This window comes from Aedes albopictus, chromosome 2 (genome assembly GCF_035046485.1).
Source record: "Aedes albopictus strain Foshan chromosome 2, AalbF5, whole genome shotgun sequence".
NCBI lineage: Eukaryota > Metazoa > Arthropoda > Insecta > Diptera > Culicidae > Aedes > Aedes albopictus.
The window spans coordinates 27,396,983-27,511,994 of record NC_085137.1 but is presented as its reverse complement, the minus strand read 5'-3'; the positions used below and the strand labels follow the sequence as shown (position 1 = coordinate 27,511,994).

General features: G+C 39.5%; 6 protein-coding genes and 1 long non-coding RNA gene across 10 annotated transcripts; 3 read left to right on the top strand and 4 right to left on the bottom strand.

The window, feature by feature from the left end:
- The first annotated feature begins 7,830 nt into the window (after window positions 1-7,830).
- Window positions 7,831-11,059, top strand: LOC109429702 (mediator of RNA polymerase II transcription subunit 15). The gene is made up of 3 exons (XM_029864169.2): window positions 7,831-8,069; window positions 8,187-8,326; window positions 8,811-11,059. The coding sequence occupies exons 1-3, from the start codon at window positions 8,011-8,013 to the stop codon at window positions 10,961-10,963; spliced, it is 2,352 nt and encodes a 783-aa protein (XP_029720029.1). The 5' UTR covers window positions 7,831-8,010; the 3' UTR covers window positions 10,964-11,059.
- Window positions 11,060-11,792: 733 nt separating this feature from the next.
- LOC109429699 (uncharacterized) lies at window positions 11,793-46,868 on the bottom strand. Its single transcript, XM_062847563.1, has 5 exons — window positions 46,715-46,868; window positions 45,397-46,635; window positions 43,377-44,337; window positions 27,240-27,973; window positions 11,793-13,474 (listed from the first exon to the last, which is right to left on the bottom strand). The coding sequence occupies exons 2-5, from the start codon at window positions 46,631-46,633 to the stop codon at window positions 11,829-11,831; spliced, it is 4,578 nt and encodes a 1,525-aa protein (XP_062703547.1). The 5' UTR covers window positions 46,634-46,635; window positions 46,715-46,868; the 3' UTR covers window positions 11,793-11,828.
- Window positions 27,920-30,872, top strand: LOC109407013 (RNA-binding protein 25). Of its 2 annotated transcripts, XM_062849354.1 has the most exons (5): window positions 27,920-28,122; window positions 28,488-28,678; window positions 28,758-29,773; window positions 30,443-30,592; window positions 30,671-30,872. In XM_062849354.1, exons 2-5 carry the CDS (start codon window positions 28,556-28,558, stop codon window positions 30,747-30,749), a joined length of 1,368 nt encoding a protein of 455 aa, XP_062705338.1. In that variant the 5' UTR covers window positions 27,920-28,122; window positions 28,488-28,555; the 3' UTR covers window positions 30,750-30,872. The 2 variants fall into 2 exon arrangements, with proteins under 2 accessions (XP_062705338.1, XP_062705337.1); XM_062849353.1 differs by lacking the exon at window positions 27,920-28,122 and having other exon boundaries at window positions 28,134-28,678.
- Window positions 46,869-54,153: 7,285 nt separating the features above from the next.
- LOC115262067 (zinc finger protein 271) lies at window positions 54,154-83,047 on the bottom strand. 3 transcript variants are annotated; one of them, XM_029864020.2, is made up of 4 exons: window positions 82,797-83,042; window positions 82,052-82,739; window positions 74,738-75,729; window positions 54,154-55,234 (listed from the first exon to the last, which is right to left on the bottom strand). In XM_029864020.2, exons 1-4 carry the CDS (start codon window positions 82,935-82,937, stop codon window positions 54,239-54,241), a joined length of 2,817 nt encoding a protein of 938 aa, XP_029719880.2. In that variant the 5' UTR covers window positions 82,938-83,042; the 3' UTR covers window positions 54,154-54,238. The 3 variants fall into 3 exon arrangements, with proteins under 3 accessions (XP_029719880.2, XP_029719881.2, XP_029719882.2); XM_029864021.2 differs by lacking the exon at window positions 54,154-55,234 and adding an exon at window positions 57,654-59,024 and having other exon boundaries at window positions 82,797-83,046; XM_029864022.2 differs by lacking the exon at window positions 54,154-55,234 and adding an exon at window positions 59,965-61,264 and having other exon boundaries at window positions 82,797-83,047.
- Window positions 83,048-95,274: 12,227 nt separating this feature from the next.
- On the top strand, window positions 95,275-96,400 carry LOC109407023 (putative uncharacterized protein DDB_G0274435). The gene is made up of 2 exons (XM_019680043.3): window positions 95,275-95,539; window positions 95,598-96,400. The coding sequence occupies exons 1-2, from the start codon at window positions 95,417-95,419 to the stop codon at window positions 96,342-96,344; spliced, it is 870 nt and encodes a 289-aa protein (XP_019535588.2). The 5' UTR covers window positions 95,275-95,416; the 3' UTR covers window positions 96,345-96,400.
- A 411-nt stretch (window positions 96,401-96,811) lies between these two features.
- Window positions 96,812-97,942, bottom strand: LOC134288859 (uncharacterized). Its single transcript, XR_009998152.1, has 2 exons — window positions 97,331-97,942; window positions 96,812-97,258 (listed from the first exon to the last, which is right to left on the bottom strand). It is a non-coding gene; the product is annotated as an uncharacterized LOC134288859 (long non-coding RNA).
- A 3,788-nt stretch (window positions 97,943-101,730) lies between these two features.
- On the bottom strand, window positions 101,731-107,393 carry LOC109429696 (uncharacterized). The gene is made up of 3 exons (XM_062849348.1): window positions 105,347-107,393; window positions 102,878-103,276; window positions 101,731-102,259 (listed from the first exon to the last, which is right to left on the bottom strand). The coding sequence occupies exons 1-3, from the start codon at window positions 107,143-107,145 to the stop codon at window positions 101,821-101,823; spliced, it is 2,637 nt and encodes an 878-aa protein (XP_062705332.1). The 5' UTR covers window positions 107,146-107,393; the 3' UTR covers window positions 101,731-101,820.
- Window positions 107,394-115,012: the final 7,619 nt, after the last annotated feature.

Here is a 115,012-nt window from a genome sequence, read left to right as displayed (position 1 = left end):
GTTTGCATTTGAGACAAAAAAAAATGTTGCGCTGTGAATCCTTTAGGAATTCCGTCACAAATAACACAAATAACATGGGTTTTCGTTACAAGAGCACCAGAATAAGAAGAAAATCCTCAGGATATGTTTTATGGAATTTCAATTTCGATTTTATGTGATTTAGAACGTAACATTTGAGAATATATTTTTTCACACAATTTCAATGATTGATAATTATATTTCAATACAATGGATAATCATATTTCTCTACAATGGTCACAAACACCTTTTCCAGGTGCAAACGCTCGGCAATCATTGATGAACCATGTGCAGAGAATGCAAGCTAGGGTCATTTCTTTTTGTGGGACAAGAGCAGGGATGAGGAAATTGAAAGCAGGAAACCGTTCGCATATGGTACAGTTTCCGTCCATTTAAAAGAATACATTTTATGGAATGCTATCTCATTCGTCCAATCGATCCTCTCTTCCAGCTTAATGCATGTACTTGTGTGATTTGTTTGCAATACGCCTGACGAAAAAACTTATTACATTAAATATTTGCATTACCATCGTTATCATGAAGTTTTAGAACCACGTCTTGTGACTTTTCAATTTTCATATAATATTATGCATGAACGTAACATTTCGAACGTTTTCGTTGAAAAATATCGTACGTACAGTACAAGTAAGTACAAGATTTACGTGATAGCTTTTCTATTCCACTTTCATGTAATGACAATAGTATGAAACGAGCTCACCAATTTATAAGCATGCATCCATACATCTCTCGACTGTTTCCTTCCCTACAGTTATGGAAGGTTACGCACATATTTAAACATTGCTTAAAAAAATAGAACCTATGTAAAATGACATATGATCACATGGACAACAATTGTTTATTTGAGCAAGTAATGTGCTTTATAAGATAAAATCCCTACAAGCATATTACAATTGCTTGTAATATGTATTGCTCTCTCAACTTGTTCTGTTATTATAAGCCATATTTTGACCAACCCAAATAAAGGTGAAAAAGCAAGCTAAAAAAAACCTAGCTAGCTACCGTTTGGCCAACCCTGAAGAATCGATCTGGATGCTGGTGGAAGCTCAATGTGAACCTTCCTCGTGCTCTTTCTTATGCTACTCTACAATCAACCTTGCCAATTTGGCGAGCTGGCGGCCAATACGCGTGTAAATTGCCAGCATGAATGGGCTGATAATGGACAGTGGCGATTTTTGGGGCTCGTCAATTTCAATTCACCGATCCGCAGGTTTGATGGTGTTCAATGGGGTTTCAGTGATGGACTTTTGGGTGGAGATTCTGCCCTATAGTGTATGTATGGGGTGGAGTACACCACACGCGTTCATGACTAATGGTGGTGGCTCGCATCGTTACAGGCGGGAAGCGGAAAAGTCGTTTTGGCTTTTGTTTGCTTTCCTTCATGTGCGAAACGTTTTGGCTTTCTTTTCTGCCATATCTGGGTATGCGAATGATATGCATGGATATCCGTTATCTTTCTAATAGTCGTGAGTATATATTCTGTCTGTTTATTTTCATCTTTCTTTTTTGCCTTCTGGTCTGCTGACCATGGGTTCCAGGTAAGGTGCATGTAATGAGTTTTATGCTATATTTAGCTTTTGCCTCTTTTTTGATTTCCTCATATACTACACAATACACAATTTTCACTGGAAACTCAGAGAATTAAGTATGAGTTTCTCGTGTTTACGATTCAGCAACCGACCTTGAAGGCTTCAAACTACGCAATAAATTGCCACTTTCCTAACAAATTCAGTAAACCGTTTTTGTCATGGGCTGTCCTAAGCTTATTCGAAGAAAATCTTGTGGGCTGAGTGGGTAGCAAAAGGCTGTTTTGCTTCTACATCTGGCGATTCGATTATTTGCTTTTTTATAATGACAATTTCTTGATTTTGCTTTGGCTGATCAAGACATGTGGGAAATCACACTGTTGAAAATGCTTTGACATACATGTGCACAACAGAAACATGTGCTCTGTTGTGCCATATGAATTGTGTTTGGTTATACACAGTAGAAAACATGATTCAATGTTTATTGTTATTTCATTGTTACGAATTGTTTTGAAGTGTAATTGAGAAATAAACTTTTTTTTTTAAATTTAAAGTCTATGAGATCTTGACAGGCACAATTACAACTGTATAAAAATAACTTAAAATATTTTTTACTCATAGTAACTATAAATTATTAAAGAACTTTTGAAAAACAATGGAATCAATTAGTCACTAATAAAGCTAATGTTTACTTATCGTACGAACTATATGGGTTTGATTTCTATTGTTAAAAATTACAATATATCAACTGTGTGTTTCATTGTGAACAATAAAACCTATCATATGTTAATAATATTTACCATGCAATGAATAGTAATTTTTTTATCCGGGCAGCTGTTCATTTTACCCTCATATCGTGCTGGGTTTAAAGTTGTTCCTAAAATATTAGTGATAGCAAAAGTTTTTTTTTTAATTTCATATCTTGTTTAATATTATATTTATGTTGAGAATGTGGGAGTACATTATTGGAATATGGGATTACACATGTCATAATTTGCGAAAAATACACGAATTGACCTTAATTCAGTGGAGCCTTTTGGCAAGACACTGTGCTGGAGAGTACATTTTCCTTCACAGAGTTGCTCAGAATTTCTCCAGATTGCTCCCGTTTTTACTTGGGTGTTTCCAAAGCCGTAGCGTAGTCCGATGGCGTTCTTGGCAAGCATTCGAATTGACGCCCCACGACAATTGGACATTGAAAATGTTTGTAGTTATTCATTTTAAAAGTTGGATTTTGTTGTTTCGAAGAAACAAATCATCAAACCCATCTCCCCCTTTTTTTTTCTTATTCCTTCATTAGGAATTCCAATGGGAGTCACCCAAAAATTTCCCAAAATTTATTTCTTTTATACGAGCATCAGTGCGTCCACATTTCGCATTTCAAGAATATTACTAAGATCGGCTTAATAATTAGAAATAACATTTCAGATTCCTTATATAAATAATGCATAAATTTCTTCAAGGCATCTTACATTATTTTCTATATATATTTTTTTCTTTTCTGGATTTGTTGTTCAACCGAATTTTGTTTTTGAATTACTTAATTGCGTTTCAGGGGTTTTCAGGAAATCTCAAACGATCTAGTTTACCAATATTCGAGTAGTTCAATTGGTTTTACTTATTTTTACCAGAATTTTTTAATAACTTTACCAAATGTTTCTTCTGACGTTTAATCAAAATATTTTCCAGAAGAACTAAGAAAATTTTCAGTTATCATTAGACAATACCATGTCCACCAGGAGGAATTCCTGAAGAAATTTCTATATGAGTTTTTGTTGCAAGAATTTTCAATAGAATTCATATATTAATTCTTGCAGGAATTCCTGGAGTAGTTCGTGAAGTTATGTCTAATGGAATGCCTGTTAGAATTTGTGTAGAATCATTTAGAAAATTTCAGAAAAAAATACTTGGAATAATTTTTGAAGGAATCTCTGCAAAAGTTTCATAAAAAATCTCTTGAGGATTAAAAAAAATGTAGAAATCCATGGAAGGTTTTCTTCTTTGGCGAAATTTGGTTTGGCAGATTTTCCAACGGAAAATTCGGATAAATTATTGAAGGAGTCCCAAATTTATGGTTTTCTGGAGGAATTTATTAGGATACTCATGAAGGTTTTCTAGGGGAATTCAAGCAGAAACTTACTAGAACAATCTCTAGTGACCATGAAACAATTTCGGAAGAATAAATGAAAGGTTTTCTAAATGATATTAGAGCTTTGTCTTCTTTCTAAAGCAATGTATAGAATACTTTCAGGAGAAAACTTTGGTCAAATTACTAAATTAGTCTATAGACGATTTTCTAAAAAACTATCTGGAAGAATTTCCGAAGAAATCCCTGAAAGGGTGTCTAAAAGAATCTACAGGATTTTCTATAGGAATGCATTGAGGAATTAGTGAGTAAATCTGTTGAAAGGTTCCAAAGTAATCTCAAAGTATATTTTTGAAGGAATCTCTATAAGAATTTCTCTAGGAATTTCTGAAAAAAACTCTGAAAAATTTCTAAAGAAATTAAGATTTAATTGAAGACTTTCCTGAAGGAATCCAGGAAAAAATGTGAAACAAAAGTATTGGGAAATAGAAGCATAAAGATTTTTTGGAGAAATCTGTAGAGGAATTTCTGGAAGAAAAATTACAAATTTGTCACTGAAAGGTTTTTGAAAGAATATCTGCCGGAATTTCTTAACGAAACTATAGAAGATTGTCCAATAAAATCATTAGAAAAATATCAGGAGGAATCCTCTGAATAAGTTTCTAGATAACTTCCTAAATTTCTAAAGGAATAAAGGAAATATTTCAATGCATACGAAGGAATTTCTGGAAGTAACCTCAAAATATTTCAGGATTGTTTTGAAAGAAACTTTCACTAGAATTTTAAAAGCATATTGTTTAGGTTCGCTCGTTAAAAAACTAATACAAAATTCTCATAATAAAATAGTAGATAAATTCCCATGTATCATTATGGTAATGATCAATATAAACTAGAGGAATCTTAATTTTTGAGAATACGGATAAACGTGAAAAACATTTACTTTTATTATTGCGCATTGCGCGGTTATAAGTGCGACGATGAAGTGCGGAATCTCAAGTAAAAGTGCGATTTTACGTCAGATCGTTCCGGTGTCTTCACCGCACTTATTCATTAGCTCGTGATGAATAAGTGCGGTGAAGACACCGGAACGATTTGATGCAATATCGCACTTTTATTAGAGATTCCGCACTTTGTCGCAGTCCAGTTAGCAATGCAATAAACTAGGGGCAAGACACTGTGCAAACGAGAGTAACTCTGAGAAATTCTGAGTAACTCTTTTACCAATGATCGACGAAATTTGTCGAAAAACACCCCTAAAACTGCAAGAAAAGCGGGGTATCGGGCAATATTGTTTTGGTTTTGCGATAGTATCAGGCAATACCCAAGCAAAAACGGGAGCATTCCAGAGAAATTCTGAGCAACTCTGTGAAGGAAAATGCACTCTCCAGCACAGTGTCTTGCCCCAAGGCAATAAACTATACAAAATCTCAAATACTAATAATAGCGAAATTTTGATAACAGAGAAAAAAAATATTATCATCATACTGTTTTCTTCCTTGCCTTAGGCCTTTTTGGCCTTTTAACCCTAACCCCCCCCCCCCCGTGGCTACGCCAGTGTGCCCGATATCTCGCTTTTCTTGCAGTCCTTTTTCAGGGGTGCTTTTCAACAAATTTAAAGCAGAAGGTTAAGGCTTTTTACGGCATCATCAGCATCGGCAGCCATGTTGGATATGAGCCTCAAAATTTCAAAGTGATAATTCTCTGCCACCAACGCGAATATTCGTATGAAAAAGTATCATCCTATATGCTCACTCGGAGTGATTGCGATGATACTTTTTCTGCTGCGTTGCTGCAAAATTGACAGTTTTTTATCACTTCAAAAACGCGAGGCAAACAATCATTGAAAAGCAAAAAGTCAATGATTCGTTTGAAAACTAAGTGATGCAGCAAGACACCTTAATGATTTACGTTAACACACAGAATCCAATAGTTAAAATACGCAGAAATACGCTAATTCAGTAACAAATTTTGAAAACGACGTATAATAAATGGTGTAGCATTGATTATACGTCGTTTTCAAAATTTGTTGCTGAATAATTCAGTAGTAACATGAGCGAGTTCTCTTCATCGACTCTCTCTTCTGAAAATTAAAGTGACAAGATGCAAATTCAATCGAACTTTTTTACACTTAGACGCTAGATTGCATCGCAACCTAGCGATTTATGACCAAAAAGTGCAACCATACTTGCATCTTGTCAATTTAATTTGAAGAAGAGAGAGTCGATGAAGAGAACTCTCTCATGTTACTTTCGCCCTTATTTAAACTCAATCTAGAATTGCTGTAGTACAACACTCTGTTCATTTTACCCACAATTCCCCTAGAATTGAATTTCTATTTTCTACAATTTTTTGGTGGATAAATAAATAGGGGTGATACACAAATTATGTCACGCAAAAATCGACCTTTTTCAACCCCCCCTCCCCCCTATGTCACAGTCACACTACGACGACTACGACGACAATTATGACGACTACTTTTAAGGCCTTAGGGGTCATTCAAATATGACGTCCATCGTTTAGGGGGGAGGGAGGGTCTGAGAAAGTGTGACACTCCATGTATAAGGTATACAAAATAGCGTGACAGAGGGGGGAGGGGGGATCTAAAATTCCCGAAAAATGATGGACGTCATATTTGAATCGGCCCTTATGTGATGGTCGAAATTCAATCGCGGTGCAAATAGCACGTGCAGTCGTAGCAGTCATCATCACATCACCCGGCCATGTGACGACCTTTTTTCAAGAATGATCTAAGAGCCTTGTGATGGAAAATTTGAAAACAGCTAGGACCAGGCTGCCTATGATCGCATATCAGTCCCATATTTGCTGAGTTTTCTATTCATATGGGACAATTATGCGATCATGGGCAGTAGGTCTGTTTCATTAGGCGACAATCTCGTGCGTATCTTTGATTGCGGACTTGGGGCAAGACACCGTGTTGGAGAGTATTGTGAATTTACCGGCTACTTGTATTCTACCGGTTGCTTCAGTATGGCCTAAATATAAAACGGTTACTTTTAAAAGAGTTGGGGGCCATCTATTAAGTACGTCACAATCCTAGGGGGGAGGGGGGAGTTTGTGCAAGTGTGACAAGCAATGTATTAAATATAGGAAAAATCCGTACGAAGGGGGGAGGGGGGGTCGGAAATTCCCGATTTTACCGTGACGTATTTAATGGATGCTCCCTTACTTAAAAATGAGCTTAAAGATTTTTATTGAATGCGCTATTCCTCGTTGTCACTAGCTACTCAATGACATCCATTTTTTGACAATTAAGTTGATTTTAATATGAAAATGGCTACTTTGTAATGGCTACTTAAGGACAAACGTCTTGAAATCCCGCTTCAACAGCGCATCAGAACTTCAGAAGCACAAATCTCAAGAAGTAAGCTTCAAACAACAGTGTATTTTATTATTCTGTTCTTGCTCACTTGTAAAAAGCTTAAAATGAGAAGCTCAGGTGCGCTGGTTTTGTTTACGAAGAGATTTGTGTCCCCAAAATCGTGAGTAGGTGCTAAAGTCGGCCATTGTGGCGGCCATTTTGGGATTCTTACAAGTCTACAAGTAACCGGTGGAATACAAGTAGGGGGCTGTCCATTTATTACATAAGGGGATTTTTGCGATTCTTCGACACCATCTCCCCTCATTGTTAGACTTTTTGTATGAGAACCTAAATAATTTTGTATGGCGCGTAAGATTTCTCACCCCCCCCTCCCCTTTCTCCATAAACCATTACGTAATCAATGGACAGTCCCTAGCCGGTAAATCCACATTTTCCGTCACAGAATTGCTCAGAATTGCTCAGAATTTCTCCGGATTGCTCACGTTTTTACATGGATGTTGCCTGATTTATCGCAAAATCAAAATAATATTGCCCGATATCTCGCTTTTCTTGTAGTTTTAGGGGTGTTTTTCGACAATTTTGGTCGATCATTGGTGAAAAGAGTTACTCAGAATTTCTCAGAGTTGCTCTCGTTTGCACAGTGTCTTGCCCCTAGGTGGAAATTCTTTCCGTGTACTATAGGGCACTGCATGAAATTCTCTCCTTCTCTTTCACTCTAACAGAAATTTTGTAAACAACAAGGCCACGAAACGTCAAAATCCCATACAAAATCAAAACAGTGCGGTGCCCTATAGTTTTTATTTTATTTTTTTTGGCATCCCTTGCCTTCCGCTAAAGTCGACATCGGGATTTTGTTTTGTCAACTCTTGTTTCTCTCTCATCGTTGCTGTCAAAACTCAAAACTCCGTGCAACCGCGAGTGTTTTTTTCCACAGCGGAAAAGTAGCAAAGTTTTTCCCGTAATTTTTTATTGAAATTGTCCTGCAATTGTCTAGGAATTAGTGCCAGAAGAACGCCGTCACCATGGCCGAGGATAATTCATGGAAAACGCCAAGTTTCCGGCAAAGTGTGGTCAACAAAATGTAAGTAAAAGTGGTCGTCCAGATGCAGGCGCTTCCATTTTGTACTCGTTCGAAAATACCTGGATTACGCTCAGAATATTTTTTTTATACTGAATTTCACTTTCCGCTTATCAACAGTAACGAAGCGATTCAGCAATCGGGGATGACATCGAGTAAGAACGGGCTGGAAATGGAAAACCATGTCTTCCAGAAGGCCCGCAACAAGGACGAATACTTGGGCTACGTGGCGCGGCTGATACTGCACGTCCGGGAGATGAGTAAGTGGGCTTGTGTACGAATAAGTGCATACACTTCGGGTTGTTGTTGTGGGATGTTAAGTGTTGTGTCCACAAGTATATACTTTGTGGTAATTCCAGACTATGACTCATAGCTTTTACTTGGTTTCGCAACTCAATAAGAATTGTTACATTTATTATTTTTCAATGGTATGTATGGTAGGTATCTAGTTTCAAGATGGCTTAATGCTGTGTTTTATTGGAAATCCTCTGAAGAATACAAGTTTTATACGAAAAGAATTTGCTTTCACAGGTGTCGATAACCTGGAAGTTTCAGTAAATAAAATTTTACTTGAAAACCGTATATCTAGTTTTCAGGCAAAGGCAGGTAGACATAAGGGGTTTGTTTTGTAATACCCAACGATTTGATTGACTATTTGAAATGACTATCCTTAGCTTTTGCGTCGAAGAAGCAGTAACTTTTATTATAATATGGCTAATTTACACTCATTCACACATTCCACAGATACCAAGAACAAAAATCAGCAAAATCCCGCCGGGAGTGCCCAGGATGGGGGAAATCCCAACCAGCAAGGAGGTGGTATGCCCGATCCGATCAATGCTTTGCAAACACTGGCCACGCAAGGCACCCGTCCGCAGATGATGGGTGGACAGATGGGCGGACCGGGACCGGGAGGTCCAATGGGGAACCAGATGGGTGGCGGCGGGAATGCGTCCAATTTGCTGAACACGCTGAATCGTCCCCAGATGCCGATGACCGGCGGAATGGCCAATATGCAGGGCCGCGTTGGAGCCATGGGCGGACCGAACCAGATGGGTGGTATGATGCCCGGACAAATGCCAGGGGGAATGCCCGGAATGCCGAATCAGATGGGTGGAGCGATGGGACCGGGTGGAATGAGCGGCGGAAAGATCGTTGGTCAGATGAATCCTATGGGAGGAATGAACCCAATGCAGATGGGCGTTGGAGGAATGCCACAAGGTGCGGGTCAACAGCAACCTCAGGGGCCCCAGGGACAGGGACAGGGTGGACCAGGTGGGCCGAATCCGATGGGAGGAATGGGAATGCAAGTAAATCCCGGAGGACACATGGGCCAGAATGCCATGAATCAACAGATGAACCAGGTCGGAATGAGTTCCGGAGGCAATCAGATGGGTAACTTGGGCGGAAACAGCCCTATGAATACTGGAATGGGGGGAATCCCTCCGAATCAGGTGATTCGACAACAGATGCCGCCTGGGATGAATCCAAATCAACAACAGCTGGGAATGGCAGGAGGTCAGATGGGTCAGATGAATCCTGGTGTCGGTGGACCTGGGGGGAATTTGGGGCCGGTTCAACAGCAGCAACAGCCAGGGCAGGTCGGAATGCCCGGAATGGGACCAGGAGGAGGTCCTGGAAATTTACAACAATCGAACAATCCACAGCAGCAGCCACAGGGCGGTCCCAATGCTCCGCCTGGCCAAATGAATCAAGTCGGTGGCCCTGGAGGAAATATGCAAGCTATGAGCAACCAAGGAAACTTTGTCCCCATCGGAGCCAATCCGATGGTGCGAAAACAAGACATGATGAGTGGCGGTCAAGTGTATCCCGGAGGAGTGGTTCGTAGCGTTACCCCAAATCAATTCCTGCGCCAATCTCCGTCACCTTCAGTTCCATCACCAGCCGGTCCCGGCTCAATTGGTCCACAGTCCCATCCGGGACAAATGATTCCCAGCCCGGCACTCATACCATCACCAAGTCCCCAGGTAAGCAGCAACATCCCAGCACCGAGAAATATTGGCCAATCGCCTGGACAAAGTCTGAATACTCCTGGCCAAGCTGCGGCGCCTAGCCCTCTAAATCCCCAGGAAGAACATCTGTATAAGGAAAAATATCGTTCTCTGCAAAAGTACATCGAACCTCTGAAGCGAATGATTGCCAAAATGGAGCACGACGATGTGGACAAAATGGGTAAGATGAAACGCTTGTTGGACATCCTGTGCAATCCAACTTGCCGAATCCCACTGGAAACCCTGTACAAATGCGAAGCTGCCCTAACAAGCCAGCTGGGAACCATCAGAGAGCCTCCTCTCAACAATCCCCTTGTTGAAGCAGTTTCGGCCAACTTGCAAAGTCCCTTGGGAAATCACACCCTCCAGCGCACGTTCCGCCCTTGTTTGGAAGCACTCTTCGGGCCGGACATTAAGAACCTACCATCTCCGGCGAAGCAATCACGTCTGGCCATCGATGAACCTTCGTCCTCCGCATTGTCCGGTGGTCCGGAAATCCCGCACATCTTGCAAGGCGAAATCGCTCGTCTGGATCAAAAGTTCAAGGTCTCGCTCGATCCGTGCGCCATCGGGGACACCAAAACCATCAAGCTGATCTGTTGGCTGGACGATAAGCATCTGCCGTGTGTTCCACCAATAGCGGTCACCATTCCGGAGGAATACCCGTTCACATCCCCGAGTTGCTCGCTGATCGAGCAGGAATACAACGCCACACCGTTCCTGATACAGGTGCAGAAGTCGCTTGTGGCGCGCATCTGCAAGCTGCCGGAGATGTTCTCGCTGTCGCACCTGTTGGACACGTGGGAGATGTCCGTCCGGCAGGCCTGCTCGCCCAATCCGAGCCGGGTGGCCCCGAGTGCCACCAGTGTGCTTTTGGGGATGTAAAACCGAGGTAGGTATCGATAAGAGACATCGTGTTTTGCTCCATTTTTTACTCATTTCTAATGCCCAATATAAATATTCGATATTCTATGTGCACAATCTCCTGGAAATTATGCATGAAAAGGACAAAAAAGAAAGCCGAGTAGGGTGCCTGTACCAGTTATCGCACTACCTAAGAAAAACTATTTCTACAAAAATAAGAAGAAGACCGACGAATGTAAACAATAAGTCAAATAATTGATTTGTTTCAATACTTTACAGGAAAAATATAAAAACGGAGCCAAAACTACGCTTAGTATTTATTACGGCGTGTGCCAATGATAGGAACCCTGTACCAGTTATGGACACATTTGTTAATTTGGGTTCCACTTCGCACTATTTACATGCATTCCTTATGGGAGTTGCCATAACTGGTACACTATGGCGAAATAGGGTGCAAGGAGGCCGAAAAGTTAAGGAAAATGATTAATTTCTACCATAATTTGAGCAAATTGTGAAGTTTGAATGATTGCAATCATCTTTTGTGATCGTGATCTGTTGTACACGATTTTTTTCTTGTTGATTTGTATCTTTAAAGGTTGAAAATCAACTATGGCGAATTTGAGGTACTATAGCCATAACTGGTACACTGAGCCTATTGTGGTGTAATATTGTTGCTGTGTTTATATGCGATGGTTGAAAGGTGAAAGAAGCAATACCATAAACATCTGAATGAAGTATTATAGAGAGAATGCTAATACATAGAATGGTGATGAGATCAACCGATACCAATCATAAAACTATTCGATTATGGGGAGGTTTTCGTTCTTTGCTAATGTATAAAACAAATTCATAGGACTTATGACAATTTTATTGATTTTACTTTCCTCTAGACGCATTTCATTCCATCGTAATGCTCCAGCAAATGCTCGTCCAATGTTTTACGGAAATTCGTCGAGTAGTCGCAATCGGGCGCCGTGCATTTGTACAGTTTAGTTTTCGTATGCCGCATCATGTGAACCTGCAAGTCCCTTGTCCGAATGAACCGTGCATCGCACACTTCGCACGCAAACGGTTTGTTGCCCAGGTGGACGGCGTCGATGTGCCGCTTCATGTCACTTTGGTACCGATAGGTGTTACTGCAGTGGGAACACGTGTGAGGTCGTTCCGTCGAGTGAGTGCTGAGGTGCCTGCGGAGATTGAATCGATTCCCGAAGGTCATGGAACATTCGGTACATTTGTAGGGTTTTTCCGCCATGTGTTTGTTTTTGATGTGTTCCTTTAGCGCACGTTTGTTAGCAAATCGTTTCTCGCAAAAAGAGCACGATTCAGTGCGGATATTGTCGTGAACAGTTCTGATGTGTTTCGTTAGATAGATTTGTTTGGAAAATGTTGTGCTACATCGATCACAAGGAAACGAACGGGTCTCGGCAACCAAATGGGTGTCCTTTTCGTGCTGAACAACGCCGGCATGGGAGATAAACTTCCGTCCGCAAGTAGAACACACGTACTTTCGATCGTATTGGCCTCGAAGGTGTTCTCTGTAGGCTTTGTCCGTTGCGAGTTGACGATTGCACAGCCAGCAAACGTTGCTTGTGGCATTCGCAGAAAATCGACCATTGTTTATACGCTGTTCCGCGTGATCTTCTACACAATGCTGTTCCAGCGCCTGGTTAGATCCAAATGTTTCATAACATCCGTAAAAGCAACAAAAGAATTCCGTTGGTTTGAAATGGTGTTTGTCGGATTCGATATGTTTCTTTATTTCAGCAGACAACCCAATACTTTGAAACGCACACTTGGCCTTCCGACATCGATAGGTCTTGGTAGTAGAATAAGCGAGCTGATGTTTGTACAGCGATTGTTTGTTCGCGAAGCTTGTGTAGCATACCAGGCATTGAAACGTAGGTCGGTCGTCCCCAAGCGGATAGTGAACTGCTTTAGTATGCTCGAGAAGGGCTTTTCCGCTTTCGAACTGTTCGCTACAACCACAACAGTCACCGGATGACTCGTAGTTTGTTTCGACCCTTTCCTCGAAGTACGAACGCACGGTTTCGGAGTTGTGAAATATTGGGTGAAATCGTGTGAATTCGAAATGGTCCGCCAATGCGCTTCTTTCCCGAGTCATAATGTTGCAAATTTTACAGCGATAGAAAATGTTCTCTTGGCGACTTTGAATATGTTCCTTGTACTGGGAAGCAGATTTGAATTTTCGATTACAAATCTTGCATTCAATGGCGGATGAGGTGATTACCGTCTCCTCTGCGGAATCGGAATGTGTTTCCTTACAATGGATTTGCCATTCACTATGGTCACGCAACAGTTTCCTACAACAGCAAATGGTTCCCTTGAACAATAGCTGATCGTAATACTCTGCATTTTCCTGGGTAAACAGCAAAGGCTTTAGCCGTTCGACGTCCACCTCCGCGGAATCCAGGTATATGAAGGGATCTCCGCTGTTGTCGTACTTTGCGGGAAGCTTTGGGGATGAGCTTAGGGTTGATGCTTCAGCGCATGCGTTTTCTGCTTCGTCGTCTGAAAAGATAAAAACAAATTGTGGAAATACTCGTAAACGAAACTGTATTCTTTTTTTTTTTATATATAGAGTGACCAGGTGGAGCTGCAGGACAGCTGAAAGCAAAGCCTGGACCCTTTCCCTACTTTCCCCCTACTATGACCAATACTCACGATGGACTAGACGATGTCGTCAACTTGAGCAAAGTGTGCAGTATTTAGTATTGGGTCGTAGTAGTTATCAAAAATACAGTGTCGCTTACTGTTCCCATCACACCCGTATTTTGTGGAAGCTCTAGAAATGTAATGTTTTGATACTTTGAAGACTACTCAGTGACAATTATCAGAACTAGCGTTTGTAGCCGGTATGGGCAACTAGTTTTTCTGACATCATCTCCAAACAATAATCAAAAAATATCCCAAGTTACATTGTGCATTCTGAAAGTTATTTCAAGTTAAATACCAATATTGTTATGATGAACCGATGTTGGTCATCTACAGCACTGGAATCATCTTCAAATAACTCTCTTTTTGAGCTTCCATTTGATGTTGCGGACATACAACTTATCAGTCGAATGCCTTACCCGATCAGAAAGGCATAACAAAATTATAACCGATTGAGTTATTTATTTCAAAGATTTTTCATAACAAAATGAGTTATAAAAATCGCCGGTTAGGTGTTAAAATAACAAAAAATATAACTGAACTTGCTCTAGCCATAACATAATTATAACAGGTGTTGATACAATTTTAACAAATTTATAACATCGTGAGATATAATAAATATTGGAATGATAAAAAAAAAATAACACATTTTGTTATACATCAGATATAAATATATTGGGTAAAATTGAGTTGGGTAAATTTTTACTCATTTTTTGGGTAATTTTTATTTAGAGTGTTATTTATTTATAGCGAAAAGTTTTTTGTATAAAAAACTTGCCCTACGTAGTATATAAAAAACCCTCACCCAGACGAGAATCGAACCTAGGACGCCAGCCTCCATATGAAATCCGGCGCCTTTATCAATGAGGCTATTTCATCACTTGAAGTGCAGAGTGGCATTTGATCAAGTGGTTCTTCGTTTTGGCGGCTGGTCTATAAATAGACTCATTTGTCCAACGTACATGGGAGAGAAAATATGACGTCACATAAAAGTGTTCTCGAACAATTGATCGCAATGACGTCATCTTAGGAAATAATAACAAAAGTGGATATAATTAAGTTATAATTGTAACTCAAGAATTTGCTCAGCATTTTGGCTTTATCTCATGATTCAGACCAGAAATAGGTGTCGTATATTAATCAAAGTTGTAGAGATAGTTAATGGCTCTTAAACAGTGAAAATAGTGGTATTTCACCTTCTGTTGGTGCAAGCGAGTAATTAAATTAGAACATTTTGACATGTGTTATTAAATAATTATCTAATGTTCCTGTGTGTGTATTTGGTTTTGAAGAGGGACTTTAACCTAGTGGTCATACATCCCTCTCTAATGTTCCTCACCATCAAGGAAGTTCCTGCCTATGGCAAAGTTATGCAGTAGTCTTGTGATTGAAAATGTCACCGCTTCGTGGCGTTAGTGTGCATTTCTGGAGATTGTCAGATTTGTGAAATAAAAAATAAGTGTTTAAAGCACATATTTAACCTTACATGATACAACACAACAATTAACATACTAAAGCAATTATTCGTTCGCTTTGCCTCGTGATCTCAAATAATGTTTTTATTTTCAACAGTTAAGCGCTGTTTCGAGTTCGAAAGGAATCGCTTAAGAAACTTCTTGAGTGATTCCTGGCAGAAACTTTCTTCGGTGACTGCCATTTGAACTGTCATTTCTTCGCTACTGCGTACTGCGATCGAAAAAACGAATTCTTGAGCGATTCAGGCAAGGAATTTCCCATGCATCAAGATAGGCTGAGAAATTCCTTCTGAACTGCAAGCAGTGCTTTAAACAAGAAATTCCCCCACTAGTCGAAAGCACCAATTCGTTGTCTGCTTCGAAATTTGCTCAAAATGCATGACGATGTCCATCAACATTTTGGTAAAAAAAAATAGCCTTCTGCTATTGATTGGTTTTTGAAAAGCTTTTCACAGAGTTTCTCAATTTGAACTACTGCACAGATTATCACACTTATTTGATTTCAGTTGAGATTCTGTTTCATTGAGTAAATCCTATTTGAATAAACGTTTTCAAACTGTGGAAGTTAAAGGAAATCATTGAAGTCCGATTGGTATTCTATCGCGAGTGCCACAAGGATTGGTTTCAGGACCATTGATGTAAGTCTTATTTTTCAACGGCCTTCCATCATCTTTGAAAGTATGTAGGGTAACCAATATAATTTGGACCCCCATATATTTTGGACCCCCTGGATCGTATTATCATAATTTTCACAGCTTTAATGAAGAGATGACAAAAGTTTTTAGAATCATTCGCTTAATAATATTGTTCTGCAAGAGCAGCAATCATTTCCTCACTGGAAATATCATTCTTTGCCTTGAAATTATTTTTGTTAATTTCGCCATCCGTGCGAGTGTCGTGGCATGTTTACGAAAAGAGAAAGTGGTGCTGGGGAAACTTGCAGATGTAAACAAAAACTTTTATCATTCTAGCGCATTAAATTCACAAAGTTCGTCTAATCATCCTTTGTCAATCAAGTAAATAGGATGTGCTCCAGCATATCCAAGTGGCAGATTCTTCGAAAACAGTTTCAAGTGGGTTTAAACAGCGGGTGTCCAAAATATATACTTAAGAGGGTCCAAAATAAATTGAAGTGTCCAAAATAGTGAAAACTGATGCTTCAAAAATCAGTTATTTTCATCAAATTTTCAGCCAGAAATGAACTTGTGGGTATTTTTGACGGACAGTAGAGGCTTTTACGGTCATACCAACATCATCATTATGTGAAACACCCTCTGAATCTGTTTGATTTTAGTTTAAATTCAAACTAATGTCCTCTAGGGGTCCAAAATTCGACCGTTACCCTAATACACCTGATTCTTTTTTTTTTGCACGGGTCTGGTTTTTGCTACAACTCAGTCATTTTTTGACCGATTCTCGTGAAATTCAGTACACGGATAGTAATATTGGTGTATACATGGGTACAAAATTTCATGAGAATCGGTTAAAAAATGACTAAGTTATACCAAAAACCAGACCCGAGCAAAAAAAAGAATCGGGTGTATCCACATGTTTGCAGATGATAAGAAGCTGTATTTCTACGGAATTATTATGGATGAATTGCATGGTAATGAAATAACAATGATTAAACTTCTAATTTCAGAATAATTTATTAAAATAATCTTGAATAGGACTACAAACTGCAAAACCTATGGAGGATTGTGAACCTTAAAACTTACTTCAGGAATGTCAACAGTTTCAATGAAAGTCATCCTTTTTATATCCATTTTGTTGCCTCACTTATCATAGCTTTATATGACCGTTTGAGAGTTGCATCAACCCTAGTAGGATGTTGGGGTCAATATGACCCAGACAGGCACGCTGAACGTTCACTGCGCCATCGTGGTTCGAAAAATCTAACATCTTAAGAGGGTTAAATCACGGAATACGTTGGGCATTCAATTTGACTAGATACTCTAGTGTGGCTCAGGCTTATCTACAATGACAACTGTTGGGATACTCATTTCTTATTTTTTTTAACTACGTTGTTGTGCGATGCTATATAGAATCATTCACCAAGGACCTAAATATTGTGGCGTCATCACTAAGATACTGATGATCTTAAGGCTTAAGCATCCGTCATCATTTTTCGGAAAGTAGAAAGCAGTTACCTCGCTGTAAATCAAAACATCAACCATGAAAATATATTCACTGCATTCTATTCCTCATGTGGAGTACAGCGAATATATTTTCATAGCAAAGACTTTTGTTTTGATCGAAAAAACTGCTTTCAAATGTTTGATGACGGCGATGATTTCAATGACGAATTGTTCAACGTTAACCAGCCGCAGTTTATCACGGAAAGATTTCCCCATTTTGATTTGTACAAGGTGGCTGAGTATACGTGACAGCTCCCACCCGGCGGCTGCAAAAACAGTTTTAGCCAAAGTGCACACCGTGTACAAACTATACGTGCGCCGTCTGGCGCGATCTGATGCTGCCTGTTTCGAACGCAGCTGGCTGAGAATCCAAGATAAGCGCGACAATATCTATCTGAGCTTTCTTAAGGTCTGTTCCAATTGGCGTAAAATTAATTTTCACTTAAATTTGACTGTTCGATAATTATTTCCTTTGGAGAACTTTCATGTTTTAGTGTCGAACTGTCAAATTTAAGTAAAAATTAATCTTAATTCGCGAATTGGAATAGACCCTTAAAGGTCTGGATCATGATTCAAACTTGTTAAAACTACTGTATTTTACAAGCACAGTAGCACCGCACAGCGGCGTAACTGCGTACCAAACACCACCTGTAAAATGTTCATTTGACATAAAGTGCATTTTCAAAACTATAACTGAGTTTGTTATAATGTTCATATAGACATGATCCAAATAAATTTATTTGTATTATAACTAACCTTGTTATAATTCTGATATAATTAAATCAGGGTTTCAAATCATTTTTGTCAAATATATCTAAATATAACAAACCGTGATATATCTATCAACCGTTGATATAATTTTGTTATATTTTTGTTATGCCTTTCTGATCGGGTATGTTAATGTACACTGAACGGCGGCTTGCGGTGAAAATTACTATTCTGAGGGTCAATTTAAATGCACAACGCCACTAAATTTGTGCAGACTGAGTTTCGTTTTAATTCAACAGAATTATGTTTTCAAATTTACCATGGACTCGATTTTCAATTAAAAAAAGTTTCTGTTGGCAACCGGATTCGATCCAAGAATCTTGACATCACCAGGCTCGCACGCTACCACTCAGCTATCGAACCGGTTGATGCGAGAAGAAACAAAACGCACACAAGAAGCGTTGGTGGGTCGATGATCATGTTTTGCCATGGTAAATTTAAAAACATTTTTGTGCTTGTCATTACTGCAAGGCTCCTTTCAGTGTACAGTTAATGTATCCTATGTCGTCGCTACACTGAAAGGAGCCTTGCAGTAATGACAAGCACAAAAATGTTTTTAAATTTACCATGGCAAAACATGATCATCGACCCACCAACGCTTCTTGTGTGCGTTTTGTTTCTTCTCGCATCAACCGGTTCGATAGCTGAGTGGTAGCGTGCGAGCCTGGTGATGTCAAGATTCTTGGATCGAATCCGGTTGCCAACAGAAACTTTTTTTAATTGAAAATCGAGTCCATGGTAAATTTGAAAACATAATTCTGTTGAATTAAAACGAAACTCAGTCTGCACAAATTTAGTGGCGTTGTGCATTTAAATTGACCCTCAGAATAGTAATTTTCACCGCAAGCCGCCGTTCAGTGTAGTCGTCTTTTGCTTCTCTGTGTTCATCTCTTGTATCCCTATGAAGTCTGAATTATCCTTATGTCCACCGTATCATAGCATAGTTTATACTACATTTAAATTACTACAGTTTTCCATGTTTCTGGATCCTGACAAAGAATAAGATTAAGTTTTGATTTTGATCACATCATAACTCCTGCTCTTTTACTTTTATTGTCATAATATCGACTAAGTCAGGTCGTAAGGTAAGGTCGGTTAGTTGGTTATTGTATTAGCAATTGAAACTAATAAAGATCATCCATCAACTATGGTGTACTCATCCCTAACAGAATCTATAACAATAAACAAACCTAATTTTAAAATAATAATTTCCTTCATAATCTTCTAATAGCAGTCAATTTGAATGTTAACATAAAAGCTTCAACTGTAAGCAAACTTGTCTCAGCGTCACAGTGCTTGGAGTAAACTTATGATAAATACACCTAAGGGAGCCCCTAGGATTCTCAGCATCGGTCATGTCTATATAAACATTTCCTACTCTTACGTTATTTTTATAATGCCAACTACATTGAAAACGTCAACGTATAGAACCTGTCACGATGTCCACCTAGTCAAGTAGTGAACCATTTCTGTCGAGTTTAGTCAAGTCACGACGTTCCGGCGTCAAAAATACGTTTTACACGTGACCAGTGGATCTATTTGATGGTTAATCACACGTTGGAAACAGAATTGTTATGTTTTTACCTTAGGTGTTTTTTATGATTTTTACTCACGATTCCTCTTCATTTGGGTTGCAAAACGGTGAGTCGATAAAGAGAGCGTCCAACATAGCTCTGGTCTTCACAAGTTCCTACCTCATGCTTCCACGGGTCAAGCGATGACAAAGACCGCCAGCTAAGAGTTGTGTGCTTAGCTGGTAGTGCAGCCTGGGCACTGTTGTCCTTCTGACTTCAGCTAGATTGAGGAGGTACGATTCGAGCGTTTGTTCACCAAGGAGGTGCGGCTCAAACAGCGTCTGTTCTGGCATCCAGCGGCTGAGTAAGAAACGCTGCCCCACGCCCAGCTAGATCCAAGGTGGTAGCCCCATCAGTGTGGTCGTTCCAGTGTTGGTTGAGACGTTAATTAGATGTGGCCGTGGTGATAGAAATACTCGGAGTTGTTATTTTGCTCATGTAAAAGGAAGGGAAAAGAAAAGAAGGGAAGGAAAGGATATGATTAGTAGTTGTTATTCGGTACAGTAGAGAGGTTGTGATGATACACTGGGTTCAGTTTTTATATGGCTGGTCGATTCGCAAGATGAAAATATTTCATTTCATTTATTTAGTTATTGCGAATCTTTTCTGAAATCCGCATACCGGCCAACAACTGGTGCGCCGGCAGTCCATGCGCCGGGCTGTGCGCCATACAAAATGTAAATAAACAAGTGTCAAAATGGTTCGCGCCAAGAGCTCTATCTCTCTTAGGGTTCGGTTCCATTTTTTGTCTAAAACATTGAACGTCTTTATGTCTGGAAATAATGTACAACAAAGATATTATTGACGGTAACAACGCTTTTACTTCATTAAACCACTGATTAATAGTGATTTGGCTAGTGAAAAACTTGGCGCATAGGCAATCGGCGCGCAAATTGTGCGCTGGTGTGCGGATTTGAGTTAATCGTCGCAAAGTGCCCAACACACATTATACCCTGGCGCGCAACCTAGAGGTCGAAGAGAAACTTGTCGAAATGCTAAAAATTCTCGAGAAGCTCAATAACATCAAATTCATGATAATACTGAATCAACAATTTGCCGCCATAATACTCGATTTGCAGCTGCAGCTCTCCAACGTCGGTCACGCCCAACACTCGCCAGATCACGCTCCACCTGGTCCGCCCATCGTGCTCTCTGCGCTCCACGCCTTCTTGTACCAACCGGATGGTTAGCAAACACCAACTTTGCAGGGTTGTTGTCCGGCATTCTTGCAACATGCCCTGCCCATCGTATCCTTCCGGCTTTGGCCACTTTCTGGATGCTGGGTTCGCCGTAAAGTGCAGCGAGCTCGTGGTTCATCCTTCTCCGCCACACACCGTTCTCCTGTACGCCGCCGAAGATCGTCCTTAGCACCCGTCGCTCGAAAACTCCGAGTGCTTGCATGTCCTCCTCGAGCATCGTCCACGTCTCGTGCCCGTAGAGAACCACCGGTCTTATTAACGTCTTGTACATGGTACATTTGGTGCGGGGGTGAATCTTTTTTGATCGCAGTTTCTTCTGGAGCCCATAGTAGGCACGACTTCCACTGATGATGCGCCTTCGTATTTCACGGCTCACGTTATTGTCAGCCGTTAGCAAGGAACCGAGGTAGACGAATTCTTCTACCACCTCGAAAGTATCCCCGTCTATCGTAACATTGCTGCCAAGGCTTGTCCTGTCTCGCTCAGTCCCACCTACCAGCATGTACTTTGTCTTAGCCGCATTCACCACCAGTCCGACCTTTGCTGCTTCACGTTTCAGGCGGGTGTACTGTTCTGCCACCGTTCCAAATGTTCTAGCAATAATATCCATGTCATCCGCAAAACAGACAAATTGGCTGGATTTCGTGAAGATCGTACCCCGGCTGTTGAGCCCGGCTCGTCGCATAACACCTTCCAGGGCAATGTTGAATAGTAGGCAGGAAAGTCCATCACCTTGTCGTAGTCCTCGTCGAGATTCAAATGAACTGGATAGTTCACCCGAAATCCTTACGCTGTTCTGCACACCGTCCATCGTTGCTCTTATCAGTCTAGTCAGCTTCCCGGGAAAGCTGTTCTCGTCCATAATTTTCCATAGCTCTGTGCGGTCGATACTGTCGTATGCCGCTTTGAAGTCGATGAACAGGTGATGCGTTGGGACCTGGTATTCACGGCATTTCTGGAGGATTTGCCGTACGGTGAAGATCTGGTCCGTTGTCGACCGGCCGTCGATGAAACCGGCTTGGTAACTTCCCACGAACTCATTTACTTTAGGTGAAAGACGACGGAAGATGATCTGGGATAGCACTTTATAGGCGGCATTCAAAATGGTGATCGCTCGAAAGTTCTCACACATTAACTTGTCGCCTTTCTTGTGGATGGGACAGATTATCCCTTCCTTCCACTCCTCCGGTAGCTGTTCGGTTTCCCAGATCTTGACTACTAACTGGTGCAGACAGGTGGCCAACTTTTCCGGGCCCATCTTGATGAGTTCTGCTGCGATACCGTCCTTACCAGCCGCTTTGTTGTTTTTGAGCTGGTGGATGGCATCCTTAACTTCCCTCAGCGTGGGAGTTGGTTCGTTCCCGTCCTCTGCTGCACCAACATAGTCATTTCCTCCGCTGCCTTGGTCCTCCGTGCCTACATTCTCTTCGCCATTCAGGTGCTCGTCGAAGTGCTGCTTCCACCTTTCGATCACCTCACGTTTGTCCGTCAGGAGGCTCCCATCCTTATCCCTGCAGATTTCGGCTTGCGGCACGTAGCCTTTGCGGGATGCGTTGAGCTTCTGATATAACTTCCGTGTTTCCTGTGAACGGCACAGCAGTTCCATTTCCTCGCACTCCGCTTCTTCCAGGCAGCGCTTTTTCTCCCGGAAGAGACGGGTCTGCTGCTTCCGCTTCTGTCTGTATCGCTCCACATTCTGTCGGGTTCCATGCTGCAGCATTACCGCCCGCGCTGCATCCTTCTCCTCCAGAACCGCTCTGCACTCCTCGTCGAACCAATCGTTTCGTCGACTCCGTTCTACATACCCGATAGTGCTCTCGGCTGCGTTGTTGATGGCTGCTTTGACTGTACTCCAGCAGTCCTCTAGAGGGGCCACATCGAGCACACCCTCGTCCAGCAACGCTGCCTCGAGATTCTGCGCGTATGCGGTGGCGACATCTGGTTGCTTCAGTCGCTCTAGATCGTACCGGGGCGGCCGCCGGTACTGTACATTGTTAATAACGGAGAGTTTTGGGCGCAGTTTAACCATCACCAGATAGTGATCAGAGTCGATATTAGCGCCACGATAGGTCCTGACATCGATAATGTCGGAGAAGTGCCGTCCATCAATCAGAACGTGGTCGATTTGCGATTCCGTTTGTTGTGGTGATCTCCAGGTGTAACGATACGGGAGGCTGTGCTGGAAGAAGGTGCTACGAATGGCCATGTTCTTGGAGATGAAAATATGTAACAATCAAATGTATTCAATGGCTGTTCAGAATGGTTCCACGGACATGGATAGCAAATCATTAATTTTTCAACATATCGGATGTATTTTAAAAAACGTTTATTTATGTAATGTACTTTTTCCCTGAAGTACGAAAACGCGCGATCGCGAGTTAATGATTTACATCCCATCTTCAAGGGATCCCTACAAGCTCAATGCATCATTCTAGCAGTTTAGAATATCAGCGTTGATGAAGCTGTTCAAATATTACGTAACATGTTTGGGAAAAATAGATTTTATTTACTCAAAATAAATTAAATTACATAATCTTTCAACAACCCTTTACTTGTTCTCCCAAGAACTCTGCCTCGACCAAGTTGGCAGGACGCTGCCCAAACCCTCTCTGAACTAAAGGGCAGGGTAAACGAAACTGTATTCTTTTTACTGCTAAAAGTTTTCACTTTAGTACTGTCCACAAACGAGACAAAAGTGTGTTTCCCATACTCTACCCAATGAGTTATACGCCACCAGTGGTACGAGGAAGAAAACTAAAAGGTTTCAGAATTCAAGATTTTCTCAACAGAAGATGAACTAAAGTGGTAATAACCCGTAACGTGGGTAGATCACCTTGGAATGGTGCGTTACGGCGTAAGATCTACCACATTGAATTTTGATCTTGCTATTTTACTAACAAATGTTGCCAGGCTTCTGTAGGAACATTTCAGGATCAAGATTTGATGTGGTTTTTTTCTCTGTGTATCTGTTTGTGTGTTCAGTTATTACTGATAATGAACTTTTTTGTTTCGGGAGGATTCAGGTATCATATGAAGTAGGAAAATTCGTAAGGTATATAACCGTTGCAAACGCATCACGAATAGCTCATAATTAAAAATATTTTAACACCATTTCCTATTCCAGATTTTCAGTCACCCAATCCTGCAGCGATCAAGATGAAACAACTGTCTCAACATAATCAAATAATATTTTGTGCATCTGAACGTTTACCAAACGCATCCTACCTTTGGAATTTACTCATACCAAAATCCCGTGATACCTAGGCCTGAGAGGACGTAGAGGTCTCTGCATAACTTTCTTAGGTGTCCAAATAATCTTCCTTTCCCATCCCTCAGCTGTCGCAAGGACGTGACCAGGATAGTTCTCGACCGGGCGGTAATGCTGCAGCATGGAACCCGACAGAATGTGGAGCGATACAGACAGAAGCGGAAGCAGCAGACCCGTCTCTTCCGGGAGAAAAAGCGCCGCCTGGAAGAAGCGGAGTGCGAGGAAATGGAACTGCTGTGCCGTTCACAGGAAACACGCAAGTTCTACCAGAAGCTCAACGCATCCCGCAAAGGCTACGTGCCGCAAGCCGAAATATGCAGGGATAAGGAAGGGAGCCTCCTGACGGACAAACGTGAGGTAATCGAAAGGTGGAAGCAGCACTTCGACGAGCACCTGAATGGCGAAGAGAATGTAGGCACGGAGGACCAAGGCAGCGGAGGAAATGACTATGTTGGTGCAGCAGAGGACGGGAACGAACCAACTCCCACGCTGAGGGAAGTTAAGGATGCCATCCACCAGCTCAAAAACAACAAAGCGGCTGGTAAGGACGGTATCGCAGCAGAACTCATCAAGATAGGCCCGGAAAAGTTGGCCACCTGTCTGCACCAGTTAGTAGTCAAGATCTGGGAAACCGAACAGCTACCGGAGGAGTGGAAGGAAGGGATAATCTGTCCCATCCACAAGAAAGGCGACAAGTTAATGTGTGAGAACTTTCGAGCGATCACCGTTTTGAATGCCGCCTACAAAGTGCTATCCCAGATCATCTTCCGTCGTCTTTCACCTAACGTAAATGAGTTCGTGGGAAGTTACCAAGCCGGTTTCATCGACGGCCGGTCGACAACGGACCAGATCTTCACCGTACGGCAAATCCTCCAGAAATGCCGTGAATACCAGGTCCCAACGCATCACCTGTTCATCGACTTCAAAGCGGCATACGACAGTATCGACCGCACAGAGCTATGGAAAATTATGGACGAGAACAGCTTTCCCGGGAAGCTGACTAGACTGATAAGAGCAACGATGGACGGTGTGCAGAACAGCGTAAGGATTTCGGGTGAGCTATCCAGTTCATTTGAATCTCGACGGGGACTACGACAAGGTGATGGACTTTCCTGCCTACTATTCAACATCGCCCTGGAAGGTGTTATGCGACGAGCCGGGCTCAACAGCCGAGGTACGATCTTCACGAAATCCAGCCAATTTGTCTGTTTTGCGGATGACATGGATATTATAGCCAGAACATTTGGAACGGTGGCAGAACAGTACACCCGCCTGAAACGTGAAGCAGCAAAGGTCGGACTGGTGGTGAATGCGGCTAAGACAAAGTACATGCTGGTAGGTGGGACTGAGCGAGACAGGACAAGCCTTGGCAGCAATGTTACGATAGACGGGGATACTTTCGAGGTGGTAGAAGAATTCGTCTACCTCGGTTCCTTGCTAACAGCTGACAATATCGTGAGCCGTGAAATACGAAGGCGCATCATCAGTGGAAGTCGTGCCTACTATGGGCTCCAGAAGAAACTGCGGTCAAAAAAGATTCACCCCCGCACCAAATGTACCATGTACAAGACGTTAATAAGACCGGTGGTTCTCTACGGACACGAGACATGGACGATGCTCGAGGAGGACCTGCAAGCACTCGGAGTTTTCGAGCGACGGGTGCTAAGAACGATCTTCGGCGGTGTGCAGGAGAACGGTGTGTGGCGGAGAAGGATGAACCACGAGCTCGCTGCACTTTACGGCGAACACAGTATCCAGAAAGTGGCCAAAGCTGGAAGGATACGGTGGGCAGGGCATGTTGCAAGAATGCCGGACAACAACCCTGCAAAGTTGGTGTTTGCTAACCATCCGGTTGGTACAAGAAGGCGTGGAGCGCAGAGAGCACGATGGGCGGACCAGGTGGAGCGTGATCTGGCGAGTGTTGGGCGTGACCGAGGATGGAGAGCTGCAGCTGCAAATCGAGTATTATGGCGGCAAATTGTTGATTCAGTATTATCATGAATTTGATGTGAGCTAAATAAATGAAATGAAAGTTCTCGACCATTGGAGGATTACGTCAGTGCGAGTCAGAGATTAGTCCGAAATCATTGTGCTTTGGTTCGGACGGGAAGGAGGCAACCCTCATAACAGCGGTCTTGGAATGTACCACCTACGAATTTGTGTGACTTGCTTGATGCTAATGCTAGAAGATGAACGAAAGTGGTAACGGACTCGCTTCTCTGGGACTGCCAGCGATCGATCGGCTCATTGGTAGGTAAACTGGCGTACCTATAAGTTTGCGCTCCGCACGTATCTGGAAGTCGACGAGCTGTGGAAAGCCAAGGAACCTACGCCGGACGAAGTTAAAAATTTGCCTGTAGTCAAGGATCGGAAAGCCTGTAAAAAAGTAATTCTTGCGCTGACTCCGACACTGTACGTGCATGTTCAAGACAGCCAGGGAAGCATGGAGGAAGCTAGAGAAACCATTCGAAGACAGCCGTCTCACGCGGAAATGGGACTTCTCCACAAGCTGATAACGACCAACCTGCAGTTGGCAATGAGTGTCGATCCAGCGTTCGCGTTTAGAGGGGCACAAAGAATCAAGCAAAGCAGTTTGAACAACTATTCCGAATTTGCTCAGCACTCTATTCTCCGTCTCCGTCGTATATCAGCCAAAGGCCAGTTGATGATGTTTAACAAGGGTTGATGCTCAGCGATAGCGGACGCTTTTCCTAAGGCAAGTATAGTATTGCAAAATTATGAAAGCAGCACGTTTCCGACGATTCCGCAACTACCGATAACGCATTATCAACAATCTTCCTTCATGAAGAACTCTCGGATGAGATACATAGGGAACAAGGCTCGCTACGGATAAAATCAATCGAGCAGCGTGTAGAACCAAAAGCTGGTTATCGCTTTGAAGAAGTTTGAACTGGTTTCAATCGACGACGACTACTGAGTGTACTACAAGAGCGTCGGCAACAAAGTTTTGTTCGTGGCGATCTACGTCGATGGTGTGCACATCTTTATGAACTGTCGTCGATGGCGAAAGTAGCTTAAGGATAATTTGTAAAAGGAGTGCTTGATGAAATACATCGATCCATCCAAGCACGTTCTGGGGATGCGTATAACAAAAAGCCAAGGAGAGAAGTCCATCGATCAAGAAGGCGGAGACCATACTGGAGATGGAGCGGTTGCTTATTGAGTATTGAGTACTTACCCTTTATCTTAGCTTGCTCTTGCAAGTACGCATTCCTCGTTTCCCTAGTCGACGTAATCAGAATATCCTCATCATGGACCTCCATTGGCTCTATTTTTATGGGATCTCCTATTTCCACGGTGTCATTAGTCTCCAACTCGAACGTCCCCCGCCATCTAGAATCCGACTCCAGTACCATATTTCGAAAGGAATACACTGCGGACAGCAGTTCGAAACACTCTCTGCAAACATAGTGTGGCTGGTCACCATCCTCTTCCGGACGAGGCACGCCGCACACATCCCGAAGCATATCTACAATCAGCTGCCCGTCGCTAGCAGAAACGCAAAACATGGAAATCAATTCATCCACTGCATCTCGCTGGCAAATTTGGCAGCGGTCTCCACACCGGTCAAGCGCTGCTAACGCATCCTTCGCTATCCGCAGAAAGGAATAGGCTGCATCCAACTGAGTCAGGCACCGACTACAGATGTGCTGGGGCAGAGTGTCCGCTTCCCGGTCGAAAGTGTCCAGTCGCGTTACCTCAGTTATCATTTCGACCAGCATTTTGTCCTGATGCGAAGCACATCGACAGCGCAGGGATATCAGCTCATCCAGGTCATCTGCGAGGCATAGTCGGCACTGAAGAAGTGCCTGTTTCGCGTCCAAGCACGGAGTAGATTCCATGTAGTATAATATTATGGGGAAGCACGGTAGTCTGGATTTGAATGAATTCTTGCTAGTTGAATACTCTGAAATGATATTATAAATTATGATGATGTTGAAGGTTGTTTATAGGTACTTACCTAGAGTATTAAAACATAAAGTACATAGGTAAAACAACAAAAACCCAAACCAGTATAAATAACAAACCTAGCTTATTTGACGGATTTGACAGTTTGATAGGTAGATTTTGTTTTACTGTTAACGGGACTCTGTTATTATTGTATTGACTCTGACAAATGTGTTAGTCCTGTTCAGTGAGGTAGGTTGAAGTTGCTCGAAGCTGTTGCATCCTGTGCACTCTTTTAATATATAGCGACAAACATGTCTAACGGTCCAATCTGCAAAAGAGAGGCTATCTTTAAGTCTCCTCTCTTTCGATTATAACGTGCTTGTATTCATAAATTTTGATTTACTAATTATTATCATAGTAAGAACAGCACCGAGCGACTACAACTTACCTCACTGAACAGAGCTATTTGTGTTTGTTGAAGAGTTTCGAGTCCAAAGAGCGCGAAGTTATTCAAAAGTTTTAATTCCTTATTTAGTGCGGTCTAGCATAAACTGAAAAGAAAAAGCATTCAACGACGTAGGGATCATCGGCCCAGCGTCTGCCATGGAATCGATTTGTATCGCATGTCGTAACTCCCTGGAAGTCGGTTCCATCGCCCTGGGCGACACCTGCAAGAGCTTCGATGTCCCCGTGTGGAAAATGATGTTCGAGTGTACTCAAATTGAGGTGAGTAACTCATGTTTACTTCGGCAGTTGCAATATTCCTATTCAGACTTCAATACTAGTTTATATTTTTTTCCCACAGGTTACCATCGACAACGGTTTTCCCAAAAGACTATGCTGTGATTGTTTGAATCGTCTTGAGGATTGTTACGGATTTATCGAAATGTGTCGAGCATCTATGGAGTTCTTTTGGTCGAGCTTACAGTGTGTAAAGATCGAACCAATCGACAATTCGTACTCAGATTCGGCAGTAGAAACTGAATCTCCAACGATGCCGCAAAACTCTGAAACGAATTCTCCTTCTTGCACAACGCTGGACAATCAGAATTCTTGCTCGAAGGAACAACCATTCAAAACTGAAGAAGCGCCAGAAGATGACTTAGAAACTAAATCTCCAACGATGCCGCAAAACTCTGAAACGAATTCTCCTTCTTGCACAACGCTGGACAATCAGAATTCTTGCTCGAAGGAACAATCATTTAAAACTGAAGAAGCGCCAGAAGATGATTCGTTGCTAATTCCCTTGAGTACCACCGATGTAGAAGGAAGTTGCACACAAACGACGAAGAAACCGATCAAACCACGCCGAAAACGCCGAAAATTGGAGGGAGCCATAAGAGTACGTCCAAAAAAGAAATCCTCCAGAAAACTCCTCGAAAAAAGAAATCCTTCAGAAGTCCCGCGGAGTCGAGAAAGAAATAAGAGTGAACTAACACCAGAGGAAATCGAGACGAAACGTCAACGTCATAGGATAAGGATGGCTATGATTCGTGCGCAGCAAACACCAGAGCAAAAAGAGGCTGAACGCGAAAAAAATAGGATCAGAAGAGCACACTATCGTGCATTTCAGCAAACACCCGAGCAAATCGAAGCTGAACGCGAAAAAAATAGGATAAGGATGGCGATGCTTCGTGGAACAATACGAACACCGGAACAAAATGAAGCGGAAAGCGAGAAAAATAGGATCAGAATAGCGGAAATTCGCGCTACAAAGCGAACACCAGAGCAAATCGAAGCTGAACGCGAAAAAAACCGTGTAAGAACAGCGATGGCTCGTGCAGCAGCACGAAATAACGCGCTAGTCACAGAGCAAGAAAGGTAAGTGGCGGGTAAAAGGGTTGGTTTGATTTGGTTTCACCACTGGCACTGCAAAAAAAAATGCTACAAAACCGTCAAAGCATTCTGTATCTTGAGAACACAATTGAAAAAGTCCCGGTGGCTCACAAGTTGGAAGAAGCAATTGAACTGTTTTATAAGCTCATTCCTTACTGTAGTTGTCTAAATAATCACTCATAGAAGGTAGTTAGGTTATGGGCCCAGTCACGCATTAACTGCGAGGGATCGGAGAACTGAAGCACGTCTGATTGCCGAAATCAGAAGCCCTTCTGCTCGGACACACTTGGCAGCCGTTGTCATGGAGAATCCGTGAGGAATTCTCAGAACGATTTACGAACAAAGTGGACAGAATGAACTCAACTAAATGATGTTTTATTTCCCGTTCGTAAAGCGTACTGCAAGCATGTACCTTCGCTGTCAAAACGGCACAGTATATCTGAGCTTGCAAATTCTTTCAAAAACAATAGAGAATTGAGGAATCAGGGCAAAATGGGTACGTTCCGCGCGACCTTTGAAATTTATTCTCTTAAATTCCTCGTATTTACGGAATTATTTTACGGTTTTGTACCTACTTGATTTTAAACTGTATTCGAAGAAATCATCTACATAAGACATTGTTCTCACTTAACATATCAACAATTGTCGCTTCAGATTCACAGCAGACGAACTAAAGCAGGAAAAGTCGTGGCGCGCCAGACAAACACCGGAACAAGCGATGGCAGAACGGGAACGAAATAGAATAAGGATAGCGATGATCCGAGAAGCCAAACGAAGTACCGAGCAAGGCCGAGAGCAAGAAAGGTAATTGCTTATATGCCAATGCTTATGAAATGTTTGTTTGCAGCATCATTTTGTTAACTCTCTTTATTCGAATTTCAGATCGCAAAATCGGCTGATGAAAAGAATGAGTCGTGTCAAGCAGGAAATGGGAGATTTCATTACCGACGACATCGAGTGATGCTGGCGTTCGGCGTAGACGACGTCATTCCTAGCGATACAACTAACACGCTTTAAAATGTAAGTAAAACGAAAGTAATAATTATACCGTCAACAATGGTGTCAATGTTATTTTATAGTAAAATCTTGAATTGTTTTGTATATGCTTCGAACATCCTAGTCTTTAAATTTTGGCAGAGTTTGCTTGCGAATTAGGACTTCTCTGGAACGCGTCTTGTCTTTCTGTTCACTGCTTTCATGGCGGTGAAACGAAACCAAGAAAAAGTTCTACATCCTGGGTCGTTGCCAGGTCAAATGACTGCCGCCATGATCATATATGGGCGTGACTTTGCTGCGATCTGTGATGTCCTGCTGAATTACACTCTAATGCTTGTTTGCAGATCTCGTGTCTGCGTAATAGAGCAGACCCCTATGTAGCACTAGGTAGCAGGAAACCAATAGGACATAGTTTAGCTCGTAGTCATTCTGTGATCTCCAAAGCCCGACCAACGACAATAACGACATCGTTCTCTCCTAGAATCTCAAGCTTCTTTCGGCATGCTTGCTGGACTAGGATCAGGTACGTTCCAGGACCCAATCCGTGCCCTTTGGTTCGCGCTCTGAAGGTCGTTGTTGATCAGTTCATAACCTGCTACTTTCGGTTTTTGGAACGGGTTTTCTGGTTCCGGGAACATTAGGTTGTTGCCCGGATGTTCCCGTGATGGAACTGCCACCTAGGGTATATGTAGCTTCCTGTGGAGAAGCATAACATTATCAGCCGCTGGATAGAACAGACGCTAGAGGCACATCTCCTTGATCTTACCGTCTAGACTTTCAGTGCTGTAAATACGGATGCTTATTTTGGAGTCTCGTTCGCGCGCTTTGATCGAGATGATGATATGGGAGCGTTCATAAATGACGTAGCTTTTTTAAGCGATTTTTAACACCTTCATGTCGAAAACCAAAACAAAAAATCTTGAAGCTTAGTTCTGATTTAAATTTCAACTGATATGTTTAACGAATGTTATGAAAAACCAAGAATAGCAAAAAAACATAGGGTACCGAGTCTTTTAAGCAGTGGCTGGTATTGTGGGCACTATTCTGTTATAACTCAGTAAAAAGCAATTGACTTGAATTCATGTACACGGTTAGATATTATGCTATGCGTATCTCATCGCGTACAAAAAATCAAGTCAATTGAATCAAAATTGACTGAGTTATAGCGGAAAAGTGCCAAAATTAGAAGCCCTGCCGAGATGGTTTCACTTCATTTGAATAAAATTCACCAATATTTTAGAATTGCTGCGTTTTTTGGATTTATCCAGCACTTCTTTCTGGGATTTCTCCTTGAATCCCCTTTAAGATTCCATTCTCCTTGTATTCCTTCAGGGGTTCCTTCAGAGACCTTTTCAAAGATTCCTCCAAAAGTTGGTTCTGAAATTTCTCGAGGATTTTTTTCTAAGATTTTTCTATGGATTAATCCATAGTTTGCTTCAGGAGTTTTTTCAAGGTTTGCTCATTTTCTTTCTCCCCATGAATTCAACCGGAGTTTCTTTCGAGATTCCAACTTCTTTCTGGGTTTCCTAAAGAAGTTTCTTCCTGGATTCCTCCAGGAGTTCCTTGTGGATTTTCTTTAGGAAATCCTTCCGGAATTAACTCAAATATTCATCCCGAGATTTGTGCATGAATTTCTTCCGGTATTCTTTCAAAACCCTTCAAAGTTTCTTCTGGGATTCCTCCAGGAGTTCTTTTTCGGATTCTTTCAGGAATTCGCGCTGGATTCTTCTAGGAGTTTCTTCTGGGATTTATTCAGGATTTTTTTCCAGGAGCTTTTTCCGGCATCACTACATTCACTCCTACCAGGGTTTTTCCAGGATCTCTTAGAATTCCGTGAACAATCCCTCCCCTCCCTTCTGGAATTCCTTCGGGATTTTCTTAGATTTCACCAGGAGTATTAGCTGAATATCTTCCAGGATTCTCCAAGTCATTTTCTGGATTCCGTCCAGATTCCGTCAAAAATTTCTTCCGTGTTTACTTCAGAAATTGAACCAGGAGTTCTTTCTAAGACTCTACAAATAGCTTCTTCTGAGATTCTTCCAGGAGTTCCTGAAAAGTTCCACCTAGAATTGCTCCAGAAACTCCTCTCGGGGTTTCTTTTGGAATTTCTCTATGATTTCCTTTCAAGATTCCTCCAGGAGCTTCTTCTGAAATTGTACTGAAAGTTCCTTCAGGGATTCATTCTGAGATTCCTTCTAAAGATGCAGCTCTCCATTTGGAAGTTTTCAGAAGTTTTTTTTTTTCTGAGATTCCCACAAGGGATTCCTGTGGAAATGTTATCCTTCTCCTGTTAGACATTGATTTAGGAAATCCAGAAAGAACACTATGATAAATTTCTTTTCGCTGTGGTTAGTTACGCGCATGCCGATGGACGCAGTGGAGAATATTTATTGGTGAGCCCGTTCCAATTTTGAAAGTGTTAATCATGATCTAGTCGCGTATCAAAGTGAATCCTGTGATCCAACGTAGTTTCTCTACTAACAAACTCTTCATCCTGACGTAGAATTAAAAACGGTATACGAACAGTAAAGATAGGCTTCCCAATTCCATGGATTTAAGGTGAAACATCCAATTTAAATTTCTGCACACAACCCTAAAGACACAAATCTGACGAACAAAGCATCAAATTAGGTGCTGGCCAGAGTGGACGCGTCACGCGGCGCGGCACGGTGCAATGCGGCATTTGACAGGTCGCGCGTCGACGCGCGGCAGAACTCCGTTCATTGGAATACAAGGAAAACAATCATAACATGCCAGAGTGCGCGCGGAACGATGCGAAGCGGAAAGCGTTTAGCCGCGCGACGCACGACAAAACAGTGCATGCACTGTTTTTGATGCGGAAGTCACGCGGTTCGCGCGGAGAATTTTGTATTTTTGTGTGGATTTCGTCCGTTTTTACCAAACCATGACGTTAGTTTTACGAAATTGTTTTTCAAATGTATTCAATTGTGAATATAAAAAATATTAACATGAATAATACCACATGTTTATTATACGGTGGCGTCTCGTAACCTCACTTTTCATCTATTATGCGAAACAAAATCAGTAATTTCTTCAAATTTATGACTAAAGACTTAACGGAAATAATCGAAATCTCTGTCATTCTACACCCATTACAAGCAGAGCTTTCACATTAGCCCTACCCATGTTTCATGCACAAAAAGGGTTGATACCCTCTCGTTTATTTTACTATCTCAAAGTATTCTACTAGGGTGTAAGCTTAAAAAATAGTTTCAAAATAAAAATACACTATTTTTGAGTTAACAAACTTGTTCCATTTGCCTTGCTGTTTAAAAATAAACCAAGGGGCTCCATTTCTTACGTATACAACCCTGTGGTAACTCTGACTACAAGCTCACTTGTTCATAAAATTTCAAAATTTGTACCTGTAGGACGGGTAGATTTGAGGTTAGGGAATCACCATTGTCCCAAATGTATATCTCTTCTGAATCATCTGAAGTAAATAGCATTTGAGGGTAAATTTAGATAAATGATTTATTTTTAATTTTAGGTTGAGCACAATAATCACATATCTCTTGGAAATTTTTCATCAGATAACATGTACTCATGTGCAAAGGTGACGGAAATTATGAAAACTTTTCAGTTTACTTTACGAACAGACGCGTTGCACCGCGTTCACTCTGGCTATCAAGCCGCGTTGGAAGCCGCGTCAAAAACGCGCCGCACCGCGTCGCGTCGCGTGACGCGTCCACTCTGGCCGCAGCCTTATGCTGCATTTGCTTTAGATTTGCTTACTGCTACCACCCCTCAGCTACAACCCTGATGCCGTTATACGAAGCCGTCATCTGTCACTGCGCTTGGCGCGAGAGAAATAGTTTTTGTCTACGATTGAAGAACTGTACAAGTTAGAAAATAAAAGTTCTGTAGATTTCATTATTTCAATGTAAAATAAGTGTTTTTATTATTTGAAAACACAACATATTTGGCGACGAGAAGTGTCTCTGACGAGTCGTTATAGTGAACCGCGAGGAAAATGTTATCCGACGGAGAAACGGAGGAATTTGCGGGGCTCCCAGAAGTTTCCAATCAGCAGCTGCTAAGGCAAATGGCGGAGCAGAACACCAAGCTTTTGCTTTTGCTGGAGCGCCTTTCCAGTCAGCAGGCACCCCAAGCAGCCAATCAGAAACGGAGCGCGGACCAAATTGTCGAATCACTGTCATCGGCAATTAAGGAATTCCATTATGATCCGGCAGCCGGACTAACATTCGATCGGTGGTTCAACAAGTATGAGGATCTCTTCAGAGCGGACGGTAGGGAGTTAGACGACGCTGCGAAAATTCGGTTGCTGCTGCGCAGTTTGAGTGTACCAGTACACGAAAAGTTCACCAACTATCTCCTACCGCAACATCCACGCGAATTAACCTTCGACCAGGTTGTGCAGAAGCTGAAGGTCATCTTCGGCCAGCAAAAGTCACTCTTTAGCAAGCGTTATGATTGCCTTCGGGTGGTCAAGAGTGATGCAGATGATTACGTCACATACGCCGGAATCGTAAACCGACAGTGCGAGGAGTTTGATTTGGCGAATCTCACCATCGACCAATTTAAAGCTCTGATCTTCATCTGTGGAATGCAGTCTTCGAAAGAGGCGGAAGTCAGAACACGCCTGCTATCGAAGTTGGAATCGGAAGCCGGAAGGGAGATCAACCTCGAAGTGCTAATCACGGAATGCCAGCGAACTCCGATCATTCCTCGGAGCGGCAAACTTCTATGGCAAATTCATCCCGGAAATACATCGAATCCGACAGCCGTTGGATGAGCTTCTGAAAAAGGATAGGAAGTTCGTGTGGAGTAGCCAGTGTCAGAATGCGTTCGACAGCATCAAAAGCGTATTGCAATCAGACTTGTTGCTTACGCACTACAACCCGAACCTTGAACTCATCGTTGCGGGTGATGCTTCAAAATCTGGAATCGGGGCGGTCATAATGCATCGATTTCCGGATGGCCGCATCAAAGCAATTGCACACGCAGCGAAAACGCTAACCGCCACCGAACAGAGGTACAGTCAGGTGGAAAAAGAAGCGTTGGCGTTGGTTTTTGCGGTGACGAAGTTTCGACGAATGCTGCTAGGACGGAAATTTACGCTGCAGACAGACCACCAACCATTACTCAAGGTGTTCGGATCCAAAAAAGGTGTACCGCTACACACCGCGAATCGCCTCCAGCGCTGGGCGTTATCGCTACTCGGATTCGACTTCAACGTGGAGTATATCGCTACGGACAACTTTGGGTATGCCGACGTCCTGTCTCGGTTGATAAGCAACCACCAGAAACCAGAGGAAGAGTACGTCATTGCTACTGTCAATCTGGAAGATGACGTCAGCGCAAGTCTGGAAGAATGCTTCACATCGCTACCAGTGAACTTCAAGATGGTGAGAGCTGCAACGAAGAAAGACTCCCTACTACAACAGGTCATACAGTACATCGAGAGCAGTTGGCCGAACAGTAGCAGGATTGCAGATCGGAATTTGAAAACTTTCTATTTCCGACGCGAGTCTTTGTCCGTGGTCAATGAATGCGTCATGATGAACGACCGGGTGGTGATTCCTGAATGCTACCAACAACGTGTTCTGAAACAGCTACACAGTGGCCACCAAGGCATCGAACGGACGAAGGCCGTTGCTCGCAGTGCGGTTTACTGGGCAAACATCGATGACGACATCGAAGCTCTAGTTCGTCAGTGTTCCGTTTGTGCCAGTACTGCAAAATCTCCACCACACCATCAACCGCAACCATGGCCCCGAGCGGACGGTCCGTGGAAAAGGATTCACCTGGACTATGCAGGCCCACTTGACGGAATGTACTACCTAGTAATAGTGGATTCATACACGAAATGGCCTGAAATTTTCCAGACTGGACAAACAACTGCAGCCGTTACAATCAGATTTCTTCAGGAAACCTTCGCTCGATTTGGTATCCCGGAGACTATTGTCACAGACAACGGGACGCAGTTCTGTAGCGGTGAATTCAAGAAGATGTGTGAACAGTTGGGAATCGTGCATATTCGTACTGCGCCATATCACCCACAGTCGAATGGCCAGGCCGAACGCTTTGTCGACACCCTGAAACGATCGCTTCGCAAAATCGTCGAAGGGGAAGAAGTGCCATCTATCGAAGCACTCCAGAAATTTCTGCACGTGTACCGCTCAACCCCCAGTGCCGCACTTGCAGGGAAATCACCGTCAGAAGAAATGTTGGGTCGGCCCATGCGTACAACACTGGATCTCTTGCGTCCGTCAACGTTCAACAGTAAGTCCGATCAGCATCATCCGAAATTTACAGTTGGCTCTACAGTCTACGCCAAGATATACCAGAATGCGGATAAGTGGAAATGGTCTCCCGGAACTGTCATTGAGGCTATTGGAGGAGTCAATTTCAATGTTTTGCTCGATCAACAATCAGGTCGCAGGAAGCTTATTCGATCACACGTAAACCAGCTTAGACCAAGATGCACCGGCACTATCGAATCATCATCAGTTCCAACGCCGCTAGAAATTCTAGTGGATGATTTCGACCTCCGGAAGCAAACTCCAGTTCAACAGATGCCTTCACCAAATAGTACACCCACGAGAGTTCTGGAACCAGTTGATGTCAGCCATTATCAAGACGACAGTGCAGACAACGAAGAATTCTTCGATACGAGTTCGACGATCCCAAATCAACCAACGACTCGCTTATCACCGGTCAAGTCTCCCAGGCCTGCCAGAGTAAGCCGTCTTCCAAAACGTCTGGAAGATTACGTCGTCGGTTAGGAATTAAAGGGGGGAGATGCTACCACCCCTCAGCTACAACCCTGATGCCGTTATACGAAGCCGTCATCTGTCACTGCGCTTGGCGCGAGAGAAATAGTTTTTGTCTACGATTGAAGAACTGTACAAGTTAGAAAATAAAAGTTCTGTAGATTTCATTATTTCAATGTAAAATAAGTGTTTTTATTATTTGAAAACACAACACTTACTTGCAAAAAGAAGCAGAAAATCCAAATCACGCGCATGTGAGGGATTTTTAAAAATAAGTGCTGTAAACATGAGTCTTATTGGATTATCAGATATCAGAAGGCCGGCTCCAGAGGCACGTTATCCTCCATTTGGGACATTTGTGCCATCGCCAAAATAATAGCCTATTTCATCATCTACCTGAGGGAAAAGGAAGGAGATAAGGATAAAGATGGGGATAGGGACAGGTAGGGAAATAGGAAAAAATACCCTGGAAGAGGGTACTAACGCATAAGCGTACAACAAAGGGTTCAAACAGCGCTCTGAAAAGGGCACTGTAATAACGCATAAAGCGAAAGAGAGCCTAGAGCTCTTTACCACAGCGGGTTAAGAACAACAGAATATCCTGAAGATTCAGGTTTTTGAAGTCAGTTTCACTTAATAAGTGTTTACCGAATACTCGGAAACGCAGTTGCACAAAAACTGGACAGTTACATATCAAATGATACGAAGTTCCATAATCGGATTCACAGCTATCACATGCAAATGAATCCGCTTGCTGCATATTCGCCATGTGATAGTTGAGTGGGCAGTGGCCAGTCATTGCTTTGACCAGCATGCTGCAATTCTGCTTGGACAGATTTGTAAGATACTTCGCCACCCTTGGATATGACTCAGTACAATACAATTTGGTTTGACGACATGACTCCAAACTATTCCAGTATTGCAGTCCAGGTGTGAATCTGAAGCTTTACCCAGCACTTCGATATCGGAATAGCTGGCTCAGGGCCAATGAAGTCATGTGATGCTCCAGTGCGAGCTAACTCATCAGCCAATTCATTTCCATACAAGGTGAACAGCGTTTGCTGAGCTCAGCTCCTTCATTTGAGTTCGACAAGCGATAACTATCTTCGACCTGGAGTTGGCCGAAGCAAGTGCTTTAATGGCAGCCTAGCTATCTGAACAGAAGTTTATTACTTTGCCCATTACGTGCTGCTGAAGTGTCGATTGCACTCCGCACATAAAAGCAAAGATTTCGGTCTGAAAAACGGTCCAGTGTCTACCAAGTGAGTAAGACTGATACAGCCTTAGCTCACGAGAATAAACACCAGCACCTTCGAGCACCTTCGAGAAGGGAGCCATCAGTGTAACATACGATGCCGTCTGAAATACTTCTCTCCAGATAACCAGATGTCTACTCTTCCCGGGAAGAGAATTTCGTGGAAAATGTCCTATAAGGAAAATTACAAGCAATTGAAAGATCACTTGGAGCAAGGACAATTTTGTCCCAATTCACCAAAAGTGGAAACAACGAGGTGTGTGTTGATGTGCGGTTCACAGGAGTTTCCTCTAGTAGACCGAGTACCCGTAGACGGTAAGTGCAAGAAAGTGCTTCTTGTTTGAGATGAATGTGTAGTGGAGCAACGTCAAAGAGAACTTCGAGCGCTGCCGTGGGAGTTGAAGAGAACGCATCGCCACTAAGCACATCTTTGGAGATGGCCTAACTTTGATTGGATCGTTCTCATTTCGCCCTTTTGCCACCACACAAGACATCCATAGGCCAATATTGGCCGAACAACAGTTGTGTAGATCTATTTGATATAATTAGGTTTTAGACCCCAAGTTGTACCAAAGGTTCGCCGGCATTGCCCGAAAGTCATACAAGCTTTCTTGATTCTGAACTCAATGTAAGTTGTCCAGGAAAGCTTGGAATCAAGAATGACTCCAACGTACTTTACCTGTTCAGTCACATCGATTTCAGAATGAAAGAGACGCAAAGGTCGAACGCCATTACGGTTTCGCCTTTCCGTAAAAAAACAATAGATGTTTTACTCGGATTAACCGAAACGCCATATTGGTGACAGCAACCCTCAACTACCTGAAGGGCGCTTTGCATCAGGTCGAAAAGGGTGGCGATACACATACCAACTAACAATGCTAGGTAGTCGTCGGCAAAACCAGAAGTAGGTAAACCGCTATTATTGAGTTGCCTCAATAGCGTATCTGCTACGAGATTCCACAAAAGCGGTGACAAGACTCCCTCTTGAAGGCATCCACAAATACTCAATTTCCTAATCGAAAGGCACATTGTCAAAGGCACCCTCGATATCTAAGAAAACACCCAAACAAGATTGTTTTTGAGCGAATGCTTTCTCGATATCGTAAACAACCTTGTGTAAAAGAGTCACAGTGGACTTACCAGATTGGTAGGCATGTTGGTTCACATGAAGAGGCACGTTGGCCAGATGAACATCACGGATGTGATAATCCACAATGCGTTCTAAGCATTTCAGAAGAAAAGAGGTCAAACTGATAGGTCTGAAACTCTTTGCTTCTTCATACGACGTACGACCCACTTTCGGAATAAACTTCACAGTAATATCCCGCCTGGATTTGGGAATATACCCTGTAGCAAAACTGCAATCAAGTATTTTTTTTCAAAACATGTATGAAATGATCAATTCCCTTCTGAAGCAAAATAGGATAAATCCCATCTGCCCCAGGAGATTTGAAAGGAGCGAAGCATTTATATGCCCACTCAATCGATTCTATAGTTACAATACTCCGAGTCGAAGCCAGGGAATCGTAACTACAAGAAAAGACACCAGCTTCATCCGAAGATGTAATATCCACACATCCAGGGAAGTGTGTGCTGAATAAGCATTCCAGAACATCCTCATCAGAGGAAGTCAGATCGCCATTTAGCAAACGAGGTTCGTTCGCTCGGAAATCCTTAGATTTCCTTAGATTTAAGGCTGTCTATGGAAGAAATCAAGCACTGCAATACATTGGAGCAGTTTCCAGAGCCGTAGCGTGGTCCCATGGCGCCCTTGGCAAGCATTCAGATTGGCGCCCCACGACAATTGGCTTCTTTAGCGGTGTTGAGATGACTCCTGAATCTGCTTGTCAAACTGAACCGAAATCCAAATATTCATGAACTCTGGTGCCCGGAACCTATTTAAAAATCAGTTCGAAATCGAATCGAGCCCATACAAACTCGATTTGTCGAATCACCCCTCGTTGCATTTTGTAAAGGGCGGAGCTGTCAAGCAGTTGCCCAGCTGTCAAAAGGTGATTTCAAAAAATGTCTGAAATTGATTTTAGGTACCAAAATAAAGTTCTAAAAATCTAAAAAAAACCATAGTGGCTCAGAAAAAGGTGCTCTTTCTTTAAAGGTTTGATTTTGGTGTTCCGAAGAAACAGATTTTCCCCGAATTTTTCTTTTTTCTTTGAGTATTTTTCAGTTGTGTATTTCTTTAGGAGTTTGAAATGACTTTTTTAATTGTTATTTAAATTTAAATTTGCTTTACCAAATAAATTTACCAATGGCTTCCTCTGATGTTTAATGTTAATCAAAATATTTCCCAGAAAAAAAGTGAATTTTCAGTAATCATTAGACGCACCATGGACATGGAAGAATGCCGGGAAAAATTCATGTAGAACTCTATAAGTTTTTTTGTTGGAATGAACTTCTGAAACTCTGGAGGAGTTTCTGCAGGAATATTCGGAGGAATACCTGATGAAAACCCGGGAAACATTTCAGCAAGAGTATTCAGTTCCTGGAAATCCTAAAACAGTCTGTGAAAAATTGCCTGTAAGAATTTGTGGAGACCCACTGGAAATATTTTTGAAAGAATTTTTGAAGTAATTCCTGATAAAAAAAACTTAAGGATTCTCTGGAGGATATTCTAAAAATCCCCAGAACGTTTTACGAAGAAATCCCTGGAGAAATTGTATTGCTGTGTGCATTCAAAATGCAAATATCAAATGCGGGAGCACCAAATGCGGTAAGATTTTCTAACAAGTAACCCGATGTCAGTGGGAGCTTTCGAATCCTAGGGAGGCGGTGATATTGGCTATGGTTGCTACGTTGCCTTTGGTAACATGTGTTACCGCGTTTGAAGCGCATTTGGACACTGTTTGCATCTTGAACGCACACAGCAATAAATGAAATCAATGGCAGATTTTCTAACGGAATACCTGGGAAAATTTATGAAAAAAAAAAATCCAAGTTCATGATTTTCTGGAGGAGTTTATGGGAAAACTCATGGTTTTATAGAGGGACTCCAGCAGAAATTTATGGAGAAATCTTTAGTGAACATGGAATAATTTTGGAAGAAATCAATGGTAGATTTTCTAAGCGATATGAGAGATTTCTTCTCAGAGGCATTTCTGAAAAAATCCTGGGTGGGATTTCTAAAGGAATCTCTAAAGGATTTTTTATAGGAAAAAATGTGAAACAGAAGTATGTAGAAATAGAAGCTTAAGCCCCCAGAAAATTTATAGAACCTGTGGAGAAATTTCTAAAGGTATCTTGAAAGAAATTTCCAAATATTATCCACGAAAGATTTTTTGAAAGATTTTTTTAAGGAAACTATGGAAGCTTATTTTATAAAATCCTTAGAAAAATATTATAAGAAAACCTTTAACCAATTTCTGAATAAATTACTAGATAACTTCTGAATGTCTCCCTAGAGGAGTTTCTATAGGTATCCTTCGAAAAATTTCGAGAGAAATCTTCATTTTTGATTTTCTGTTGTTTTTAATTTCTGTGAGAATTTCTGGAGGAATTGTTTGAGAATTTTTGAAAGAAATCCCTAGAAGAATTTCTGAAAGAATTTTTAAAAGATTTTCTGAAGGAAACCTAGCAAGTATATGCGAAGAAATACTCAAAATCTATAAAATAAAATATCATAATTCTATTTTCTTCTAGTCTTCGGCCTTTTCGGCGCCCCCCCTGAAGCTGGTGCCCTTGGCGGGGGCCAACCTGGCCAACCGCACGCTACGGCTCTGGCAGTTTCAGAAACGGAGATTTTACGAGATAGTAAAGGCCTTTGTTACGTTGGAAATTTGGGGAGAGGATCTAATCTTCCTTCAAAAATTTAATTTCTTCTCGCTACAGTGCGAGAAATAAGTATAAAGACAGAGCCGTTTTCCATACAAAATAATCATGTTTAGGGATCAAAATCTTTTTTTCTAGCGATTCGATTGTTATGGAATATTGGCTGCAACCTTAAAATTACTAGAACTTCGTCTAGAAATATAAATCATCATCCATGAAAACGTTTATATCGACTTTTCAGATTCAAATAAATATAAAGACACTATTTGCATATAAAAATGTGTCTTTATATTTATTTGAATCTGAAAAGTCGATATAAACGTTTTCATGGATGATGGTTTATATTTCTAGACGAAATTCTAGTTATTTCAAGGTTGCAGCCAAAATTCCATAACAATCGAATCGCTAGAAAAAGAGATTTTGATCCCTAAACATGATTATTTTGTATGGAAACCGGCTCTGTCTTTATACTTATTTCTCGCACTGTAATGATTTCTTCACGACAGGAAACAATTTTTATTTTCTCAAACTAGGAAAGGAACTCCATGAAGTTGAAAAGCTTTCTTGGTATTTTATAAGTGGAAATATAAACAAAATGGAGAAGTCAGAGAGGTTAATGATAAGATGTGTTTTATTGAACGGAAAAGGCATGCGTACGCTATGATGTCTAAATTAATTTATTAATTTATAATTTTGTTCTATTTTTTGCGTTATACGAGCTTTTCATTTGTGTTCTAATAGAGAAACCTGAATTGATACCTAACCAGTTCAGAATACTTTATCAAGTTTCAATAACTATTTTTCCTCATAGTGCTTGTTCATATGTTCCTCCATTCGTTTGTTGACATTAGTCGAAAAATTGCACCCGTCCTCGTTGCACTTGAAGAATCGGTCCCGCGTGTGCCGGGTCATGTGCACCTGCAGTTCCCGCTTCCGCGTGAAGCTTGCCTCGCAGAGCTCACACACGAACGGCCGGATATTCTGGTGGACGGACTCATCGTGTCGTTTAAGATCGCTGCCGTTCTTGTAGGTGTTATCGCAGAGCGGACACTTGAAGGGACGATCGTCCGAGTGGATGAGCATGTGCTTTTGGAGGGATACTTTGGCGCCGAATTGCTTGAAGCAGATTAAACACTTGTGGGGACGTTCCTTCAGATGGACGTTGGCAATGTGATTGCGAAGGGCGGGTTTGTGACCGAATCGTTTACCGCATGTGGTGCACAGTTCCGGGAGGACGCCCTCGTGAATCTTTTTGATGTGTCTTTCCAGGGTGTACTTGCCGACATAGGTTGCTCCACATCGGTTGCACGTGTACGATGTCTTAGTTTGAGTTCCGGTGTGAATCTTTTCGTGCTGGAGCAGAGTGTCTCGGGCGAAGAATTTCTTGCCACATGTGCCGCAGACGTGATTTCGTTCCGACTGTTTCTGAATGTGCTTTCTGAAAGCGGAATCCGTAGGGAAGTGGCGGATACAAAGAGGGCAGACATAGTCCGTGATACCAGCCAGGACAATCTGGTTGGTCAAACGTTGCTCAACGTGGTCACTCTCGCAGTGCTGTTGTAGAGCTTCGTAGGTTTCGAACGATGCGGTGCACATGAAGAAACAACAGAAATATTCGGTTATTTCCGGTTCGGGGCTGACAGCCGGAAGCATACTGGCATTCACGTGCGAACCCGACTCTATGTGTTCTTTCATGTCGAACCGATTGGTTGTTCGAAAATTGCAAGCCGATTCCAAGCAGTGATACTCTCTAGTACCTGTTGATAAGAAAAAAAAATAATATTTTCTTGAGTGATCTTTAGCGATTCCGGCGTTTAGGAATCTGGCGTTTTATCGATACTTGGCTTATAGTCAGAAAAAAAGTATAAATATTAAACCTGGAATTGGAACATTCATCCAATAAGTCATACACATTTCCCAAATAGTATGGTAAGTGGGGGCAGGATGGATCACCTAAGAAATGAATCCCTATAACATTCTGAATATAAATAGCATTTCTCTGTTTTCTATCACGACTTCCAGATAAACTAGTCAGCTATGATATAAGGGTATAGAAAGGTCATACAGTTTGAAACCTGCTTCTTGACAAACAATTGTCAAAACATGACCCATCTTGCCCCACCTCATTTCTACGGGGGCAAGATGGGTCAGCTATCAGAAATTCGATTTTTCTCCAACAAAAAATACTAGATCTTCTATTTTTTTTCTATACATCTAAGCTTCATATACGTACAGATTACATGAAAGAAGTGTTGAAACATATCGGTAGATTATTCTCAGAAATAGAATATTTTTATTCAGGTAGCCATAAAAAACTTTGAAAACTTATATTTTTTGTAGAAAAATATTAAAAATATGTTCACAAATTTTCAGCGCTCTAGTCGCTTCGATAATGTAGGTCACATAATAGCCTTTCTATGAAAAATAAAACATTTTTAAAAACTATGCAAACATACCGAAAAATTAGGGTGACCCATCTTGCCCCGTCTACACATTACACGTAGTTATATGGAATGTATAGCATAAGGAGTATAACGAAAAAATATTTTATTTTTTTTCTGCGTAAGGAACGTAAATAATTTTAAAAACAATATATCACTTGTTTGTGTATCCACGTCGTTCATCTGGGAAAATTATAGAAAGATTCAAAAAATAAATAGTACGGTTGAAAACGGTACTGACCCATCTTGCCCCCTGACCCATCTTGCCCCCTGACCCATCTTGCCCCCACATACCATACTTTTCATAAATTCTTAAATTCGCAAAGTACTTTTCGCCTCGATGACCGAAAAACACCTGAAAGATTCTTCCAATACCTTTATATGTCAGTTGATGCTTCAATAGAGACTGCTTGTCCGCGAAGCTGTTGTAGCAAATCATACACTGGAACGCGGGATGATCCTCCCGTTCGGGATAGTGGCACTCCAAGGTATGCTGGAGAAGCGATTCGCCCGTTTCAAATTCCTCGTAACAGTCGCAGCAGGTACCCGGGGGTGTGTAAATGGTTCCAGCCCGTGCATCGAAGCCGGTTCGCTCTTCCTCGGAATCGTCCAAAATCGGATGGAACCGGGTGAACTCGAAGTGCAGCTGCAAATTTCTCCATTCCTTGGTGAGAACGTTGCAGATCTTGCAGCGATAGAATTGTTTTTTCTCGCGATTTTCCAGATGGTCGATCAGCTGGGTATTGTACTTAAATTTGAAGTAGCAAATGTCGCATTTGTTCCTTGCAGTGGGGACCTGTTCTTGGATTGTATGAATCTCCCTGCGGTGCTTCTGCCATTCGTTATCATTCTCCAACAGTTTTCCACAACAGCAAATGACCCCAAAGAAAGTTAATTGCTCATAGTACTCCGCATCCTCTGTGGTCGAAAAAACCTTCATCAACTGGTCCGCGTCCATATCAAGGCAATCCAAATAAAGAAAAGGATCCATATCTTCTTCCAGCTGCGGAACAAACTTCGTCTTCGCCGTTGGCAGAGGCAACTTGGATTTCAGCTTCACTTGATTCGCCGTGTTTCTCAGGCTTAAATCAGACTTAACAATCGTGATCCAAAAGGCGTAATTCGCAGATAACGTATCGAAGCATTCTCCGCAAATGTTCTGAGGCAAACCATCGTTCGCCAACGGTCGAGCTACCCCGCAGGCATCTTTGATCATATCGGCAATTAGCTTATCCTCCGCACCGGACACGCAGAACACCGAGATCAATTCGTCCAAGTAGTCGCGCTGGCAAAGCCGGCAGCAATCCTCCTTATCCGGGCTACTCTGCTGATTCTCAATCGCCCTAACAATATTCTGCGCCTGCTGCCGGAATTCAAACGCAGCGTCCAGCTGGGCCAGACAGTGGTCGCAAATGTGCTGCGGTAGCGTATCGATTTCCGACATATGGTCCAGCCGCGTCTGGGGTGCCAGTTCGCTTAGCATTTCCGCTACCAGTTTACCGTGTGAGTCGCACCGACAGTGCAACGATATCAGCTCGGTGACTTCCTCGGCGAGACATGTTCGGCATCGGAGTGTGTTAAGCCGTGGCTTGATGCTGGACGTGGCCATCATACCTGACAAAAGTAAACAATGGAACATTTGTCGTGATATGCTGCTTCATGTTATCAAAATTCGTTACCTTTTCATACATACCTCGGAATCGTTTTTATTTAGTTTTGTATTCATCAATTATGATGAAAAATACATATGAATATCCTTAAATTTGAAAGAAAATTAACTTTTTTTATGGGCAAGATCCAAACACAAACACTGTTACTGACAGAGTCGTTATATTTATATAGTGGTATTCATGTTCAAATGTGTGCGTGTCTCTTTTGTAGATGTAGTTGTGAAACTTGGGGGAAAATATATGCACTCTTACCCCGGTTGTTAGTTTTATCATTATTTAGCCGTTTTACCCAAATCAATTGGGTAATATTAGCATATGCAATCTGAATAGCCTTTGAATTAGCGTGCAGTTTTGTGTATGGAAAAATTCACGCTAGTGTTCGTGAGTAGAAATGTCACTTATCTCTATTACAGAGTCCCGCAAAGTGACCAATCCAAGTTCCTGTGTGGTAGTGGTTTGTGTTCAGATTTCCCGTGTTAATCTATCTGTAAGAACTTTGTAAACATCTTTTGTTCTCACGTATATGGATAGGCTTGCAGTAGGTTTCGTGAGACTTTTTTTGGACAACTCAAGAGTGAATCCATCGAACTGTCAATTAGGCTACACTCTGAAAATTCTTCACGTTAAATCACGTAGCTTCCGATCAATTTTACTTGGGGCAAGACACTGTGCTGGAGAGTGCATTTTCCTTTACAGAGTTCTAGATTGAGTTTAAATAAGGGCGAAAGTAACATGAGAGAGTTCTCTTCATCGACTCTCTCTTCTGCAAATTATAGTGACAAGATGCGAATTCAATCGAACTTTTTTACACTTAAACGCTAGATTGCATCGCAACCTAGCGATTTATGACCAAAAAGTTCAACCATACTTGCATCTTGTCACTTTAATTTGAAGAAGAGAGAGTCGATGAAGAGAACTCTCTCATGTTACTTTCGCCCTTATTTAAACTCAATCTAGAGTTGCTCAGAATTTCTCTGGATTGCTCCCGTTTTTGCTTGGGTATTGCCTGATACTATCGCAAAACCAAAACAATATTGCCCGATATCTCGCTTTTCTTGCAGTTTTAGGGGTGTTTTACGCTAAATTTCGTCGATCATTGGTAAAAGAGTTACTCAGAATTTCTCAGAGTTACTCTCGTTTGCACAGTGTCTTGCCCCTAGCAATTTTAAATATTTAAGTCTCAATTTAAATACATGAGTCAGTCATGTAAAATCTATTGAGAAGCAATATCTGCGCTGACCCCACTGTGCAACGTTACGCTGAACACTCCTACCTTCAGCTGTGATGCGCCCATGCCGAGCGAAGCGAAAGAGAGAAGAATAGTGACGACAGTTCTAGGGACAAGACAGATCTAAAGCGCCAGTCACACGGTGCATATATTGATCAATAGTTGGCCGTTTTATGGATGCATTGAATGTATAATATTGTTCAAAAATAGATTGACATCAATCATTCAACTTTTCCCCTATCTTCGGTTTGATCAACCACACAGCAATATTTCCCCTCCATAGCGAATTTTGCTTCAATTTTATCTACAACATTTCCCCACCTTCAAAATTGTTACATCAATCCTCTCGAAGATTGTTCAAACCATGGGTCAAATTATTCCATGGATCAATTGATTGGTTCAATATTTCCCCTCCAGATCAACCTATCATTCTTTCAATGCAGCAGCGCGTGAACGATCATTATTGCAGAGCATTCTGCCGTGTTGCCGTATTTTTTAAAATTTAAATAAACAGCTATTGAACTATATTATACAAAAAAAAACTGAATTCAGATGTAATAAATCATCGAACAAAAAAAAAACAATTTATGCAGAAGTAATGTAGTAAATTTATGCAAAGTTTATGTAAAGTAATTTATGCAGAGGTAAATGTAATGAACCCAACTATTACAATGCATTAGTGATAATAAACAGTTCACAACATTTTTTGTGTAATCTTATATGTAACTCGGTTTGTGTCCCACCGAACTTTGCTAAAAATTACTGGTGCACTGCTTTGCTTTGCTAGCTGTGCACTAGTATGGGACACGCTTGTATGGAAAAAATAAATTCTCGCTCCAGTCGACTTTTTAGATGCCATTTAGGTCCCATATGATCTGTACAAAATTTCAGCGCAATCGGTGAAACTATAATTTAGCGCAAGCGGTTCAAAGTTTGCATAGGATTTACTATGGGAAAAGTTATATTTTCAAACAAAAAATCCCAGAGGTCACCCTTTGTCTCCTTAATTCAAATCGATAAACGTTTCTTGTAGAAAAATCATTTATGAAACTTTCCTTCAAAGACCGCAAAACGATTGGAAGCTTGTGGAAAAATCTAACGAACGGCTTTTTGTTTTGTTTTATCAGCAGCACTGCTGCTGCCGTTGTTGTATGGGGTGGCGGGTGGCATCACCACCCCCAGAAACAGCAGCAGCCAAGGCAGCAGCTACAGTGCTGCTAATAAAACAAAACAAAAAGCCGTTTGTTTGATCACTAATCGGTAATAAATTAATATCTTTTTTCACAAGCTTCTGATCGATTTGCGGTCTTCGAAGGAAAGTTTCATAAATGATTTTTCTACAAGAAACGTTGATCGATTTGAATTAAGGTGACAAGGTGCGACCTCTGGGATTTTTTATCTGAAAGTATAACTTTTCCCATAGTAAATCCTATGCAAACTTTGAATTGCTTGCGCTAAATTATAGTTTCACCGATTGCGCTGAAATTTTGTACAGATCATATGGGACCTAAATGGAATCAAAAAAGTCGACTGGAGCGAGAATTTGATGTTTGTCCCATACTACTGTGCACGTATGATAAGCATGCACGGATACTTGTTTTGTTTTCTCTTTATGCATTAACTTCTCTCATACTGCCGGGAGATTTTTTCTCTGCTAGAGCCTCGGCTTGATCTATCTCTCTGGAAAGGGGTAATGTCGAAGATATTGGATTAATATTTGGTTTGATCCTCGTGATTTCATCAATAATCCTTGAGAAAGAAATAATTGATGGAATGGTGTAATAAAGGAAACAAGGAAGCGCTGCCAAATAAACATTTTCAAGCACAAGTTGCGCATCGTAAATTTTCATTAGATTATTTAGGAATAATGTTTAATATTTAACATTGGTTCATTATGTTTTATATCACATCTTTAACCCTAAAAGGGATACCTGGGGTCCATTGGACCCCAGGCGCCGTTCAGAGCTCGTCTTTGATGGAACACACTCAGCGAGGTGACGAAACTGAGGCCATGAAGGTATCCCTTTTAGGGTTAATTTCCACTAACGTATATGCGATTTTCTAGTGCCTTTAGTATAAAATGCTAGAAAACTCAGTGTGCGGCTCCGTGGTCGTGTGGCTAGGGTCACCAAGCTTGTAGTCGCATCGTGCTGAGGAGCGCGGGTTCGATTCCCGCCGCAGCTGTCAGGAAAAGTTTTCGGCTGTGCCACTGGGCGTTGCATGGTAGTCCGTTGTCTAGTGTCGTGCTTCCTTCAAAGAGCGAAAGCTCACTGGAAGCATTGAACGTGTCCGTGTCTTTTAATATTTTCGACAGCTCTGTTCTCTTCGTCATGGGGTGTTATCTTAAGTCTGATAAACTAAAAGTTGGCATCACATCTTTGCCAATCAAACTGTTTACAACTAAGTTTCAAGCTATTTGGACGACAAAAAACTCTTATGGCAAAGAGAGAAACACTGCCAATAATACACAAAGTCACTCTCAAGGCATATAATTTAATCATAGTTCAGTAATCAATCTAGCTATAGATAAACCTGTTAATAACGGATAAAGCAAACATTTTCAATTATAGCCGAAACAAACAAATCAATATGGCAATAACCTCTTATCAGCCTTTGTTTTCCAAACCTCTACTGCTTTACATATTTACTATGACATTAGCAAAAATCAAAACTTGTTCGAACCTAACTATTATTTATTTATATATTTATTTTTAACTTTAAATTTTGTAAGAGGGAAAAGCCCCTTTGAGTGATTTCCAAATTTACATGTTGAAGTTCGAACCTAACTGTTAATACTTATTGTTTAAGCTCCATTGTGTATGAAATATTTTGGTTCACCGGTAGAAGTTCATAACTTGTGTTAGAAATTAAAAAAACATCAACCTTCTAAAGAAATTAGGAAAAATAGCATAATGAATTAGTAAATAGATGCACTATTTACCAATTCATCGTACTTATCCGAGAAATTGGGTTCAATAAATAAGAGTTTATGAATGCTTACAAAAAATCGAATATGGTAAATAACCAAAATTATCAAAACATTAATTTTTCATAATCATTAATGGAATTGAATAAGCAAGTAAAATATCGAAATTTGCACTTTTCTAATGATCAAGTCTTTATTTTATTTACAATGCAAAAACGTGACGCTTTATTTCTAAAAATTTGCTGCCAAAGCATTTCATAAAATTCAATTGAGTTGGCCACCATGAACGCCGTAAACCACGCGCTGAATGTTGGTGAATTGCTATCTCTTCCTCACTGATGGAATGGTCTTCGCTCAATCTGCTGACTCTTTTACCCTGCTGGATTGATCGAATAAAACTCAAGGGGATAAAATAAACTCAAGGGGAAAGATGATCTTGATGGTTTGGTCAAACTGGATGATAGCGGTGGTTGGATCAATCTTTCGGAGGGGAAATATTGAAGATATAAACACCAACCTCAATAAGGTAATCCATGATACAGATGCGATCAGCTGATTTTTTTTGTTTACCATGTATTTTTGACATCCTATGATCGGGGTGACAGTTGAACACAAAGGAATTTGTTAAGCACCGACGACACTTGACGAAACTTTGTTAAGTAGTACTCACACTGTGTTTACATTTTTAGCTGTCACCCCCATCGCGAAAAGTCGTCATGGATTGCCTTATCCTCGCTTTTGCTGGTTGGTCAGTATTTATATCAAGATTCAACATTATCATCCATCTTCTCCGCAAAAAAAATGCAAGCAATACATTTAGCAATATTTCCATCAAATTGTGTTTCTTGATGAAATTGAAGGAAAGATTGAACCTCTTGGTTGAATCAACTTATTGAAAAGTGTAAATGGCACTTAACGGGGTTCGATTCCCGTTCCGGTCGGGAAAATTTTCTCGACTTTCTGGGCATAGTGTAACATTGTGCTTGCCTCACAATATACTAATTCATGCAATGGCTGGCAAAGAAAGACCTCCCATTAATATCTGTGGTAGTGCTCAAAGAACACTAAGTTGGAGAGTGGCAGGCCAAGTTCCAGTGGGAACGTAGAGCCATACAGAAGAAGAAGAAGACAGATCTAACGAGAGCAAATCTGTGTTCAAGATGTTCTTCAGAATTCCTCACAGTTCCTCAGAATTTCTCCCATTTGTGCCAAAGTGCGATCTGCCACCAATGTCAAGCTGCAAAGTGTTGCGTGTGCTGAATGAAAATTGCAGTTTCAGGGATGTCTTTCAACAAATTTCGTCGATCATCGATATAAAGAGTAACTCAGAATCTCTCAGAATTGCTCTCGTTTGCACAGTGTCTTGAAATTTTCATTACCGTTGTAGCTTTACATGAATAAACACGTTTCTAGTTTTGCTCTGTGATCGCGGTGTTGAAACATTATTTTCCCGGCCGAATTCCTATTTCCCATTAGGTTATGGGCCCAGTGTTCGCGTGTGTCGGGAAGTAATGTTTGCGTGTTTTGCATGTGAAATCCGGAGAGATGGAGCTGGAATCGGTGCTTGTGCGGATTACAATGTTCGACGGCACAAACTTTCCATCGTGGAAGTTCCGCACAGGAGGTGAAAGAAGTGGAGGCGCTGACTATCAAGGCGGAAGATATTCTCGTGTGAGGATGGAAAATTTCCACGTGTTCTGTTTGTCGAACGAATTTTTGAGAAAGAAAAAGGAAAACCACATTTTCTTTCGAATTTGCGAAGTGAACATTATGTCTGTGTAGTTTTTCGAGTGAAATCCACAACCAAAAGCTGAAAAAGAGTGAAAGGATATAAGTTTTGCTGAAAATGAAGTCCTGCAAAATGACGGATCCGCCGGAAAACAAAAAGCCGCCTGACGGTGGTAGACCAGAGCGAGCGCTTAAGGCAGTATCAAATCTACGAATACAACTCGAATGACCTCGAGTTGGACGATCCGGGAAACAAGGCACCAATCAACAAACTCTCCATAGGACGAATTCTGTCGCAAAACAATGACTACAAGAACTACATTATAAACCTGCGCGCACTAGGCCGCAGGTTCATGGTGTTCATGAAGTGCCATCAGACAGCAAATCGACTCCAGGTGGATCAGCAGCTCAAGCCGAAGGGATACAGAGCGTTTACTCCACGAAGCCTTCGTTGCAGTTTCAGGAGTGGTGTCAGGAGTAAATACCTGTGGTAAATACCTCGACGAAATCAAGCAAAACATACGGAGCGATTGCCCGATCCTCGGCATCAACCGTCCCCACAGGTATGAAGGAGCCAACAAAATTGAGATCACACGCATCAGCATCGCTTTCCGCGCCAGCACATTACCCAGGGAAGTCCGTATGTTCTGCTGCGTTAATTCAGTGCGACCCTTCATCAACAAACCGGGACTATGCCTAGGGGCAAGACACTGTGAAGACGAGAGTAACTCTGAGAAATTCTGAGTAACTCTTTTCACCAATGATCAACGAAATTTGTTGAAGGGCACCCCTAAAACTGCAAGAAAAGCGAGATATCGGGCAATATTGTTTTGATTCTGCGATAAATCAGGCAACACCCATGTACAAACGGTAGCAATCCGGAGAAATTCTGAGCAACTCTGTGACGGAAAATGTACTCTCCAGCAGTGTCCTGCTCCAAGGGACATACCTATGTCGCATTGGGTAGAATGTCGCAACAGATTTAGGTTGCGACATTGTCGTTATTGTTGCGCGATGGTTGAATTTTGATTCACTGGGTGGTACCTATGCGGAGCGGACCTGGTGTGAATAAAGCTGGTGACTATCACGCCGAAGACCTATGGGATCGAATCCCACTCCCGACAAACTCACAAAATGTGAGTTGTTCCTTCGGAAGGGAAGTAAAGCGTGGGTCCCGAGATAAACTAACCTAGGGCTAAAATCGTCAATACAGAAAAAATAGGTGTTACCTTTTCCCACGCTCACGTGGAACGTGAAGTTGGTGTGGTTTCTCTAGTATTGCGCAGTCTAAGTGTGGAGATGTTCGAGAATCTGTACAAGAAATCATTTTTAAAAACAACTTCGATTGCTTTACGAAGATTCACATAGTACGTTCGCATTTTGTCCGCTCTCTTCCCTCTGTCACGTGTTTTTCCTATTATCGTAGGTACAGCATGCAAATATTGTCATACTGTAGATGCCACCAAATGATTTTGAGCGTTCCCTGACAAACGTTATCTAGAGACCCCTTCCTTTACCTTATAGTCATCTACAAATACAACTCTGATTTTTTTCTTTATGATTAAAACAAAATAAGCAACTAAACCGACTTTAATAACTCGTTTATTATTAATGGAAAAGGCTTTAAAAGGATGGACTAAATTAAAAATGATACTTTTTGTCATACTAATCCGAACACACCTCTGCAATTCTCCTCTGACCAGTGTGCTCCTTGACGTGCTCCTCGAAATCTGTCTTCCTATCGAAGCTGGCTTGGCATTGATCGCAGGGATACAGTTTTTGCCCAGTGTGTTTCCGCATGTGCAATCGGAGGTCCCGTTCCCGTACGAACGAGGATTCGCACAGGTCGCACCCAAACGGCATAATCCCCAGGTGCACCTGCTTCTCGTGACGATCGCGATCACCGGACGCCTTGTACCGCTTGTCGCAACCCTGACGACAAGCGAAGTTCCGCAGGCCATCGTGCACTCTCTGATGCCTGACGCATAGTTCATATAAGTTGAAACGGGCGTGACATATGTTGCATTCCCATGATCGCTGATTTTCATGGATTGCCATATGAGCCTGTAAATTTCGCATCAGTTTACCGCAAACAGGGCAAACGGTTTTCTGCATTCGGTTCCTTTCTTCTCGGTTTTTCGAATGCACGGTTTTTAGATGACTTCTGAGATATCGATCCGTTAAGAATAGTTTGTCGCAAATCTCGCATTTTACCTTCCTAGGCCTAGCACAAGTTTTATGGGACAACTTTTCGGTATTGTGTACCCATTTGGCACAACCATTGCAGAAGAACGTTCTGGTTCGTCGCTGATGCCGCACCAGTGTCGCCTTCTGGTCGAACACCTTCAAGCAAACGGGACATTGGAAATCGCACTTGCGATTTTGATAGGTTCTGCTGTTATAATCGCGCTTTTCCTCGTGCAGAGTTTGGCCGTGTTCTATAAGCTTCTCGTACTCGGTCTCGGTGTGCGTAGGACACACACAGCACATGAAAGTGAATGGTTCTTGGGGGTATGGTTCTTGGAATCTGGTATCTGGTTGTTTGGGTTGTTTGGGAGGTCGTGGATTCACTTTAATGCCTTCGGCATTACGATGGATGTTTGCCACAATGTGCGTATTCATTCGTCCTTTATACTTTGTCCGGTAAGCACAACCAGGCACCTGTAATTAAGAAAGATTTATTGAAGTAGACTTTACCAGTAGCTCAAATTGAAAATTTAAAAAAAAAACTTTTTTTTTGCGATTTTTCCATAAATAACTATTTTGTCATTGTAAAGTGAAGTCAGAATGTTTTTTTTTGTGTTGATGTGGACGAGACTTCGTGGTGCACCTGCTGGTTCCACGCGATCTGGAAACCCCTGCATGTTGTGAATAACTTATGACACATTCTACCTAACTCATGAATTCGACCACAATCCTCAACATATTTTTACATTCGAAAAAAAAAAGCAATAAATATGACTGAAATAGATTGAACATTTGGTTTTCATCGAAAAAGTTTGTTTAAAATGTGGAATAGCCGAGGTAAGCTAAATGACCTGAGTTCCGAACAAATGTTCATGACTTTTGTGAGCAAGTGATATATTACGGAGATCTCCAGTGACTTAAGCCTATCTTATCTTGGTTTTCTAATACGTTTGACAGCGAGCGACACCAACAGAGAAATTCAGAGACGCATTGTGGTAGTCCTGTAAGGGCATAAAGCATGGTTTCTAAGTGCAGAGGACTAACGTGCCCATGGAGTGTTCGAACGGAAGGTGTTGCGTACCATCTACGGCGGAAAGCAGATAGAAAATGGCACATGGAGAAGGCGAATGAACCACAAGCTGCATCAGCTGCTGAGAGAACCAATCATCGTCCACATCGCTAAACCGTGATGCTACTACGGTGGGCGGGTCACGTCATCAGGATGTCGGATAACAACCCGAATAAAGTGGTTCTCGAGAGCAATACGACCGGTACAAGAAGACATGGTACGCAGCGAGCTAGGTGGGTCGATCAAATGAAGGACGATTTGCGGACCCTTCGTACACTGCGAGACTGGAGATACAAAGGCATGGACCGAGTCGAATGGAAACGACTTCTGTGTACAGCAGAGGACACTCAGGCCTCAGTCTGACTGGTAAGGTAAGGTATAATTCTGCAGCGATAGTGGATTGTGCAGCCTTGCAACAAGATATCGATGCTGTGGCTGCTTGATGGTGTGCCTCAAACGGAATGGAGCTGAACGCGATCAAGTGTAAGCTAATAAGTTTCAGCAAGTCGCAAACGCTGTTGACTTTTGGTTACAGAGCAAATGGGATAGTGCTGGTACGAGTTAACTCCATCAAGGATCTAGGAGTAATTATGGACTGCTAGCTAAGTTTTAACGACCATGTGACCTCGACAACCGCTAAGGCTTTTGCTGTTCTTGGATTCGTTCGACGAAATGCCTCTGAGTTCCGTGATGCGTACGCTTTAAAAAGTGTTTACTGTTCGCTTGTCCGAAGTGTTCTGGAGTATGCGGTTCAAATCTGGGCTCCGTATAGGGAAACCCAAATCGGACGTATAGAAAGGGTCCAACGGTGCTTCGTTCGCTATGCTTTACGGAGACTTCCGTGGTCTGACCCGCTGCAGCTGCCACCGTACAACGACCGATGTCAACTTATAAGATTGGAGCCATTACGCAAGCGCCGCTTGTATTTACAAAGAATGTTTGCATACGATGTACTTTGCAACAGGATTGACTGTCCGGAACTTCTTCAGCAAGCGCGGTTCTTTGTACCTGCACGCCGAACACGCCAGCGAACTTCATTCATTACTGCTCGACATCATACAGTTTACGGCCAAAACAATCCGCTAGAGCGATGTTTTAATGCACTTAACGATGTTGAATGTTTTGACTTTAATATAAGTAGAACTCGTTTTAAGAATATTATAAGAAATAGTATGTAGTTTAGCATTAAATCAGTCTGTGCAGCCCAGCTGAAGACGGTGGAATAAATAAATAATGCTGATGATATGATGGATACACAATCACCAACAACAATTTCAGATTCGCTCTCCCGCCGCTGTCACGAAACTACTCCAAAGGGAGATCCTTCCATTCAACTTCGGGGTTACGTGCGTCAAGCCAATTTTAAGTTTATGGAATCGATGTTTATGTTGGGTTGTTCCCGTTTGCTTCCATGTGAAATAAATTAAGTTGGTTTTCAGCCCAACCAAAATTTCAATTGTTAAACTTACTCAAATTTGAGAGTACTGTATCAGTAGGGAATCGCGCTACTTGGGCGGTGGCTTCTATATTCGTCTGTTTTCCATTATAACTCAGTCAAATTTGAACCAATTGACACAACTTTTGGAATGTGGTGATATAGGTATAGTATCTACCCGTGTACAACATTTCAAGTGAATTGGTTCAAAATTGACTGAGTTATAGTGGAAAACAGACGAATATAGAAGCCACCGCCCAAGTGGCGCGATACCCTATCAGAAACTCAGTGTTGGAATGACGCACTCGAACTGCAAAAGTTGGGCTGTTTCTCTCTTCACTCGCTGACAATCCGCCAAACCGACTGGAATAATTCGTTTATTAAAATAAGGCCGGAACAAATCACATTTTCTTCTTTTGTCACAATACTCGTTGCCTCGCTAAGGGGGAGGACAATAAATAATAAATGTATTTGACGAAGAAATACCCAAACAATTCGGCAAAATCTATAAACTCATCGGATTTGTTAAGACATTTTCTGTGCAACTCTAATTTCACCTTAAAATTTTAAAATTTCTTTTATAATTTATTGGTGTCCCCCCTCAAAATGTTGAATTTCGACCAAAATTGTCCAAGGGGGCGGTGACATAAGAGAAAATCGAAATTTGTGTCAGCCTAATTATCAATAAAAAAAGATAGAAGGCATAAAGCCATTTGTCATAACCGAAATGCATCCTTCTTTAATATGCCAAGTGTTCATTATGCCAAATGACCGTTATACCAAATGTCTTTATGCCAAGTGACCTTATCCTAACACTCCTTTTTAACTCTACTCTGACCAGTGTGCTCTTTGACGTGCTCCTCGAAATCTGTCTTCCTATCGAAGCCGGCTTGGCATTGATCGCAGGGATACAGTTTTCGCCCCGTGTGTCTCTGCACGTGCAATCGGAGGTCCCGTTCCCGCACGAACGAGGATTCACACAGGTCGCACCCAAACGGCCTAATCCCCAGGTGCACCAGCTTCTCGTGACGATCGCGATCACCGGACGCCTTATACCGCTTGTCGCAACCCTGACGACAAGCATAGTTCCGCAGGCCATCGTGCACTCTTTGATGCATGACGTATACTGGAAATAAGTTGAAACGGGCGTGACATATGTTGCATTCCCATGACCGCTTGTTTTCATGGCTTGCCATATGAGCCTTTAAATTTAACACCGCTTTCCCGCAAACAGAGCAAACGCTTTTCCGTATTCCTTCTTGGTTTCCCGAATGCAAGTTTTTTAGATGAATTCTGAGATTTTGATCCGTTACGAATAGTTTGCCGCAAAGCTCGCATTTCACCTTCTGAGCACAAGTTTTATGAGACAACCGTTCGGTATTGAGTACCGATTTGGCACAACCAGTGCAGAAGAACGTTCTGTTTCTTCGCTGATGGCGCACCAGTTTCGCCCTCTGGTCGAACACCTTCAAGCAAACGGGACATTGGAAATCGCACTTGCGATTTTGATAGGCTTTCCTGTTATGATCGCGCTTTTCCCCGTGCAGAGTTTGGCTGTGTTCTACAAGCTTCTCGTACTCGGTCTCGGTGTGCGTAGGACACACACAGCACATGAAATTGGATGGTTTTCGGGGGTATGGATCTGGTTGTTTGGGAGGCCGTGGATTTACTTTAACGCCTTCGGCATTATGATGGATGTTAGCCACAATGTGCGTATTTATTCGTCCCTTATACTTGCTCCGGTAAGCACAATCAGGCACCTGTAATTAAGAAAGATTTATCGAAGTAGAGTTAATCAATAGTGACCCCGTAAGTAGCTCAAATTTGCTCTGATAAAAACTGTTTAATCCATCTATGTTGAATAGACCCTTCTTACACTTACTTTGGGTTTTCTTTTCTCTGTTCGGAACATTAACCACTGCGACCAAAAGTTGATCTATTGAAGTATATCCCGTGTCCTTTGTATAGTGCATGTCGTATTACTTTATCACCATTGAGAAGTTATGAAGTATTCGGTTTAGTTACAATAGTCATTTTCAACTTAATCGCAAGGAATAATTCAGATTGATTGGTTCCGCTTTGAACACGCTCCTTTTGTTCATCCGGTTTTGACTAGGATCCCTTAATGAAAAAGTCAAGAAATGATACCGATATTGGCCATGCATCGGAACCCTAGTCCTTATTATTTCAAACTAGTGAACACCGAATAAAAGATTAGGAATAATAATCCATTTATCCTTGTTTCAAGATCTATCTCGGCCACACCTAAAACCGAGACCTATCACTTTCAACAAGGTGTGAAATGTAATAAGGACCAAAGTGTTTTCCTTTGAATACTAATTTATGCTGTTCCACTAGTTGGAAGCAGTTAGGACTAGGGTTCGGTTTGGTAGATCTTTTTCCGCAACGCAACCCAAGAAGGTGATCTACCCACGCTACGGGCTCCGTTAAAGATCGAGCATATTTTAAACCCCCTCAACCATTCATCCCTCAGCACGGATAGCCTGACACCTTGGATTGGGGGTACCTGTTTGGTGGACTTTTACCCCCGGAACAGATGGTCCATAGTTCTATTCTAAGCCGGCAACTACGTAGCTGCCACGAGCATACTTTGGGTTTAGTTTACATACAAATATTTTTGTTGAAGTTTCACCTAAATCATGTTCAAAGTTACTTTGACTTGTTATCTTTTGAATGAGACCTAGGGTGTTGAAATCTGACGCAAATTGGCGGAGATATGGGCCTGGAAAAATGACATGTTTTTGAGGGGGTGACCCCAGGTCCAAACTTTTGATCGGGAGTGTATTTCATGCACATCCTGGGTCATACCGTAGACCCTACCCACAAATGTTTTTAAGTGTTCCTTGACAAAATGTTATACGAAAAACACGCATGAAGGCTAACACTATCTAGTAGATACCCCCTTCCTTTTCCCTTATATCATCATCTACAAATACGAATTTTATCTTGCTTCATGATTAAAACAAAATTATCAGCTGAACCGACTTTAATAACTCGTTTATTATCGATAAAAAAGTTATAAATTATGCTTTATGTCAATCCCATCCTAACACTCCTCTTGAACTCTACTCTGACCAGTGTGCTCCTGGACGTGCTTCTCAAAATCCATCTTCCTGTTGAAGCCGGCTTTGCATTGACCGCAGGGATACAACTTTTGCCCAGTGTGTTTCCGCATGTGCAATCGGAGGTCCCGTTCCCGTACGAACGAGGATTCGCACAGGTCGCACCCGAACGGCGTAATCCCCAGGTGCACCAGCTTCTCGTGACGATCGCGATCACCGGACGCCTTGTACCGCTTGTCGCAACCATGACGACAACCGTACTTCCGCAGGCCATTGTGCACTCTCTGATGCAGGGTGAGTACTTCAAATGAGTTGAAACGGGCGTGGCATATGTTGCATTCCCATGATCGCTTATTTTCATGGCTAGACATATGAAACTGCAAATTTCTCACCATCTTCCCGCACACAAAGCAAACGCTTCTCTGCGTTTCTTCTCGGTTTGCAGAATGTACGTTTTTTAGATGAGATTCGAGAGTTTTTTCCGAAGATAATAGTTTGTCGCAAAGCTCGCATTTTACCTTCCTAGGCTTAGCACAAGTGCTATGGGACATCATTTCGGTATTGAAGAACCATTTGGCACAACCAGTGCAGAAGAATCTTTTGATTCGTTGCTTATGGCGCACCAGTGTCACCCGCTGGTCGAACCCTTTCAAGCAAACGGGACATTGGAACATGCGATTTACATAGGTTTTCCTGTTGTATTCGCGTTTTTCCTCGTGCAGAGTTCGACCGTGTTCGATAAGCTTGTCGTACTCGGTCTCGGTGTGCGTAGGGCAAATACAGCACATGTAAGTGGGTGTTTGTTTGTTGCAAGGCTGTGGATACACTTTAGAGCCTTTGGCATTACGATGAACGTTTATCAAAATGTGCGCATTTATTCGGTCCTTACGCTTGCTCCGGTAAGCACAGCCAGGCACCTGTAATTAAGAAAGATTGATTGAAATACACCCAATTTTTTGCACGGGTTGATGTTTGCTTTTACTCAGTAAATGTTGAACCATATCATAAGAAAATGTTAAACACAAGTAGACAATTAGACACGGTTAGTAGATACTATCCGTGTTATAAAAACCAACTCAATAGGTAAAAAAATTATAGTAAAAAAACGACCCGAGTAAATAAAAATCGGGTGTTTCGTGACTGGTTATATTCTCCGCACTTTTAGGAAAACGCTGTAAAGTCAAGCATGCTTATTCAATACCCGCCTGACGTTAAATTTCGATGTAGACTTCTCTTTGGTATTTCTTTTCACCATCACAAACTATTTTTTTCCATTTTTCAACACGAATTTCACACTTGAATTAACTCCGCCAGCTCCAGAAAAGGCTTGACCAAGGGCTTGACGCTTGATGTACAACACTGAATTAGAGTCACGCATTTTCAGTAAAATTCTATCACTCAAAAAAGTAACATTCACATAAATTCTAAAATAAAATTTATTTTTAACTATTTAATAGTTCGTTCGCTCACATGTTTGTGGTGTTTTAATATTTTCCGGTGTTCTAAACAATATTGTCATGCCTAAATTATTGCTAATTACAGGTTATGTGGATGCATGAGCTGATTTAAAATTTTTATCATGCAGAAAGTCCAACGGAATTTGGCCGATTTTGTGTAGGTATCATGCATTCCTGTGTTATGCATTTCACACGTGTTGGGAAAGTTTTCTTTCGTTGCACAAATGACGTATTCAATTGTTTGACTTTTGACCGGTGTAGTGTTTTTAAAGTGGCTGGAAACAAGTTCATTTTCTGTTAACACGGCACCGCTCAAACGTCAAATTAGTGAGCTTAGCTGAATCCATTGTGATGATCAAGTGAGACATCATTGTGATGTTTGATTCTAATGTACCGTGAGGTGCCCATATTTCGTGCACTTAAGAATTGTAGAAGTTTGATAAACGACTGAAATTTTATCATACAGTATATCAGATTAATTTCTTCAATAATATTTAGTGCTGGCACTGTAGCTCCCAAAAGAAAAATATAAATTAGGCACCTTCACATTATACAAGATAGTTACAGCATTAGTTTTGATTTGTTTGAAAGTACCAAATTTCGTGCACGGGTTCCAAATTTCGTTAAAAATGGGTCAAAATTTCGCTCACTCTAAAAAAACGTAGAATTCGCCTAAATGTGTTAATTTTCAAAATGTAGCATACTCGTATAATAACCTAGAAGCCACAACGTGTAGATAAAATCGATGTCTGTGACGAAATATGAGTGAATATTTGCTGTTTCCCATATTCGTCCCGATGTTTACACTAAGATTTCCAAAAATCCTTCTGTAGTTTTAAGGGTTATTATTGTAGACGTTGTTTTGCACTTTAATTGACATCTTAATTAAACAATATATTGTTTGCTATTTGAATTAAATGTTCACTACCTTTACTGATGGTCAGTAATGTGAATTTTTGGCAATATTGAGATTTTGCAGCCCATGACCATGTATCATGGGGTACTATCATATAGGGAAATAAAAATAGGTAGTTTGTTCCGAAAATTGTTGAAAAAATGCAAGGCCGATTTGTAACATTCTTAAAAGTGGACGCATAAGCGTCGCGTTCTATTGGAAATCCTATGGAACTATAAAATCGCTCTAAAACAAAAATTAGAGCTCAAATTCAAAATTGTTTGATGTTAGAACACGATTCAGCACTTATACTTCATAGTTGAGACAATTTACTTTTTTCGAACTTTGAACACGATTTTCTCGATTGTCTGTTTTTGCACATGGGACATTTATGCGTCCACCGGCAGTAATGATGTTTAATTCTAATGTAACATTGCAATCATCTGTCGTTAGATGTATTCTGATGTTTCAAGTGAGCAACACTTAACATCACTATGAAGTTTAATTCTAATGTAACGTTGCATTCTGGTGTCGTTAGGGGCTGTCCATTACCCAACTAACATTTATTGTGAATGTAAACGTCAACAAAGCGTCCTTAATACGGCTTGATGCTGAGTTACTGTGTTGTACATATTAGACTGGGTCAACAAAGTCGATTTTTTGGAACAATGCTTTTTCGATTTCTTTTAGCGTCCAAAACAACTGTGCAGAATTTGGGAGCGATTGGTTGCGTCCCCGTATTCCGCTTTGCGATTAAAGTTTGTATGGAATTTAGTATGGGAAAACGTGCTTTTTTGCATTTTTCTCATAAATTGAATTTTTTCGTCTAAAACTATCTAACTAATGACGTTGAAGCATAGCCTAGGCTATGCCGAAAAACTTTGCCGAAGACCGCAAAGTGATCCGACACTTGTGAAAAATGTTATAACGCACAGATTGCCTGGTGGTGCTTATCATTTAACATGTAAAGGAATAACATCAATAATAAAATCTCAGTTTTTGGCTTAAGTTACCAAGCGAATAACTTTTTTCACAAGCGTCGGATCACTTTGCGGTCTTCGGCAAAGTTTTTCGGTATATCCTAGGCTATACTTTAACGTCATTAGTTAAACGGTATTAGAGAAAAGAATTCAGCTTATGAGTACAATGCAAAAAAGTACGTTTTCCCATACTAACTTCCATACAAATTTCAATCACAATGCGGAATATGGGGACGCAACCAATCGCTCCCAAATTTTGCACAGTTGTTTTGGACGCAAAATGAAGTCAAAAAAGCTTTGTTCCGGGTTGACGCGGTCAAATTTAAAGTTTCTCCATACAACGTTGACCCACTCTAGTACATATGGACGGAAGCTTCTATGCAAGCCCTATACCAATGAATCTGGCGAACTTAATCAGCTTGTACATGCTGTACGATCAGCTTCTATTCCACCTAGTCATAGCTCTTTTCTCGGCGCTCCTATGTAACCACTAACTGAATAACATCTTGAGAAGGCGCTTTTTCAGCCTTTTCGCAATTGTTAAATAATAGTTTTACGGCATCCCCAAATTAAACGATTAAATATAATTAGGTTATGGATACCGTGACGCAATACATGTGAAACTGGAATTATCACTTTTAAAATTGAATAATTAAAGTACTTGCCGCTACTTGGAATCGAACTCCCGATCTCCGTATCCACTGGTCCCGATGATGTCCTCGCTGCCACACTGCTATATATAAATAACATAGAAAATAGCCCGTTTTGTTTTACCCCAGACAAGGCTTCATAATTGTGCCACAAGAAACCTTACCCAACTTCATCTTGCTGTAAAAGCTTGTGAAACGTCAAACGCAATAATGTTTACATTGAACAAGCTGTGTGGTTGCGCCAACAGATTGTTCTTCACAGCTTCTAGCTGAAAGAGTGTTCTTTAAACGGCTACGAAGCGCTGCTGTTTTGTGTTTTGGCAACATTACAAAACGTACTGTATAAAAGCAGCTGTTGTAGTGGCTGGGACTCTTACTCGATTTGCACACCTTCCGGCAAATATTCCGGCATTGAATTAAAGTGCAATAAAAGCAACCCAAATAATTTCACAGCACATACATGGATAGCTGTAAAAAAATTGTGTAGTAGCTATATATCCCGGTTAAAGTTTGTTTTGACAATAATGTTTATATCCGACAAGCCGTGTTGGTAAACCAATAGTTTCTTTATTACAGCTTCTAGCCGTAATGAAATCGCATAACGGCCTTTAAAGCGCTGCTGGTTTGGGGATTTGTCAGTATAACGAATTGTACTGTATAGTAGCAGTTGTTTTGTTAGTGGGGGGACTCCTATTCGATGTGTTCAAGTTTTCACATCTTCCGGGAAATCTCCCGGAGTTGGAATACGGTGGAGTAAAGGCAGCCCCAATGACAAGCAATGAATTTCTGAAAACCGAGTTTGGTAGCTGTATGATGCTTGTTGGCGCGAGTTTCTTCGGGATTAGGGAAACACATATCGAGAGCAGCGTTTGATAACGGCAGCTTCAATGCTATATTTTAAAGAATTCATTTTAATTATTTGGTTTTACTTAAAATTAACTTACATGATAGTTTCTTAATCACTAACGAACTCTTCCACTCAACGCTCAACTTAACACTAAATCTCCTTACAATTCTAATATGTACATTCACATTCAATTAATTCCTATTGGATAGGACAGTTGCCAGTTTCACTCAAATACATGCGATACCGTCGCAACAATGCTTGTTTTGCAGTCGTGTATTAGCTTACGATTTATATTTGACTAGCTTTCCTTTTATTCAGCGTTGACTGCTTTTACTCGATGGTTACAAAACAGAAAGCAAATGACTGAAGCTTATATCGCTGAAAATGTTAGTTGGGTAATTACGTAAGTGAATTTTTGCGATTTTCTGACACCCCCTCCCCCCCTTGTAAGATTTTTTGTATGAGAACCCAAAAATTTTTGTATGGCGCGTAAGATTTCTCAAACCCCCCCTCCCGCCATAAACCCTTACGTAATTAATGGACAGCCCCTTACATGTTTTCTGATGTTTCATGTGAGCAATACTCGACATCAATATGATGTTTGATCCTAATGTTACCTTACATTTATCTGTTGTTGGATGTAATCTGGTGCTTCAAGCGAACAACAGTTGAAATCGATATGACATTTGGTTTTGATGTAACATTTGAAGATGTTGTCCTTTGGATGTTATATGATGTTCAATTCCACATCACATTGAAGTTTGGTTTCAATGTTACATGTAAATCTTATGTATCACTGTGTACTCAGATGTTACATTGAAGTCTGAGTACATTAGAAGAACAATAATATACATTACATGTTAATGTTTTGTTGATGTTTGGTGATGTTTTCTACATTACAATTTCTATTCGGGTATTGACATACGTGGGACCACACATAACTCGCGAACGGAACGTTCGATTTGGGTTGTCTTTGTTCTGTTCTGTCAGTTTTCAGCGAAGGAAGGTTAATATATCTCAATATATCTCCGCCGGAGAACCACGCCGGGAAACAAATCTAAGAACTGCCATTACACAAGATTCGGTCGTTAGGCTATGCACAACCTCCAGGTGCACGGTCCGGTTAAACAGGTGCATAGTGCTATCCACCTTTTGCAGTTGCTTCGACCAACTTTCACCAAGATTGTCCCGAAATAATCTACACCCACGATCGTAAAAGGGCGTACAAAGAGCGTAAGCCGCGCTCTAGGTAAGGGTGCCATTGGAGGATTACGAAGAACGGCGTGGTGTACACGGCACTTCATACAATCGCGAGTTACTCTCGCAATAAGCGAACGTAGTTTTGGAATTTCGTACCATTGTCTCATTTCGTTTACAACTGTTTCTCGGTTAGCAAGTCGGGAGTAGCGGTAAACCAGTCAACAAGAAGAAAACTGATTCTGTGATCCCGAGGAAGAATGACAGGGTACTTGAAATCCTCTGGTATCCAGGAAGCTGCGCTAAGACGACTTCGCTTACGTAATATGTCGTCCTGGTTCATGAACGGCCATAGTTTATGTATGCTGCTTGACTTCATGCCTTCATGGAAAGCTTCTGGTCTTCCAATGGTCTTCTGAAGCAGGTGAATTTCGATACTGTAGAACGCTCGTTGCGGCTGTCGTCATAGGGATTCTTCTGCGGTCTTCAACTCCTGTTGCATTAAAGCACCACGTTTCAATTGTTCACCTCGCTGGCATCGTCGAATGTTGTTCACAAACCGACGAGCATATGCTATAGATCGAAGAAGCCGTCCCCATCTACTGAAACGATTCACATCCACCAGTTCGTTTGCTGTCGAATGATACAAATTGCACCGAAGGTCTTCTTCTGTAGACAAGATGGGATTACATCTTTGTGGCCACTTTTGCCCTGGCTGTTGAAGAAACTCCGGTCCGAGGAACCATCGGTTGGACGAATCAATTTGTGGTCCGGGGCCCCATTTGGTAGCAACATGCTGCTTCGAAGGAACTCATCTCCACTCTCGAACTTCTGTACTCGAAAGTATTTCACCGATTCGGAATCCCACATACTGGTGATAGCGACGCTGTTCGGATTGAAGCCACGACAATACTGTCGCCAAGTCGGTCCACAGAAATCGCTGAGCAACCGCTAGCCCGTGCATAGAAATCACGCTGTTAAACAAACTAGTTCCTAATACTGCAGCTTGAAGCTCCAAACGCGCTCAGAACCGGATCAGCGCTAATCATAAGTGTTCATTTAACCCTTTATAAGGCCGAGAAAACTAGAAATTTTGCCAACTAAGGCCGTTCGCAATGCTGTTTTATTTTGTACTAGCTGTCCCGGCAAACGTCGTACTGCCTGCCTACTGTGTTTTTTGACGTACAGCTCCCATAGGGACGTCTCCCGCAAAGTCACCTGTATGGGAGCCCCCCGTTCCAGAGACCGGAGAGGTCCCGCACCAAGCTAAGAACCTTCCCCGGCCCCACAAATACTCACATACAAAATTTCACACCGATCGGTCCAGTAGTTTTCGAATCCATAGCGGTCAGACAGACAGACAGACAGACAGACAGACAGACAGACAGACGGAAATTCATTTTTATATATATAGATGGCGAGTTTTAAAAATTTCAAAACTCGCCGTACAAAATAAAACAGCATTGCGAACGGTCTAATACTGTTATGGAAATGATTATATACATGATTACATGTACAAAACAATTTTTGTTTGAAAGAAACTCTCAAAAACGCTGGTGGCAATATAGCTGCCACTGCCCGTTTACGCCACCAGCGCTGGTGGCAAAATTCTTGCCACTGCCCGTTAAGGGTACTTTTCTTCGTTTGACTTCGACAAAAAGCCGGGAAAGAGATTTTAGAACGGATTAGGGCTTAACCCATAATATAAATTGCGTAGTTCAGCTCATGTCAACCCGTAATTTGATCATTTCTTAAAAAATTTATCAAATCTATAATTTTACAATAAATTTGAGCTAACTTTCTTCACGCGGTCTAATTTAGCCAATTTTGAGACTACAAATGGCTCCCAAATTGTTGTAAAAGCTTCGTTTAGTACCAACAAAATTCCAGGCGTTGTTAGTAATCCCAATTTTGCGTAAACCAAAAAAAAAAAGTTCGAAATAAATTGTTATAAAACAGAAAAAAATTCAAACAGTAGGTGGCAATATAGTTGCCACTGCCTTATAAAGGGTTTACTTCCACCCAGTTAGTTGCCTAAGCTGGCTACAAGTCAGGAACGTACTCAAATGCCTTGCTACGGTTTTATGGGACGGAAGACAGCGGCGACATTAGCCCCCCCCCCCCCCCCCGCCGTTTCAACAGAGCAGTGTCACCCGACCTTACTAAGAGGATAGAATGTCGTTGCTACCAAGTGCTAGCTCACTACCTAAGCGTGTACCAACTCAATTACCAATTTCAAAACAAGACCAGTATACCGTAATCAGGAACATACTGGCATCGTTCCTGATTTGCCCGAGGCCCTTCTAGCTGGGCTGGGACACTTTCAAAGCGGTACCGTGTTCTTCTATATATTTATACGTCAAATTTAAAGTATCTAGGGGTAGGCGGGGCATTATGGACACCCGGGGCAGAATGGACACCCTCAATATTTTGAAATATGCGAACTTTTTTGAACTTTTAATGAATGGAGAATATAGTTCATTTGTCTAAAACGTAGTTTCAGGAAATAAACATTCGAAATTAAAATTATACTTGATTTTACACGAAAAAGTTGCGTCCTCCGTTTTTTGTGCATGGAAATTATAATTTTCACACCATCTAAAATAAGATTTAGTGATTAATTTATTGCAGGTCGATTAAAACCTGATATTTCTAGAACACATGGAAGTAGTTTTGCTGTATCTACATGATTAACATGTTTATATTTCCTTCTTTATTATATCAAAAACCAAGTTTGGAAATATCTTCTGCTGCCGGGGCAAAATGGACACTCACCTTTTTGAAAGAAGCGGCAAGGGAAAAATATAACCTAAATCACAAACCAACCAAATTCTTCGATTTCAGTATATTTTCGGTTAAATGTTCACTATAGTAGACAAAGGGTGAAACAAATTGGTCAAAAAACGACAGAAGTGGAAAAAAGTTGTTCTAGGCACAGCTGTACATGTCGACAAAAACGAAGCTTTGTCCAAAACAGCCTGAATTTAAATTAACTGAACAAAAATGAACTACTTCGGCGTATTATTCATCCATAATAGTTGTTTTATAATGAAATGACTTTATAGGTGTAAATAATGTACGAAATTCGTAAAAGTCTCATGGTGTCCATATTGCCCCATGGGGGTGTCCATTCTGCCCCGTATGCTTGAAGACGGTCATGTAAAACTAACATTTTTCAAAACATTTTTTGAAGTGGATAAATCATTTTTCTTCGTGAGCATTCTTATGCAATAGATGCTAAATAGACTTTAAAAGGATACATGTATCAAAAAACTAAACATTTTTGACATCTTGCCAGGTAAAGTTGGCAAAAACCTTAGGGTGTCCATATTGCCCCGCCTACCCCTATTGTTAATAGAATTGAAATTACGAGGCACAAAATTAAATAAATTGAAGTACTTTTTGAAAAACAATTGTCCATGCATTTGAATTTGTGTTGCACCTAGGGTTGTTACGAGAAGCGTGGAAAAAAATCCGCGCCAAATCCGCGCGAGCAAAATTTAAATCCGCGCGATTGTGAAATTAAATTCGCGCCAAATCCGCGAAAGTGTGGAAGTAAAGTTTCGTTTTTCTACATTGCGTATATATTAAACATAAAATTTGAACAATCTACAATAGTGTATAAAGAAAAGGCACTTTCAACTGGAATGGACTGATTGAGTGCCAGGTGGGAGCTGAACTGTTGATTCGTTAATTAACGCAGTTCGTCTTAAATGTTCTTCATGCAATTTGAAGACGTTTTGCCACAAATCTATTTCATGTTTTTTTTGTGCAGCAATATTCCTTCAAGAATTTTTAGTAAAATCGCTGTAGCAATCTACAGAGCGTTCTTGGAGATATCTGCCAGAGCCCGTCATTCAGGAGAATATACCAAAAGGTTTGTGAAAAAATTCTAGCAAAGAAAATATTGGAAAATAAAAAAAAGATATCATGAAGGTATCCCTTAAAAATCCTTGAAAAAAAACCTCAATGAAACGAAAAAAAATTCTGAAGTTTTTATATACATTACCCGATACAAACTTTTTCAAGGAATTCTTAAAATAATGAGCATGAATTTGAGTAGGACATTGTGAGGGTAATTCTTAGAAATTTGAAAAAAAAAAATAGTAATGCCTGGAGAATCCCAGTGAGACATTCTAGAAAGAAACTGAAACTAGATAAATATTATCCAGGGAGAATACTTCAGCGCTCGTCTACGAATTATGTAGACTGTTAGGGGGCGGGGGTGGCCTGGTCAATGTCCAAGCTTCTTACCAATTTCAAAAATTTTGTACAGCGGCCGTTCGCTCGTTGCAAAATGTTTACATTGCAACGAGCGAATGCCATTCGCTAATTGCAACGTCACTTTGACACTAAAGTGCATCGAAATGCACTGACAGCATAACTGACAGCACGAATTTGACATTTGATTGCTTTTTAATTGCAAAAACTTATCAAATTTTGCAATGAGCGGACTTGCAACTAAAAAGCGTTGCAACGAGCGGGTATGCAACGAGCGAACGGCCGCTGTATCGACAAAGTCAATGAGGGTGGTTCTGAAATGGTCAAAAATGAGTCTACGTAGTTTATGGACAGCGTCTTCAGGAATAAGTGAAGAAATTCTAAGAGGAACACATGGGAAGATGCCTGTACAAACAGAAAATACCTTCCTCCGCAGTTAAAGTACTAAAAAATCCCTACAGCAATCATTGGACGAAACTCTGGAAAAAATCCTGTTGCATGTTTTAAAGATTTTCTTGCTGGTGTAAAATTCCTTCAGGATTTTTTCTAGAATTTCTCCAGGTACTTGTCCAGCTATTTATCCATAAATTTCTCCAAAGATTCGTCAGGGTTTTTCTTCAAAGTTTTCACCATTAATTCTCATAGGGATTTATACGCTTTTTTTTTTTTTTTTTTTTTTTTTTTTTTTTTTTTTTTTTTTTTTTTTTTTTTTTTTTTTTTTTTTTAAAGGTTCCTAGCGGCACGCCGTCGGACGTAGAAACCTCTCCCATCACTGTGCGCACAAGCGTCTCACGTCTATATGGAGGAGCACGAAGCGTTTGCGCGGATAACGACAGTTCACTAGGCCTTTGGATAGGATAGAGAACGTAATCCTTCAGAAGCAGTTCACTAGCCGTGCACGGAACATGTCGTCCAGTAAGACACTGTTGCGTACTGACTCAGAAGATTACGGTAGAAGGTGTGAAAGTTTCGGTTTTGTCATATGGTCGATTTTGTATTTATTTTTTGTCATGTGAAGGTTTAAAGAATGTTATTGTTCATATTTATGCTGTGCCCTATAATTTAGTAATCTTTAGTGTGCCTATGATCTGTTAGATAGTCGATGTGTTTGTTATGTCCATTTTCGTTGATCCTCATTTTAGTATTGTTTTTATTATCTTTGAAAGTTGTATTTCGTCCACATCCCTAGCACTATCAGCATCGGTCCAAATAAGTCCATATTAAAGAAAACCTTGCATACACTCAGTCGAAAAATGTAAAAATATCTAATTTGTCATAATAGTCTACGTTAGTCAAAGTCGAAGTAGTCAGTTTTTGTCGATTTCGTCTTGATCACACGTTAGCTTCGAATCTATAAGCAAGCACTGTTAAATGCTGCACTTCCCACTATTAGTTTCTTAGTTATTTTAAATTGATATTGAAAATTATAGAGAAAATTGAATCACGAAAGCACATCAAATGTTGAGAACTATGTATTAGCAAATTGAATACGCGAGATACTACTAATTATTTCATATTTGAATTAAATTTGTATTTGTATAATGTATTTGTTAAAATTAACCGAATAGTTGGAAGCCCAGGAAACAGTTCAAAGTCTGCTGACTCAAAAAATATTCCGAGATTCGTCATAAAACACAAAAATTTGCATTATGATTCACGACTCTCGAAACCTTCCCAGACTCAATCGACCGGAACTGTTTTCTGGGTACAGAAACTACTAGGCCCCAGCAGGTTCCTCCTGTTTATCGAGCATTTCTGATAAATCAGCCATACTCCATCTGTAGCAGCCGGTTCGCAATGAACCGTTGGAGGCGCATTAAAGTGTTAAAGGTGATATTTTCATTACAAGAATTACAATTAACATCCTTCACTTTAATACCGTCGAACCCTGTGATCTTGGCCAGGGAGGGATTTATATGCTTTTATGCTATGAAAATTCCAACGGTAAATCTATAGTTACTGGTGCTCTTCTAGTGGCTTATGATGGATAGATTATTCCAGCCATGGATTCCTGAGAAATATTTGTAATAAAATTCCTAGAATCATTTTTTTTTTAATTTTTTGAAAAACTTGTATTCAAAAGATCAATCGTACCATATCCATGCACGTTTTTTACCGGAGAAATTCGGTGACGTTTACCGAACTTCGTTAAAATTTGACAGATAAACGATAGCATTTTAGGGGCTGTCCATAAACCACGTGGTCATGAGGGGGGGGTTCGGCCAATGACCATTTTGTATGGACGAATAAAAAATTTTGTATGGACTAATGACCACGGGGGGGGGGTTGAGAAGTCCCAAAAAAATGACCACGTGGTTTATGGACAGCCCCTTACCGAAATTATAAGAGACGAACCAGCCAAGGGCTGAAAGTCTCTCTATTAAAGACAAATCAATCAATTTTCCGAAATTTGGTAATTTTTGCAGAATTTCGGTAAAAAACCATTACCGAACGTTCAGCTGTTGAGATTTCGGTAAAAATTACCGAACGCGGCTAGCTGTGTACACACTACAGCCAGCATGCACGACTTTGGAACTAAAAATTATTATAATTTTGTCAGAAACTCTTTCGAGATTTTTTTTTCTTAAGATATTTTTACAGGAATTTTTTACAGAAAAAAAATCAGGCATTTCGAAACAAATCAATCGGGAATTTTCTGTTATTCTGTTATAATCCTGTTATAATCAACCATCAACGCACCCCCGGGCCGTGGCCAATCTGCGTTGAATCGCTGAGAATCGATCAATCGAGAATTTTATAGATGAAAGCATTAACCCAAAAAAAGAAAAAAGTCCATTCAAAAAGATCTTAAGAACAATATAAAAAAAAGATCCTTAAAGGAATTCCGGGGATACACCCTGAAGAAGACCCTTGAGGATTACTTGGAAATTGTTATAGAATTTCTATGGAGTATTCGAAGTAGAGCTCGAAGTTTAGTTCTTTCCTCTAAATCCAATAGATAATATGTTATGTCGGATGATCATTTATAAAGGTGAGAGAGTGCTAGCATGTTTTACTTAAATACCTATGTTGTAAAAACTAATTATACAAAATGAAGTTTATTGCTACGAAAATTAACTACATAGAGATAATGTAACTAACCTGGTTTAGATCAGAGCTTTCTCGATCAATTTCATATTGAATAGGACAGATCGGTGAAGTACTAGATTTGTAGTAATGAGCTGAATTTTAGTATGGTGAGAAGGTCAATTCTCCGTTTCTGCAATGAAATGGTGCAAAAAGCGTGGGTATTATGATTCCATGCCTAATTTGATGCTGTTTGAGCAAAACTTTGGGCAACAGTGTTGTTGTTTTCTCCATTTCTTGCAACATAAACAACATAGTTATCAAAAGTTTTGCTCAAACAGCATCAAATTAGACAAGGAATCATAATACCCACGCTTTTTGCACCATTTCATTGCAGAAACGGAGAATTGACCTTCTCACCATACTAAAATTCAGCTCATTACTACAAATCTAGTACTACACCGAACGTGCCCCATTATTACTGAAACATATTTCCCAAAACCCAAAGGCTCTACACACTCAATCCTGAATTGCCTGTTCAGCACTTTTTTGACGAAAATAGAACAGCAGAACTATTTCGGTAGCTTCGGTAATCGATTAACCTGAGGCTCAGTTCACTATCTTTCAAAACCGGGAGCAAAAGGTAAACAATGCAGTATAGCTGTATTCAGCTGTTCTATTTTCGTCAAAAATTAACCGAACACGGTATCCCAAATTAAGTGTGTAGGATTCATAACAACGGGAATAAATGTTATTTCAAGCACTAAAATGGTTTAACTCTCAGTATTTTAATATATAAGATTCACAGAACAAAGTTCGTCAAGCGGAAGATCAAAAGAAGGCGATTTCACACAAAAAACTATTATGCAAATCAACATAAAATCATGTACAAAATTTGCATGACAAAACAGCAAAACCAATTCCGCGCCAAATCCGCGCGGGGGGCAAATTCCAGGGGCTAATCCGCGCCAAATCCGCGAAAATCGCGAAATCCGCGAAATTCGCGAAATCCGCGCTGTTGTAACAACCCTGCGACCTGACAAAGTATCGCGTTGCACCAAGAGTACAATCTGGAAGCCCCCGCAGTTGGTGGAAACTTATCCTCTATCAACTTACCATGCACACGTAGGAAAGTTTGAGCTTGTTCAAAGCATCGTGCTGCTTCAAGCTCTTGAGGATCATCTGGCATTTGTCGCATTTGAATTGGCCGGCCTTTGTCGGCTCATCAGTAGGCGGGTGTTTTTCCTTGCGATGCGCCTGTATGGCGGCTTCCGTGGTGAATGTTTCGTAACAACCACAGCAGGCGATGAAATCGTTGCACTCGGTTCCAATCTTTTGTTCCAGTTCTTTCGGAAAATGGTACACTCCCCGGTGGCGCGAGTAGCTCACCTTCAACCAGAGCATTTTGTCGCACGTCCGGCAGTAGTAGTGTGTTCTTTGGTCTCTCATGTTCTGGTGTCTGACCAGTTTCGTTTTGTTCGGTTGACCTAGACCGCACGTTTCACAATGCATTGGGAAATCTTTTTGAACTCCATGGGCCCGACAGTGGGCATCGCGTTCTTCTATGGTTTCGAACAACGCAAAACATCGGCAGCAAAATTCGGATTTCCGCTTCAAAATGTCTGTGTGTGCGTCCTGGGAACCGATCACTTCAAAATGGTCCAACGTTGGAGTCAGGTTTTTCCGTATGCTGGTATTTTTTCGCAACGTATCCCATTTGCTGTGGCTAAAAGGTCTGTGCGGATTTTCGTTGCAATGCAGTAGGATTAATGCTTCGGAAGATCGAGTTAAATTACAACCCTCGATTTGACAGCGATACTGAATTCTGCGATGTTTGCGGTGATCCAAAAGAAAAGATTCATTTGGAAATGGTCTATCACAGTATTGGCAATAGAATTTTTGTGCTTTTCTCGCGTCACTTCCACCGTGTACCAATTCGTAGTGATTAATAAGATCTTCTTCCGTCGCGTGATTGTTGTAACAACCCTGTATGCAACATCTGTAAACCAGGGTTTTAACCCGCACGTATCTAGGGTCTTTCTGCGCTTGGGCATCATCGGAGTCCGAACCTGATTCTCCTGGATTCGAATCATTTTCTGATGGAGGATCTGTTGAATAAATTGAAAATGGGTTATTAAGATGTTTGGAAAGCATGTCGATCGAGTAAACATTTAGGTTTGAATGGACCTTCGGCTTCGGTCAACAACACATGTGCTTCATCCCATCACGGTCCTAAGCCCTGGTAAAAGAGGAAGGCCATGAATAACAGGCATTGCGTAGGTATAGCTAAAATGGATAATTCCCAATAATTCGCCTTATAAACCCAGTACGGAGGGTTAGCCTAACATTAGCCTAATGTTAGACTAACTGGCCAGCATGTTAGGCTAACTTTTTGTCTAACTTTTGCCTAATGTTAGTCTAAAATTAGACAGATATGACACACTTTTGTTAGACATGTTGCAAATTCGAAACATGTTTGTTAGTCTAACATTAGACTAACGTTAGACATGTTTTAGTATGGGCTGTTAGGCGAATGTTAGGCATAGATTTTATGCTGCTTGTTTTCATTCCAGCTGTCATCCGAGCAAGAAGTGTGATTGTAGTAGTGAACTTTTATCGGCGTTCACTACTACAACCGCACTTCTGCCTCGAATGAAAGCTGGACGAAACATATTCAATAAAAAAAATCGGAGCCTGTTTTAATTTTTTAAAATTTAATTTAAATTTAAATTTATTTTAATTTTAATTTTAATTTTAATTTTAATTTTAATTTTAATTTTAATTTTAATTTTAATTTTAATTTCAATTTCAATTTTAATTTTAATTTTAATTTTAATTTTAATTTTAATTTTAATTTTAATTTTAATTTTAATTTTAATTTTAATTTTAATTTTAATTTTAATTTTAATTTTAATTTTAATTTTAATTTTAATTTTAATTTTAATTTTAATTTTAATTTTAATTTTAATTTTAATTTTAATTTTAATTTCAATTTCAATTTTAATTTTAATTTTAATTTTAATTTTAATTTTAATTTTAATTTTAATTTTAATTTTAATTTTAATTTTAATTTTAATTTTAATTTTAATTTTAATTTTAATTTTAATTTTAATTTTAATTTTAATTTTAATTTTAATTTTAATTTTAATTTTAATTTTAATTTTAATTTTAATTTTAATTTTAATTTTAATTTTAATTTTAATTTTAATTTTAATTTTAATTTTAATTTTAATTTTAATTTTAATTTTAATTTTAATTTTAATTTTAATTTTAATTTTAATTTTAATTTTAATTTTAATTTTAATTTTAATTTTAATTTTAATTTTAATTTTAATTTTAATTTTAATTTTAATTTTAATTTTAATTTTAATTTTAATTTTAATTTTAATTTTAATTTTAATTTTAATTTTAATTTTAATTTTAATTTTAATTTTAATTTTAATTTTAATTTTAATTTTAATTTTAATTTTAATTTTAATTTTAATTTTAATTTTAATTTTAATTTTAATTTTAATTTTAATTTTAATTTTAATTTTAATTTTAATTTTAATTTTAATTTTAATTTTAATTTTAATTTTAATTTTAATTTTAATTTTAATTTTAATTTTAATTTTAATTTTAATTTTAATTTTAATTTTAATTTTAATTTTAATTTTAATTTTAATTTTAATTTTAATTTTAATTTTAATTTTAATTTTAATTTTAATTTTAATTTTAATTTTAATTTTAATTTTAATTTTAATTTTAATTTTAATTTTAATTTTAATTTTAATTTTAATTTTAATTTTAATTTTAATTTTAATTTTAATTTTAATTTTAATTTTAATTTTAATTTTAATTTTAATTTTAATTTTAATTTTAATTTTAATTTTAATTTTAATTTTAATTTTAATTTTAATTTTAATTTTAATTTTAATTTTAATTTTAATTTTAATTTTAATTTTAATTTTAATTTTAATTTTAATTTTAATTTTAATTTTAATTTTAATTTTAATTTTAATTTTAATTTTAATTTTAATTTTAATTTTAATTTTAATTTTAATTTTAATTTTAATTTTAATTTTAATTTTAATTTTAATTTTAATTTTAATTTTAATTTTAATTTTAATTTTAATTTTAATTTTAATTTTAATTTTAATTTTAATTTTAATTTTAATTTTAATTTTAATTTTAATTTTAATTTTAATTTTAATTTTAATTTTAATTTTAATTTTAATTTTAATTTTAATTTTAATTTTAATTTTAATTTTAATTTTAATTTTAATTTTAATTTTAATTTTAATTTTAATTTTAATTTTAATTTTAATTTTAATTTTAATTTTAATTTTAATTTTAATTTTAATTTTAATTTTAATTTTAATTTTAATTTTAATTTTAATTTTAATTTTAATTTTAATTTTAATTTTAATTTTAATTTTAATTTTAATTTTAATTTTAATTTTAATTTTAATTTTAATTTTAATTTTAATTTTAATTTTAATTTTAATTTTAATTTTAATTTTAATTTTAATTTTAATTTTAATTTTAATTTTAATTTTAATTTTAATTTTAATTTTAATTTTAATTTTAATTTTAATTTTAATTTTAATTTTAATTTTAATTTTAATTTTAATTTTAATTTTAATTTTAATTTTAATTTTAATTTTAATTTTAATTTTAATTTTAATTTTAATTTTAATTTTAATTTTAATTTTAATTTTAATTTTAATTTTAATTTTAATTTTAATTTTAATTTTAATTTTAATTTTAATTTTAATTTTAATTTTAATTTTAATTTTAATTTTAATTTTAATTTTAATTTTAATTTTAATTTTAATTTTAATTTTAATTTTAATTTTAATTTTAATTTTAATTTTAATTTTAATTTTAATTTTAATTTTAATTTTAATTTTAATTTTAATTTTAATTTTAATTTTAATTTTAATTTTAATTTTAATTTTAATTTTAATTTTAATTTTAATTTTAATTTTAATTTTAATTTTAATTTTAATTTTAATTTTAATTTTAATTTTAATTTTAATTTTAATTTTAATTTTAATTTTAATTTTAATTTTAATTTTAATTTTAATTTTAATTTTAATTTTAATTTTAATTTTAATTTTAATTTTAATTTTAATTTTAATTTTAATTTTAATTTTAATTTTAATTTTAATTTTAATTTTAATTTTAATTTTAATTTTAATTTTAATTTTAATTTTAATTTTAATTTTAATTTTAATTTTAATTTTAATTTTAATTTTAATTTTAATTTTAATTTTAATTTTAATTTTAATTTTAATTTTAATTTTAATTTTAATTTTAATTTTAATTTTAATTTTAATTTTAATTTTAATTTTAATTTTAATTTTAATTTTAATTTTAATTTTAATTTTAATTTTAATTTTAATTTTAATTTTAATTTTAATTTTAATTTTAATTTTAATTTTAATTTTAATTTTAATTTTAATTTTAATTTTAATTTTAATTTTAATTTTAATTTTAATTTTAATTTTAATTTTAATTTTAATTTTAATTTTAATTTTAATTTTAATTTTAATTTTAATTTTAATTTTAATTTTAATTTTAATTTTAATTTTAATTTTAATTTTAATTTTAATTTTAATTTTAATTTTAATTTTAATTTTAATTTTAATTTTAATTTTAATTTTAATTTTAATTTTAATTTTAATTTTAATTTTAATTTTAATTTTAATTTTAATTTTAATTTTAATTTTAATTTTAATTTTAATTTTAATTTTAATTTTAATTTTAATTTTAATTTTAATTTTAATTTTAATTTTAATTTTAATTTTAATTTTAATTTTAATTTTAATTTTAATTTTAATTTTAATTTTAATTTTAATTTTAATTTTAATTTTAATTTTAATTTTAATTTTAATTTTAATTTTAATTTTAATTTTAATTTTAATTTTAATTTTAATTTTAATTTTAATTTTAATTTTAATTTTAATTTTAATTTTAATTTTAATTTTAATTTTAATTTTAATTTTAATTTTAATTTTAATTTTAATTTTAATTTTAATTTTAATTTTAATTTTAATTTTAATTTTAATTTTAATTTTAATTTTAATTTTAATTTTAATTTTAATTTTAATTTTAATTTTAATTTTAATTTTAATTTTAATTTTAATTTTAATTTTAATTTTAATTTTAATTTTAATTTTAATTTTAATTTTAATTTTAATTTTAATTTTAATTTTAATTTTAATTTTAATTTTAATTTTAATTTTAATTTTAATTTTAATTTTAATTTTAATTTTAATTTTAATTTTAATTTTAATTTTAATTTTAATTTTAATTTTAATTTTAATTTTAATTTTAATTTTAATTTTAATTTTAATTTTAATTTTAATTTTAATTTTAATTTTAATTTTAATTTTAATTTTAATTTTAATTTTAATTTTAATTTTAATTTTAATTTTAATTTTAATTTTAATTTTAATTTTAATTTTAATTTTAATTTTAATTTTAATTTTAATTTTAATTTTAATTTTAATTTTAATTTTAATTTTAATTTTAATTTTAATTTTAATTTTAATTTTAATTTTAATTTTAATTTTAATTTTAATTTTAATTTTAATTTTAATTTTAATTTTAATTTTAATTTTAATTTTAATTTTAATTTTAATTTTAATTTTAATTTTAATTTTAATTTTAATTTTAATTTTAATTTTAATTTTAATTTTAATTTTAATTTTAATTTTAATTTTAATTTTAATTTTAATTTTAATTTTAATTTTAATTTTAATTTTAATTTTAATTTTAATTTTAATTTTAATTTTAATTTTAATTTTAATTTTAATTTTAATTTTAATTTTAATTTTAATTTTAATTTTAATTTTAATTTTAATTTTAATTTTAATTTTAATTTTAATTTTAATTTTAATTTTAATTTTAATTTTAATTTTAATTTTAATTTTAATTTTAATTTTAATTTTAATTTTAATTTTAATTTTAATTTTAATTTTAATTTTAATTTTAATTTTAATTTTAATTTTAATTTTAATTTTAATTTTAATTTTAATTTTAATTTTAATTTTAATTTTAATTTTAATTTTAATTTTAATTTTAATTTTAATTTTAATTTTAATTTTAATTTTAATTTCTATTTTAATTTTAATTTTAATTTTAATTTTAATTTTAATTTTAATTTTAATTTTAATTTTAATTTTAATTTTAATTTTAATTTTAATTTTAATTTTAATTTTAATTTTAATTTTAATTTTAATTTTAATTTTAATTTTAATTTTAATTTTAATTTTAAATTAAATTAAAAATTAAATTAAAATTAAATTAAAATTAAATTAAAATTAAATTAAAATTAAATTAAAATTAAATTAAAATTAAATTAAAATTAAATTAAAATTAAATTAAAATTAAATTAAAATTAAATTAAAATTAAATTAAAATTAAATTAAAATTAAATTAAAATTAAATTAAAATTAAATTAAAATTAAATTAAAATTAAATTAAAATTAAATTAAAATTAAATTAAAATTAAATTAAAATTAAATTAAAATTAAATTAAAATTAAATTAAAATTAAATTAAAATTAAATTAAAATTAAATTAAAATTAAATTAAAATTAAATTAAAATTAAATTAAAATTAAATTAAAATTAAATTAAAATTAAATTAAAATTAAATTAAAATTAAATTAAAATTAAATTAAAATTAAATTAAAATTAAATTAATATTAAATTATAATCAAATTATGATTAAATTGAATTAGAATATTATTAAAATTTTATTGAAATTAAATTAAAATTTTATTAAATTTCATCGAAATTTTAATAAAATTTAATTAAAATTAAATTTACATTAAATTAAATTTGAATTAGAAATAAATGAAATTAAAATATAAGTGACTCACCGACACGATGAGGACAAACTTAACGGAATCGGACACTGTTTTGGTGATGACTGGTTCCGGCGACAGTGCGAAGAGAACGAACCGAACTTATTGGCCAGCAGCAGCGACGAGGAACTGACTGGTTGGACGACGGAACGACTGAAATGGTTCCTACGAGTTTAAACTAATTGAGACCGCAAATTTTTCTCATTTTCTCGACCGACGAACGCGATTTTTAAACTGCCGCAACTAACAAAGTTTTTTTTCCACTGCCATTTGCTCAACTGTCAATGACGCGCGAAAAAAATCGAACATTCAGCATAAATTCGGGGTTATGATTTATGCTCTCGAAAATTTTTCGATGAGCAACATAACTAACAAATGCCTAACATTGTCGAACGCCTAACTTCCTCCGTGCTGGGAAGCTTGCGGGACCGGAATGGGGGCATCACATACTGTAACTTAAGATCTCTATTCATCAATAATAGCAGATCTCAGTTTCAGTCGATAACTCGGTTATCTCAGTAACAAAAATGCTAAATTTTATGTACTTCCTTGCAAAAGTCTGGGGACACTTACCGTTTGAATCTATTTCCTCTTGAACGTCGTCGGGGTCGTCGGTTTCGATTTCGTTATCCTGCGACTCGATTGCCACTCCACCTTCAATAGCCGCAGCTTCTATCCGTGATTTTTTGGCTACACTTCGAAACGGTAGCAAACATCCGTTGCACTTCTTACCCATCGTGTTCAAATCCACTTCCAACAGACAAACCGAGCAGTGTCCCATTCCAGCTTGGTCGCCCTGCTGCTCCCGGACAATATCCGCTGACAGCTCGATAACCAGCTGGTCCGGATCGTTTTTGTCCACTTCCATCCTTTCCCACGGATGGGACACCTTCTGGAGCCAGTTGGCCTCCGATTTGAGACACCGGTTCTTGAACACGTACGCACAGTCCATTTTCTGCAGACAGCTCTCGCAAACCAAAGGGTGGATCGGTAGGTTCTTGATCCGTTTCACCGTTCCACTCAACCTTTGTATCATATCGTTCATACTCATGCCCCATCTCTGGCAGGCCGAAGCGTTCTCTTGGGTAGCTTCCTCGTTGACTGAATCGTGACATACAAGGCATCGCTGGTCGGATGTTGTTTGTGGCTGCTCCAGTTCAAGCCTCGCCCGCCGGCATGCCAGCGAAAACTGATGAGACTCTACCAACTGGTCGTGACACATTTGGCAGATGCTCTTGGGCAAGCGATCATATCGCTCCACCTAGAATGATAACACGATATAGTTTCGTAGCTGCAGGGCGCATTTCAAATTTCTTACCTCTGAACCGACGAAAGCGGAAACCATGTCGGGAATGGATCGCTGTCCTGTCATGGCTGTAGTGCTGTCATATATTGGTATCATCACTTCCTGCTGTTCTTGGCAAAGGCGACACTTGAGTGTCGTAATAGTTTTATGCATTTTCAATGGATATTTCGTAAAACTTCTGCGATTTTAAATAATAATGCACACAAAATTTTCGCCACACTGGCACGGACGCCGCTGGGATAACTGTCACTGACACCGGAATCTGATGTTGTTGTTTAGCTGCTGGTAGGGGTGTTCAGCTTTTGTAGATCTCAAAACCGATTCAGACCCGCACTCTCATGAATTTGCACTCAGAATCACACGGGAGCCCGGAAAATGAACTAAAAAGTTCATTTCTGGTGATGCCGAAAGTTAAGGTGAAATGGGAGCGTTTCGAGATGCATTTTCGAAAGAGAACACAAAAAAAAACTTAGGAAATTCATAAGAACCTTATGATTTTTCGCCATATTGTAATTATGTGAATGCCATGAGAATAATAAATAAATATAAACTCATTTTCATAAGATATTCTTATGACATGCTATAAGGAAAAAAACGGCAAAATTTTTGCGGATTTTACCTAGGGTTTTACCGGGTATTTTTGTTTTTTATTTTTTTTTTTTTGCTTTTTAGGGATATTTCGGCTTGGCAAGACTAGTGCCTATAAACTGGTACTGAAAAAAAGTGTCGCTAGTCGAAAAGTGTCGCTAGTCAAAACGTCGCTATTCGATTTGGTGCTGGCGCCATAATATTCTTATCTTAAAATGAGCATGAGCATGAGCATAGATGACCGTACAATTCGTAGTTGCTACTCCGTGATTGACCAGAACAATCGAAATTGCACAAGGAACCAAAAAAACTGTTGTTATCGTAGTAGGCATCGCAGTAAGCAACCATAATCAATCAACCTATGTACTAGTATATAAGATACCTTAGCAACGCCATAGCAACGCCTAGCAGCGCGTATCACAGTAGGCGGTTAAATTCAAATAAAATTTGTCTCATTAGTATCTAGTCAACGAACCAAACCAGACGTTTTCTTTTACTCTGCAAAAGGTTATGGGCCCGAGGCTGGCCATAGCCAGAAGAAAAGTTGAAAAGTGAAAATTTTCGCGATGAACCGTCAGCAGCAGAATGGAGCAAGCGGAATCGGAGCTGGATTACCAGGTGCCGTAGGCGGAGCCGGAGTGCCGGCCGCTGGGAACGGACGGATCAGCGCGGTCGCCATGCCCATCATCGAGAAGCTGAAGGGACGCGAAAATTACTCCACGTGGGCGTTCGCGATGAAAATGACGCTCATTCGCGAGGGCACGTGGTACGCGGTATCGCCCCCGGCGGGGCAGCAAATTGATGAGGAGGTTAGTTTGCGAGCGTTGGCCACGATTTGCTTGAGCCTGGAGACGACAAACTACAGCCTGGTGCAGGACGCGAAGGACGCTCAGGAAGCGTGGGAGCAGCTGCGGAACGCTTTCCAGGACAACGGCCTGACGAGGAAAATCGGGTTGTTGCGAAAGCTAACCTCGATTCGATTGGACGAATGCGGCAGCGTGGAATCGTACGTCGACGAGCTGATGTCCACGACGCACAAACTTGCGGGAATCGGCTTCAAAGTGGACGACTCATGGCTGGCTGCGTTGTTGCTCATGGGACTTCCGGAGCACTATGAACCCATGATAATGGGACTCGAGGCATCGGGCACTGCGTTGACGTCGGACGCGGTGAAGGCAAAAATTTTGCAAGACGTGAAGCTACCGAGTGGACCGAAAAACGACGGCGCCGACGGTGCGTTGTACTCCAACCCGGCACGACGACGACGTGGTGGCAACGGTGGCACACCGAAGAAGGACGACACGTGCCACAACTGCAAGAAGCGGGGGCATTTTGCAGCAAAGTGCCCACAGAAGCAAACCCCACAGAGGACGTCTGGCAAAGCTTTGTGCAGCGTTTTCGCGATGGGTGAGGTAAGTGGTGAGGAGTGGTACTTCGACTCTGGCGCCACGTGCCACATGTCTCGGAGTGGCGACAGCTTTGTGAAGCAACAGCACATGGCACACCCGGTTGGCACGGCGAACAACGGCAACATGATGTCTGTCGCGAAGGGTCTGGTCAAGCTGGATCTCGAAGAAGGTCCCATCGAAGTGAAGGATGTGCTGCAAATTCCGGAACTGGCCACCAATCTTCTGTCGATCAGCAAAATTTGCCAGAAGGGACTGACGGTGTTTTTCGACGCGGAGCGATGCGAAGTCCGCGAGAACGATGGGAACGTGATCGCATCCGGCACACACGTGGGTGGCCTGTACAAACTCAACCGGAATAACGAGCAGGCGCTAATGGCACCGAGCGCATCCATCTGGCACAGGCGGCTAGGTCATCTGAATCGCCAAAGTTTGCGGAAGTTGATGACGATGGCGGACGGCTTCGAATTGCGGGATGGCACTATTCCGGAGTGCATCGCTTGTATCGAGGGTAAGCATGCACGTAATCCTTTTCCTTCCAGTGTTTCGAGAGCCGAAGGGCTATTGGACTTGGTACACTCGGACCTGGTAGGACCCATCGAAGTTCCATCTCTCGGTGGCAGCCGTTACGTGATGACATTCATCGATGATGCGAGCCGGAAGGTGTTCCTCTATTTCCTGGAACGAAAAAGCGAAGCGTTTGGGGCGTATGAAACGTTCAAGTCAATGGCCGAGCGTCAAACAGGACGGAAGCTGAAGGTTTTGAGGACGGACAACGGAACCGAGTACGTAAATGCATCGTTCAGACGGAGCATGGCAAAGGATGGAGTACGCCATGAGAAAACTTGTCCCTACACCCCCGAGCAAAATGGTGTGGCGGAGAGAATGAACCGGACGCTCATCGAGAAAGCCCGAAGCATGCTGAACGACTCGCGCCTACCGAAGCAATTTTGGGCCGAGGCGGTTTCAACGGCAGCGTACCTCGTCAATCGGAGCCCGACGAGGTCAATCGAGACGACACCGGAAGAAGCGTGGACCGGTAAGAAGCCGGATTTGCGACATTTAAGGATTTTTGGATCGCTAGCGTTGGTCCACGTGCCGAAGCAACGAAGAAGGAAGTTCGACGCCAAATCCCAGAAAGCGATTTTCGTGGGACACGCCGATGGTACCAAGGGGTATCGTTTATACGATCCGGTCAAGCGTGACATCCGCATCAGCCGCGACGTGGTTGTGGTTCAGGAAGGCGAACCGCAATATTTGGTCGAACGTGAGGAGAATCAGCAACAAATACAGTTCGTGGAGCTGTACTCGATCGATGAGCCGACTGCGACTGGCGAGATAAACCCGGTTGCGGAACCAAGTATCGGTGGCGGCGAGCTCACTGATGACGAGATTGGAGAGCTGACATCATCCGACAGCGAGTCAAGTGATCCGGAATTTCTGGATGCGAGCAACGAGCCTGCGCTCCCGTCGCAACTTGGTAGGCCAGCTGTTGAGCAGCAAGGGCTTAGGCGCAGCGACCGGGAGCGCCGAATTCCAGGCAAGTATTCTGATTTCGTTACCTATAGTTCCTTTTCTGGCGAAGTTGTTTCCCCCCAGCCCACATCGATGTCTCCCAACACGACGGTCGATGACCCTCAAAGCTACGAGGAGGCGCTCAACGGGCCGGATCGCGAACAGTGGATCGCGGCCATGCGTGAGGAAATCAAGGCCCTGGAGGAGAATCAAACGTGGGAGCTAACCAGTCTTCCAAGCGACCGGAAGGCAATCCGGAACAAATGGGTCTTCAGGACGAAACGAGGACCAACTGGTGAGATCGAGCGGTACAAGGCCCGCTTGGTCGTGAAAGGGTGTTCGCAGCGGCCAGGAATCGACTACGACGAGGTGTATTCCCCGGTGGTGCGGTATTCCACCATCCGCTACCTCCTCGCGCTGGCGGTGAAGCACGACCTCGATATAGAGCAGATGGATGCTGTTACTGCTTTCCTTCAAGGCGAGCTGGCGGACGAGGTCATATACATGGAGTTTCCTCGAGGATTTGCTGGCACCTCCAAACAAGTCTGTCGCTTGCGGAAGGCAATGTACGGGCTCAAACAGGCGAGTCGTGTGTGGAACAGCCAGCTAGACAAAGCGCTGAAGGATTTCGGCCTGGAGCAGTCGAAAGTGGACCCATGCCTGTACTTCCGGGTCGACGGCGAGAAAATGATTTTCGTCACCATTTACGTGGACGATTTCTTGATTTTCACCAACGAAGCGAAGTTGAAGCGGAGATTGAAGTCGTTCCTCCACAATCGCTTCAAAATGAAGGACCTCGGCGAAGCAACCTTCTGCCTGGGATTGAGGATCACGCGGGACCGGGAGAACGGAGAGCTGTGGGTAGATCAGGAGCACTACATCGACAGCGTGTTGCGGCGGTTCAACTTGGCGAACTGCAACCCAGTTTCCACGCCGGCAGAGGCAAGCATCAAGCTGGACAAATCGATGTCACCGGCGACGCCGGACGAGACCCGCGAAATGAAAGAAGTTCCATACCAGGAGGCAGTGGGCTGTCTCACCTATCTGGCGCAAGCGACGCGGCCGGATATCAGTTTTGCGGTCAATCAAGTCAGCCAATTCAATGCGAATCCTGGGCGCGGTCACTGGAATGCTGTGAAGCGCATCATGCGGTACCTGCAAGGTACGAAATCGAGCCGACTGACGTACTCGAAGGATCGGGCATCGAATCTGGTTGGCTACACAGATGCCGATTGGGGAGGAGAACCGGACTCCAGGAAATCCACTACTGGGTACGTGTTCACCTTCATGGGAGGAGCTGTGTCGTGGAACGTGAAGCGGCAACCAACAGTTGCGTTGTCCTCGTGCGAAGCGGAATACATTGCGCTTTCCCGCACAATCCAGGAAGCGCTTTGGTGGCACCACTTCCAGTCACAGATGTTTGGCGTGCAGGGAATTCCTATCCGGTGCGACAATCAATCGGCCATCTGCATCGCTCGAAACCAAGGATACAATCCACGGACGAAGCACCTAGACATCCGGTACCACTTCATCCGGGATGTGCTACAGCAAGAAATAATCGAGCTGGGATATGTGAGCACGAAGCAGCAACCTGCGGATGGGTTCACGAAAGCTCTGGCGAATATAAAGCTAGAAGAAAATAATAGGTTAATTGGATTCTTTGCTTAGGGAGGAGTGTTGTTATCGTAGTAGGCATCGCAGTAAGCAACCATAATCAATCAACCTATGTACTAGTATATAAGATACCTTAGCAACGCCATAGCAACGCCTAGCAGCGCGTATCACAGTAGGCGGTTAAATTCAAATAAAATTTGTCTCATTAGTATCTAGTCAACGAACCAAACCAGACGTTTTCTTTTACTCTGCAAAAAAAACGGAGCTTGGGAGTAACTACCGTCTCAATGTGCACAATTCGAGAATTCCAAACTTTATTAGTCAATAACGGCGCCGGCCACCTCCTTACGGTCATCGAGGAAGGAAAGGAATGTTAGTGTGACGTACGTTGCTACTAGAGACCGAGATCACCTCATTTTCTCCACGACTGTCACGGGAAGGAGTTTTTGTTAGTGGGAAGGGGGAGTCACATGATTTGGATTCACTTTGGTAAGTGATGTGATTCATGCAACCTTTACTTGAGTCAAAACATTTATTCATTTTGACTAAAATATTACAAATCTGGAGCTCGATTTGAATAGGTCGTATGTGCTTTCGTCGAAATTAAATTCGATCAGTTGGATTCGCATATTGAAGCGAAAGCTGTTGAAATTAAACAAAACTTATACATACAGCCGATTCCTTACTAAACAGGCTTTCCGTTCAATCACTAAAAGTCCTCGAAAAATAATTAATATTGCTACAGTAACTAGAATAAACTGATCGATTTTTATATCGACGAAAGCACATACGACCTATTCAAATCGAGCTCTAGAAATGTCGACACCGAAGATGACGAACCATTCAAATTTTTGTGTAAATGCAAAAAATGAAAGAAACATATTTATAATCAACTAAGTGTGCATTGGGAACTAGCGCCGACACATGACATGACGAATTTTTCAATGTTTGTTAGATAAAGGCACAAAAACCAGAGCAGAATAGTATACATCCTTAAGCATTAGTTATGATGATAAAATGGAACGAGCTCACCAATAAACATCCTTCGAAGTGTTCAGTGCGTATGTGCTGCAGCATCTTCCACTAACTGGCCTCTTCTCTGAAATCACACAGAACCGCTACAACTACACACTGGTACGACAATGTGAACATTCAAATTGACGATGACGACGACGCGGCCGGTCCGAATGAAAAAAGCGGCCTCTTCACTTTGCCTCCAAAATCACACTAAACCGCCCCGTACACACTAAGATCAGCTCGGTATTTTTTCCATCTTTTTACTGAGTTCTCAACAGCACACTGAACGAAAACCCCATCCCGAAATCGACTGATTTGTCCGACCATCCAGTCCAAATTACCAAAATCGTGTTTTCGAATGACGAATCAGTCATACGGCAATCATCCCAAAAAGCGGATGACGATCATCTTATTCGCGTATGAGTCGACGCACGCTATGTGAATGAATATTAGTTGCAGAGCGAAGGCCACACAGATGCACCGAATTTATTCATCGATAGCGTAACAAGTTTCTTGATCGTGACACCCGGGACATTGACGATATCTCTTCGCATGTCCTATCCTGGACATGCCATATTTTTGAAAAGGGTGCCCGCAAGGGTACCCTGGCCACTAAGCACATTTTTTTTGAAAAAGATAGTGGTGACATTATTGTTATCAATCGCTAAAAAACAAAGTTGCTCGACCATATGGTCGACATTCTATTTTCATATCGCTGTCATCCGTTTTTAAGATGACATCATTCGGTCGGTGGACCATACGGTTTCCGACCGAATGTCGTTAAGGGGCGTGATCGTATCGCCTCTCAGTCGATCTAAGGCGGGGGGTTTCGTTCAGTGCAGATTTAACTAGGTACGTTCGGTTGTTTCTTTTGCGGATATTCTGTAAATGAGTTACCGAGCTCAGATAACAAACTGTCAAAACTTACTGATACACGGTAAATATCGTTACTGGTGAACGGTAAATACGATAACCGAGATAAATCTGCTGTTGAAAACTCAGTAAAAAGATGGAAAAAATTCTGAACTCAGTGAAAAAATTACTGAGTTGGAACATCTGAATCTTAGTGTGTACGAAGATGAGCACCGCCAAATCGGCGACGACGACGACGCGGCAGGTCCAAATGAAAGAAATGGCCTCTCCACTTTGCCTCCAAAATTACACTAAACCGCCCCGTACGAAGATGAGCACAGCCAAATCGGCGACGACGACGACGCGGCCAGCCCGAATAAAAAAAAAACCCTAACTAATCCACCTAGCGGTGATGGTGCCTTTCTCGTGCTTTAAAATATCCTTTCAACAAAACTCGAGCGACATGTAGATGACATTGACATAAATACAAAATTAAAACTGCTTGCTAAATCTACTCAATATGGATACATTTTATATTAGCATAACATCCAATATTCAGAAAATATAAGACAACGATCCAAAACTCAAACCAAACAAGTGTCATGAAGCCGCAAAATTTTGAAACGTCATTTTAGATTTTCCGGTCATCATTTTATGACTCCGGATATTTACCCCAACTAAACTAACCGCCATCTTGAACATTGAGACACCATCTTGGATGTTCTGGTATTCATTTTTGGACTCTGCACCTAAAATAACATAAAATAGTCGCCGTATTAATTTTAGCATGTCGTTTATGATTTTCTGGTTACCAGTTTTGGACGAAGACCGGCATTCTGCCCCATTCAAACTATAGTCATCAGTAGGTCGGCTCTAGAGGCACGTTCCATTATCTTGGACTTTGGACCGCTATTTTGGATACTCTGGTGGACTCCAAACAAATTTCCCATACCAAATACACTTATTTTACATAGTTTTAGAGCTCAAAATTCCTTAAAACAGCCACCATCTTCTGTTTACGCAATCAAATTCTTATTTTTCCATTCAACGTTGACCAATCCTGCTATAACTTTACACTTTAGGAATCTGAAATGGTACGATTTGATGAGATCGCTTTAGCACCGACGAACCGACGTGACAGCTAGAACAAATAAATTCAAATTTGTTGTCCCCGACGCCATGATGAAAAATAGCCGAACACTATCGCCACCTCTATAACGGCTCGCGATGATTTGATAGCTCGACACCAAACCCCCGTGTGTTCATATAGGAAACGGTTCGCGTCTGTGCTGATTTGACAGAAGCGATCGCTCGCTTCGCTGGTCGACCGTTAAATTAGGGGGGGACAGTTTTGGATCGCCACTGTCACGTCGGTTCGTCGGTGGCTTTAGTTTTGTCTATATTTTGTTCTCATATATGAGAACTTAAACCTATTCGTCACTGTTGTTCATACCTAATGTTTATCAGGCCATTAAACAAAGCCACGATTTAATTTTTCACATGAACGTTGGTTCTGCTACACAACAGCTAGTCTCTAATGTGATCTAAGGCTATTTTCTTGCTAACTGTTCATTAGATTATCAAAAAATCTGCGATCTGATGTGTCGTATGTATGGGTTTGATTCATTCTTATATTTGGTAATTTCCGGTGGGATAGTCGGATCTGATTCCATGAGTCATGGACCATGACACTACCGGTTGTCCCAATTATGGTCTGAGAATATTTTATTGCTATTTATTCACCTTTACCTAATCACCGCGGGTTTGCTTCACTTTTACTTCTAACCACTTTCGAAGCCACAGCTGAACCCGCAACACTACCGGGAATCTAATGTGGTCTGACCCTATTTTTCCATCAGGTTGTCGATAAGTCGTGATCAGTCTTCGTTCTACTCAACCCCCCCGTAACTTGACAGATGAACTCAGTTTCGCGTACCTACGTAAACAACGGGTCCATCCTTCACTGACGCAACAATTTTTGTCCATGCGAAAACACCTTTTTGTTTCGTGTAAATGGAAGCCAACAAGAGGCTAGCGTTTCGTATCAAAAGGACGTATTCAACAGAAGCGCAAAAACTAATGTTCGTTGAGTTAAAATTATTTTGATTTTTCTTTTTTATTTGTTGTAAGAAATGTAATAAATAAAAGCGCATGTTTAAACGCTCTTCCATATTAATTGGTGACTGCGCATGCTAGACCAAACCGAAGATCAAACTCGAAAAAAAAAACATCAACAAATGATTATTTTTAACTTCCATTTTGGCTTTGCTACCAGATATGTAGCTGTAAAATGTTAGCATAAGCAACCTAATTTATTACTTGCTGGTGCTTAATAACCGCACTAGAAGAAAACATGAGTTTATTATCAATTTTATGAAAGCCGATTGTTTTGCCTTTACCCGTTTAATAGATATAATTTTCACTTCTAGTAAACAAAATTCATCATGCCGCACTTAATTTGCATTTATCTACCACAAAAAAGCGGAAACAACAAATTAAGATTTCTGTTTAATGTTTTAATATTTTTTTGTGCGGTTTGTTATTGTCGGTTTTCGTCCTTTTCAAAAGTAGCGCTTGTCGCTTTGAATCTGACAGTACCACCTGGACCAAAATTTTTAGGTACGCTGATGTTGTTCGGAAGCTGTCAAGAAGCTCCCGGGTTGGTTCTACTGCTCGTGTTGTGTGTAGGTAAGAGGTAACGATAGCGCACGAATGTAACAAAGCCGACTGACACCCGACTGCGGCAACGAAATGAAGGTAGTAAAAAGTGTCGAATGTTTACAAGACTGGTCGTGATTTGATGTACCGCATCCATGGGTTTGGTTAAATTTTACATTTTACTACCCGGATCTGATTCCGAGTAACTACCGGCTGAACCAAATATGGTCTAACATTATTGTCTTGTTAACTGCTCATCGGTTAACCAAAAACGCTGCAAATTGAAGGTGTCACATGCAGGGTTTGACAATTTCGACAATCCTCTCTGAACCAACTCCGGATCACTACCAGTGACGTAAGGCTATTTTCTAGCTAACTGTTCATCAGGTTATCGCAAAAGCCACGATTTGATGTGTCACATGCCTGGATTTGGTTAATTTTTACATTTGGCCGCTTCCGGCCACTCAAAACCGATTCCGAAACACTTGCTGACCGTTCATTAGGTAATCTAAAAAGCCGCTATTTGATGTGACGCGTGTACGGGTTTGTTTCTCTTTCAGATTTAACCACTTCGGCGGGAACCCCGGAACGGGTTCCGGAACACTACTGGTTCAGATATGATCTGAGATGGTTTTCCTGCTCATTGTCCATCAGGTCATCGAAAATGCCGTGGTTTGATGTGTCGCATGTATGGATTTGGTTCAATTGTATATTTGGCCACTTCCAGCGAGACGCCTAGAACCGGTTCCGGAACACTACCGGTTCAGGTATGGTCTGAGATGATTTTCCTGCTCATTATCTATCAGGTCATCGAAAATGCCGTGGTTTGATGTGCCGCATGCATGGGTTTGGTTCAATTGTATATTTGGCCACTTCCAGCGGGACGCCTAGAACCGGTTTCGGAACACTACCGGTTCAGATATGATCTGAGACTATTTTTCTGCTTACCGCTCATCAGGTTATCGAAAATGCCGTGGTTTGATGTGTCGCATGCATGGGTTTGGTTCACTTGTATATTTGGCCACTTCCAGCGGGACGACTAGAACCGGTTCCGGAACACTACCGGTTCAGATATGGTCTGAGATGATTTTCCTGCTCATTGTCCATCAGGTCATCTAAAATGCCGTGGTTTGATGTGTCGCTTGCATGGGTTTGGTACAATTGTATATTTTTCCACTTCCAGCGGGACGCCCAGAACCGGTTCGGGAACACTACCGGTTCAGATATGGTCTGAGACTATTTTCCTGCTTATCGCTCATCAGGTTATCGAAAATGCCGTGGTTTGATGTGTCTCATGCATGGGTTTGGTTCACTTTGATATTTGCCACTTCCGGCGGGACACCCGGAACCGGTTCCGGAATACTACCGGTTCAGATATGGTCTTAGACTATTTTTCTGCTTATTGCTCATCAGGTTATCGAAAATGCCGTGGTTTGATGTGTCGCATGCATAGGTTTGATGCATTTTCATATCTGGTCCCTTCCTGGGGTACCGTTCCGGAACACCTAAATGGCCATATCTCCGGAACGGCTGAACCGATCCGAACCATTTTCAATAGGAAACAATGGGACCAGATTCCGCGTCGAATGAACCATCGGTCATTGAAATCGGATGAGGTTTACTGCCAAAAAGTGATGTGAGTTTTTTTGTACACACACATACACACACACACACACATACACACACACACACACACACACACATACACACACACAGACATCACCTCAATTCGTCGAGCTGAGTCGATTGGTATATAAGACTTGGCCCCTCCGGAGGCTCTATCAAATTTTCGTTTTTGGAGTGAACATATAGCCTTTCGGTACACCTTGGTGTACGAGAAAGGCAAAACGTCTTTTTCACCTTGCCTCCAATATCATACTCATTAAGGTATTCTTATCTTAAAATAATTAAAAATTTGGAAAAAAACAGGCTTTTTACTAGGGGGAGGACAGATTTAACAAGAGAAAATCTGTGTTCTAAACGTTGTTCAGAATTCCTCACAGTTTTTCTCTCATTTCTAACAAAGTGTGATCTGGCACAAACTGCAAAGTGTTGCGTGTGCCGAAAGAAAATTGCAGTTTTGGGGATGTCTTTCGTCAATTTTCGTCGATCATTGATAAAAAGAGTAACTCAGAATTTCTCAGAGTTGCTCTCGTTTGCACAGTGTCTTGCCCCTAGGCTTTTTATGAATTTTGGTTCAATCAGGGGGAGCGACACTAGTTTTGCCAAGCCAAAAACCTCAAAAAAGCCGACAAAAGCCCAAAAAATCGCTAAAACCCGCAAAAGTTTTGCGGGTTTTAGAGGGGGTTTTCGACTTTTTTCGGGGGTTTTCGGCTTGGCAAAACTAGTGTTGCTCCCCCGGGTTCAATGTATATACAAAATTGAAGTGAGAAACGGTAAACATCTGTTAGACAGTAATGAAAATTCGATCGAGTCAAATCAGATGTTTGAGCATTGGTTTATTTTCGGTTAAATATTTAACCCTGTGTAAATACTACGGTACTGGTGGTACTACCATCTACAGTAAGTAAAATCGTTTCCTGCATGATGAATACTAACGAGCCTGGATAAAACAAAGAGGAGAAACGTCAAAATTGGAACAGTCGATCTAGTGTCATCCCCATAGTTCCAATCGAGCAGGAGACCTGTCAAAACGACAAGGATTCTCCACTTTGGTATACTCGAGACACTTTAATGAATACAATGTACTAACACAGCTTCACTTTAGAAACCTGTATTAAAACGTAATCAAATCTAACAAGGTATGCTCGATAGGTAAGCTTCAGCAGATTTTTGGGGTAGAAAAAAAATGCATTTGAGTGACGGTAGCTCATTTTCATCAGATCCAAATAATCATGTTCATTTTGTTGTTATGACAGTTTCGTTGATAAGTCAAATCGGTATCGCCAGCGTTGTTTTGTAGACAGCGATATTCTAAATTTTAACATTCGCCATATAATAGATTGAGTTTAAGTGATTATAATGACGATATTCTGCCGAGTATGTCGGATGCAGATATTTTCGCAACCCATCTTGCTGACCAGCAATTCGGCAAGGCATGCAAAACCCATAAACGAAATGGTTTTCGAATGCACACAGATTTTAGTAAGAAAGTTGCTATTTTGTTGTTTATTATTGTTGATTCATAATTGATTGCTTTCAGCTTACCAAAGACATCAGACTACCGCAATTCCTATGCGAGTCTTGTTTGATTCGTTTGGACGAGGCATTCGCGTTCCTCAAACTTTGCCGAGAGTCGGAGAGAATGTTCACCGAAACCATTCCGATGGCAATCAAACTCGATAACAAGTCAGACCCAGGAAATGGTGTATCGTATAGTCATTCTACGAATGCGATTGAATTGACCAAATGTTTCAATAACAGCTCGTCAGAGGCCATAAAGTTAGAGCTCGAAGGCGATGATTCCAAAGCCCCTTTGGAGTATGCAGCCACAAGTTCGACGTTCTCTGATTTCAGCGCCTTGATCAGCGGAGGCCAAACCGCGTCGTCCGCACAAGACAACAAAGACTGGCTGTCGGAAGCTCGTAAACATCGGGAACGACAGCGGGTATCGACGGCAAAACGGCGGGCCAATATGACGCCGGATCAGCGAAAAAAGGAACGCGAAAGGGCACGGATTCGGCAGGCACAAAGGCGAGCTCTGCGCTCCGAAGAACAAGTGCGAGCCCAGCGGGAACGGGATAGAGTGCGGCAAGCGATGAAACGTGCCCGATTCCGCCAAGTGGAGATGATACAACAACAGCACCAGCAACAGCAAATCCAACAACAACCGCCTCAACAGGAGCTACAACAAAGGCAACCACAGCAGCAACAGCAACAGCCACAGCAGCATCAGCCACAACATCTCACTTTTCCACTTGAAGCCAGAATAAATCAACTTATGAGTTAATTGAATATCTAGTTCGAATAAAATATGCGGATAAACTTGAAGAAATCCCTTTCAGATATGAACGACCAATTTATCCATTTTTATGTTGAAACTGTTGGGCAGAGGTGGACACACCCTTCGCAGCACAACGGGTCTCCGAAGCGGAACATGGAACCGGGATTTCGGAAAAAAAAAATAAAACGCTTAATTTCGCTACTGTACACCTTAATCAAACACGTCTTGACTCATCAAGCTACACTCAGAAAAAAATCTATACTAAATAGTATACATCCCACACTAAATCAATTTCGCCTGGTTGACCCCAGGCTCCGTTTATATGCAGCCTATACTGCCCTAGTATAACTTAGATAAAAACGAAATTCAGTATAAGTTACAAATATCAAACCTAGTATAACCAGGATTTACCGACAATTTGTTTAAAATGATTTTTTTGTTTATTTCTACTACAAAAAAATAAAAAAAAATAATTCAATTCGGTTTACTTTATTCTCGGCTCTATTTGAACAAATAATGCACACTCGCGGTCTCGCTCGCGGCGATCTTTCTCCGTAATCTTACGTCTACTGTCTCTCATCACCGAAACATGGTTCTGGCCTTGGTTCTGGCCGTTTTCGTGACGCTGGCTGCTTGTTTATTTGCTCCGACACCTGGTAACGATCACAAATTCCTCGGCTCTTGATTCCGCCGCATTCGATGATGATCTTTGCTTTCCCGCTGTCGACATCGTCATGGCCATGACCGGATCCCGCTGCCAGTTCCACGGCCGTTACAGAATCCACCGCCGCCGGAGCGGGACAATTCTTAATCTTCATCACGTCGAAAAATTGCACTATTGCCCTTCCTAAGCGTGTCGTTTTGGGCTGGTATCTGTCCGTCTAGGTTCCGGTTCTGCTAAGTGTTGTTGGCCATTTTCCCTGCAAAATAAAATAGATAATACATTTACTGAAACTTTTGTTCATGCATGTCTAATGATGAACAGTACTTACTTTTTATTCCTTGGAACATTGGTCGATGTGCTATCCAATGAAAGTAGATTTTTTCGTTATTACGATGAGAGCAATCAAAAACTTAATCAAAATTGTCTGATGAAGCACGCTGCGATTTTTTCCTGATTGTGATGACTAAGCCAAGCAGGGGCAAACTATTTTTTCATTATTCTGGCACAGTTTAATTTTATATATGTAGTTTGTATACTTCCTAAACTATGCGTAGTGTATACCTCGTGAATGCTAAAATGGTTTAAAATTTAAACTCTCCATGATTAAAAATGTTTCAGAGTGTACACTGAGAGGAAATTACATTTCAATTTCACTGGAAAAAGTCAAGTAACCGTTCGAAAATTATGTTTTCAGTGGATTTACATGAATTAAGTAAAACCCGCTTGAAAACATAGTGAAACTCCATAGAAAAGTTTTTGGAAATTTCGCACTGTATCGTATTATAACTTGTATATGGTTTTCAAGTGCAATTTATTGCAGCCACTAGTATGTGAAATAGAAGCGTGTTGTTGTCACCCATCACTAACGAACCATGCATGAATGTGATGATGGCAATATGTTCTGTGAATTTGGATGATTTCATCTTTCTCAAGGAAGCCATTTGGTGGTCTTCAATGACACGGAGACGAACCAAATTTTTGATTATAGGCCAATCGGAATTAATAATAGCAAAAACTAGAATAATTATACTAAAAAAAAATATTTAAATTTATATGATTTGGTAGTGAAAATTTTCACTTAAAGTTTATTGGATTTTTTCAGTAGAAAATTTTCACTGAATAATCATTTAGGTTTTAAATCAGGCCAAACATTTCAATAGGTCCTATCTGCATTTGAGAGGCTCTCTTTGTTCACTTTCTCTTTCACTTATTGCAATGTAATGGTACACTTTCCAATTATTTTGTTAGTACAAATCAAAAGACGATTGTTTTGACCATCGTTCAATGCAAGGAAACAATCATAATACAAATAAACAGCTGAGATATTAACGAAAGAGAGGGAAGCCAAAGAGAGCCTCTCTTCTGCAGATAGGACCTTTAGACATGTTTGGCCTGAAATGTTATTGTGATTTTCCTTGGCCACTGGATTCGAAGGTCGATTCGACACCCTGTTTCAAACATCCTTTTCTACGAACCTTGTCAATTTGATGTCTCCTTGCTGCCAATTTTGCACAAACTATCTTGTTTTTTGATGCGACCTACTGCTGTCATCATTGAAAAAAGAAAGAGAGCGAAGATGAAATCAGGCCAAACATTTCAATAGGTCCTATCTGCATTTGAGAGGCTCTCTTTGTTCACTTTCTCTTTCACTTATTGCAATGTAATGGTACACTTTCCAATTATTTTGTTAGTACAAATCAAAAGACGATTGTTTTGACCATCGTTCAATGCAAGGAAACAATCATAATACAAATAAACAGCTGAGATATTAACGAAAGAGAGGGAAGCCAAAGAGAGCCTCTCTTCTGCAGATAGGACCTTTAGACATGTTTGGCCTGAAATGTGAGTGAGGCAGCAAAAAAAGCACGTGCCACTCTGTCACTTTTGACACATTCGACTGTGAAACCAGGTGTGAAGGCAAAAACGGAAGATTTTTGGGACGGTTCGTGGCACGAACGTTCCGAACCGTCGTGTTCGATAAGGGAATGCCCGCACAATAAGTTAGATGGAAAAAATCTACTTCAGATTTCCAGTAGAATCTAAGTGATTTTTTCGCTCAGTGTACACAACTGATTGTTTAATCTTCTTCTCTATTGTGCGTTTAGCACTAAATTGATTTCCGAAAAAACTTCATTGACTTCCGCTGCCTTTCCAATGCGTTAAACATAACGTCGGAAGTAGTGCGCTGTACAGTAAATCTGGTTTTCTATACAGCGCACTACTTCCGACGTTATGTTTAACGCATAGGAAAAGCAGCGGAAGTCAATGAAGTTTTTTCGGAAATCAATTCTGGAGCTCGATTTGAATAGGTCGTATGTGCTTTCGTCGAAATTAAATTCGATCAGTTGGATTCGCATATTGAAGCGAAAGCTGTTGAAATTAAACAAAACTTATACATACAGCCGATTCCTTACTAAACAGGCTTTCCGTTCAATCACTAAAAGTCCTCGAAAAATAATTAATATTGCTACAGTAACTAGAATAAACTGATCGAGTTTTATATCGACGAAAGCACATACGACCTATTCAAATCGAGCTCTAGAATTTAGTGCTAAACGCACAATATCTTTGGCGCTCTCGCCGGCACCCTATTCACACAACATGCTCACCGTGAGTGCGGCCAATATAGTTACAATATACAAATATACAAGGTTGGTTGAACATTCAATGAATCTGGAGCTTCACACCTCTGACCCCTTGATGATTCTCTGAAAATTTGAACTCAACGTTTGGCAGTGCCAACTTTGTGGGCCAAACTCGTAACGTTTTGGTTCGTAAAAATACAAAGCAGAATTCCTTTCGTTTCGCTCGATTTTTCTCGAGCACAAATCTGGAGAATCGTCAAAAAAACTGCTAGCTTACTCGCATTGAACACCGAGTAACATTTTCAGACCAGATATTACCCGATATCTCGCTTTTCTTGCAGTTTTAGGGGTGTTTTTCAACAAATTTCGTCGATCATTGATAAAAAGAGTTACTCACAATTTCTCAGAGCTACTCTCGTTTGCACAGTGTCTTGCCCCTAGATTGTTTGAAAAGTTAACGCTGGCTACCTTCACCTTAAAGCGAAGACCACATTATCAAGAAGACTTGCAACACTGCTGAAAATCGGGAGCCACTGCTGGCAGCGGATGAAGGTGGTACCACAGATAACAGACGTTTATGCTTATATTGGCAATGTGTGTAAAAATGCTCAACAGCCATTTTGTATGTAACGAGCAGCTGAAACTCATGTGGAAATCATTTAGAGATGGCGCAGTGATCGATAGTCAGTGATCGCTTTCAAGATTGCATGCACTACGCAATTTTACATTCAAGATTGTTTTCGATCTTGAATGAAAGTGGAACTTTGAACTATTCTTGCATTCAAGTTAGATGTAATGTCGCAACCAGTTGAGTAGATGGCGATAGCGAGCCAACGTATATCGTTTTGAACATTTACACAGGATTCTGCGAAAAATTTGTACTAGCATAAACATCTGTTATCTGTGGTGGTACTGTTCAGGATAGTGTGTGTAAATTTTCATACTCGCACCAATACAATTTTACACTTTTACACAAAGGTACCACCTTAGCTCACCAGACAGCGGTGCCGTCGTTGACGCTTGCCGTTAGTATAGACGAGTGCACCGATGAACTGAATTCATCGCGGTCCGAGAATTTTGACACTAGAGCGGGGTCGCTTCCAATCAGAAGTGAAAGATTTCCAATCAGAATTGAACAATTCTGATTGGGAACGACCCCGCTGTAGTGTCAAAATTCTCGGACCGCGATGAATTTAGTTCATCGATGCACTCGTCTATGGGAAAATAACAGAGTAACATGTCTTCTTGATAAAGTAGTCTTCGCTTAAAGCCTTTTTCATTTTGTTCATAAACATTTTTATTACCGACTGTTCTACATGTGGGTTTTTTTTAAAAACTCTCATGAGAGCGTCTTTGGCATCCCTAGAAATGAATTATTCAATCATCACAAGTTCATTTCCAGGGATGTCTCTTTATTGATCGATATTCCTCGGGTCGATGCAAGCAAAAAAAAAATTTTTTTTGTAGTTTCCTAGGGGCAAGACAGATCTAACGAGAGAAAATCTGTGCTCGAAATGTTGATCAGAACTCCTCACAGTTCCTTAGATTTACTCCCATTTATACCTGAGAATTTATACCAAAGTGTGATCTAACACCAATGTCATACGGTCAAACTGCAAAGTGTTGCGTGTGTTTAAGAATAGTTGCAGTTTTGGCAAGACACTGTGCAAACGAGAGCAACTCTAAAAAATTCTGAGTTACACTTTTTATCAATGATCGACGAAATTTGATGAAAGATATCCCCAAAACTGCAATTTTCATTCAGCACATGCAACACTGCAGTTTGACATTGGTGACAGATCACACTTTAGTATAAATGGGAAAACATCTAATGAACTGTGAGGAGTTCTGATCAACATTTCGAGCACAGATTTTCTCTCGTAAGATCTGGCTTGTCCCTAGGATTTAACTGTTTTAACCGATGTTAAATATTTGGCCACTTTTAACAATCAACTCAATGTACATATGTACAGATAGCACAAATTTTCCAAATGGAGGAGAACGTGCCTCTGCAGCAGACCTACTGATACATATGTATAGATGGATAAATTATACAGATGAATTATATTATACGGGAAAGTAAGACTAGGACAAATATTTATCAGTGATATTGTACATTGAAAAAATCATCAACACAATGGTTAATATTACGAGACCGATCTATTTATTTATTTTTTGTTCCAACCATTAAAATGTGCACCGGAGATTGAAATCTGCATTAAATAACGCATTCTCACAGTTCCTTACAAACTAACATTCCTACAGTGTTATTCTCACTAACATTCGTAGGTCTCAACTGATAGTTGTGAGCAACAGCTCGATGAGCTTCATAGTCATCGGCATGATGCAGCAAAACGCTGTGACACAACTTACAGTAGTAGTGCAGCTTTCTGGAACGTTGCAACTGATGACGCAGCAGTCGACTTTGCGATTTACAGTCGGCTTTGCAAAGATCGCACCCATACTCATCCGAATCACAACCATTGTCATGCATTTCGCCACAATGAGCTAGCAACGCATCGTACGTACTGAACCAGTGTTGGCATCCACAGCACAGATAACCCTGCATGAACAGGAGTTTATACACGTCGGTTTCTTTCACTAGCTGAAAAATAGCTTTGTTCTCGATCGATTTGAACGGGTTTGCACAGTGGGTGGGATTTTCAATGATCCTAAAAATGAAAAATTAAAATTTTAACGAGAAATGTTTGGTTCTGTCAGACCTAAATCCTGTGTTTTTTTCCTATTTTTTATATACCAATTCCAATTTGGACATTTTCCGCTAGAACTCAGTCAAGCGACTTGTTTCTTCGTACAGGATTAGATGGAAGTAGATACTGCCAGCAGTGCACACAAATGTATACCATTTGGTTCAAAATTAGTTATAGTAAAAAGTGTTCAAAATGGAACGCGGTTCAAATGGTCCAACTCCCTAAGTGGCATAGAAATTGCTGTACAATAATTCGACAATATTGTTTTCATTGAAGCCTAATTGACATTGTCGATTTTTCTCCAATGATCCTCTGTTGGTGTTATTACAGAATCTGTATTCAGTTTTCCAAAGGTTTTTTTAAATACAAAGGAGACGACTATATCTTGCTATAGAAACAAAAAAAAAAAATGATTTAGTTTGTTTGTTGTGATCAAGACATTAGCGAAAGAGAGTCGACGAAGAGAAATCGATCGAGTCTGTTAAGCCCAAATGAAAAATCATTGTTCAATTATTTTCTGAAGAAAAACATAGAGAAAAGCATACATGATTATGTAAAGCAACAATTATTGTTTCTTACCTCAAAAGCGACTCAGAGTCTTGTTTCCGAACAAGCAGATCCATTGGAGCTACATCCATTCGAGGCCGCTTTAGGGCATGCTCGATTTTCCGATGGCTTTCGAAGTCTTCCACGTCAATCAACAGTCTTCGGCAAAGTTTGCAGAAATAGAAAATCGGTTTCAAACTGAGCATGTGATGGCGTGTAGCATTACTTGGCACCGTACTGCAAACGTCGCACATATCAGGTATGGCACTGTGCTGACCCCTTGGGTGTTCTTTCGATCGATGGATGCGAAGCTTTCTGCGCGTTTCGAATAGTTGCAAGCAGCCGCAACAAAGCGCTCCCTTGAGATACAGGACAAGATAATCACGTGATTCGTGCAGGACGTCGAAAAGTGTTGTATCGATGTAAGATATTCTAAAAGTACGATAGAACGGTTCATTACTCTGATTTTTAATTACTGTCACGCCTATTTTTGATATTTTCAATTGTTCGTCGAAATAGTAATTTTCACTAATGTCGTTTTCGTTTTTGCGGCGGTGCTACACCGCTTCGTGCTACACTTTTCGCTGAATAAACGAACATTTTCGGTGCAGTTGCATTGGTGTGCGTGTATAAACACCAAAATATTGACAACTTTGCAAACGCTGATTGGTGGACACGGTGTGCACCAGCTACACTTCCGATTTTTTGAGTGCTACACTATCATGCGCGGTGCAGAAAAAGTGTAGCACTGGTGTAGCACGAAAATCAAAAACGAACGTTTTCGGTGCAAAAGTGCTACACCGGTATAGCTCCACCGCAAAAACGAAAACGACATAATTTAATATTCTATATGCACGACTGATCTTTCAAAATACTATAGTAGGTAACAGCACAATCTTTGCATGTTTTCGCCAATAAATATTTCAAAAGTTTGAAGCGGCGACCCATGACCACATTTACACGAAGGGGAGACCAAGGAGCAAGACACTGTGCAAACAAGAGCAACTCTGAGAAATTCTGAGTTACTCTGTTTATCAATGATCGACGAAATTTGTTGAAAGACATCCCCAAAACAGGAATTTTTATTCAGCACACGCAACACTTTGCAGTTTAACATTGGTGCCAGGTCACACTTTCGTATAATGGGAGAGAGAAACTTGCGTGACATTAGAAGACAAATAAGGCAAGAAACATAGAACACCGTTTGCAATGCTGTTTTATTTCGTATAACAAGTTTAAAAATGAAACTAGAAAACTGAAACAACACGTCAGGTATGCTGATTTGCAGTTATGTTTTTCGCTAGGGGCAAGAGAAACAACTAGAGGAAATCTGTGTTCGCGGTGTTGTTCAGAATTTCTCACAGTTCCTCAGAATTTCTCTCATTCATGCCAAAGTGTGATCTGGCACCAATGTTAAACTGCAAAGTGTTGCGTGTGCTGAATGAAAATAGGGTCCTAAAATGAAAAATATTTTCCCGCTTTTGGTGCATAACACGAAAGAGCTTGGTTTTCTGATCTCAATGGTAATTTTTCCGAACTTGAACAATAACAGAATAGTTAATAAACTCGAAAATAAAATAATGATGAGCAAGTCTTGTTTGACATTCGAGGTCAACCTTGACGTAACGAAAGTGAAACGGCGGGTTGCAAAAGACACCACATTGGCTCACTTTTGACAACAAATGTTCCTGTTTGACATACACGGTAAACAAAATTGACCCAAAATTGAGTGCTAAACAAGGAGTGTTGCAAAAATTATTAAAATTTTTGAAAATATATTTTATGGGCTTTACCTAATAGGAATACTTAAAAATGAGTAAACATGTCGTTTTAATCAATGCTTGATAGAATTATGCAGAAATTGAGATAGGCCTTTAGGAGCCTATTGCAGTTTTAGGGATGTCTTTCAACAAATTTCGTCGATCATCGATAAAAAGAGTAACTCAGAATTTCTCAGAGTTGCTCTCGTTTTCACAGTGTCTTCCCCTAGATTTTTCGAGCACTAATGGATCACTGAAATAACTAAAACGGCCGCTATGAAATGAACAGATAGCGCCACCGTAGCTTTGTGTGTTTGACGTAACTCGACAGCTGTCACTGTGTTACCGTCCATATACGGCGGCGCTTTTGTTTTGATGCGGTGAGTAGCGGAAAAGTCGGCTTCAATGATCCATTTGAAACTGATTTACATCTGCAGTCTGTCCACGTCATGTACACCCAGAAATAAAATTATACACGGAATTACTATTATTTATGCATTTTGTATCCACATCTCTTTCACTCTCTTTCTGTTTTCTGTTTTGAAATACAGATCATGAAATTATTTCAGCAACGTTGAAGCAGTCTATTGGGATCTAAAACTCAAAACAAATTAAAGGTAAAGTATGTGAGGAAGGGAAGTCATGTGTGCACATTTAGATTATGAAAATCGCAATGATTGTTTTTCGAGAAAAACTGAAAATATACAATTTGTCGATGTTCGTTCGTTCACCTAAATCTTACCTAACATCCTGCCGGGTTGCATCCGGTCCTACATCGAATCCTGTGAACTCTTCGTCGGAAGAATTTCTGTAGTAAATGCCAAGTTCCGACTCGAGCGATTCCATCTTATACTGAATGTCTGTTGTTTCGTCTGAGACGACGGTCTCCAGCTCTGGAACATGATTGTCATCATCCATCACTTCATATAGTGACACTGTTTCGTCATCACTATCATCGCTGATCGTAATCGTGGAAATGGGTTTTGGCGGTCGGCCTCTTTTGGGTGTTGGACGCAGTTGTTCAACCACTTTATCGCTGACGGTAATCGTGGAAATGGTTTTTGGCGGTCGGCCTCTTTTGAGCGTTGGCCGCAGTTGTCCGACCACTTCATCGCTGACGGTAATCGTGGAAATGGCTTTTGGCGGTCGGCCTCTTTTGGGTGTTGGCCGCAGTTGTTCGACCACTTCATCGCTGATGGTAACCGTGGAAATGGCTTTTGGCGGTCGGCCTCTTTTGGGTGTTGGCCGCAGTTGTTCGACCACTTCAGGCGGTATGCCTGAAGTTATCGTTTGAGCTTCTGGGGCAGCCGATTCGACTTGTAATCGCCTTTTAATAGCCTTTTTAGGGCCTGTCCGTTGACTGCATTTCCGTAGCAATTCTAATATCGTTTTATCACACTCGGTTACATCGGTCAATATCGGTTTATCAAGCTCTTCGGTAGAACTATTCTTGTGAGTTTCCAAGTGCTTTGTGAATAACAAAAGACTAATGGAAAAGAACGTACATTTACTGCAGCAGTATGCTTCTACATACTCTTGCTGGTTGTTATGGTTTTGCAAATTGTTCGGTAGGAAATTATCGAACGGCAGATTACAAATGGTACATGTGTCTTTTAGCTCTGAAGCCAGATACTCGCAATCACACAGTTTGCAATTGAATTTCTTGATCCGCGCCCATGAAAATGTGGGATTTTCCATTTCGTAGTCTTCAGAGGAGTCCTCTAGCCCGACTAACGATTGTGCATTTGTACGAGTTCGACTGGATACGATAAGATAGCATTTAGGAACTAGACTTGTGATGGATACAGACTGAACATCATCTGCAATACATGATTGTGACGTTCGTTGTCTTTTGAATGACTTGGTCACATAAACGGAATTTGGAGCCTGATTTGGTGTAGTAGCCGTTGCTCGCTGCTCCACAGTCACAGATTCATCTGTTTGCATTGTAGCTGATGTTTTGGTAGCGATCGTTGCTAACTGTTTCGGAATAATCATTGATGTAGATTTGTTCAACATCTGTTCTGCAAGTTTTTTAAATTCATCCGGACTGGAGAAGTACGCCTTCTTTAGACTGTTCTGACCAACGATGAGCGAGTTGTTCGATTTCAGCGAAGTATTTATCATTGCAGTTCTTGGACGATCAGATTTTGAAGTTTGCTGTAGAGTTTTGTTTATCGAAGTGCTTGAGGGATTCGAAACAGGTTGATGAGTTGGCTCTGCGGAACTAACAAATTCCTCAAGCATTAGAGGGTCCTGATTTTCTGTAGAAACATTACTGAAAACTGTGATTTCCGTTTCAGCTTGATTTGCCAAGTCGTTAGGAGTTAGATATTTCTCGTACTCTGTTATTGTGCTGCTGTCGTCTTCGACATCCTTTTGTTGATCACGCAAGGTTTCGTAGGACCGGCGAACCAATAGTCTGAAACTGAACCCAGTATTCAGCTGATCCAAACAAACGTCGCAAATATACTGCGGAAAGTCGTCCTTTTCCGACACGTCAAGCCCAGCAAAGCGTTTCAAAATTTCGCTGATGATCATTGATTGTTTGTCGCATACATAGAAAAGCGAAATCAATTCTTCGACTTCACTTTCAAGGCAAATTCGACAGCGGTAGTCTTCGCCTTCCGATGAGATCGAAGGCTCTCTTATGAAATTTCCCCACGATTGACGGCAACGTTTCCAGCAAGCGTACGCGATGTCAAGCGCACCAAGACATTCGTCACATGAGTACTGGGGCAGTTTGTCATGACATGATATCTGTATAATGTTTGATGATAAAAAAATCATATAACAATGAAACGTTATACCTAAATGGATGTAAAGTACTAAGCATTATTTTATTATCGCATAAAGCATCACTAGCGTTTCTTTGAATCGTCAATGGGGTCCTTAAATTACAGGGAGGGTGTAGGCACGTCAAACTCGAACAAACTACGCCCACCTAACATGCATCGAGCGGGCCTTCCCAAACAACACAATGTGATTTCGCAGGCCATCCCCATCGGCAACACAAACCGATTTCCAAGCAGGATTCGACCAGGCTCCAGGTCGCGTTGCCAGTCAACACTAACACACTCCCAAAAGATGAGCATTAGGCATACCTTGCCGCTTGCGAATCCCCTGTTAAATTAAAGATAAAATATCGTTTAGCAGATCTGATGATGTACAGCGCATCACTTCCGCAGTTAGGTTCGACGCATGGATTGAAGAAAATCGACTCTCGCTCGCACCAAATTCCGTGTTTTGACTAGATTTAAATATAATTAATAGCACTGCCTAAGACCTTGAGACAGTGCCTAATTGTTTATATCTCAGCAATAGACCACCTCACGGCGAAATTTTATCTCTTTCGCTCTTTCAGAGAGTTTGAAAACAACAGGACCAGCACCTGTCAAATTTGACAGGTGTTGATCCTGTTGTATTTTAATTTCCTGTAGGAGAAAAAGGGGATGATTTGTTGATGACTTCACTGTGCATTGGAGTATTATGAAACCTTGGGGGCACCACTGGAACGATAGGTCAAACATTGGGAAGTTCTATGGGAACTGGATCGAGGGTAATGATTATCTAATAGACAACAAATCACAGAGAACAGACATGCAGGCTAGAACAAATTTCATTCAGAAAGTTGTGTAAGGATTTGAATCTTCACTTCAGTAAGGCTGCAAATCAATACACGATGAAAACACTAACACCGCCAAACACCATGTTGCCACAGTCAGTGGTGAATTGAAACATTTTAAGTGGTGAATTAGATTAGTATGATAAATTAACCGATTGCAGCGCCACGGTATTGCCACTTGTACTTGTGTTGCCGATTTTGAATGGCCGTTTAATTCCTTACACAGTTTCGGCAACACAAGTGGTAACATGTAACATCGTGGCGCTGCAATCGGCGAGTTACTGATGTAATGCACCACTTGAAACGTTCAATTCAGTACTAAAGCCGTTATAGTCACAGTGTCTAATTTTGTCCAAAAAAGAAACCAATGCTCAAACATCTTGTTTGACTAAATTGAATTTTTATCAGTATCAAACTGATGTTGTTTCTTGAGTTCTTTCTTTATCAAATGGGGTACTGCAAGCACCTGATCTAACCTCACCTTGTTCGAAAATTCAGCAAAATATTGACAAGGTGTTAGAATTTGGATCGGGCGAAGAATTCACGTTTTCCGTCCTGAGATCATTGTGATATGTTAATATCGATTATGTATATTCTACTTTTTGCTAGTACAACATCAATCTTCTAAATCCCGTTTCACCAAAGACAGAATTTGGACTTTGGTTTCACTGAGATTCTATCGAAACACATTTTCGTTGGATCTCCGTCAGAGACTAAGTCCAGAGCTCGCTTATACCACAGACAGACGTTCAAGTTTGACTCAGCAGCTTGTGTAAAAAACATGGCCGCCACAAATTGCCATGTGGCAATCAGCGAACAGATGGCGTTAGCGACGTTCATATTCAATCGCTGCCTCACATGTGCGTTGCGACTAACAACTGTCACCACGGTCGTCTTCCAGCCGGATGGCGGGAAAAGACCGCACATGTTGCACGCTAATAATGTTTCCACATAATTTGTGCAGAGTAAATTACTTTTATTTAATGTCTTAAATCTTTTGCACAAATTAGCGCAGGACTCTTGTAAAATATTTTACACATTGTCGTAACGAAGGATGATTTCAAAAACACATCCGATCGGTACAACTTTAGTTACTAGAATGTCTTTCATCTGTATTCCTTCCAACACGCGAACCTCTTTGACTATACCACTACATTCACAGTCCGTGCCTCGATCTTGACTCATTCCATTATCTCGTTTCAGGCCGAAGCAAACTTTCGTTAAGTTTTGCGTGTTCGTCACGTTTCCACGCTGATTCGCTAGGGATGTCCAAATCAGCACGCTATTTTAAATACACACATAATTAAATCACAATGTTTAATTTACAATTCTAACTGCATCCACCACATTATCCCTCTTCTCTACTCTCCTAACGTGTACGTTTTCTTTGTTTTGTAATTTTCAACTGATGATGTTGTCAAATTATATCAAAATCCTTGTGTCATGCAAATTCCATTCGATTATTTTATTTTTATACGTATTTTTCAATAACATTTTAGTATTAATTTATGCAAAAAATATCCTAATTCAATCAAAATCCAATTGAAATCCAATTCAAAACCAATTAATATCAAATCTAAGTCCCATCAAAATTCAATACAAATTAGCCCAAAGATCCTATCCATCCTAAATTATTTACTTCACCAATCACACTCCAATCCAAATCTCACTTCAAATTGAATCCAAATCCACTCAAAAATCAATTTGAAAACCTCATCCTAATCCAGTACATTCCATCCAAATTCAATCCAGATCCAATCCCAATCTCAATCAAAATCCAATTCAAATCCAATGGAAATCCAATCAAAATTCGATTCACTCCAATTCTAATCCAAATGTATGTCCAAAAAGGATTACAAATCCTATCCATATTAAGTCCAAATCCATCCAAGATCTGATCCATATCTAATACCCCAGACAGACATGTGATACGAGTGTGATTCCTGTACAACGGTACGCAGTGTCAAGAAAATTCTAACAAGACTGACTTGAACTGAGAGAATTTTCAGTATGGCACTCATTTCAAGCGCAATTGTACAGTGATTCTTGTATCACATGTGTGTCATAAGTATAATCCAGGTCCAATCCAAATCGGATTCAAATCCAATCCCAATTCCTTCAAAATCCAGTAAAAATTCAATTCCATATCTAATCAAATTTAAATTCAATCCAGATGTCATAAAAAAAATCCAAATTCAATCAAATATAAATCCAATCCAAATCTGATCAAAATCCAATCTAAGTTCAGCCCAAATCCAATCAAAATCCATTCCAAATTCAATTCATATCTCATCCAAATCCAATTCAAATACATTTGAAACCCAATTCAAATCCAATGAAAATCCAAATTCAATTCAGTCTAAATCACATCCAAATGTGATTCCAAACACCATGCCAAATCCTATCCATACTGAGTTCATATCAATCCAAAATCCAATCCATATCCAAGCCAGATCCAATCCAAATCAGATTCAAATCCAATCCAATTTCAAATAAAATTAAAATCCATTCCAAATCCAATCAAAATCTTATTCATATCCCATCCAAATCCAATTCAAATCCTATCCAAATCCAATCCAAATCCAATGGAAATTCTATCCAAATTAAATTCAGTCTAAATCACATCCAAATGTTATTTCAAACACAATTCCAAATCCTATCCATATTCAGTCCAAATCAAACCAAAATCTAGTCCATATCCAAGCCAGGTCCAATCCAAATCAGATGTCATCCAAATCCATTCAATTCCCAATTCCATTCAAATCAAATCTAAATCCAATTCAAATCCAATGCATATCCACTCTAAATCCCATCCAAATCCAATCCGAATCCATTTCAAATCCAATCCATATCTGATCCAAAACCATCCGAAATCAAATTCATATTAAACGCGAATTCAATTTATGTTACATGCAAATCGAAAACATTTCAAACCCTAATGCAATCCAAATCCGAATCAGTTTAAATCCTGTTTTCGTATCAAAACTCGTTCCTCACTTCCCGTTCATTCGTTTGCTTCTTCTAGGCGTTTCAAACATTTCTCTCATGTTTCGTTTGTTTCTTCATTTCTTTCCAGCCTCTTTTTTTCGCTTTCCTCCTTTTTGTTTTTTTTAGCAAGCACCGTCTTCGTTTAACATCTTTCTATTTTTTTCCAACGCATCCCAATACCCTTCTCTTTCCTTTGGCTCATCTATTTTTTTTTGCCTTATCTTTTTGGCTTATCTATTTTTTTTGCCAATCTATCTCAATACTCTCCATTCTTTTTCTTCGGCTTATCTATTTTTTTGCCTCATCTTTTTGGCTTATCTATTTTTTTGCCAACCCATCTCACTACTCTTCTTTATTTATCATCGGCTCATCTATTTTTTTGCCTCATCTTTTTGGCTTATCTTTTTTTTGCCAGTGGATCTCGTTACTCTTTTCTTGTTTTCCGTTCATCGTTCTTTCCATTTCTCCATCCCCTTTTTTTTTGCTTTTTTTACCAAGCAGCGACTCGCCTTCCGTTCATCTGTTTTTCGGTTGCACATTTCCAAGCATCTTTCCTCGCTCAACCTATTCACTGGAGCCTCCATCCTGCCATCAGTTCACCATTCCATCCTTCTGCATCCTGCACTACAACTTTTCACAGCTCCACATTAGCCAAACTTTCACTCTGAACACCGATACAAATTACTCCTTTTCTTATTTGCCTGCTCACAATTGCCACTAAGTTGGACAATCTGTAGGAAATCGCCTACCGGCTGCACCATTGTCGTAACGAAGGATGATTTCAAAAACACATCCGATCGGTACAACTTTAGTTACTAGAATGTCTTTCATCTGTATTCCTTCCAACACGCGAACCTCTTTGACTATACCACTACATTCACAGTCCGTGCCTCGATCTTGACTCATTCCATTATCTCGTTTCAGGCCGAAGCAAACTTTCGTTAAGTTTTGCGTGTTCGTCACGTTTCCACGCTGATTCGCTAGGGATGTCCAAATCAGCACGCTATTTTAAATACACACATAATTAAATCACAATGTTTAATTTACAATTCTAACTGCATCCACCACATTATCCCTCTTCTCTACTCTCCTAACGTGTACGTTTTCTTTGTTTTGTAATTTTCAACTGATGATGTTGTCAAATTATATCAAAATCCTTGTGTCATGCAAATTCCATTCGATTATTTTATTTTTATACGTATTTTTCAATAACATTTTAGTATTAATTTATGCAAAAAATATCCTAATTCAATCAAAATCCAATTGAAATCCAATTCAAAACCAATTAATATCAAATCTAAGTCCCATCAAAATTCAATACAAATTAGCCCAAAGATCCTATCCATCCTAAATTATTTACTTCACCAATCACACTCCAATCCAAATCTCACTTCAAATTGAATCCAAATCCACTCAAAAATCAATTTGAAAACCTCATCCTAATCCAGTACATTCCATCCAAATTCAATCCAGATCCAATCCCAATCTCAATCAAAATCCAATTCAAATCCAATGGAAATCCAATCAAAATTCGATTCACTCCAATTCTAATCCAAATGTATGTCCAAAAAGGATTACAAATCCTATCCATATTAAGTCCAAATCCATCCAAGATCTGATCCATATCTAATACCCCAGACAGACATGTGATACGAGTGTGATTCCTGTACAACGGTACGCAGTGTCAAGAAAATTCTAACAAGACTGACTTGAACTGAGAGAATTTTCAGTATGGCACTCATTTCAAGCGCAATTGTACAGTGATTCTTGTATCACATGTGTGTCATAAGTATAATCCAGGTCCAATCCAAATCGGATTCAAATCCAATCCCAATTCCTTCAAAATCCAGTAAAAATTCAATTCCATATCTAATCAAATTTAAATTCAATCCAGATGTCATAAAAAAAATCCAAATTCAATCAAATATAAATCCAATCCAAATCTGATCAAAATCCAATCTAAGTTCAGCCCAAATCCAATCAAAATCCATTCCAAATTCAATTCATATCTCATCCAAATCCAATTCAAATACATTTGAAACCCAATTCAAATCCAATGAAAATCCAAATTCAATTCAGTCTAAATCACATCCAAATGTGATTCCAAACACCATGCCAAATCCTATCCATACTGAGTTCATATCAATCCAAAATCCAATCCATATCCAAGCCAGATCCAATCCAAATCAGATTCAAATCCAATCCAATTTCAAATAAAATTAAAATCCATTCCAAATCCAATCAAAATCTTATTCATATCCCATCCAAATCCAATTCAAATCCTATCCAAATCCAATCCAAATCCAATGGAAATTCTATCCAAATTAAATTCAGTCTAAATCACATCCAAATGTTATTTCAAACACAATTCCAAATCCTATCCATATTCAGTCCAAATCAAACCAAAATCTAGTCCATATCCAAGCCAGGTCCAATCCAAATCAGATGTCATCCAAATCCATTCAATTCCCAATTCCATTCAAATCAAATCTAAATCCAATTCAAATCCAATGCATATCCACTCTAAATCCCATCCAAATCCAATCCGAATCCATTTCAAATCCAATCCATATCTGATCCAAAACCATCCGAAATCAAATTCATATTAAACGCGAATTCAATTTATGTTACATGCAAATCGAAAACATTTCAAACCCTAATGCAATCCAAATCCGAATCAGTTTAAATCCTGTTTTCGTATCAAAACTCGTTCCTCACTTCCCGTTCATTCGTTTGCTTCTTCTAGGCGTTTCAAACATTTCTCTCATGTTTCGTTTGTTTCTTCATTTCTTTCCAGCCTCTTTTTTTCGCTTTCCTCCTTTTTGTTTTTTTTAGCAAGCACCGTCTTCGTTTAACATCTTTCTATTTTTTTCCAACGCATCCCAATACCCTTCTCTTTCCTTTGGCTCATCTATTTTTTTTTGCCTTATCTTTTTGGCTTATCTATTTTTTTTGCCAATCTATCTCAATACTCTCCATTCTTTTTCTTCGGCTTATCTATTTTTTTGCCTCATCTTTTTGGCTTATCTATTTTTTTGCCAACCCATCTCACTACTCTTCTTTATTTATCATCGGCTCATCTATTTTTTTGCCTCATCTTTTTGGCTTATCTTTTTTTTGCCAGTGGATCTCGTTACTCTTTTCTTGTTTTCCGTTCATCGTTCTTTCCATTTCTCCATCCCCTTTTTTTTTGCTTTTTTTACCAAGCAGCGACTCGCCTTCCGTTCATCTGTTTTTCGGTTGCACATTTCCAAGCATCTTTCCTCGCTCAACCTATTCACTGGAGCCTCCATCCTGCCATCAGTTCACCATTCCATCCTTCTGCATCCTGCACTACAACTTTTCACAGCTCCACATTAGCCAAACTTTCACTCTGAACACCGATACAAATTACTCCTTTTCTTATTTGCCTGCTCACAATTGCCACTAAGTTGGACAATCTGTAGGAAATCGCCTACCGGCTGCACCATTGTCGTAACGAAGGATGATTTCAAAAACACATCCGATCGGTACAACTTTAGTTACTAGAATGTCTTTCATCTGTATTCCTTCCAACACGCGAACCTCTTTGACTATACCACTACATTCACAGTCCGTGCCTCGATCTTGACTCATTCCATTATCTCGTTTCAGGCCGAAGCAAACTTTCGTTAAGTTTTGCGTGTTCGTCACGTTTCCACGCTGATTCGCTAGGGATGTCCAAATCAGCACGCTATTTTAAATACACACATAATTAAATCACAATGTTTAATTTACAATTCTAACTGCATCCACCACACACATTATTACTTTTAT

What these genes read in the sequence shown, in the direction of transcription:
- LOC109429702 (XM_029864169.2), top strand. Translation starts at nt 8,011, where the DNA reads ATGGCCGAGGATAATTCATGGAAAACGCCAAGTTTCCGGCAAAGTGTG. An exon ending in CAAAGTGTGGTCAACAAAAT is followed by an intron (nt 8,070 to 8,186) that starts GTAAGTAAAAGT and finishes GCTTATCAACAG; the next exon opens with TAACGAAGCGATTCAGCAAT. An exon ending in ACTGCACGTCCGGGAGATGA is followed by an intron (nt 8,327 to 8,810) that starts GTAAGTGGGCTT and finishes CACATTCCACAG; the next exon opens with ATACCAAGAACAAAAATCAG.
- LOC109407013 (XM_062849354.1), top strand. Translation starts at nt 28,556, where the DNA reads ATGGAATCGATTTGTATCGCATGTCGTAACTCCCTGGAAGTCGGTTCC. An exon ending in TCGAGTGTACTCAAATTGAG is followed by an intron (nt 28,679 to 28,757) that starts GTGAGTAACTCA and finishes TTTTTCCCACAG; the next exon opens with GTTACCATCGACAACGGTTT. An exon ending in CTAGTCACAGAGCAAGAAAG is followed by an intron (nt 29,774 to 30,442) that starts GTAAGTGGCGGG and finishes TTGTCGCTTCAG; the next exon opens with ATTCACAGCAGACGAACTAA.
- LOC109429699 (XM_062847563.1), bottom strand. Translation starts at nt 46,633, where the DNA reads ATGATGGCCACGTCCAGCATCAAGCCACGGCTTAACACACTCCGATGC. An exon ending in AAGCACTATGAGGAAAAATA is followed by an intron (nt 27,974 to 43,376) that starts GTTATTGAAACT and finishes TTATAATATCAT; the next exon opens with TTCAGAGTATTCAACTAGCA. An exon ending in AGAGCAAGCTAAGATAAAGG is followed by an intron (nt 13,475 to 27,239) that starts GTAAGTACTCAA and finishes TTATCTTTTCAG; the next exon opens with ACGACGAAGCAGAAAACGCA.
- LOC115262067 (XM_029864020.2), bottom strand. Translation starts at nt 82,937, where the DNA reads ATGCATAAAACTATTACGACACTCAAGTGTCGCCTTTGCCAAGAACAG. An exon ending in CCGCTTTCGTCGGTTCAGAG is followed by an intron (nt 82,740 to 82,796) that starts GTAAGAAATTTG and finishes TTATCATTCTAG; the next exon opens with GTGGAGCGATATGATCGCTT. An exon ending in AGAGGAAATAGATTCAAACG is followed by an intron (nt 75,730 to 82,051) that starts GTAAGTGTCCCC and finishes TTTATTCAACAG; the next exon opens with ATCCTCCATCAGAAAATGAT.
- LOC109407023 (XM_019680043.3), top strand. Translation starts at nt 95,417, where the DNA reads ATGACGATATTCTGCCGAGTATGTCGGATGCAGATATTTTCGCAACCC. An exon ending in TCGAATGCACACAGATTTTA is followed by an intron (nt 95,540 to 95,597) that starts GTAAGAAAGTTG and finishes GATTGCTTTCAG; the next exon opens with CTTACCAAAGACATCAGACT.
- LOC109429696 (XM_062849348.1), bottom strand. Translation starts at nt 107,145, where the DNA reads ATGATCATCAGCGAAATTTTGAAACGCTTTGCTGGGCTTGACGTGTCG. An exon ending in GCAACCCGGCAGGATGTTAG is followed by an intron (nt 103,277 to 105,346) that starts GTAAGATTTAGG and finishes TCGTACTTTTAG; the next exon opens with AATATCTTACATCGATACAA. An exon ending in GACTCTGAGTCGCTTTTGAG is followed by an intron (nt 102,260 to 102,877) that starts GTAAGAAACAAT and finishes TTTCATTTTTAG; the next exon opens with GATCATTGAAAATCCCACCC.